This window comes from Argiope bruennichi, chromosome X1, assembly GCF_947563725.1.
Source record: "Argiope bruennichi chromosome X1, qqArgBrue1.1, whole genome shotgun sequence".
NCBI classification, from domain to species: domain Eukaryota; kingdom Metazoa; phylum Arthropoda; class Arachnida; order Araneae; family Araneidae; genus Argiope; species Argiope bruennichi.
In genome coordinates, this window is record NC_079162.1 from 54772806 (window position 1) to 54907894 (window position 135089).

The window sequence follows — 135089 nt, forward strand, 5'->3', positions numbered from 1 at the left end:
TCACAATATAACATTCAGAATATTTGGAATTCTAAAATATGATAGTTTTTGTTAAAATGATGATTGTCAATGCTTTTTTTTTTTTAAATTATTGATACAAAAATATTTTATACAAATGGGATTTTTTCTATCCAATTTTTTTCCCCCTCAAGGGAGTATATAAGAAATTGTGTATGACAATCTATAGTAAATTTTAGACTTATCTATATTATTGTCATTCAAAAAGATGAGAAATTACATTACTAGGAAACATAACTGAGGGAAAAACTTCCTATTGAAATTTCCAGCTTCCTAACTTTAAAAAGCTGTTGAGATTCCAGTTTATCAATATGAATTATTTTTTTAAGGAGAATTGTTTGAAGCAAACGGTTATATAGATATAAGATGTATAATTGTTTATAATTTTTTTAAAAAATTTTATAATTTTTAAAAGCAGTTTTATAAAAAATATTTATGTATTTAAATATTGAAACTTTTTTTTTGTAGTAATAAAATAACTTTGAAACTTATATATTAATAATATAGCTTTATAAATTAAATGCCCCCCTCCCCCATAAAGTATCCTTCCTTCTTCTATGTCAGGGAGTTTATAAAACATTGAAAACAGTTTGAACTTCAGGACAACAATGTAATCTATTGTTGGAAATTAGAAAAAATTTCAAAGCTTGGTGCCTAATAAATTTGCAGGTTTAGCCAAAATATTGTGCATACTTGAAATTTCTTGAATTAGTTTCTAATAAATCAAACAATTACATTTCTGTCTTCTCTTGCAAATAAAACAGAATACACAGATAAACATGTCAATAATTGATTTTTTTTTTTTTACAGATATTTGTAGGGAGGAGTATTAACAGTCTTAATTCAAAATTAAGAGCAATATTACACTATGTATCTGAATAATTTACTGGCATATCCATTCAAGAAGATCTATCACAACTGTGATGCAAGCAAATAACTGGTATCGCAGATGAACAGATTATCTAGTCTGCCACAGCTCTGGCTGATTTTCTTTTGTCTCTATAACAAATTTTCCAGTTTCTTATCTAGTATTCCCAAGCTGAACAATATTAAACATAAATACATGTATCAATTTTTGCAGAAAACACGAGATATTTAGAAAATATAGATACAATCCCAGGAGAAATACAAATAAAATGATATAATAATAGAAAACATGAAAACTAAATATGTGGTTCAAAATCTAAAGACAGTAGAAAACTTTTTAATATAATTATAGTAAATCAAGTAACTATTATATATTATATTTTGTTGAATTTAAAAGAGTTTTGCATAATAAATTTATTTTAAAAGATTGAAGAAAACAAAACAATAAATATTGCTCTTTATAAATATTACACAATATTATGTATAAATAGTTACAGGGGGAAAAGTGCGTTATTACTGCTGAAGTAAATACAAATAGAACATGAAAACTTAACAATAGAATATTTTTTTATTAAAATCATTAGAAAACAAGCTGATGACAATACATTATGCTTGATAAAGCAAGAGCAAATAATACACAGTAAAAATCTTTCAAAAAAAAGAGATAAAATAAAAACAAAAATGATAAATACTGTATTTTATGTCTTGCAATATTATGCGAAAGTAAACTTAGGATTTATTAAAAAGACATAATTACTATTTAAATTAATGTAAAAGCAGATAGATTCATCAAAAGTTTTAGTCGGAGCTATTTTAAAGATTCATAAATAACTCAGTTGGCAAATATAGTTGATTGATAATACTGATTCTAAAATGTACTTATGTAAAATAAGCAGCAGTAAATTAGCTATTTCCTATTGTGCTTACTTTGAGTTTCTAATAACTTACTTTAAACTTTATTCATTTTAGAAAATTTAGTAACAAATTGTTATAAAAAATCATGCCATGTGCATTATACAGCAAAAAAAAAAAAATAATAATAATAATAATGTTCAAAATTGATAATAATTCTTAATCTTATTTATTACACACATGTGATAAATATGTTAAACAGTCATATTTAACGTACATTTGCCATAAATCTTTCTTCTTGAGAACTATTGCAAATTTTCATATACCTTACTTTTTCTTTTATCCAGTTCACAGGATATTATTTTATATACATTATAACTTTTACAAATGGATACTCACAATTTTCATTATATATGTGTTCGCTTCAATCATACTTCTTTCTTTCAGGCATTTTCCTGTTCGGCAGAAGGCATTAACATGAACTCATGTTTAGCAAAATAATTTTTTCAAAATGAAATTTTTCAAGTTTTTTATTCACATTTTTACTATAACACACAGGCCTATATATGTCATAAACAATCTTTCCTGACTGACTTAAATTTATTATTCATTAAAATATAAGATGTAGTCTTTTTAAATAAGTCTCAAACAATTTTAAGATGAAATAAATTATAACTATAGCATAAAACTGCATATTACATAAAAGTATTAATTTATTTACCAATTATTGAGTAAATTGTACATACAATATAGAGTATTTGCATATCAATTGTATACAATTAGAAAATATAGTCAAGTTTTATTTACAAAATAATTTATTAGAATCTTACGAAATAATTTATTAGTGATCTTTGGTGGTTAATTTTTAGCATGCAGTTGATACACAAATATCTAATTACAAATGAGCTTCTTCTTTTTGCATATGTTTCAAAACAAAGAATTGCAATAATAGTTGATCTTGTCTCTCATTGCTTCTTACATCATTATTACACTGAAATATGTATAACAATTTGATATTTTCAAAGTCTTTCCACCCCCTTTTTTTTAATTCAGTCTACTTATATTGTGTTGAGTATGTAAATTTTGTTAATTTAACAAAAAGTTAAGACTTATTAACATACCAATTATGTAAAAGTCGTAAATTATAAATGCAAATGGTTAATTTCTCCAAATGAAAGTAAGCATAAAAGTGAATTCAAAAAAATAAAGAATTTAAAGCAAAAGAAAGAAATCTGAATATCTGCACAATCTGACTGAAAAAAAGAGGGTAAACGTAACTATAAAGTTTACACAATTAAAATGACTATTAAAGAAAATGTAGGTGATAGATGAAAGTGGCAAACATTTCTGTAGATAGAATCTTGTAAGAGAACGTACTTTGCAGGCTCTGAACGTGAATTCAGTCCCGACTACAGAGATATCAAGAAAATCTATCCTTAGTTAACAAAAAGATAAAACAAACACAATTAGTTTTCCTTTTTAAAATAAAAAGGCAATATTTTGATACATATTTAATATAAAGAATCTGCTATCATGAGTAAACAAAAAAATAAAATGTATGTAATAAATATTCGCCTTAAATATAACAATGAAAGACATTCTTTTCATACTCATCCATTATAATGAATGTATAAGCATTTGTTCAGAAAGTATATTTAGGGTCATTATAAACGTTATATATATGAACATTAGTACCTGTTTCAAAACATTATCAAAAAGTCGTGTTTCATATTTGTTCATTCTCACGACCTTATATATTTTTCATTAATTTCATAATAAATTTTACATCTTCCAAACTATTAAGTAAACTAATTTTCTTGGTTTTACTAACAAATTCTTAGAATATTTAGAAAATATTTTAGTTTAGAAAGTTTTGTGCACTTAACAATATATTAAAAACTTGCATTTAGAATATTGGAGGAAGAGAAATCTTGTTTATAAATCAAATCAACTTTTATGACAGCAAATTGTTTTCACAAAAACTATCTCAACTTTTTTTCTCCTGTCAGTTTTCCAATATCATTTTCATTTATTTCTTTCAAATAGAGACATTTTATTTCATATGACTTTGCACAAATAAAACAATTATATTTCAAATCCTGTTACTTCATGAATGTGTTTGTGAAATATTTATTTTCTGACTTTTAATTTAAGTTACTTTTAATTAATATAGGGAATTTTTTAAATTGTCTGTTGTTGAAAACTTTTGCTCATGCATTTGTATTGTTGTAACTAAACTCTAATTTATTACTTTCTTTTAAAAAAGTAATATGCAATTAAAAAATATAAAACATGCATTTGTTAAATTTCATAATGAGATACTAACTTTCGATATTTTTTGACAAATTTTGAAACATATCTTTGTACACTTAAAACTGTGAATCAAATTCTGATCCCAATTATTAAGTCCCGAGAGACAACAAATGATCATAGTTTGATTCCATAGAATAGCTATGAAAATTTACATTACACGAGTACAATTTCTATCTGAATTTTTTAAATCCCAATGCAAATATGTTTGCAATTCAGCTTTATAAAAAATAAATTTGCGAAAGCTTATTGATTAAAAAAATTTACAATTAAGCATACTGACAAAATTACCACATAAAATTTAATTTTTACTACATCTTTTCTACTCTAATACATATCAAAATATTTTGTTAATGGTTCACATCTAATGACAATGCAACATTGGTAAATGAAGGGTTTAAAATATCAATATAAGCTAAAAATAAAAGTCTTTAGTACTGTAAAAAATGACCATTTTAAAAACAATAATAAATAGATAGTGATGTACTTGGATATTTATTTGTAATGAGTTTATTTATCAATTTATTATATAAAATGCCTACATTGGTATGTAATATGATATTCTTATATACACTGAGCCTGAAAATGAGATAAGGAAAAAATAAGCAGCTATACAATTTTGATTTCATGAAAAATTTTACAAAATTAAAAAGAAAAAATGAATGCAACTATGCATATAAAATTTAATTTATATATTAATTATCTTTGTTTACAAAGGTTAAATGAATAATAATGTATTTGCTGATTTTTGTAAAGAAATGAATCATTTGAACTAAATTAAAAAAAGAAAATGTTAAGTTTGATTTTAACATAATACAGACCTTATGATGAAAACTAAAATTAAAGAATTGTTCATAATTTCTTTTTGGGTTCTTAGGTTATGGTTTACGTATTAATCTGAAAAATGCACATCTCACAATCAACCATCAAGACTTTGAATTTCAGATGACTTACATGAATTAAATTTTCCTACGATATCTTTTTTACTTGTAAATGATTGCACACTTTCTTGAGTTGTATCTTTATCTTTTTAGTTCATCAAATTTGAATTTTTTCCCCCCCTTTGAATTTGTCTCCTCATCCCACGGTAGAAGCTTTTAATTATGTGATCTGTATTCGAGCATAGCTGCTTTATCAGATCTCAGACTTATTCCTTTTCTTTTGCATATTCAAATTTTTATAATAAGCATATTTTTAATTTATAATAAGCATATTATTATTTGCATAGTAAATAATAGGGATATTTTTTTCCTCTGAAGCAACAATCAAAAAGTCAAATTAATTCCCACAACAAAGAGTATAAGGAATACGATATATTTAATATATGATGAAACAGTACACAAAAGTAATAAGTCACAGAAAAAAGCTTTGTTAAAATATCCATGTAGCACCAAAGTTGAAAATAAAAAATTCCTGCAATTTTATAAGAAAAGAAAATGAAAAATACATAATAAAGCTGATACAGAAATTGGTTTGCCATAAAATTACCTATATAATTTTTTAAAACACTAATCAATAAAATGTACTATGATGTAACATGATATTTAATTCAAAGAACTTATTCATGAATGTCAGAAAAATTGTAATTAGAGGTAGCCATGGAAACAGATCATATAGGAAAGTTTTTATAGTGCAAAAATCAATCCTGCAAGCCCATCACCAGAGAAATTCATTTAACGCTTCCAAAACAATGGAAATTCACAAAATTTGCTATTCATAAACTAAAAATTATATTGAAAGCAATATAATTATTTAATAAATTTTATAGCTGAAGTATACATTATACAAAATAATTTTTAAAATTTTGAATAAACACATATAATTTCATGTTTTGTTCATATATAGCAATTGATGATTTGTTTTTATATAACTACAATACTTTATAACACATACATAATTCAAAAATATCAAATTCTACCTTTGTGATAGATAATTAGATTAATTTTAAATAAAACCTAACAGCATAATTTTGTAGAATTGAACAAAACTTTCAAACATTTTTATGGACCAATCTTACTTTAAAATTAAATTTCTGGATTTCCCTTCAAAGCAAGAATGTTTAATAGATTACCTTAGATAAAATACAAACATTGTAAATATAATTTAATACTTTTCTTGTAATGAACAAAAATGATCAATTTCAGCTTAAATACAGGGAAACAATGATATTAGATTCTTTATTATTCTAAATAATACTAACTTCTCCATCTCTAAATCATCACAAGTCGAGAACTGCGTCCGAAACACAGTTGATCAGAATGTGATCATCTGTTGTCGGATGATCAAAAAATGGCGCAAAACAACAAGAGAAATTTGACAACCGGTTTGGCCTGGATAATACCTAATTGATCGCTAAGCAGTGAATAATCATCAGCTGATATTTAACTACGGTTGGTGAATATGGCCGTAAATGTTATACATTTGACTAGTGATTATAAAAAAGAAAATATTGCCTCTAGACAAGCACTTTTGAGTTTTTGAAAATATCATGAATTCTATGTGAAATTACTGCACATGGAAAGAAAAAAAAAGGATAAATATTTGATTAATTTAAATTTTCAAAACACACACACACACACATACATACATATATATATTGCAAATAACAACAAATTTTGCACAATAAATATTAACAGTACTAAATAATAATAAATTAACTATCCCAAAAATTTCTATAAAATTATATTCATCAATAGTATTAAAATTTTTTATCAATTATTTCATAGAATTCTGTTTCATAATTAATGTATAAATGTTATAATTACACAAATACCTAAAAAAATAATTAAAAATATAAAAGTTATATTAAAAATTACATTATAAAAATTATATTAAATATACTTATACAATAAAATATGTTTGTACAGTGGGCTGCACTAAATCCAACTAGGTTCTCCGATTTTGTTTTTAGGCAATAACAATTGGGTGTTTCATTAAAATAATTTAAACATGGCAGCCATTAGAAATGAATAAAAGGTAACATACCATTAAAAAATATTAGTTTCCTAAGATGAATAACTACATTATGGAACATTTTCTGCAAGAAATACTTTAAAAGCCTATGAATATATCACTACAAAAATGCAGAGAAAACGCTCTTTGAAGGAACAATAAATAGTTGAATAAATATGTAATCAACAGTTGTAGGAAAATCTACTCGATTGTGAGATCGCAAAAGGAAGAAATGAACTAAAAATATACGAATGGTTTTTTTTTTTTTTTTTTTTTTTTTTTTTTTACAGTATCAATATTTCATCCTTCCTGTTTTCTATCCCATTTCAATCAATCAATCTTTCTTGTTCTGGAACATATGTTGGAAAATAAACCTTGATCCATTAATCTTTCCTTCATTTTAAAATATTTTTTCTCGGTAAATTTAAGGTAGAATGATTTCACAAATTCAATATTTGCAAAAGTTTTGACTGCTTGCTTTTGATATTAAGACTGGGGAGGGGAGGGGTTCTCTCTTTTTCAAAATTTGTTTTTCTAAAGATAGTTTCATTACACTCTAGAAAGATATTTCTTCTAAGTAATGTTTCTACAACATTTTCAACATGTTTTTCCTTTGTGATTCTTTAAAAGAAATTTCAAATTGAAAGTGTTTTAATTTGACACAAACATGCATGATAAATGTTAGTATACTTAGTTTTTATTTTGTTATTAAAAATATGCTTCATATTTATATAAATACCATATAAATCTTGTCTCAATCTGATGCATGTGAACAGATAATCTAAATTTGACAAAATTTAACTTCAGAATGAAGTTTTTTTTTTTTTGAAGAATTATTGTAAAAACTATTTACACGTAATTGCTACCTCTCTTTCTGGCCATCAAAAATTATTTGCAATGTTTCAATGTTTTCCCAACAGTGCTATAATAAGACTAATAGGGGAACAAGGTATAATATAATTTTTTTTCACTCCATGATCATCATCAGTGATTTAATAATTTTAAAAAGTGAATGTGCCATTCCCTTATATTTTCACCTCTTCATGATAGTTCATTTCAAAAATGATATAAGCACATTAAAGTTTAAATCACCTTTTACATCTACACTGCACTTCATTATCCTGTTGTACCACCACTGTTTGGCAGATGAACAATAACCTGGTCACATAAATAGAGGGAGTCTATTTTTATTTTTCATGGTCTTTTTTATGATGTTCTTTTTCTTTAATAATAAAATTGTACTAATTTTTAGATGTCCTCTTACATAAAAAATGAGAAATAATTTACATGAATTTTAAATTATACTTCCTGTTTTCAACTGTCATTTTTTTCCCCTTTATTATTCATATTCTGTTTATTGATGCTAGCTTTGATAATTTTCTTTAAACTGATATTTTTCTGTTTTGATTTATTAGTCATTGTATAGTTTCTTATTTAACATATTTTGTTTAACAGATCTTTCAACATGAAAACAAAATGAATAATTTTCTTTTAAATATATGATATCTTCAAATAGAATCCTTGTTATTGTTACCTCCATTCTTTTTTTTTTTTTTTACTGAGAGTTTACTTTTTTGGTTTTTTCTTACCTGAAGTTTCTACTAAACATAAAATTTAGTAATATCTTACTCTTTCAGTTTCTTTTTTTAATAGTAAGATATTTGAACAGAAATCAAAAGTTTGTAAAATACAAAAAACTCAGAATTTCGTTTGTTCTTTAAGCATTTCTTATTTGACACTGAAATTAAATTTCTGATGAATTGCCATTATTTATTTATCGGCAGATTGTTACATCAGATACAACATAAAGAGCATCTGCTTATGAATAAACTATGCAATTTCGAATCTCATATGCCTTCGTATCAAGGCAGGGAAGTCACGCTTATTTTTTATATAACTTATATTCTGAATTTAATTTTAGGATGTATGATAGCCACAAACTCTATAAAGCATTTATGAAATGTTCACACAAATTTTCCACAACTAAAAGAATATAATGCAAATATAGTATTTAAATCAATGATTGAAAAATGAAAATGTATGTTCAAAATCAAATATTATTCCAAGTTCAAATGAATGCATAATTCGACAACCAAAAGGACAATAAATGAAGAAAAACACAATTGCCATTTTAAGACAAAATTTTGACTCCAAACAATAAAAATCAGACTAATTCCGATATTAATAAAATGAAATAATAATAATCTGCATGTAATTAATGGCTTTTAACACAAGATTAAGTAATAACTGAGTGAAAAAAAGTGAAAGTACGAAATTTCAATCAATAATTACACCCAGAAAATGTGTGTTCAACATTAGTTATTATTCAAAGTTCAAGAATATACACCCGCTTAAACATTATATTTAAATGGAATAATGTTGAATTCTAATGAAATTAAAATCTAAAAAAGATTTGACACCCAATGGCCAGTAACTGAAAACATAGTGAGGATGTGCAAAAACATAAAATTACGTAAGTTATCCTTGATGTATGGTACCAAGCAAAATGTAACAAACAAACAAGCTTATTCTGCAATAAAATAAATATTCCAAATAATTATAGCAAATCAAAACAAATATGATAAAACGTCAGGTGAATGTACTGGCCTAAGAGCAAAATCAATTAGATTGCTGAAGTTATCAATATCAGTAAGTCCAATATTAACTTATAACTCATTTCTAAAGTATAATATAATAATAAAAGAAAATACAAAAAACTCGTATACAACTCAAGAATAATTTTAGAACAAAAATTATACAAACCTTCAATTTTTATGAAAAGCATATTCCTCAGGTAAAATGACTCAGAAATTTCATGCTCTAAACAAAGAAATAATAAGAACTTGCAAATAAATAATTAAACATTCATACAACTACTAAGCAATTCTGTCGAAATAATGTCATAATATAAATTTAAATCAATAAATAGAAAATATAATTATATGTTCAATATCAGTTATTAGTACAATATCATAAGAACATATAGTATAAACAGAGAAAAAAAACTGCATATTACAGTGAAATAAAGCAGAGTTATAGTGAAATTAAAACCTAAACATGATCTGGCATGAAATGGACCATACATAAAAATTTCAATGAGGATGTGTGATATAATAACTACTTTTCTTTAATATGTGCTAGCAAGAAAAATATATCAAAGAAACAAGATTATTGTACAAGAAAATAAGTATTTCAAATACTACCTAAATCAAAACCAAAAAAAAAGTTTTAAATAACAGGTTAAACTGTTGGATAATGGGCAAAATCAGTCATTCTGTTTAAGCTATGAATTACATAAAGTAATATTTATTTTTCATGTGAATCATTTACGATCCTTCGTATCATATAAAACATAACAAATAATAATATAAATTAAAAAAACAGATGAAATCTTCCTAATTATTTAACAAGAAAAACACAATGAAACACAATTGCTTTTTTAAGAGAAAATTTTGACTCCAAACAAAAAAAATCAGACTCATCACGATATTAATAAAATGAAATAATGATAATCTGCATGTAATCAATAGTTACACAAAGAAAATGTGTGTTGAACATTAAATATTATTCAAAGTTCATATGAATATATAAGCCACACACAGATAAAACATTATATTTAAATGGAATAATGTTATATTCTAATGAAATTAAATTCTAAACATGATTCAACAACAAATAGACAATAACTGAAAGGATAGTGAGGTGTGCAATATAATATCATGTAAGTTATCCTTGATGAGTGGTATCAAGCAAAATGTAACCAAGAAAAAACTTTATTGTGCAATGAAATAACTATTCCAAATAATTAGTAAATCAAAACTAAACAAATATTACAAAAAGGTAGGTGAATGTACTGGCCAAAGAGAGATATCAATCATATTGTTGAAGTTTTCAATAACATAAAGTCCAATATTAATTTGAAACTCATAGGTGATGTATTGCATAATATTAAAAGTAAATACAAAAAACTATTACACAACTTCAGGATAAATAAGAAGAAAAAATATACAAAAGTTAAATTTTTATAAAAAACACTCTCCTCAGATAAAATGACTCAGAAATTTTATGCTCTAAACAAAGAAATAATAAAAATTTGCAAATAAATAATTAAACATTCATACAACTACTAATATCATAATATAAATTTAAATCAATAAATACAAAATATAATTATATGTCCAATATCAGTTATTAGTACAATAACATAAGAACATATAGTATAAATAGAGAAAAAGACTTAGATTACAATGGAATAAAGCAGACTTATAGTGGAATTAAAACCTAAACATGATCTCGAATGAAATGGACCATACATCAAATTATCAATGAGAATGAGTGATATAATAATTACTTATTTTTTCTTTAATACCTGCAACCAAGCAGAATATATCAAAGAAACAAGCTTATTGTGCAAGAGAATAGGTATTCCAAATACTAACAAAATCAAAGCTCTAAAGATATTTTAAATAATAGGTTAAACTTTTGGAAAATGGGCAAAATCAATCATTCTGTATAAGCTATCAATTACATAAAATCCAATTTATTTTCCATGTGAATCATTTATGATCCTAGGTACAATAATAAACATAACACATAATAAAATCCATAATAAAACAAAAGAAATCTTCCTCATAATTTAACAAAAAAAAAAAAAAAAATTGCCATTTTAAGAGAAAATTTTGACTCCAAACAAAAAAAAATCAGACTCATCACGATATTAATAAAATGAAATAATGATAATCTGCATGTAATCAATAGCTTTTAACACAAGATTAAGTAACTGAGTGGAAAAAAAAGTGATAAAATGAAATTTAAATCAATAATTATACAAAGAAAATGTGTGTTGAACATTAGTTATTATTCAAAGTTCATATGAATATATAAGCCACACACTGATAAAACATTATAATTAAATGGAATGATGATATATTCTAATGAAATTAAATTCTAAACATGATTTGAAAACAAATGGACAATAACTGAAAGGATAGTGACGTGTGCAATATAATGCCATGTAAGTTATAGTTGATGTGTGGTATCAAGCAAAATGTAAAAAAGAAAAAAGCTTATTGTGCAATAAAATAACTATTCCAAATAATTAGTAAATCAAAACTAAACAAATATTACAAAAAGGTAGCTGAATGTAATGGCCAAAGAGAAATATCAATCATATTGTTGAAGTTATCAATAACATAAAGTGTAATATTAATTTGAAACTCATTGATGATGTCTTGCATAATATTAAAGGTAAATACAAAAAACTATTACACAACTTCAGGATAAATAAGAAGAAAAAATATACAAAAGTTAAATTTTTATGAAAAACACTCTCCTCAGATAAAATGACTCAGAAATTTTATGCTCTAAACAAAGAAATAATAAAAATTTGCAAATAAATAATTAAACATTCATACAACTACTAATATTATAATATAAATTTAAATCAATAAATAGAAAATATAATTATATGTTCAATATCAGTTATTAGTACAATATCATAAGAACATATAGTATCAATAGAATAAAAGATTACAATGGAATAAAGCAGACTTATAGTGAATAAAGCAGACTTATAGTGAAATTAAAACCTAAACATGATCTCGAATGAAATGGACCATACATCAAATTTTCAATGAGGATGTGTCATATAATAACTACTTATTTTTTCTTTAAAAACCTGCTACCAAGCAAAATATACCAAAGAAACAAGCTTATGGTGCAAGAAAATAGGTATTCCAAATACTAACAACAAAATAAAAACTATAAAGATGTTTTAAATAATAGGTTAAACTGTTTGAAAATGGGCAAAATCAATCATTCTGTTTAAGCTATCAATTACATAAAATCCAATTTATTTTCCATGTGAATCATTTATGATCCTAGGTATAATAATAAACATAACAAATAATAAAATCCATAATAAAACAAAAGAAATCTTCCTCATAATTTAACAAAATCAATTGCCATTTTAGGAGAAAATTTTGACTCCAAACAAAAAAAATCAGACTCATCACGATATTAGTAAAATGAAATAATGATAATCTGCATGTAATCAATGGCTTTTAAAACAAGATTAAGAAACTAAGTAAAAAAAAAGTGATAAAATGAAATGTAAATCAATAATTACACAAAGAAAATGTGTGTTGAACATTAGTTATTATTCAAAGTTCATTTGAATATATAAGCCACACACAGATAAAACATTATATTTAAATGGAATGATGTTATATTCTAATGAAATTAAATTCTAAACATGATTCGACAACAAATGGACAATAACTGAAAAGATAGTGAGGTGTGCAATATAATATCATGTAAGTTATAGTTGATGTGTGGTATCAAGCAAAATGTAACAAAGAAAAAAGCTTATTGTGCAATAAAATAATTATTCCAAATAATTAGTAAATCAAAACTAAACAAATATTACAAAAAGGTAGCTGAATGTAATGGCAAAGAGAGATATCAATCATATTGTTATAGTTATCAATAACATAAAGTGCAATATTAATTTGAAACTCATTGGTGATGTATGGTATAATATTAAAAGTAAATACAAAAAACTACTACACAACTGCAGAATGATTTAAAAGAAAAAATATACAAAATTTAAATTTTTATAAAAAACACTCTCCTCAGATAAAATGACTCAGAAATTTTATGCTCTAAACAAAGAAATAATAAAAATTTGCAAATAAATAATTAAACATTCATACAACTACTAATATCATAATATAAATTTAAATCAATAAAAAGAAAATATAATTATATGTTCAATATCAGTTATTAGTACAATATCATAAGAACATATAGTATAAATAGAGAAAAAAAACTTAGATTACAATGGAATAAAGCAGACTTATAGTGAAATTTAAACCTAAACATGATCTCGAATGAAATGGACCATACATCAAATTTTCAATGAGGATGTGTGATATAATAACTACTTATTTAAATTAATTAAACATTCATACAACTACTAAGCAATTCTGTCAAAATAATACACTACTTATTTATATTAATTAAACATTCATACAACTACTAAGCAATTCTGTCAAAATAATGTCATAATACAAATTTAAATCAATAAATAAAAAATATAATTATATGTTCAATATCAGTTATTAGTACAATATCATTAGAACATATAGTATAAATAGAGTAAAAAACTTAGATTAGAATGGAATAAAGCAGACTTTTAGTGAAATTAAAACCTAAACATGATCTCGAATGAAATGGACCATACATCAAATTTTCAATGAGGATGTGTGATATAATAACTACTTATTTTTTCTTTAATACTTGCTACCACGCAAAATATACCAAAGAAACAAGCTTATTGTGCAAGAAAATATGTATTCCAAATACTAACCAAATCAAAACTATAAAGATGTTTTAAATAATAGGTAAAACTGTTGGAAAATGGGCAAAATCAATCATTCTGCTTAAGCTATCAATTACATAAAGTCTAATTTACTTTCCATGTGAATCATTTATGATCCTTGGTATAATAATAAACATAACACATAATAAAATCCATAATAAAATAAATGAAATCTTCCTCATAATTTAACAAAAAAAAAAAAACACAATTGCCATTTTACGAGAAAATTTTGACTCCAAACAAAAAAAAAATCCGACTCATCACGATATTAATAAAATGAAATAATGTTAATCTGCATGTAATCAATAGCTTTTAACACAAGATTAAGTAACTGAGTGAAAAAAAAGTGATAAAATAAAATTTAAATCAATAATTACACATAGAAAATGTGTGTTGAACATTAGTTATTATTCAAAGTTCATATGAATATATAAGCCACACAGAGATAAAACATTATAATTAAATGGAATGATGATATATTCTAATGAAATTAAATTCTAAACATGATTTGAAAACAAATGGACAATAACTGAAAGGATAGTGAGGTGTGCAATATAATATCATGTAAGTTATCCTTGATGAGTAGTATCAAGCAAAATGTAACAAAGAAACAAGTTTATTGTGCAATAAAATATCTACTCCAAATAATTAGTAAATCAAAACTAAACAAATATTACAAAAAGGTAGGTGAATGTACTGGCCAAAGAGAGATATCAATCATATTGTTGAAGTTATCACTAACATAAAGTTCAATATTAATTTCAAACTTATTGGTGATGTATGGTATAATATTAAAATTAATACAAAAATCTATGATATAATAACTACTTATTTAAATTAATTAAACATTCATACAACTACTAAGCAATTCTGTCAAAATAATACACTACTTATTTATATTAATTAAACATTCATACAACTACTAAGCAATTCTGTCAAAATAATGTCATATTACAAATTTAAATCAATAAATAGAAAATAGAATTATATGTTCAATATCAGTTATTAGTACAATATCATAAGTACATATAGTATAAATAGAGTAAAAAACTTAGATTAGAATGGAATAAAGCAGACTTTTAGTGAAATTAAAACCTAAACATGATCTCGAATGAAATGGACCATACATCAAATTTTCAATGAGGATGTGTGATATAATAACTACTTATTTTTTCTTTAATACCTGCTACCAAGCAAAATATACCAAAGAAAAATGCTTATTGTGCAAGAAAATATGTATTCCAAATACTAACAAAATCAAAACTATAAAGATGTTTTAAATAATAGGTAAAACTGTTGGAAAATGGGCAAAATCAATCATTCTGTTTAAGCTATCAATTACATAAAGTCTAATTTACTTTCCATGTGAATCATTTATGATCCTGGGTATAATAATAAACATAACACATAATAAAATACATAATAAATAAATGAAATCTTCCTCATAATTTAACCAAAAAAAAACACAATTGCCATTTTAAGAGAAAATTTTGACTCCAAACAAAAAAAAATCCGACTCATCACGATATTAATAAAATGAAATAATGTTAATCTGCATGTAATCAATAGCTTTTAACACAAGATTAAGTAACTGAGTGAAAAAAAAGTGATAAAATAAAATTTAAATCAATAATTACACATAGAAAATGTGTGTTGAACATTAGTTATTATTCAAAGTTCATATGAATATATAAGCCACACAGAGATAAAACCTTATAATTAAATGGAATGATGATATATTCTAATGAAATTAAATTCTAAACATGATTTGAAAACGGACAATAACTGAAAGGATAGTGAGGTGTGCAATATAATATCATGTAAGTTATCCTTGATGAGTAGTATCAAGCAAAATGTAACAAAGAAACATTGTTTATTATGCAATAAAATATCTACTCCAAATAATTAGTAAATCAAAACTAAACAAATATTACAAAAAGGTAGGTGAATGTACTGGCCAAAGAGAGATATCAATCATATTGTTGAAGTTATCACTAACATAAAGTTCAATATTAATTTCAAACTTATTGGTGATGTATGGTATAATATTAAAATTAATACAAAAAACTTGTACACAACTAAACAATAATTTAAAAGAAAAAATATACAAACCTTAAATTTTTATGAAAAACATTCTCCTCAGATAATATGACCAATAAATTTCACGCTCTAAACAAAGAAATAATAAAAATTTGCAAATAAATAATTAAACATTCATGCAACTACTAAGCAATTCTGTCAAAATAATGTCATAATATAAATTTAAATCAATTAATAGAAAATAGAATTATATGTTCAATATCAGTTATTAGTACAATATCATAAGAACATATAGTATAAATAGAGAAAAAAACTTAGATTACAAGGAAATAAAGCAGACTTATAGTGAAATTATAACCTAAACATGATCTGGCATGAAATGGACCATACATCAAATTTTCAATGAGGATGTGTGATATAATAATTACTTATGTTTTCTTTAATACCTGCTACAAAGTAAAATAAATCAAAGAAACAAGCTTATTGTGCAAGAGAATAGGTATTAAAAATACTAACAAAATCAAAGCTCTAAAGATGTTTTAAATAATAGGTTAAACTGTTCGAAAATGGGCAAAATCAATCATTCTGTTTAAGCTATCAATTACATAAAGTCTAATTTACTTTCCATGTGAATCATTTATGATCCTTGTAATAATAATAAACATAACACATAATAAAATCCATAATAAAATAAATGAAATCTTCCTCATAATTTAACAAAAAAAAACACAATTGCCATTTTAAGAGAAAATTTTGACTCCAGACATAAAAAATCCGACTCATCACGATATTAATGAAATGAAATAATGATAATCTGCATGTAATCAATGGCTTTTAAAACAAGATTAAGAAACTAAGTAAAAAAAAAGTGATAAAATGAAATGTAAATCAATAATTACACAAAGAAAATGTGTGTTGAACATTAGTTATTATTCAAAGTTCATTTGAATATATAAGCCACACACAGATAAAACATTATATTTAAATGGAATGATGTTATATTCTAATGAAATTAAATTCTAAACATGATTCGACAACAAATGGACAATAACTGAAAGGATAGTGAGGTGTGCAATATAATATCATGTAAGTTATAGTTGATGTGTGGTATCAAGCAAAATGTAACAAAGAAAAAAGCTTATTGTGCAATAAAATAACTATTCCAAATAATTAGTAAATCAAAACTAAACAAATATTACAAAAAGGTAGCTGAATGTAACGGCTAAGAGAGATATCAATCATATTGTTGTAGTTATCAATAACATAAAGTGCAATATTAATTTGAAACTCATTGGTGATGTATGGTATAATATTAAAAGTAAATACAAAAAACTACTACACAACTGCAGAATGATTTAAAAGAAAAAATATACAAAATTTTAATTTTTATAAAAAACACTCTCCTCAGATAAAATGACTCAGAAATTTTATGCTCTAAACAAAGAAATAATAAAAATTTGCAAATAAATAATTAAACATTCATACAACTACTAATATCATAATATAAATTTAAATCAATAAATAGAAAATATAATTATATGTTCAATATCAGTTATTAGTACAATATCATATGAACATATAGTATAAATAGAGAAAAAAACTTAGATTACAATGGAATAAAGCAGACTTATAGTGAAATTAAAACCTAAACATTATCTCGAATGAAATGGACCATACATCAAATTTTCAATGAGGATGTGTGATATAATAACTACTTATTTAAATTAATTAAACATTCATACAACTACTAAGCAATTATGTCAAAATAATACACTACTTATTTATATTAATTAAACATTCATACAACTACTAAGCAATTCTGTCAAAATAATGTCATATTACAAATTTAAATCAATAAATAGAAAATAGAATTATATGTTCAATATCAGTTATTAGTACAATATCATAAGTACATATAGTATAAATAGAGTAAAAAACTTAGATTACAATGGAATAAAGCAGACTTATAGTGAAATTAAAACCTAAACATGGTCTCGAATGAAATGGACCATACATCAAATTTTCAATGAGGATGTGTCATATAATAACTACTTATTTTTTCTTTTATACCTGCAATCAAGCAAAATATATCAAAGAAACAAGCTTATTCCGCAAGAGAATAGGTATTCCAAATACTAACAAAATCAAAGCTCTAAAGATGTTTTAAATAATAGGTTAAACTGTTGGAAAATGGGCAAAATCAATCATTCTGTTTAAGCTATCAATTACATAAAGTCTAATTTATTTTCCATGTGAATCATTTATCATCCTTGGTATAATAATAAACATAACAGATCATAAAATCCATAATAAAACAAAAGAAATCTTCCTCATAATTTAACAAACAAAAAAAAAAAAAAAACAATTGCCATTTTAAGAGAAAATTTTGACTCCAAACAAAAAAAAATCCGACTCATCACGATATTAATAAAATGAAATAATGATAATCTGCAAGTAATCAATAGCTTTTATCACAAGATTAAGTAACTGAGTTTAAAAAAAGTGATAAAATAAAATTTAAATCAATAATTACACATAGAAAATGTGTGTTGAACATTGGTTATTATTCAAAGTTCATATGAATATATAAGCGACACAGAGATAAAACATTATATTTAAATGGAATAATGTTATATACTAATGAAATTAAATTCTAAACATGATTCAACAACAAATGGACAAGAACTAAAAGGATAGTGAGGTGTGCAATATAAAATCATGTATGTTATCCTTGATGTGTTGTATCAAGCAAAATGTAACAAAGAAAAAAGCTTATTGTGCAATAAAATAACTATTCCAAATAATTAGTAAATCAAAACTAAACAAATATTACAAAAAGGTAGCTGAATGTACTGGCCAAAGAGAGATATCAATCATATAGTTGAAGTTATCAATAACATAAAGTCCAATATTAATTTGAAACTCATTGGTGATGTATGGTTTAATATTAAAAGTAAATACAAAAAACTACTACACAACTCCAGGATAAATTAGAAGAAAAAATATACAAAAGTTAAATTTTTATGAAAAACACTCTGCTCAGATAAAGTGACTCAGAAATTTTATGCTCTAAACAAAGAAATAATAAAAATTTGCAAATAAATAATTAAACATTCATACAACTACTAATATCATAATATAAATTTAAATCAATAAATAGAAAATATAATTATATGTTCAATATCAGTTATTAGTACAATATCATATGAACATATAGTATAAATAGAGAAAAAAACTTAGATTACAATGGAATAAAGCAGACTTATAGTGAAATTAAAACCTAAACATGGTCTCGAATGAAATGGACCATACATCAAATTTTCAATGAGGATGTGTCATATAATAACTACTTATTTTTTCTTTAATACCTGCTACCAAGCAAAATATACCAAAGAAACAAGCTTATTGTGCAAGAAAATATGTATTCCAAATACTAACAAAATCAAAACTATAAAGATGTTTTAAATAATAGGTAAAACTGTTGGAAAATGGGCAAAATAAATCATTCTGTTTAAGCTATCAATTACATAAAGTCTAATTTACTTTCCATGTGAATCATTTATGATCCTTGGTATAATAATAAACATAACACATAATAAAATCCATAATAAAATAAATGAAATCTTCCTCATAATTTAACAAAAAAAAAAACACAATTGCCATTTTACGAGAAAATTTTGACTCCAAACAAAAAAAAAAATCCGACTCATCACGATATTAATAAAATGAAATAATGTTAATCTGCATGTAATCAATAGCTTTTAACACAAGATTAAGTAACTGAGTGAAAAAAAAGTGATAAAATAAAATTTAAATCAATAATTACACATAGAAAATGTGTGTTGAACATTAGTTATTATTCAAAGTTCATATGAATATATAAGCCACACAGAGATAAAACATTATAATTAAATGGAATGATGATATATTCTAATGAAATTAAATTCTAAACATGATTTGAAAACGGACAATAACTGAAAGGATAGTGAGGTGTGCAATATAATATCATGTAAGTTATCCTTGATGAGTAGTATCAAGCAAAATGTAACAAAGAAACATTGTTTATTATGCAATAAAATATCTACTCCAAATAATTAGTAAATCAAAACTAAACAAATATTACAAAAAGGTAGGTGAATGTACTGGCCAAAGAGAGATATCAATCATATTGTTGAAGTTATCACTAACATAAAGTTCAATATTAATTTCAAACTTATTGGTGATGTATGGTATAATATTAAAATTAATACAAAAATATATGATATAATAACTACTTATTTAAATTAATTAAACATTCATACAACTACTAAGCAATTCTGTCAAAATAATACACTACTTATTTATATTAATTAAACATTCATACAACTACTAAGCAATTCTGTCAAAATAATGTCATATTACAAATTTAAATCAATAAATAGAAAATAGAATTATATGTTCAATATCAGTTATTAGTACAATATCATAAGTACATATAGTATAAATAGAGTAAAAAACTTAGATTAGAATGGAATAAAGCAGACTTTTAGTGAAATTAAAACCTAAACATGATCTCGAATGAAATGGACCATACATCAAATTTTCAATGAGGATGTGTGATATAATAACTACTTATTTTTTCTTTAATACCTGCTACCAAGCAAAATATACCAAAGAAAAATGCTTATTGTGCAAGAAAATATGTATTCCAAATACTAACAAAATCAAAACTATAAAGATGTTTTAAATAATAGGTAAAACTGTTGGAAAATGGGCAAAATCAATCATTATGTTTAAGCTATCAATTACATAAAGTCTAATTTACTTTCCATGTGAATCATTTATGATCCTTGGTATAATAATAAACATAACACATAATAAAATCCATAATAAAATAAATGAAATCTTCCTCATAATTTAACAAAAAAAAAACACAATTGCCATTTTAAGAGAAAATTTTGACTCCAAACAAAAAAAAAATTCCGACTCATCACGATATTAATAAAATAAAATAATGTTAATCTGCATGTAATCAATAGCTTTAACACAAGATTAAGTAACTGAGTGAAAAAAAAGTGATAAAATAAAATTTAAATCAATAATTACACATAGAAAATGTGTGTTGAACATTAGTTATTATTCAAAGTTCATATGAATATATAAGCCACACAGAGATAAAACATTATAATTAAATGGAATGATGATATATTCTAATGAAATTAAATTCTAAACATGATTTGAAAACAAATGGACAATAACTGAAAGGATAGTGAGGTGTGCAATATAATATCATGTAAGTTATCCTTGATGAGTAGTATCAAGCAAAATGTAACAAAGAAACAAGTTTGTTATGCAATAAAATATCTACTCCAAATAATTAGTAAATCAAAACTAAACAAATATTACAAAAAGGTAGGTGAATGTACTGGCCAAAGAGAGATATCAATCATATTGTTGAAGTTATCACTAACATAAAGTCCAATATTAATTTCAAACTCATTGGTGATGTATGGTATAATATTAAAAATAATACAAAAAACTTGTACACAACTAAACAATAATTTAAAAGAAAAAATATACAAACCTTAAATTTTTATGAAAAACATTCTCCTCAGATAATATGACCAACAAATTTCACGCTCTAAACAAAGAAATAATAAAAATTTGCAAATAACTAATTAAACATTCATACAACTACTAAGCAATTTTGACCAAATAATGTCATAATATAAATTTAAATCAATTAATAGAAAATAGAATTATATGTTCAATATCAGTTATTAGTACAATATCATAAGAACATATAGTATAAATAGAGAAAAAAACTTAGATTACAAGGAAATAAAGCAGACTTATAGTGAAATTATAACCTAAACATGATCTGGCATGAAATGGACCATACATCAAATTTTCAATGAGGATGTGTGATATAATAATTACTTATTTTTTCTTTAATACCTGCTACAAAGCAAAATATATCAAAGAAACAAGCTTATTCTGCAAGAAAATAGGTATTCCAAATACTAACAAAATCAAAGCTCTAAAGATGTTTTAAATAATAGGTTAAACTGTTGGGTAAAATCAATCATTCTGTTTAAGCTATCAATTACATAAAGTCTAATTTATTTTCCATGTGAATCATTTATCATCCTTGGTATAATAATAAACATAACAAATCATAAAATCCATAATAAAACAAAAGAAATCTTCCTCATAATTTAACAAAAAAAAAACACAATTGCCATTTTAAGAGAAATTTTTGACTCCAAACAAAAAAAAATCAGACTCATCACGATATTAATAAAATGAAATAATAATAATCTGCATGTAATCAATAGCTTTTAACACAAGATTAACTAACTGAGTGAAAAAAAAGTGATAAAATGAAATTTAAATCAATAATTACACAAAGAAAATGTGTGTTGAACATTAGTTATTATTCAAAGTTCATTTGAATATATAAGCCACACACAGATAAAACATTATATTTAAATGGAATGATGTTATATTCTAATGAAATTATATTCTAAACATGATTCAACAACAAATGGACAAGAACTAAAAGGATAGTGAGGTGTGCAATATAATATCATGTATGTTATCCTTGATGTGTGGTATCAAGCAAAATGTAAAAAAGAAAAAAGCTTATTGTGCAATAAAATAACTATTCCAAATTATTTGTAAATCAAAACTAAACACATATTACAAAAAGGTAGCTGAATGTACTGGCCAAAGAGAGATATCAATCATATAGTTGAAGTTATCAATAACATAAAGTCCAATATTAATTTGAAACTCATTGGTGATGTATGGTATAATATTAAAAGTAAATACAAAAAACTACTACACAACTCCAGGATAAATTTGAAGAAAAAATATACAAAAGTTAAATTTTTATGAAAAACACTCTCCTCAGATAAAGTGACTCAGAAATTTTATGCTCTAAACAAAGAAATAATATAAATTTGCAATTAAATAATTAAACATTCATACAACTACTAATATCAAAATATAAATTTAAATCAATAAATAGAAAATACAATTATATGTTCAATATCAGTTATTAGTACAATATCATAAGAACATATAGTATAAATAGAGAAAAAAACTTAGATTACAATGGAATAAAGCAGACTTATAGTGAAATTAAAACCTAAACATGATCTCGAATGAAATGGACCATACATCAAATTTTCAATGAGGAAGTGTGATATAATAACTACTTATTTAAATTAATTAAACATTCATACAACTACTAAGCAATTCTGTCAAAATAATACACTACTTATTTATATTAATTAAACATTCATACAACTACTAAGCAATTCTGTCAAAATAATGTCATATTACAAATTTAAATCAATAAATAGAAAATAGAATTATATGTTCAATATCAGTTATTAGTACAATATCATATGAACATATAGTATAAATAGAGAAAAAAACTTAGATTACAATGGAATAAAGCAGACTTATAGTGAAATTAAAACCTAAACATGGTCTCGAATGAAATGGACCATACATCAAATTTTGAATGAGGATGTGTGATATAATAACTACTTATTTAAATTAATTAAACATACATACAACTACTAAGCAATTCGGTCAAAATAATACACTACTTATTTATATTAATTAAACATTCATACAACTACTAAGCAATTCTGTCAAAATAATACACTACTTATTTATATTAATTAAACATTCATACAACTACTAAGCAATTCTGTCAAAATAATGTCATAATACAAATTTAAATCAATAAATAGAAAATAGAATTATATGTTCAATATCAGTTATTAGTACAATATCATAAGTACATATAGTATAAATAGAGTAAAAAACTTAGATTAGAATGGAATAAAGCAGACTTTTAGTGAAATTCAAACCTAAACATGATCTCGAATGAAATGGACCATAAATCAAATTTTCAATGAGGATGTGTGATATAATAACTACTTATTTTTTCTTTAATACCTGCTACCAAGCAAAATATATCAAAGAAACAAGCTTATTGTGCAAGAAAATAGGTATTCCAAATACTAACAAAATCAAAACTATAAAGATTTTTAAATAATAGGTTAAACTGTACGAAAATGGGCAAAATCAATCATTCTGTTTAAGCTATCAATTACATAAAGTCTAATTTACTTTCCATGTGAATCATTTATGATCCTTGGTATAATAATAAACATAACACATAATAAAATCCATAATAAAATAAATGAAATCTTCCTCATAATTTAACAAAAAAAAACACAATTGCCATTTTAAGAGAAAATTTTGACTCCAGACATAAAAAATCCGACTCATCACGATATTAATGAAATGAAATAATGATAATCTGCATGTAATAAATGGCTTTTAAAACAAGATTAAGAAACTAAGTAAAAAAAAAGTGATAAAATGAAATGTAAATCAATAATTACACAAAGAAAATGTGTGTTGAACATTAGTTATTATTCAAAGTTCATTTGAATATATAAGCCACACACAGATAAAACATTATATTTAAATGGAATGATGTTATATTCTAATGAAATTAAATTCTAAACATGATTCGACAACAAATGGACAATAACTGAAAGGATAGTGAGGTGTGCAATATAATATCATGTAAGTTATAGTTGATGTGTGGTATCAAGCAAAATGTATCAAAGAAAAAAGCTTATTGTGCAATAAAATAACTATTCCAAATAATTAGTAAATCAAAACTAAACAAATATTACAAAAAGGTAGCTGAATGTAACGGCAAAGAGAGATATCAATCATATTGTTGTAGTTATCAATAACATAAAGTGCAATATTAATTTGAAACTCATTGGTGATGTATGGTATAATATTAAAAGTAAATACAAAAAACTACTACACAACTCCAGGATAAATTAGAAGAAAAAATATACAAAAGTTAAATTTTTATGAAAAACACTCTGCTCAGATAAAGTGACTCAGAAATTTTATGCTCTAAACAAAGAAATAATAAAAATTTGCAAATAAATAATTAAACATTCATACAAGTACTAATATAATAAATTAAATTTAAATCAATAAATAGAAAATATAATTATGCGTTCAATATCAGTTATTAGTACAATATCATAAGAACATATAGTATAAATAGAGAAAAAAACTTAGATTAGAATGGAATAAAGCAGACTTTTAGTGAAATTAAAACCTAAACATGATCTCGAATGAAATGGACCATACATAAAATTTTCAATGAGGATGTGTGATATAATAACTACTTAATTTTTCTTTAATACCTGCTACCAAGCAAAATATACCAAAGAAACAAGCTTATTGTGCAAGAAAATATGTATTCCAAATACTAACAAAATCAAAACTATAAAGATGTTTTAAATAATAGGTAAAACTGTTGGAAAATGGGCAAAATCAATCATTCTGTTTAAGCTATCAATTACATAAAGTCTAATTTACTTTCCATGTGAATCATTTATCATCCTTGGTATAATAATAAACATAACACATAATAAAATCCATAATAAAATAAATGAAATCTTCCTCATAATTTAACAAAAAAAAAACACAATTGCCATTTTAAGAGAAAATTTTGACTCCAAACAAAAAAAATCCGACTCATCACGATATTAATAAAATGAAATAATGTTAATCTGCATGTAATCAATAGCTTTTAACACAAGATTAAGTAACTGAGTGAAAAAAAAAGTGATAAAATGAAATTTAAATCAATAATTACACATAGAAAATGTGTGTTGAACATTAGTTATTATTCAAAGTTCATATGAATATATAAGCCACACAGAGATAAAACATTATAATTAAATGGAATGATGATATATTCTAATGAAATTAAATTCTAAACATGATTTGAAAACAAATGGACAATAACTGAAAGGATAGTGAGGTGTGCAATATAATATCATGTAAGTTATCCTTGATGAGTAGTATCAAGCAAAATGTAACAAAGAAACAAGTTTATTGTGCAATAAAATATCTACTCCAAATAATTAGTAAATCAAAACTAAACAAATATTACAAAAAGGTAGGTGAATGTACTGGCCAAAGAGAGATATCAATCATATTGTTGAAGTTATCACTAACATAAAGTCCAATATTAATTTCAAACTCATTGGTGATGTATGGTATAATATTAAAATTAATACAAAAAACTTGTACACAACTCCAGAATAATTTAAAACAAAAAATATACAAACCTTAAATTTTTATGAAAAACATTCTCCTCAGATAATATGACCCACAAATTTCACACTCTAAACAAAGAAATAATAAAAATTTGCAAATAACTAATTAAACATTCATACAACTACTAAGCAATTTTGACCAAATAATGTCATAATATGAATTTAAATCAATTAATAGAAAATAGAATTATATGTTGAATATCAGTTATTAGTACAATATCATAAGAACATATAGTATAAATAGAGAAAAAAACTTAGATTACAATGGAATAAAGCAGACTTATAGTGAAATTTAAACCTAAACATGATCTCGAATAAAATGGACCATACATCAAATTTTCAATGAGGATGTGTGATATAATAACTACTTATTTAAATTAATTAAACATTCATACAACTACTAAGCAATTCTGTCAAAATAATACACTACTTATTTATATTAATTAAACATTCATACAACTACTAAGCAATTCTGTCAAAATAATGTCATAATACAAATTTAAATCAATAAATAGAAAATAGAATTATATGTTCAATATCAGTTATTATTACAATATCATAAGTACATATAGTATAAATAGAGTAAAAAACTTAGATTAGAATGGAATAAAGCAGACTTTTAGTGAAATTAAAACCTAAACATGATCTCGAATGAAATGGACCATAAATCAAATTTTCAATGAGGATGTGTGATATAATAACTACTTATTTTTTCTTTAATACCTGCTATCAAGCAAAATATATCAAAGAAACAAGCTTATTCTGCAAGAGAATAGGTATTCCAAATACTAACAAAATCAAAGCTCTAAAGATGTTTTAAATAATAGGTTAAACTGTTGGGTAAAATCAATCATTCTGTTTAAGCTATCAATTACATAAAGTCTAATTTATTTTCCATGTGAATCATTTATCATCCTTGGTATAATAATAAACATAACAAATCATAAAATCCATAATAAAACAAAAGAAATCTTCCTCATAATTTAACAAAAAAAAAAAAAAAAAAAAAACACAATTCCCATTTTAAGAGAAAATTTTGACTCCAAACAAAAAAAAATCAGACTCATCACGATATTAATAAAATGAAATAATAATAATCTGCATGTAATCAATAGCTTTTAACACAAGATTAACTAACTGAGTGAAAAAAAAGGGATAAAATGAAATTTAAATCAATAATTACACAAAGAAAATGTGTGTTGAACATTAGTTATTATTCAAAGTTCATATGAATATATAAGCCACACAGAGATAAAACATTATAATTAAATGGAATGATGATATATTCTAATGAAATTAAATTCTAAACATGATTTGAAAACAAATGGACAATAACTGAAAGGATAGTGAGGTGTGCAATATAATATCATGTAAGTTATCCTTGATGAGTAGTATCAAGCAAAATGTAACAAAGAAACAAGTTTGTTATGCAATAAAATATCTACTCCAAATAATTAGTAAATCAAAACTAAACAAATATTACAAAAAGGTAGGTGAATGTACTGGCCAAAGAGAGATATCAATCATATTGTTGAAGTTATCACTAACATAAAGTCCAATATTAATTTCAAACTCATTGGTGATGTATGGTATAATATTAAAAATAATACAAAAAACTTGTACACAACTAAACAATAATTTAAAAGAAAAAATATACAAACCTTAAATTTTTATGAAAAACATTCTCCTCAGATAATATGACCAACAAATTTCACGCTCTAAACAAAGAAATAATAAAAATTTGCAAATAAATAATTAAACATTCATACAACTACTAAGCAATTCTGTGAAAATAATGTCATAATATAAATTTAAATCAATTAATAGAAAATAGAATTATATGTTCAATATCAGTTATTAGTACAATATCATAAGAACATATAGTATAAATAGAGAAAAAAACTTAGATTACAAGGAAATAAAGCAGACTTATAGTGAAATTATAACCTAAACATGATCTGGCATGAAATGGACCATACATCAAATTTTCAATGAGGATGTGTGATATAATAATTACTTATTTTTTCTTTAATACCTGCTACAAAGCAAAATATATCAAAGAAACAAGCTTATTGTGCAAGAGAATAGGTATTAAAAATACTAACAAAATCAAAGCTCTAAAGATGTTTTAAATAATAGGTTAAACTGTTGGGTAAAATCAATCATTCTGTTTAAGCTATCAATTACATAAAGTCTAATTTATTTTCCATGTGAATCATTTATCATCCTTGGTATAATAATAAACATAACAAATCATAAAATCCATAATAAAACAAAAGAAATCTTCCTCATAATTTAACAAAAAAAAAACACAATTGCCATTTTAAGAGAAAATTTTGACTCCAAACAAAAAAAAATCAGACTCATCACGATATTAATAAAATGAAATAATAATAATCTCATGTAATCAATAGCTTTTAACACAAGATTAACTAACTGAGTGAAAAAAAAGGGATAAAATGAAATTTAAATCAATAATTACACAAAGAAAATGTGTGTTGAACATTAGTTATTATTCAAAGTTCATATGAATATATAAGCCACACAGAGATAAAACATTATAATTAAATGGAATGATGATATATTCTAATGAAATTAAATTCTAAACATGATTTGAAAACAAATGGACAATAACTGAAAGGATAGTGAGGTGTGCAATATAATATCATGTAAGTTATCCTTGATGAGTAGTATCAAGCAAAATGTAACAAAGAAACAAGTTTGTTATGCAATAAAATATCTACTCCAAATAATTAGTAAATCAAAACTAAACAAATATTACAAAAAGGTAGGTGAATGTACTGGCCAAAGAGAGATATCAATCATATTGTTGAAGTTATCACTAACATAAAGTCCAATATTAATTTCAAACTCATTGGTGATGTATGGTATAATATTAAAAATAATACAAAAAACTTGTACACAACTAAACAATAATTTAAAAGAAAAAATATACAAACCTTAAATTTTTATGAAAAACATTCTCCTCAGATAATATGACCAACAAATTTCACGCTCTAAACAAAGAAATAATAAAAATTTGCAAATAAATAATTAAACATTCATACAACTACTAAGCAATTCTGTGAAAATAATGTCATAATATAAATTTAAATCAATTAATAGAAAATAGAATTATATGTTCAATATCAGTTATTAGTACAATATCATAAGAACATATAGTATAAATAGAGAAAAAAACTTAGATTACAAGGAAATAAAGCAGACTTATAGTGAAATTATAACCTAAACATGATCTGGCATGAAATGGACCATACATCAAATTTTCAATGAGGATGTGTGATATAATAATTACTTATTTTTTCTTTAATACCTGCTACAAAGCAAAATATATCAAAGAAACAAGCTTATTGTGCAAGAGAATAGGTATTAAAAATACTAACAAAATCAAAGCTCTAAAGATGTTTTAAATAATAGGTTAAACTGTTGGGTAAAATCAATCATTCTGTTTAAGCTATCAATTACATAAAGTCTAATTTATTTTCCATGTGAATCATTTATCATCCTTGGTATAATAATAAACATAACAAATCATAAAATCCATAATAAAACAAAAGAAATCTTCCTCATAATTTAACAAAAAAAAAACACAATTGCCATTTTAAGAGAAAATTTTGACTCCAAACAAAAAAAAATCAGACTCATCACGATATTAATAAAATGAAATAATAATAATCTGCATGTAATCAATAGCTTTTAATACAATATTAACTAACTGAGTGAAAAAAAAGGGATAAAATGAAATTTAAATCAATAATTACACAAAGAAAATGTGTGTTGAACATTAGTTATTATTCAAAGTTCATTTGAATATATAAGCCACACACAGATAAAACATTATATTTAAATGGAATGATGTTATATTCTAATGAAATTAAATTCTAAACATGATTCAACAACAAATGGACAAGAACTAAAAGGATAGTGAGGTGTGCAATATAATATCATGTATGTTATCCTTGATGTGTGGTATCAAGCAAAATGTAAAAAAGAAAAAAGCTTATTGTGCAATAAAATAACTATTCCAAATTATTTGTAAATCAAAACTAAACACATATTACAAAAAGGTAGCTGAATGTACTGGCCAAAGAGAGATATCAATCATATAGTTGAAGTTATCAATAACATAAAGTCCAATATTAATTTGAAACTCATTGGTGATGTATGGTATAATATTAAAAGTAAATACAAAAAACTACTACACAACTCCAGGATAAATTTGTAGAAAAAATATACAAAAGTTAAATTTTTATGAAAAACACTCTCCTCGGATAAAGTGACTCAGAAATTTTATGCTCTAAACAAAGAAATAATATAAATTTGCAATTAAATAATTAAACATTCATACAACTACTAATATCAAAATATAAATTTAAATCAATAAATAGAAAATGCAATTATATGTTCAATATCAGTTATTAGTACAATATCATAAGAACATATAGTATAAATAGAGAAAAAAACTTAGATTACAATGGAATAAAGCAGACTTATAGTGAAATTAAAACCTAAACATGATCTCGAATGAAATGGACCATACATCAAATTTTCAATGAGGATGTGTGATATAATAACTACTTATTTAAATTAATTAAACATTCATACAACTACTAAGCAATTCTGTCAAAATAATACACTACTTATTTATATTAATTAAACATTCATACAACTACTAAGCAATTCTGTCAAAATAATGTCATATTACAAATTTAAATCAATAAATAGAAAATAGAATTATATGTTCAATATCAGTTATTAGTACAATATCATAAGTACATATAGTATAAATAGAGTAAAAAACTTAGATTAGAATGGAATAAAGCAGACTTTTAGTGAAATTAAAACCTAAACATGATCTCGAATGAAATGGACCATACATCAAATTTTCAATGAGGATGTGTGATATAATAACTACTTATTTTTTCTTTAATACCTGCTACCAAGCAAAATATACCAAAGAAAAATGCTTATTGTGCAAGAAAATATGTATTCCAAATACTAACAAAATCAAAACTATAAAGATGTTTTAAATAATAGGTAAAACTGTTGGAAAATGGGCAAAATCAATCATTCTGTTTAAGCTATCAATTACATAAAGTCTAATTTACTTTCCATGTGAATCATTTATGATCCTTGGTATAATAATAAACATAACACATAATAAAATCCATAATAAAATAAATGAAATCTTCCTCATAATTTAACAAAAAAAAAACACAATTGCCATTTTAAGAGAAAATTTTGACACCAAACAAAAAAAAAAATCCGACTCATCACGATATTAATAAAATGAAATAATGTTAATCTGCATGTAATCAATAGCTTTTAACACAAGATTAAGTAACTGAGTGAAAAAAAAGTGATAAAATAAAATTTAAATCAATAATTACACATAGAAAATGTGTGTTGAACATTAGTTATTATTCAAAGTTCATATGAATATATAAGCCACACAGAGATAAAACATTATAATTAAATGGAATGATGATATATTCTAATGAAATTAAATTCTAAACATGATTTGAAAACAAATGGACAATAACTGAAAGGATAGTGAGGTGTGCAATATAATATCATGTAAGTTATCCTTGATGAGTAGTATCAAGCAAAATGTAACAAAGAAACAAGTTTATTATGCAATAAAATATCTACTCCAAATAATAAGTAAATCGAAACTAAACAAATATTACAAAAAGGTAGGTGAATGTACTGGCCAAAGAGAGATATCAATCATATTGTTGAAGTTATCACTAACATAAAGTCCAATATTAATTTCAAACTCATTGGTGATGTATGGTATAATATTAAAATTAATACAAAAAACTTGTACACAACTAAACAAATAATTTAAAAGAAAAAATATACAAACCTTAAATTTTTATGAAAAACATTCTCCTCAGATAATATGACCCACAAATTTCACGCTCTAAATAAAGAAATAATAAAAATTTGCAAATAAATAATTAAACATTCATACAACTACTAAGCAATTCTGTCAAAATAATGTCATAATATAAATTTAAATCAATTAATAGAAAATAGAATTATATGTTCAATATCAGTAATTAGTACAATATCATAAGAACATATAGTATAAATAGAGAAAAAAACTTAGATTACAAGGAAATAAAGCAGACTTATAGTGAAATTATAACCTAAACATGATCTGGCATGAAATGGACCATACATCAAATTTTCAATGAGGATGTGTGATATAATAATTACTTATTTTTTCTTTAATACCTGCTACAAAGCAAAATATATCAAAGAAACAAGCTTATTGTGCAAGAGAATAGGTATTAAAAATACTAACAAAATCAAAGCTCTAAAGATGTTTTAAATAATAGGTTAAACTGTTGGGTAAAATCAATCATTCTGTTTAAGCTATCAATTACATAAAGTCTAATTTATTTTCCATGTGAATCATTTATCATCCTTGGTATAATAATAAACATAACAAATCATAAAATCCATAATAAAACAAAAGAAATCTTCCTCATAATTTAACAAAAAAAAACACAATTGCCATTTTAAGAGAAAATTTTGACTCCAAACAAAAAAAAATCAGACTCATCACGATATTAATAAAATGAAATAATAATAATCTGCATGTAATCAATAGCTTTTAACACAAGATTAACTAACTGAGTGAAAAAAAAGGGATAAAATGAAATTTAAATCAATAATTACACAAAGAAAATGTGTGTTGAACATTAGTTATTATTCAAAGTTCATTTGAATATATAAGCCACACACAGATAAAACATTATATTTAAATGGAATGATGTTATATTCTAATGAAATTAAATTCTAAACATGATTCAACAACAAATGGACAAGAACTAAAAGGATAGTGAGGTGTGCAATATAATATCATGTATGTTATCCTTGATGTGTGGTATCAAGCAAAATGTAAAAAAGAAAAAAGCTTATTGTGCAATAAAATAACTATTCCAAATTATTTGTAAATCAAAACTAAACACATATTACAAAAAGGTAGCTGAATGTACTGGCCAAAGAGAGATATCAATCATATAGTTGAAGTTATCAATAACATAAAGTCCAATATTAATTTGAAACTCATTGGTGATATATGGTATAATATTAAAAGTAAATACAAAAAACTACTACACAACTCCAGGATAAATTTGTAGAAAAAATATACAAAAGTTAAATTTTTATGAAAAACACTCTCCTCGGATAAAGTGACTCAGAAATTTTATGCTCTAAACAAAGAAATAATATAAATTTGCAATTAAATAATTAAACATTCATACAACTACTAATATCAAAATATAAATTTAAATCAATAAATAGAAAATACAATTATATGTTCAGTATCAGTTATTAGTACAATATCATAAGAACATATAGTATAAATAGAGAAAAAAACTTAGATTACAATGGAATAAAGCAGACTTATAGTGAAATTAAAACCTAAACATGATCTCGAATGAAATGGACCATACATCAAATTTTCAATGAGGATGTGTGATATAATAACTACTTATTTAAATTAATTAAACATTCATACAACTACTAAGCAATTCTGTCAAAATAATACACTACTTATTTATATTAATTAAACATTCATACAACTACTAAGCAATTCTGTCAAAATAATGTCATATTACAAATTTAAATCAATAAATAGAAAATAGAATTATATGTTCATTATCAGTTATTAGTACAATATCATAAGTACATATAGTATAAATAGAGTAAAAAACTTAGATTAGAATGGAATAAAGCAGACTTTTAGTGAAATTAAAACCTAAACATGATCTCGAATGAAATGGACCATACATCAAATTTTCAATGAGGATGTGTGATATAATAACTACTTATTTTTTCTTTAATACCTGCTACCAAGCAAAATATACCAAAGAAATATGCTTATTGTGCAAGAAAATATGTATTCCAAATACTAACAAAATCAAAACTATAAAGATGTTTTAAATAATAGGTAAAACTGTTGGAAAATGGGCAAAATCAATCATTCTGTTTAAGCTATCAATTACATAAAGTCTAATTTACTTTCCATGTGAATCATTTATGATCCTTGGTATAATAATAAACATAACAGATCATAAAATCCATAATAAAACAAAAGAAATCTTCCTAATAATTTAACAAAAAAAAACACAATTGCCATTTTAAGAGAAAATTTTGACTCCAAACAAACAAAAATCCGACTCATCACGATATTAATAAAATGAAATAATGATAATCTGCATGTAATCAATAGCTTTTAACACAAGATTAAGTAACTGAGTGAAAAAAAAGTGATAAAATAAAATTTAAATCAATAATTACACATAGAAAATGTGTGTTGAACATTAGTTATTATTCAAAGTTCATATGAATATATCAGCCACACAGAGATAAAACATTATATTTAAATGGAATAATGTTATATACTAATGAAATTAAATTCTAAACATGATTCAACAACAAATGGACAAGAACTAAAAGGATAGTGAGGTGTGCAATATAATATCATGTATGTTATCCTTGATGTGTGGTATGAAGCAAAATGTAACAAAGAAAAAAGCTTATTGTGCAATAAAATAACTATTCCAAATAATTAGTAAATCAAAACTAAACAAATATTACAAAAAGGTAGCTGAATGTACTGGCCAAAGAGAGATATCAATCATATAGTTGAAGTTATCAATAACATAAAGTCCAATATTAATTTGAAACTCATTGGTGATGTATGGTATAATATTAAAAGTAAATACAAAAAACTACTACACAACTCCAGGATAAATTAGAAGAAAAAATATACAAAAGTTAAATTTTTATAAAAAACACTCTGCTCAGATAAAGTGACTCAGAAATTTTATGCTCTAAACAAAGAAATAATAAAAAATTGCAAATAAATAATTAAACATTCATACAACTACTAATATCATAATATAAATTTAAATCAATAAATAGAAAATATAATTATATGTTCAATATCAGTTATTAGTACAATATCATATGAACATATAGTATAAATAGAGAAAAAAACTTAGATTACAATGGAATAAAGCAGACTTATAGTGAAATTAAAACCTAAACATGGTCTCGAATGAAATGGACCATACATCAAATTTTCAATGAGGATGTGTCATATAATAACTACTTATTTTTTCTTTAATACCTGGTACCAAGCAAAATATACCAAAGAAACAAGCTTATTGTGCAAGAAAAAATGTATTCCAAATACTAACAAAATCAAAACTATAAAGATGTTTTAAATAATAGGTAAAACTGTTGGAAAATGGGCAAAATCAATCATTCTGTTTAAGCTATCAATTACATAAAGTCTAATTTACTTTCCATGTGAATCATTTATGATCCTTGGTATAATAATAAACATAACACATAATAAAATCCATAATAAAATAAATGAAATCTTCCTCATAATTTAACAAAAAAAAAAACACACAATTGCCATTTTAAGAGAAAATTTTGACTCCAAACAAAAAAAAAATCCGACTCATCACGATATTAATATAATGAAATAATGTTAATCTGCATGTAATCAATAGCTTTTAACACAAGATTAAGTAACTGAGTGAAAAAAAAGTGATAAAATAAAATTTAAATCAATAATTACACATAGAAAATGTGTGTTGAACATTAGTTATTATTCAAAGTTCATATGAATATATAAGCCACACAGAGATAAAACATTATATTTAAATGGAATAATGTTATATACTAATGAAATTAAATTCTAAACATGATTCAACAACAAATGGACAAGAACTAAAAGGATAGTGAGGTGTGCAATATAATATCATGTATGTTATCCTTGATGTGTGGTATCAAGCAAAATGTAAAAAAGAAAAAAGCTTATTGTGCAATAAAATAACTATTCCAAATTATTTGTAAATCAAAACTAAACACATATTACAAAAAGGTAGCTGAATGTACTGGCCAAAGAGAGATATCAATCATATAGTTGAAGTTATCAATAACATAAAGTCCAATATTAATTTGAAACTCATTGGTGATGTATGGTATAATATTAAAAGTAAATACAAAAAACTACTACACAACTCCAGGATAAATTTGTAGAAAAAATATACAAAAGTTAAATTTTTATGAAAAACACTCTCCTCGGATAAAGTGACTCAGAAATTTTATGCTCTAAACAAAGAAATAATATAAATTTGCAATTAAATAATTAAACATTCATACAACTACTAATATCAAAATATAAATTTAAATCAATAAATAGAAAATACAATTATATGTTCAGTATCAGTTATTAGTACAATATCATAAGAACATATAGTATAAATAGAGAAAAAAACTTAGATTACAATGGAATAAAGCAGACTTATAGTGAAATTAAAACCTAAACATGATCTCGAATGAAATGGACCATACATCAAATTTTCAATGAGGATGTGTGATATAATAACTACTTATTTAAATTAATTAAACATTCATACAACTACTAAGCAATTCTGTCAAAATAATACACTACTTATTTATATTAATTAAACATTCATACAACTACTAAGCAATTCTGTCAAAATAATGTCATATTACAAATTTAAATCAATAAATAGAAAATAGAATTATATGTTCAATATCAGTTATTAGTACAATATCATAAGTACATATAGTATAAATAGAGTAAAAAACTTAGATTAGAATGGAATAAAGCAGACTTTTAGTGAAATTAAAACCTAAACATGATCTCGAATGAAATGGACCATACATCAAATTTTCAATGAGGATGTGTGATATAATAACTACTTATTTTTTCTTTAATACCTGCTACCAAGCAAAATATACCAAAGAAATATGCTTATTGTGCAAGAAAATATGTATTCCAAATACTAACAAAATCAAAACTATAAAGATGTTTTAAATAATAGGTAAAACTGTTGGAAAATGGGCAAAATCAATCATTCTGTTTAAGCTATCAATTACATAAAGTCTAATTTACTTTCCATGTGAATCATTTATGATCCTTGGTATAATAATAAACATAACACATAATAAAATCCATAATAAAATAAATGAAATCTTCCTCATAATTTAACAAAAAAAAAAACACAATTGCCATTTTAAGAGAAAATTTTGACACCAAACACAAAAAAAATCCGACTCATCACGATATTAATAAAATGAAATAATGTTAATCTGCATGTAATCAATAGCTTTTAACACAAGATTAAGTAACTGAGTGAAAAAAAAGTGATAAAATAAAATTTAAATCAATAATTACACATAGAAAATGTGTGTTGAACATTAGTTATTATTCAAAGTTCATATGAATATATAAGCCACACAGAGATAAAACATTATATTTAAATGGAATGATGTTATATTCTAATGAAATTAAATTCTAAACATGATTCAACAACAAATGGACAAGAACTAAAAGGATAGTGAGGTGTGCAATATAATATCATGTATGTTATCCTTGATGTGTGGTATCAAGCAAAATGTAAAAAAGAAAAAAGCTTATTGTGCAATAAAATAACTATTCCAAATTATTTGTAAATCAAAACTAAACACATATTACAAAAAGGTAGCTGAATGTACTGGCCAAAGAGAGATATCAATCATATAGTTGAAGTTATCAATAACATAAAGTCCAATATTAATTTGAAACTCATTGGTGATATATGGTATAATATTAAAAGTAAATACAAAAAACTACTACACAACTCCAGGATAAATTTGTAGAAAAAATATACAAAAGTTAAATTTTTATGAAAAACACTCTCCTCGGATAAAGTGACTCAGAAATTTTATGCTCTAAACAAAGAAATAATATAAATTTGCAATTAAATAATTAAACATTCATACAACTACTAATATCAAAATATAAATTTAAATCAATAAATAGAAAATACAATTATATGTTCAGTATCAGTTATTAGTACAATATCATAAGAACATATAGTATAAATAGAGAAAAAAACTTAGATTACAATGGAATAAAGCAGACTTATAGTGAAATTAAAACCTAAACATGATCTCGAATGAAATGGACCATACATCAAATTTTCAATGAGGATGTGTGATATAATAACTACTTATTTAAATTAATTAAACATTCATACAACTACTAAGCAATTCTGTCAAAATAATACACTACTTATTTATATTAATTAAACATTCATACAACTACTAAGCAATTCTGTCAAAATAATGTCATATTACAAATTTAAATCAATAAATAGAAAATAGAATTATATGTTCATTATCAGTTATTAGTACAATATCATAAGTACATATAGTATAAATAGAGTAAAAAACTTAGATTAGAATGGAATAAAGCAGACTTTTAGTGAAATTAAAACCTAAACATGATCTCGAATGAAATGGACCATACATCAAATTTTCAATGAGGATGTGTGATATAATAACTACTTATTTTTTCTTTAATACCTGCTACCAAGCAAAATATACCAAAGAAATATGCTTATTGTGCAAGAAAATATGTATTCCAAATACTAACAAAATCAAAACTATAAAGATGTTTTAAATAATAGGTAAAACTGTTGGAAAATGGGCAAAATCAATCATTCTGTTTAAGCTATCAATTACATAAAGTCTAATTTACTTTCCATGTGAATCATTTATGATCCTTGGTATAATAATAAACATAACAGATCATAAAATCCATAATAAAACAAAAGAAATCTTCCTCATAATTTAACAAAAAAAAAAACACACAATTGCCATTTTAAGAGAAAATTTTGACTCCAAACAAAAAAAAAATCCGACTCATCACGATATTAATATAATGAAATAATGTTAATCTGCATGTAATCAATAGCTTTTAACACAAGATTAAGTAACTGAGTGAAAAAAAAGTGATAAAATAAAATTTAAATCAATAATTACACATAGAAAATGTGTGTTGAACATTAGTTATTATTCAAAGTTCATATGAATATATAAGCCACACAGAGATAAAACATTATATTTAAATGGAATAATGTTATATACTAATGAAATTAAATTCTAAACATGATTCAACAACAAATGGACAAGAACTAAAAGGATAGTGAGGTGTGCAATATAATATCATGTATGTTATCCTTGATGTGTGGTATCAAGCAAAATGTAAAAAAGAAAAAAGCTTATTGTGCAATAAAATAACTATTCCAAATTATTTGTAAATCAAAACTAAACACATATTACAAAAAGGTAGCTGAATGTACTGGCCAAAGAGAGATATCAATCATATAGTTGAAGTTATCAATAACATAAAGTCCAATATTAATTTGAAACTCATTGGTGATGTATGGTATAATATTAAAAGTAAATACAAAAAACTACTACACAACTCCAGGATAAATTTGTAGAAAAAATATACAAAAGTTAAATTTTTATGAAAAACACTCTCCTCGGATAAAGTGACTCAGAAATTTTATGCTCTAAACAAAGAAATAATATAAATTTGCAATTAAATAATTAAACATTCATACAACTACTAATATCAAAATATAAATTTAAATCAATAAATAGAAAATACAATTATATGTTCAGTATCAGTTATTAGTACAATATCATAAGAACATATAGTATAAATAGAGAAAAAAACTTAGATTACAATGGAATAAAGCAGACTTATAGTGAAATTAAAACCTAAACATGATCTCGAATGAAATGGACCATACATCAAATTTTCAATGAGGATGTGTGATATAATAACTACTTATTTAAATTAATTAAACATTCATACAACTACTAAGCAATTCTGTCAAAATAATACACTACTTATTTATATTAATTAAACATTCATACAACTACTAAGCAATTCTGTCAAAATAATGTCATATTACAAATTTAAATCAATAAATAGAAAATAGAATTATATGTTCAATATCAGTTATTAGTACAATATCATAAGTACATATAGTATAAATAGAGTAAAAAACTTAGATTAGAATGGAATAAAGCAGACTTTTAGTGAAATTAAAACCTAAACATGATCTCGAATGAAATGGACCATACATCAAATTTTCAATGAGGATGTGTGATATAATAACTACTTATTTTTTCTTTAATACCTGCTACCAAGCAAAATATACCAAAGAAATATGCTTATTGTGCAAGAAAATATGTATTCCAAATACTAACAAAATCAAAACTATAAAGATGTTTTAAATAATAGGTAAAACTGTTGGAAAATGGGCAAAATCAATCATTCTGTTTAAGCTATCAATTACATAAAGTCTAATTTACTTTCCATGTGAATCATTTATGATCCTTGGTATAATAATAAACATAACACATAATAAAATCCATAATAAAATAAATGAAATCTTCCTCATAATTTAACAAAAAAAAAAAACACAATTGCCATTTTAAGAGAAAATTTTGACACCAAACACAAAAAAAATCCGACTCATCACGATATTAATAAAATGAAATAATGTTAATCTGCATGTAATCAATAGCTTTTAACACAAGATTAAGTAACTGAGTGAAAAAAAAGTGATAAAATAAAATTTAAATCAATAATTACACATAGAAAATGTGTGTTGAACATTAGTTATTATTCAAAGTTCATATGAATATATAAGCCACACAGAGATAAAACATTATAATTAAATGGAATGATGATATATTCTAATGAAATTAAATTCTAAACATGATTTGAAAACAAATGGACAATAACTGAAAGGATAGTGAGGTGTGCAATATAATATCATGTAAGTTAACCTTGATGAGTAGTATCAAGCAAAATGTAACAAAGAAACAAGTTTATTATGCAATAAAATATCTACTCCAAATAATTAGTAAATCAAAACTAAACAAATATTACAAAAAGGTAGGTGAATGTACTGGCCAAAGAGAGATATCAATCATATTGTTGAAGTTATCACTAACATAAAGTCCAATATTAATTTCAAACTCATTGGTGATGTATGGTATAATATTAAAATTAATACAAAAAACTTGTACACAACTAAACAATAATTTAAAAGAAAAAATATACAAACCTTAAATTTTTATGAAAAACATTCTCCTCAGATAATATGACCCACAAATTTCACGCTCTAAATAAAGAAATAATAAAAATTTGCAAATAAATAATTAAACATTCATACAACTACTAAGCAATTCTGTCAAAATAATGTCATAATATAAATTTAAATCAATTAATAGAAAATAGAATTATATGTTCAATATCAGTTATTAGTACAATATCATAAGAACATATAGTATAAATAGAGAAAAAAACTTAGATTACAAGGAAATAAAGCAGACTTATAGTGAAATTATAACCTAAACATGATCTGGCATGAAATGGATATACATCAAATTTTCAATGAGGATGTGTGATATAATAATTACTTATTTTTTCTTTAATACCTGCTACAAAGCAAAATATATCAAAGAAACAAGCTTATTGTGCAAGAGAATAGGTATTAAAAATACTAACAAAATCAAAGCTCTAAAGATGTTTTAAATAATAGGTTAAACTGTTGGGTAAAATCAATCATTCTGTTTAAGCTATCAATTACATAAAGTCTAATTTATTTTCCATGTGAATCATTTATCATCCTTGGTATAATAATAAACATAACAAATCATAAAATCCATAATAAAACAAAAGAAATCTTCCTCATAATTTAACAAAAAAAAAAAAAACACAATTCCCATTTTAAGAGAAAATTTTGACTCCAAACAAAAAAAAATCAGACTCATCACGATATTAATAAAATGAAATAATAATAATCTGCATGTAATCAATAGCTTTTAACACAAGATTAACTAACTGAGTGAAAAAAAAGGGATAAAATGAAATTTAAATCAATAATTACACAAAGAAAATGTGTGTTGAACATTAGTTATTATTCAAAGTTCATTTGAATATATAAGCCACACACAGATAAAACATTATATTTAAATGGAATGATGTTATATTCTAATGAAATTAAATTCTAAACATGATTCAACAACAAATGGACAAGAACTAAAAGGATAGTGAGGTGTGCAATATAATATCATGTATGTTATCCTTGATGTGTGGTATCAAGCAAAATGTAAAAAAGAAAAAAGCTTATTGTGCAATAAAATAACTATTCCAAATTATTTGTAAATCAAAACTAAGCACATATTACAAAAAGGTAGCTGAATGTACTGGCCAAAGAGAGATATCAATCATATAGTTGAAGTTATCAATAACATAAAGTCCAATATTAATTTGAAACTCATTGGTGATGTATGGTATAATATTAAAAGTAAATACAAAAAACTACTACACAACTCCAGGATAAATTTGTAGAAAAAATATACAAAAGTTAAATTTTTATGAAAAACACTCTCCTCGGATAAAGTGACTCAGAAATTTTATGCTCTAAACAAAGAAATAATATAAATTTGCAATTAAATAATTAAACATTCATACAACTACTAATATCAAAATATAAATTTAAATCAATAAATAGAAAATACAATTATATGTTCAGTATCAGTTATTAGTACAATATCATAAGAACATATAGTATAAATAGAGAAAAAAACTTAGATTACAATGGAAAAAAGCAGACTTATAGTGAAATTAAAACCTAAACATGATCTCGAATGAAATGGACCATACATCAAATTTTCAATGAGGATGTGTGATATAATAACTACTTATTTAAATTAATTAAACATTCATACAACTACTAAGCAATTCTGTCAAAATAATACACTACTTATTTATATTAATTAAACATTCATACAACTACTAAGCAATTCTGTCAAAATAATGTCATATTACAAATTTAAATCAATAAATAGAAAATAGAATTATATGTTCAATATCAGTTATTAGTACAATATCATAAGTACATATAGTATAAATAGAGTAAAAAACTTAGATTAGAATGGAATAAAGCAGACTTTTAGTGAAATTAAAACCTAAACATGATCTCGAATGAAATGGACCATACATCAAATTTTCAATGAGGATGTGTGATATAATAACTACTTATTTTTTCTTTAATACCTGCTACCAAGCAAAATATACCAAAGAAATATGCTTATTGTGCAAGAAAATATGTATTCCAAATACTAACAAAATCAAAACTATAAAGATGTTTTAAATAATAGGTAAAACTGTTGGAAAATGGGCAAAATCTATCATTCTGTTTAAGCTATCAATTACATAAAGTCTAATTTACTTTCCATGTGAATCATTTATGATCCTTGGTATAATAATAAACATAACACATAATAAAATCCATAATAAAATAAATGAAATCTTCCTCATAATTTAACAAAAAAAAAACACAATTGCCATTTTAAGAGAAAATTTTGACACCAAACAAAAAAAAAATCCGACTCATCACGATATTAATAAAATGAAATAATGTTAATCTGCATGTAATCAATAGCTTTTAACACAAGATTAAGTAACTGAGTGAAAAAAAAGTGATAAAATAAAATTTAAATCAATAATTACACATAGAAAATGTGTGTTGAACATTAGTTATTATTCAAAGTTCATATGAATATATAAGCCACACAGAGATAAAACATTATAATTAAATGGAATGATGATATATTCTAATGAAATTAAATTCTAAACATGATTTGAAAACAAATGGACAATAACTGAAAGGATAGTGAGGTGTGCAATATAATATCATGTAAGTTATCCTTGATGAGTAGTATCAAGCAAAATGTAACAAAGAAACAAGTTTATTATGCAATAAAATATCTACTCCAAATAATTAGTAAATCAAAACTAAACAAATATTACAAAAAGGTAGGTGAATGTACTGGCCAAAGAGAGATATCAATCATATTGTTGAAGTTATCACTAACATAAAGTCCAATATTAATTTCAAACTCATTGGTGATGTATGGTATAATATTAAAATTAATACAAAAAACTTGTACACAACTAAACAATAATTTAAAAGAAAAAATATACAAACCTTAAATTTTTATGAAAAACATTCTCCTCAGATAATATGACCCACAAATTTCACGCTCTAAATAAAGAAATAATAAAAATTTGCAAATAAATAATTAAACATTCATACAACTACTAAGCAATTCTGTCAAAATAATGTCATAATATAAATTTAAATCAATTAATAGAAAATAGAATTATATGTTCAATATCAGTTATTAGTACAATATCATAAGAACATATAGTATAAATAGAGAAAAAAACTTAGATTACAAGGAAATAAAGCAGACTTATAGTGAAATTATAACCTAAACATGATCTGGCATGAAATGGACCATACATCAAATTTTCAATGAGGATGTGTGATATAATAATTACTTATTTTTTCTTTAATACCTGCTACAAAGCAAAATATATCAAAGAAACAAGCTTATTGTGCAAGAGAATAGGTATTAAAAATACTAACAAAATCAAAGCTCTAAAGATGTTTTAAATAATAGGTTAAACTGTTGGGTAAAATCAATCATTCTGTTTAAGCTATCAATTACATAAAGTCTAATTTATTTTCCATGTGAATCATTTATCATCCTTGGTATAATAATAAACATAACAAATCATAAAATCCATAATAAAACAAAAGAAATCTTCCTCATAATTTAACAAAAAAAAAAAAACACAATTCCCATTTTAAGAAAAAATTTTGACTCCAAACAAAAAAAAATCAGACTCATCACGATATTAATAAAATGAAATAATAATAATCTGCATGTAATCAATAGCTTTTAACACAAGATTAACTAACTGAGTGAAAAAAAAGGGATAAAATGAAATTTAAATCAATAATTACACAAAGAAAATGTGTGTTGAACATTAGTTATTATTCAAAGTTCATTTGAATATATAAGCCACACACAGATAAAACATTATATTTAAATGGAATGATGTTATATTCTAATGAAATTAAATTCTAAACATGATTCGACAACAAATGGACAATAACTGAAAGGATAGTGAGGTGTGCAATATAATATCATGTAAGTTATAGTTGATGTGTGGTATCAAGCAAAATGTAACAAAGAAAAAAGCTTATTGTGCAATAAAATAACTATTCCAAATTATTTGTAAATCAAAACTAAACACATATTACAAAAAGGTAGCTGAATGTACTGGCCAAAGAGAGATATCAATCATATAGTTAAAGTTATCAATAACATAAAGTCCAATATTAATCTGAAACTCATTGGTGATGTATGGTATAATATTAAAAGTAAATACAAAAAACTACTACACAACTCCAGGATAAATTTGAAGAAAAAATATACAAAAGTTAAATTTTTATGAAAAACACTCTCCTCGGATAAAGTGACTCAGAAATTTTATGCTCTAAACAAAGAAATAATATAAATTTGCAATTAAATAATTAAACATTCATACAACTACTAATATCAAAATATAAATTTAAATCAATAAATAGAAAATACAATTATATGTTCAATATCAGTTATTAGTACAATATCATAAGAACATATAGTATAAATAGAGAAAAAAACTTAGATTACAATGGAATAAAGCAGACTTATAGTGAAATTAAAACCTAAACATGATCTCGAATGAAATGGACCATACATCAAATTTTCAATGAGGATGTGTGATATAATAACTACTTATTTAAATTAATTAAACATTCATACAACTACTAAGCAATTCTGTCAAAATAATACACTACTTATTTATATTAATTAAACATTCATACAACTACTAAGCAATTCTGTCAAAATAATGTCATATTACAAATTTAAATCAATAAATAGAAAATAGAATTATATGTTCAATATCAGTTATTAGTACAATATCATAAGTACATATAGTATAAATAGAGTAAAAAACTTAGATTAGAATGGAATAAAGCAGACTTTTAGTGAAATTAAAACCTAAACATGATCTCGAATGAAATGGACCATACATCAAATTTTCAATGAGGATGTGTGATATAATAACTACTTATTTTTTCTTTAATACCTGCTACCAAGCAAAATATACCAAAGAAAAATGCTTATTATGCAAGAAAATATGTATTCCAAATACTAACAAAATCAAAACTATAAAGATGTTTTAAATAATAGGTAAAACTGTTGGAAAATGGGCAAAATCAATCATTCTGTTTAAGCTATCAATTACATAAAGTCTAATTTACTTTCCATGTGAATCATTTATGATCCTTGGTATAATAATAAACATAACAGATCATAAAATCCATAATAAAACAAAAGAAATCTTCCTAATAATTTAACAAAAAAAAACACAATTGCCATTTTAAGAGAAAATTTTGACTCCAAACAAACAAAAATCCGACTCATCACGATATTAATAAAATGAAATAATGATAATCTGCATGTAATCAATAGCTTTTAACACAAGATTAAGTAACTGAGTGAAAAAAAAGTGATAAAATAAAATTTAAATCAATAATTACACATAGAAAATGTGTGTTGAACATTAGTTATTATTCAAAGTTCATATGAATATATCAGCCACACAGAGATAAAACATTATATTTAAATGGAATAATGTTATATACTAATGAAATTAAATTCTAAACATGATTCAACAACAAATGGACAAGAACTAAAAGGATAGTGAGGTGTGCAATATAATATCATGTATGTTATCCTTGATGTGTGGTATGAAGCAAAATGTAACAAAGAAAAAAGCTTATTGTGCAATAAAATAACTATTCCAAATAATTAGTAAATCAAAACTAAACAAATATTACAAAAAGGTAGCTGAATGTACTGGCCAAAGAGAGATATCAATCATATAGTTGAAGTTATCAATAACATAAAGTCCAATATTAATTTGAAACTCATTGGTGATGTATGGTATAATATTAAAAGTAAATACAAAAAACTACTACACAACTCCAGGATAAATTAGAAGAAAAAATATACAAAAGTTAAATTTTTATAAAAAACACTCTGCTCAGATAAAGTGACTCAGAAATTTTATGCTCTAAACAAAGAAATAATAAAAAATTGCAAATAAATAATTAAACATTCATACAACTACTAATATCATAATATAAATTTAAATCAATAAATAGAAAATATAATTATATGTTCAATATCAGTTATTAGTACAATATCATATGAACATATAGTATAAATAGAGAAAAAAACTTAGATTACAATGGAATAAAGCAGACTTATAGTGAAATTAAAACCTAAACATGGTCTCGAATGAAATGGACCATACATCAAATTTTCAATGAGGATGTGTCATATAATAACTACTTATTTTTTCTTTAATACCTGGTACCAAGCAAAATATACCAAAGAAACAAGCTTATTGTGCAAGAAAAAATGTATTCCAAATACTAACAAAATCAAAACTATAAAGATGTTTTAAATAATAGGTAAAACTGTTGGAAAATGGGCAAAATCAATCATTCTGTTTAAGCTATCAATTACATAAAGTCTAATTTACTTTCCATGTGAATCATTTATGATCCTTGGTATAATAATAAACATAACACATAATAAAATCCATAATAAAATAAATGAAATCTTCCTCATAATTTAACAAAAAAAAAACACACAATTGCCATTTTAAGAGAAAATTTTGACTCCAAACAAAAAAAAAATCCGACTCATCACGATATTAATATAATGAAATAATGTTAATCTGCATGTAATCAATAGCTTTTAACACAAGATTAAGTAACTGAGTGAAAAAAAAGTGATAAAATAAAATTTAAATCAATAATTACACATAGAAAATGTGTGTTGAACATTAGTTATTATTCAAAGTTCATATGAATATATAAGCCACACAGAGATAAAACATTATATTTAAATGGAATAATGTTATATACTAATGAAATTAAATTCTAAACATGATTCAACAACAAATGGACAAGAACTAAAAGGATAGTGAGGTGTGCAATATAATATCATGTATGTTATCCTTGATGTGTGGTATCAAGCAAAATGTAACAAAGAAAAAAGCTTATTGTGCAATAAAATAACTATTCCAAATAATTAGTAAATCAAAACTAAACAAATATTACAAAAAGGTAGCTGAATGTACTGGCCAAAGAGAGATATCAATCATATAGTTGAAGTTATCAATAACATAAAGTCCAATATTAATTTGAAACTCATTGGTGATGTATGGTATAATATTAAAAGTAAATACAAAAAACTACTACACAACTCCAGGATAAATTTGTAGAAAAAATATACAAAAGTTAAATTTTTATGAAAAACACTCTCCTCGGATAAAGTGACTCAGAAATTTTATGCTCTAAACAAAGAAATAATATAAATTTGCAATTAAATAATTAAACATTCATACAACTACTAATATCAAAATATAAATTTAAATCAATAAATAGAAAATACAATTATATGTTCAGTATCAGTTATTAGTACAATATCATGAAAACATATAGTATAAATAGAGAAAAAAACTTAGATTACAATGGAATAAAGCAGACTTATAGTGAAATTAAAACCTAAACATGATCTCGAATGAAATGGACCATACATCAAATTTTCAATGAGGATGTGTGATATAATAACTACTTATTTAAATTAATTAAACATTCATACAACTACTAAGCAATTCTGTCAAAATAATACACTACTTATTTATATTAATTAAACATTCATACAACTACTAAGCAATTCTGTCAAAATAATGTCATACTACAAATTTAAATCAATAAATAGAAAATAGAATTATATGTTCAATATCAGTTATTAGTACAATATCATAAGTACATATAGTATAAATAGAGTAAAAAACTTAGATTAGAATGGAATAAAGCAGACTTTTAGTGAAATTAAAACCTAAACATGATCTCGAATGAAATGGACCATACATCAAATTTTCAATGAGGATGTGTGATATAATAACTACTTATTTTTTCTTTAATACCTGCTACCAAGCAAAATATACCAAAGAAATATGCTTATTGTGCAAGAAAATATGTATTCCAAATACTAACAAAATCAAAACTATAAAGATGTTTTAAATAATAGGTAAAACTGTTGGAAAATGGGCAAAATCAATCATTCTGTTTAAGCTATCAATTACATAAAGTCTAATTTACTTTCCATGTGAATCATTTATGATCCTTGGTATAATAATAAACATAACACATAATAAAATCCATAATAAAATAAATGAAATCTTCCTCATAATTTAACAAAAAAAAAACACAATTGCCATTTTAAGAGAAAATTTTGACACCAAACAAAAAAAAAATCCGACTCATCACGATATTAATAAAATGAAATAATGTTAATCTGCATGTAATCAATAGCTTTTAACACAAGATTAAGTAACTGAGTGAAAAAAAAGTGATAAAATAAAATTTAAACCAATAATTACACATAGAAAATGTGTGTTGAACATTAGTTATTATTCAAAGTTCATATGAATATATAAGCCACACAGAGATAAAACATTATAATTAAATGGAATGATGATATATTCTAATGAAATTAAATTCTAAACATGATTTGAAAACAAATGGACAATAACTGAAAGGATAGTGAGGTGTGCAATATAATATCATGTAAGTTATCCTTGATGAGTAGTATCAAGCAAAATGTAACAAAGAAACAAGTTTATTATGCAATAAAATATCTACTCCAAATAATTAGTAAATCAAAACTAAACAAATATTACAAAAAGGTAGGTGAATGTACTGGCCAAAGAGAGATATCAATCATATTGTTGAAGTTATCACTAACATAAAGTCCAATATTAATTTCAAACTCATTGGTGATGTATGGTATAATATTAAAATTAATACAAAAAACTTGTACACAACTAAACAATAATTTAAAAGAAAAAATATACAAACCTTAAATTTTTATGAAAAACATTCTCCTCAGATAATATGACCCACAAATTTCACGCTCTAAATAAAGAAATAATAAAAATTTGCAAATAAATAATTAAACATTCATACAACTACTAAGCAATTCTGTCAAAATAATGTCATAATATAAATTTAAATCAATTAATAGAAAATAGAATTATATGTTCAATATCAGTTATTAGTACAATATCATAAGAACATATAGTATAAATAGAGAAAAAAACTTAGATTACAAGGAAATAAAGCAGACTTATAGTGAAATTATAACCTAAACATGATCTGGCATGAAATGGACCGTACATCAAATTTTCAATGAGGATGTGTGATATAATAATTACTTATTTTTTCTTTAATACCTGCTACAAAGCAAAATATATCAATGAAACAAGCTTATTGTGCAAGAGAATAGGTATTAAAAATACTAACAAAATCAAAGCTCTAAAGATGTTTTAAATAATAGGTTAAACTGTTGGGTAAAATCAATCATTCTGTTTAAGCTATCAATTACATAAAGTCTAATTTATTTTCCATGTGAATCATTTATCATCCTTGGTAAAATAATAAACATAACAAATCATAAAATCCATAATAAAACAAAAGAAATCTTCCTCATAATTTAACAAAAAAAAAAAAACACAATTCCCATTTTAAGAGAAAATTTTGACTCCAAACAAAAAAAAAATCAGACTCATCACGATATTAATAAAATGAAATAATAATAATCTGCATGTAATCAATAGCTTTTAACACATGATTAAGTAACTGAGTGAAAAAAAAGTGATAAAATGAAATTTAAATCAATAATTACACAAAGAAAATGTGTGTTGAACATTAGTTATTATTCAAAGTTCATTTGAATATATAAGCCACACACAGATAAAACATTATATTTAAATGGAATGATGTTATATTCTAATGAAATTAAATTCTAAACATGATTCAACAACAAATGGACAAGAACTAAAAGGATAGTGAGGTGTGCAATATAATATCATGTATGTTATCCTTGATGTGTGGTATCAAGCAAAATGTAAAAAAGAAAAAAGCTTATTGTGCAATAAAATAACTATTCCAAATTATTTGTAAATCAAAACTAAACACATATTACAAAAAGGTAGCTGAATGTACTGGCCAAAGAGAGATATCAATCATATAGTTGAAGTTATCAATAACATAAAGTCCAATATTAATTTGAAACTCATTGGTGATGTATGGTATAATATTAAAAGTAAATACAAAAAACTACTACACAACTCCAGGATAAATTAGAAGAAAAAATATACAAAAGTTAAATTTTTATAAAAAACACTCTGCTCAGATAAAGTGACTCAGAAATTTTATGCTCTAAACAAAGAAATAATAAAAATTTGCAAATAAATAATTAAACATTCATACAACTACTAATATCATAATATAAATTTAAATCAATAAATAGAAAATATAATTATATGTTCAATATCAGTTATTAGTACAATATCATATGAACATATAGTATAAATAGAGAAAAAAACTTAGATTACAATGGAATAAAGCAGACTTATAGTGAAATTAAAACCTAAACATGGTCTCGAATGAAATGGACCATACATCAAATTTTCAATGAGGATGTGTCATATAATAACTACTTATTTTTTCTTTAATACCTGGTACCAAGCAAAATATACCAAAGAAACAAGCTTATTGTGCAAGAAAAAATGTATTCCAAATACTAACAAAATCAAAACTATAAAGATGTTTTAAATAATAGGTAAAACTGTTGGAAAATGGGCAAAATCAATCATTCTGTTTAAGCTATCAATTACATAAAGTCTAATTTACTTTCCATGTGAATCATTTATGATCCTTGGTATAATAATAAACATAACACATAATAAAATCCATAATAAAATAAATGAAATCTTCCTCATAATTTAACAAAAAAAAAAAAACACAATTGCCATTTTAAGAGAAAATTTTGACTCCAAACAAAAAAAAAATCCGACTCATCACGATATTAATATAATGAAATAATGTTAATCTGCATGTAATCAATAGCTTTTAACACAAGATTAAGTAACTGAGTGAAAAAAAAGTGATAAAATAAAATTTAAATCAATAATTACACATAGAAAATGTGTGTTGAACATTAGTTATTATTCAAAGTTCATATGAATATATAAGCCACACAGAGATAAAACATTATATTTAAATGGAATAATGTTATATACTAATGAAATTAAATTCTAAACATGATTCAACAACAAATGGACAAGAACTAAAAGGATAGTGAGGTGTGCAATATAATATCATGTATGTTATCCTTGATGTGTGGTATCAAGCAAAATGTAAAAAAGAAAAAAGCTTATTGTGCAATAAAATAACTATTCCAAATTATTTGTAAATCAAAACTAAACACATATTACAAAAAGGTAGCTGAATGTACTGGCCAAAGAGAGATATCAATCATATAGTTGAAGTTATCAATAACATAAAGTCCAATATTAATTTGAAACTCATTGGTGATGTATGGTATAATATTAAAAGTAAATACAAAAAACTACTACACAACTCCAGGATAAATTTGTAGAAAAAATATACAAAAGTTAAATTTTTATGAAAAACACTCTCCTCGGATAAAGTGACTCAGAAATTTTATGCTCTAAACAAAGAAATAATATAAATTTGCAATTAAATAATTAAACATTCATACAACTACTAATATCAAAATATAAATTTAAATCAATAAATAGAAAATACAATTATATGTTCAGTATCAGTTATTAGTACAATATCATAAGTACATATAGTATAAATAGAGTAAAAAACTTAGATTAGAATGGAATAAAGCAGACTTTTAGTGAAATTAAAACCTAAACATGATCTCGAATGAAATGGACCATACATCAAATTTTCAATGAGGATGTGTGATATAATAACTACTTATTTTTTCTTTAATAAATGCTACCAAGCAAAATATACCAAAGAAATATGCTTATTGTGCAAGAAAATATGTATTCCAAATACTAACAAAATCAAAACTATAAAGATGTTTTAAATAATAGGTAAAACTGTTGGAAAATGGGCAAAATCAATCATTCTGTTTAAGCTATCAATTACATAAAGTCTAATTTACTTTCCATGTGAATCATTTATGATCCTTGGTATAATAATAAACATAACACATAATAAAATCCATAATAAAATAAATGAAATCTTCCTCATAATTTAACAAAAAAAAAAACACAATTGCCATTTTAAGAGAAAATTTTGACACCAAACACAAAAAAAATCCGACTCATCACGATATTAATAAAATGAAATAATGTTAATCTGCATGTAATCAATAGCTTTTAACACAAGATTAAGTAACTGAGTGAAAAAAAAGTGATAAAATAAAATTTAAATCAATAATTACACATAGAAAATGTGTGTTGAACATTAGTTATTATTCAAAGTTCATATGAATATATAAGCCACACAGAGATAAAACATTATAATTAAATGGAATGATGATATATTCTAATGAAATTAAATTCTAAACATGATTTGAAAACAAATGGACAATAACTGAAAGGATAGTGAGGTGTGCAATATAATATCATGTAAGTTATCCTTGATGAGTAGTATCAAGCAAAATGTAACAAAGAAACAAGTTTATTATGCAATAAAATATCTACTCCAAATAATTAGTAAATCAAAACTAAACAAATATTACAAAAAGGTAGGTGAATGTACTGGCCAAAGAGAGATATCAATCATATTGTTGAAGTTATCACTAACATAAAGTCCAATATTAATTTCAAACTCATTGGTGATGTATGGTATAATATTAAAATTAATACAAAAAACTTGTACACAACTAAACAATAATTTAAAAGAAAAAATATACAAACCTTAAATTTTTATGAAAAACATTCTCCTCAGATAATATGACCCACAAATTTCACGCTCTAAATAAAGAAATAATAAAAATTTGCAAATAAATAATTAAACATTCATACAACTACTAAGCAATTCTGTCAAAATAATGTCATAATATAAATTTAAATCAATTAATAGAAAATAGAATTATATGTTCAATATCAGTTATTAGTACAATATCATAAGAACATATAGTATAAATAGAGAAAAAAACTTAGATTACAAGGAAATAAAGCAGACTTATAGTGAAATTATAACCTAAACATGATCTGGCATGAAATGGACCGTACATCAAATTTTCAATGAGGATGTGTGATATAATAATTACTTATTTTTTCTTTAATACCTGCTACAAAGCAAAATATATCAATGAAACAAGCTTATTGTGCAAGAGAATAGGTATTAAAAATACTAACAAAATCAAAGCTCTAAAGATGTTTTAAATAATAGGTTAAACTGTTGGGTAAAATCAATCATTCTGTTTAAGCTATCAATTACATAAAGTCTAATTTATTTTCCATGTGAATCATTTATCATCCTTGGTAAAATAATAAACATAACAAATCATAAAATCCATAATAAAACAAAAGAAATCTTCCTCATAATTTAACAAAAAAAAAAAACACAATTCCCATTTTAAGAGAAAATTTTGACTCCAAACAAAAAAAAAATCAGACTCATCACGATATTAATAAAATGAAATAATAATAATCTGCATGTAATCAATAGCTTTTAACACATGATTAAGTAACTGAGTGAAAAAAAAGTGATAAAATGAAATTTAAATCAATAATTACACAAAGAAAATGTGTGTTGAACATTAGTTATTATTCAAAGTTCATTTGAATATATAAGCCACACACAGATAAAACATTATATTTAAATGGAATGATGTTATATTCTAATGAAATTAAATTCTAAACATGATTCAACAACAAATGGACAAGAACTAAAAGGATAGTGAGGTGTGCAATATAATATCATGTATGTTATCCTTGATGTGTGGTATCAAGCAAAATGTAAAAAAGAAAAAAGCTTATTGTGCAATAAAATAACTATTCCAAATTATTTGTAAATCAAAACTAAACACATATTACAAAAAGGTAGCTGAATGTACTGGCCAAAGAGAGATATCAATCATATAGTTGAAGTTATCAATAACATAAAGTCCAATATTAATTTGAAACTCATTGGTGATGTATGGTATAATATTAAAAGTAAATACAAAAAACTACTACACAACTCCAGGATAAATTAGAAGAAAAAATATACAAAAGTTAAATTTTTATAAAAAACACTCTGCTCAGATAAAGTGACTCAGAAATTTTATGCTCTAAACAAAGAAATAATAAAAATTTGCAAATAAATAATTAAACATTCATACAACTACTAATATCATAATATAAATTTAAATCAATAAATAGAAATATAATTATATGTTCAATATCAGTTATTAGTACAATATCATATGAACATATAGTATAAATAGAGAAAAAAACTTAGATTACAATGGAATAAAGCAGACTTATAGTGAAATTAAAACCTAAACATGGTCTCGAATGAAATGGACCATACATCAAATTTTCAATGAGGATGTGTCATATAATAACTACTTATTTTTTCTTTAATACCTGGTACCAAGCAAAATATACCAAAGAAACAAGCTTATTGTGCAAGAAAAAATGTATTCCAAATACTAACAAAATCAAAACTATAAAGATGTTTTAAATAATAGGTAAAACTGTTGGAAAATGGGCAAAATCAATCATTCTGTTTAAGCTATCAATTACATAAAGTCTAATTTACTTTCCATGTGAATCATTTATGATCCTTGGTATAATAATAAACATAACACATAATAAAATCCATAATAAAATAAATGAAATCTTCCTCATAATTTAACAAAAAAAAAAAAAAAAACACAATTGCCATTTTAAGAGAAAATTTTGACTCCAAACAAAAAAAAAATCCGACTCATCACGATATTAATATAATGAAATAATGTTAATCTGCATGTAATCAATAGCTTTTAACACAAGATTAAGTAACTGAGTGAAAAAAAAGTGATAAAATAAAATTTAAATCAATAATTACACATAGAAAATGTGTGTTGAACATTAGTTATTATTCAAAGTTCATATGAATATATAAGCCACACAGAGATAAAACATTATATTTAAATGGAATAATGTTATATACTAATGAAATTAAATTCTAAACATGATTCAACAACAAATGGACAAGAACTAAAAGGATAGTGAGGTGTGCAATATAATATCATGTATGTTATCCTTGATGTGTGGTATCAAGCAAAATGTAAAAAAGAAAAAAGCTTATTGTGCAATAAAATAACTATTCCAAATTATTTGTAAATCAAAACTAAACACATATTACAAAAAGGTAGCTGAATGTACTGGCCAAAGAGAGATATCAATCATATAGTTGAAGTTATCAATAACATAAAGTCCAATATTAATTTGAAACTCATTGGTGATGTATGGTATAATATTAAAAGTAAATACAAAAAACTACTACACAACTCCAGGATAAATTTGTAGAAAAAATATACAAAAGTTAAATTTTTATGAAAAACACTCTCCTCGGATAAAGTGACTCAGAAATTTTATGCTCTAAACAAAGAAATAATATAAATTTGCAATTAAATAATTAAACATTCATACAACTACTAATATCAAAATATAAATTTAAATCAATAAATAGAAAATACAATTATATGTTCAGTATCAGTTATTAGTACAATATCATAAGAACATATAGTATAAATAGAGAAAAAAACTTAGATTACAATGGAATAAAGCAGACTTATAGTGAAATTAAAACCTAAACATGATCTCGAATGAAATGGACCATACATCAAATTTTCAATGAGGATGTGTGATATAATAACTACTTATTTAAATTAATTAAACATTCATACAACTACTAAGCAATTCTGTCAAAATAATACACTACTTATTTATATTAATTAAACATTCATACAACTACTAAGCAATTCTGTCAAAATAATGTCATATTACAAATTTAAATCAATAAATAGAAAATAGAATTATATGTTCAATATCAGTTATTAGTACAATATCATAAGTACATATAGTATAAATAGAGTAAAAAACTTAGATTAGAATGGAATAAAGCAGACTTTTAGTGAAATTAAAACCTAAACATGATCTCGAATGAAATGGACCATACATCAAATTTTCAATGAGGATGTGTGATATAATAACTACTTATTTTTTCTTTAATACCTGCTACCAAGCAAAATATACCAAAGAAATATGCTTATTGTGCAAGAAAATATGTATTCCAAATACTAACAAAATCAAAACTATAAAGATGTTTTAAATAATAGGTAAAACTGTTGGAAAATGGGCAAAATCAATCATTCTGTTTAAGCTATCAATTACATAAAGTCTAATTTACTTTCCATGTGAATCATTTATGATCCTTGGTATAATAATAAACATAACACATAATAAAATCCATAATAAAATAAATGAAATCTTCCTCATAATTTAACAAAAAAAAAAAACACAATTGCCATTTTAAGAGAAAATTTTGACACCAAACACAAAAAAAATCCGACTCATCACGATATTAATAAAATGAAATAATGTTAATCTGCATGTAATCAATAGCTTTTAACACAAGATTAAGTAACTGAGTGAAAAAAAAGTGATAAAATAAAATTTAAATCAATAATTACACATAGAAAATGTGTGTTGAACATTAGTTATTATTCAAAGTTCATATGAATATATAAGCCACACAGAGATAAAACATTATAATTAAATGGAATGATGATATATTCTAATGAAATTAAATTCTAAACATGATTTGAAAACAAATGGACAATAACTGAAAGGATAGTGAGGTGTGCAATATAATATCATGTAAGTTATCCTTGATGAGTAGTATCAAGCAAAATGTAACAAAGAAACAAGTTTATTATGCAATAAAATATCTACTCCAAATAATTAGTAAATCAAAACTAAACAAATATTACAAAAAGGTAGGTGAATGTACTGGCCAAAGAGAGATATCAATCATATTGTTGAAGTTATCACTAACATAAAGTCCAATATTAATTTCAAACTCATTGGTGATGTATGGTATAATATTAAAATTAATACAAAAAACTTGTACACAACTAAACAATAATTTAAAAGAAAAAATATACAAACCTTAAATTTTTATGAAAAACATTCTCCTCAGATAATATGACCCACAAATTTCACGCTCTAAATAAAGAAATAATAAAAATTTGCAAATAAATAATTAAACATTCATACAACTACTAAGCAATTCTGTCAAAATAATGTCATAATATAAATTTAAATCAATTAATAGAAAATAGAATTATATGTTCAATATCAGTTATTAGTACAATATCATAAGAACATATAGTATAAATAGAGAAAAAAACTTAGATTACAAGGAAATAAAGCAGACTTATAGTGAAATTATAACCTAAACATGATCTGGCATGAAATGGACCATACATCAAATTTTCAATGAGGATGTGTGATATAATAATTACTTATTTTTTCTTTAATACCTGCTACAAAGCAAAATATATCAAAGAAACAAGCTTATTGTGCAAGAGAATAGGTATTAAAAATACTAACAAAATCAAAGCTCTAAAGATGTTTTAAATAATAGGTTAAACTGTTGGGTAAAATCAATCATTCTGTTTAAGCTATCAATTACATAAAGTCTAATTTATTTTCCATGTGAATCATTTATCATCCTTGGTATAATAATAAACATAACAAATCATAAAATCCATAATAAAACAAAAGAAATCTTCCTCATAATTTAACAAAAAAAAAAAAAAAAAACACAATTCCCATTTTAAGAGAAAATTTTGACTCCAAACAAAAAAAAATCAGACTCATCACGATATTAATAAAATGAAATAATAATAATCTGCATGTAATCAATAGCTTTTAACACAAGATTAACTAACTGAGTGAAAAAAAAGGGATAAAATGAAATTTAAATCAATAATTACACAAAGAAAATGTGTGTTGAACATTAGTTATTATTCAAAGTTCATTTGAATATATAAGCCACACACAGATAAAACATTATATTTAAATGGAATGATGTTATATTCTAATGAAATTAAATTCTAAACATGATTCAACAACAAATGGACAAGAACTAAAAGGATAGTGAGGTGTGCAATATAATATCATGTATGTTATCCTTGATGTGTGGTATCAAGCAAAATGTAAAAAAGAAACAAGTTTATTGTGCAATAAAATAACTATTCCAAATTATTTGTAAATCAAAACTAAACACATATTACAAAAAGGTAGCTGAATGTACTGGCCAAAGAGAGATATCAATCATATAGTTGAAGTTATCAATAACATAAAGTCCAATATTAATTTGAAACTCATTGGTGATGTATGGTATAATATTAAAAGTAAATACAAAAAACTACTACACAACTCCAGGATAAATTTGTAGAAAAAATATACAAAAGTTAAATTTTTATGAAAAACACTCTCCTCGGATAAAGTGACTCAGAAATTTTATGCTCTAAACAAAGAAATAATATAAATTTGCAATTAAATAATTAAACATTCATACAACTACTAATATCAAAATATAAATTTAAATCAATAAATAGAAAATACAATTATATGTTCAGTATCAGTTATTAGTACAATATCATAAGAACATATAGTATAAATAGAGAAAAAAACTTAGATTACAATGGAATAAAGCAGACTTATAGTGAAATTAAAACCTAAACATGATCTCGAATGAAATGGACCATACATCAAATTTTCAATGAGGATGTGTGATATAATAACTACTTATTTAAATTAATTAAACATTCATACAACTACTAAGCAATTCTGTCAAAATAATACACTACTTATTTATATTAATTAAACATTCATACAACTACTAAGCAATTCTGTCAAAATAATGTCATATTACAAATTTAAATCAATAAATAGAAAATAGAATTATATGTTCAATATCAGTTATTAGTACAATATCATAAGTACATATAGTATAAATAGAGTAAAAAACTTAGATTAGAATGGAATAAAGCAGACTTTTAGTGAAATTAAAACCTAAACATGATCTCGAATGAAATGGACCATACATCAAATTTTCAATGAGGATGTGTGATATAATAACTACTTATTTTTTCTTTAATACCTGCTACCAAGCAAAATATACCAAAGAAATATGCTTATTGTGCAAGAAAATATGTATTCCAAATACTAACAAAATCAAAACTATAAAGATGTTTTAAATAATAGGTAAAACTGTTGGAAAATGGGCAAAATCAATCATTCTGTTTAAGCTATCAATTACATAAAGTCTAATTTACTTTCCATGTGAATCATTTATGATCCTTGGTATAATAATAAACATAACACATAATAAAATCCATAATAAAATAAATGAAATCTTCCTCATAATTTAACAAAAAAAAAAAACACAATTGCCATTTTAAGAGAAAATTTTGACACCAAACACAAAAAAAATCCGACTCATCACGATATTAATAAAATGAAATAATGTTAATCTGCATGTAATCAATAGCTTTTAACACAAGATTAAGTAACTGAGTGAAAAAAAAGTGATAAAATAAAATTTAAATCAATAATTACACATAGAAAATGTGTGTTGAACATTAGTTATTATTCAAAGTTCATATGAATATATAAGCCACACAGAGATAAAACATTATAATTAAATGGAATGATGATATATTCTAATGAAATTAAATTCTAAACATGATTTGAAAACAAATGGACAATAACTGAAAGGATAGTGAGGTGTGCAATATAATATCATGTAAGTTATCCTTGATGAGTAGTATCAAGCAAAATGTAACAAAGAAACAAGTTTATTATGCAATAAAATATCTACTCCAAATAATTAGTAAATCAAAACTAAACAAATATTACAAAAAGGTAGGTGAATGTACTGGCCAAAGAGAGATATCAATCATATTGTTGAAGTTATCACTAACATAAAGTCCAATATTAATTTCAAACTCATTGGTGATGTATGGTATAATATTAAAATTAATACAAAAAACTTGTACACAACTAAACAATAATTTAAAAGAAAAAATATACAAACCTTAAATTTTTATGAAAAACATTCTCCTCAGATAATATGACCCACAAATTTCACGCTCTAAATAAAGAAATAATAAAAATTTGCAAATAAATAATTAAACATTCATACAACTACTAAGCAATTCTGTCAAAATAATGTCATAATATAAATTTAAATCAATTAATAGAAAATAGAATTATATGTTCAATATCAGTTATTAGTACAATATCATAAGAACATATAGTATAAATAGAGAAAAAAACTTAGATTACAAGGAAATAAAGCAGACTTATAGTGAAATTATAACCTAAACATGATCTGGCATGAAATGGACCATACATCAAATTTTCAATGAGGATGTGTGATATAATAATTACTTATTTTTTCTTTAATACCTGCTACAAAGCAAAATATATCAAAGAAACAAGCTTATTGTGCAAGAGAATAGGTATTAAAAATACTAACAAAATCAAAGCTCTAAAGATGTTTTAAATAATAGGTTAAACTGTTGGGTAAAATCAATCATTCTGTTTAAGCTATCAATTACATAAAGTCTAATTTATTTTCCATGTGAATCATTTATCATCCTTGGTATAATAATAAACATAACAAATCATAAAATCCATAATAAAACAAAAGAAATCTTCCTCATAATTTAACAAAAAAAAAAAAAAAAACACAATTCCCATTTTAAGAGAAAATTTTGACTCCAAACAAAAAAAAATCAGACTCATCACGATATTAATAAAATGAAATAATAATAATCTGCATGTAATCAATAGCTTTTAACACAAGATTAACTAACTGAGTGAAAAAAAATGGATAAAATGAAATTTAAATCAATAATTACACAAAGAAAATGTGTGTTGAACATTAGTTATTATTCAAAGTTCATATGAATATATAAGCCACACAGAGATAAAACATTATATTTAAATGGAATAATGATATATTCTAATGAAATTAAATTCTAAACATGATTTGAAAACAAATGGACAATAACTGAAAGGATAGTGAGGTGTGCAATATAATATCATGTAAGTTATCCTTGATGTGTGGTATGAAGCAAAATGTAACAAAGAAAAAAGCTTATTGTGCAATAAAATAACTATTCCAAATAATTAGTAAATCAAAACTAAACAAATATTACAAAAAGGTAGCTGAATGTACTGGCCAAAGAGAGATATCAATCATATAGTTGAAGTTATCAATAACATAAAGTCCAATATTAATTTGAAACTCATTGGTGATGTATGGTATAATATTAAAAGTAAATACAAAAAACTACTACACAACTCCAGGATAAATTAGAAGAAAAAATATACAAAAGTTAAATTTTTATAAAAAACACTCTGCTCAGATAAAGTGACTCAGAAATTTTATGCTCTAAACAAAGAAATAATAAAAAATTGCAAATAAATAATTAAACATTTATACAACTACTAATATCATAATATAAATTTAAATCAATAAATAGAAAATATAATTATATGTTCAATATCAGTTATTAGTACAATATCATATGAACATATAGTATAAATAGAGAAAAAAACTTAGATTACAATGGAATAAAGCAGACTTATAGTGAAATTAAAACCTAAACATGGTCTCGAATGAAATGGACCATACATCAAATTCTCAATGAGGATGTGTCATATAATAACTACTTATTTTTTCTTTAATACCTGGTACCAAGCAAAATATACCAAAGAAACAAGCTTATTGTGCAAGAAAAAATGTATTCCAAATACTAACAAAATCAAAACTATAAAGATGTTTTAAATAATAGGTAAAACTGTTGTAAAATGGGCAAAATCAATCATTCTGTTTAAGCTATCAATTACATAAAGTCTAATTTACTTTCCATGTGAATCATTTATGATCCTTGGTATAATAATAAACATAACACATAATAAAATCCATAATAAAATAAATGAAATCTTCCTCATAATTTAACAAAAAAAAAAAAACACACAATTGCCATTTTAAGAGAAAATTTTGACTCCAAACAAAAAAAAAATCCGACTCATCACGATAATAATATAATGAAATAATGTTAATCTGCATGTAATCAATAGCTTTTAACACAAGATTAAGTAACTGAGTGAAAAAAAAGTGATAAAATAAAATTTAAATCAATAATTACACATAGAAAATGTGTGTTGAACATTAGTTATTATTCAAAGTTCATATGAATATATAAGCCACACAGAGATAAAACATTATATTTAAATGGAATAATGTTATATACTAATGAAATTAAATTCTAAACATGATTCAACAACAAATGGACAAGAACTAAAAGGATAGTGAGGTGTGCAATATAATATCATGTATGTTATCCTTGATGTGTGGTATGAAGCAAAATGTAACAAAGAAAAAAGCTTATTGTGCAATAAAATAACTATTCCAAATAATTAGTAAATCAAAACTAAACAAATATTACAAAAAGGTAGCTGAATGTACTGGCCAAAGAGAGATATCAATCATATAGTTGAAGTTATCAATAACATAAAGTCCAATATTAATTTGAAACTCATTGGTGATGTATGGTATAATATTAAAAGTAAATACAAAAAACTACTACACAACTCCAGGATAAATTTGTAGAAAAAATATACAAAAGTTAAATTTTTATGAAAAACACTCTCCTCGGATAAAGTGACTCAGAAATTTTATGCTCTAAACAAAGAAATAATATAAATTTGCAATTAAATAATTAAACATTCATACATTTACTAATATCAAAATATAAATTTAAATCAATAAATAGAAAATACAATTATATGTTCAGTATCAGTTATTAGTACAATATCATGAAAACATATAGTATAAATAGAGAAAAAAACTTAGATTACAATGGAATAAAGCAGACTTATAGTGAAATTAAAACCTAAACATGATCTCGAATGAAATGGACCATACATCAAATTTTCAATGAGGATGTGTGATATAATAACTACTTATTTAAATTAATTAAACATTCATACAACTACTAAGCAATTCTGTCAAAATAATACACTACTTATTTATATTAATTAAACATTCATACAACTACTAAGCAATTCTGTCAAAATAATGTCATACTACAAATTTAAATCAATAAATAGAAAATAGAATTATATGTTCAATATCAGTTATCAGTACAATATCATAAGTACATATAGTATAAATAGAGTAAAAAACTTAGATTAGAATGGAATAAAGCAGACTTTTAGTGAAATTAAAACCTAAACATGATCTCGAATGAAATGGACCATACATCAAATTTTCAATGAGGATGTGTGATATAATAACTACTTATTTTTTCTTTAATACCTGCTACCAAGCAAAATATACCAAAGAAATATGCTTATTGTGCAAGAAAATATGTATTCCAAATACTAGCAAAATCAAAACTATAAAGATGTTTTAAATAATAGGTAAAACTGTTGGAAAATGGGCAAAATCAATCATTCTGTTTAAGCTATCAATTACATAAAGTCTAATTTACTTTCCATGTGAATCATTTATGATCCTTGGTATAATAATAAACATAACACATAATAAAATCCATAATAAAATAAATGAAATCTTCCTCATAATTTAACAAAAAAAAAACACAATTGCCATTTTAAGAGAAAATTTTGACACCAAACAAAAAAAAAATCCGACTCATCACGATATTAATAAAATGAAATAATGTTAATCTGCATGTAATCAATAGCTTTTAACACAAGATTAAGTAACTGAGTGAAAAAAAAGTGATAAAATAAAATTTAAATCAATAATTACACATAGAAAATGTGTGTTGAACATTAGTTATTATTCAAAGTTCATATGAATATATAAGCCACACAGAGATAAAACATTATAATTAAATGGAATGATGATATATTCTAATGAAATTAAATTCTAAACATGATTTGAAAACAAATGGACAATAACTGAAAGGATAGTGAGGTGTGCAATATAATATCATGTAAGTTATCCTTGATGAGTAGTATCAAGCAAAATGTAACAAAGAAACAAGTTTATTATGCAATAAAATATCTACTCCAAATAATTAGTAAATCAAAACTAAACAAATATTACAAAAAGGTAGGTGAATGTACTGGCCAAAGAGAGATATCAATCATATTGTTGAAGTTATCACTAACATAAAGTCCAATATTAATTTCAAACTCATTGGTGATGTATGGTATAATATTAAAATTAATACAAAAAACTTGTACACAACTAAACAATAATTTAAAAGAAAAAATATACAAACCTTAAATTTTTATGAAAAACATTCTCCTCAGATAATATGACCCACAAATTTCACGCTCTAAATAAAGAAATAATAAAAATTTGCAAATAAATAATTAAACATTCATACAACTACTAAGCAATTCTGTCAAAATAATGTCATAATATAAATTTAAATCAATTAATAGAAAATAGAATTATATGTTCAATATCAGTTATTAGTACAATATCATAAGAACATATAGTATAAATAGAGAAAAAAACTTAGATTACAAGGAAATAAAGCAGACTTATAGTGAAATTATAACCTAAACATGATCTGGCATGAAATGGACCGTACATCAAATTTTCAATGAGGATGTGTGATATAATAATTACTTATTTTTTCTTTAATACCTGCTACAAAGCAAAATATATCAATGAAACAAGCTTATTGTGCAAGAGAATAGGTATTAAAAATACTAACAAAATCAAAGCTCTAAAGATGTTTTAAATAATAGGTTAAACTGTTGGGTAAAATCAATCATTCTGTTTAAGCTATCAATTACATAAAGTCTAATTTATTTTCCATGTGAATCATTTATCATCCTTGGTAAAATAATAAACATAACAAATCATAAAATCCATAATAAAACAAAAGAAATCTTCCTCATAATTTAACAAAAAAAAAAAAAAAAACACAATTCCCATTTTAAGAGAAAATTTTGACTCCAAACAAAAAAAAAATCAGACTCATCACGATATTAATAAAATGAAATAATAATAATCTGCATGTAATCAATAGCTTTTAACACATGATTAAGTAACTGAGTGAAAAAAAAGTGATAAAATGAAATTTAAATCAATAATTACACAAAGAAAATGTGTGTTGAACATTAGTTATTATTCAAAGTTCATTTGAATATATAAGCCACACACAGATAAAACATTATATTTAAATGGAATGATGTTATATTCTAATGAAATTAAATTCTAAACATGATTCAACAACAAATGGACAAGAACTAAAAGGATAGTGAGGTGTGCAATATAATATCATGTATGTTATCCTTGATGTGTGGTATCAAGCAAAATGTAAAAAAGAAAAAAGCTTATTGTGCAATAAAATAACTATTCCAAATTATTTGTAAATCAAAACTAAACACATATTACAAAAAGGTAGCTGAATGTACTGGCCAAAGAGAGATATCAATCATATAGTTGAAGTTATCAATAACATAAAGTCCAATATTAATTTGAAACTCATTGGTGATGTATGGTATAATATTAAAAGTAAATACAAAAAACTACTACACAACTCCAGGATAAATTAGAAGAAAAAATATACAAAAGTTAAATTTTTATAAAAAACACTCTGCTCAGATAAAGTGACTCAGAAATTTTATGCTCTAAACAAAGAAATAATAAAAATTTGCAAATAAATAATTAAACATTCATACAACTACTAATATCATAATATAAATTTAAATCAATAAATAGAAAATATAATTATATGTTCAATATCAGTTATTAGTACAATATCATATGAACATATAGTATAAATAGAGAAAAAAACTTAGATTACAATGGAATAAAGCAGACTTATAGTGAAATTAAAGCCTAAACATGGTCTCGAATGAAATGGACCATACATCAAATTTTCAATGAGGATGTGTCATATAATAACTACTTATTTTTTCTTTAATACCTGGTACCAAGCAAAATATACCAAAGAAACAAGCTTATTGTGCAAGAAAAAATGTATTCCAAATACTAACAAAATCAAAACTATAAAGATGTTTTAAATAATAGGTAAAACTGTTGGAAAATGGGCAAAATCAATCATTCTGTTTAAGCTATCAATTACATAAAGTCTAATTTACTTTCCATGTGAATCATTTATGATCCTTGGTATAATAATAAACATAACACATAATAAAATCCATAATAAAATAAATGAAATCTTCCTCATAATTTAACAAAAAAAAAAAAAAAAAAACACAATTGCCATTTTAAGAGAAAATTTTGACTCCAAACAAAAAAAAAATCCGACTCATCACGATATTAATAAAATGAAATAATGTTAATCTGCATGTAATCAATAGCTTTTAACACAAGATTAAGTAACTGAGTGAAAAAAAAGTGATAAAATAAAATTTAAATCAATAATTACACATAGAAAATGTGTGTTGAACATTAGTTATTATTCAAATTTCATATGAATATATAAGCCACACAGAGATAAAACATTATATTTAAATGGAATAATGTTATATACTAATGAAATTAAATTCTAAACATGATTCAACAACAAATGGACAAGAACTAAAAGGATAGTGAGGTGTGCAATATAATATCATGTATGTTATCCTTGATGTGTGGTATAAAGCAAAATGTAAAAAAGAAAAAAGCTTATTGTGCAATAAAATAACTATTCCAAATTATTTGTAAATCAAAACTAAACACATATTACAAAAAGGTAGCTGAATGTACTGGCCAAAGAGAGATATCAATCATATAGTTGAAGTTATCAATAACATAAAGTCCAATATTAATTTGAAACTCATTGGTGATGTATGGTATAATATTAAAAGTAAATACAAAAAACTACTACACAACTCCAGGATAAATTTGTAGAAAAAATATACAAAAGTTAAATTTTTATGAAAAACACTCTCCTCGGATAAAGTGACTCAGAAATTTTATGCTCTAAACAAAGAAATAATATAAATTTGCAATTAAATAATTAAACATTCATACAACTACTAATATCAAAATATAAATTTAAATCAATAAATAGAAAATACAATTATATGTTCAGTATCAGTTATTAGTACAATATCATAAGAACATATAGTATAAATAGAGAAAAAAACTTAGATTACAATGGAATAAAGCAGACTTATAGTGAAATTAAAACCTAAACATGATCTCGAATGAAATGGACCATACATCAAATTTTCAATGAGGATGTGTGATATAATAACTACTTATTTAAATTAATTAAACATTCATACAACTACTAAGCAATTCTGTCAAAATAATACACTACTTATTTATATTAATTAAACATTCATACAACTACTAAGCAATTCTGTCAAAATAATGTCATATTACAAATTTAAATCAATAAATAGAAAATAGAATTATATGTTCAATATCAGTTATTAGTACAATATCATAAGTACATATAGTATAAATAGAGTAAAAAACTTAGATTAGAATGGAATAAAGCAGACTTTTAGTGAAATTAAAACCTAAACATGATCTCGAATGAAATGGACCATACATCAAATTTTCAATGAGGATGTGTGATATAATAACTACTTATTTTTTCTTTAATACCTGCTACCAAGCAAAATATACCAAAGAAATATGCTTATTGTGCAAGAAAATATGTATTCCAAATACTAACAAAATCAAAACTATAAAGATGTTTTAAATAATAGGTAAAACTGTTGGAAAATGGGCAAAATCAATCATTCTGTTTAAGCTATCAATTACATAAAGTCTAATTTACTTTCCATGTGAATCATTTATGATCCTTGGTATAATAATAAACATAACACATAATAAAATCCATAATAAAATAAATGAAATCTTCCTCATAATTTAACAAAAAAAAAACACAATTGCCATTTTAAGAGAAAATTTTGACACCAAACAAAAAAAAAAATCCGACTCATCACGATATTAATAAAATGAAATAATGTTAATCTGCATGTAATCAATAGCTTTTAACACAAGATTAAGTAACTGAGTGAAAAAAAAGTGATAAAATAAAATTTAAATCAATAATTACACATAGAAAATGTGTGTTGAACATTAGTTATTATTCAAAGTTCATATGAATATATAAGCCACACAGAGATAAAACATTATAATTAAATGGAATGATGATATATTCTAATGAAATTAAATTCTAAACATGATTTGAAAACAAATGGACAATAACTGAAAGGATAGTGAGGTGTGCAATATAATATCATGTAAGTTATCCTTGATGAGTAGTATCAAGCAAAATGTAACAAAGAAACAAGTTTATTATGCAATAAAATATCTACACCAAATAATTAGTAAATCAAAACTAAACAAATATTACAAAAAGGTAGGTGAATGTACTGGCCAAAGAGAGATATCAATCATATTGTTGAAGTTATCACTAACATAAAGTCCAATATTAATTTCAAACTCATTGGTGATGTATGGTATAATATTAAAATTAATACAAAAAACTTGTACACAACTAAACAATAATTTAAAAGAAAAAATATACAAACCTTAAATTTTTATGAAAAACATTCTCCTCAGATAATATGACCCACAAATTTCACGCTCTAAATAAAGAAATAATAAAAATTTGCAAATAAATAATTAAACATTCATACAACTACTAAGCAATTCTGTCAAAATAATGTCATAATATAAATTTAAATCAATTAATAGAAAATAGAATTATATGTTCAATATCAGTTATTAGTACAATATCATAAGAACATATAGTATAAATAGAGAAAAAAACTTAGATTACAAGGAAATAAAGCAGACTTATAGTGAAATTATAACCTAAACATGATCGGGCATGAAATGGACCATACATCAAATTTTCAATGAGGATGTGTGATATAATAATTACTTATTTTTTCTTTAATACCTGCTACAAAGCAAAATATATCAAAGAAACAAGCTTATTGTGCAAGAGAATAGGTATTAAAAATACTAACAAAATCAAAGCTCTAAAGATGTTTTAAATAATAGGTTAAACTGTTGGGTAAAATCAATCATTCTGTTTAAGCTATCAATTACATAAAGTCTAATTTATTTTCCATGTGAATCATTTATCATCCTTGGTATAATAATAAACATAACAAATCATAAAATCCATAATAAAACAAAAAAAATCTTCCTCATAATTTAACAAAAAAAAAAAAAAAAAACACAATTCCCATTTTAAGAGAAAATTTTGACTCCAAACAAAAAAAATCAGACTCATCACGATATTAATAAAATGAAATAATAATAATCTGCATGTAATCAATAGCTTTTAACACAAGATTAACTAACTGAGTGAAAAAAAAGGGATAAAATGAAATTTAAATCAATAATTACACAAAGAAAATGTGTGTTGAACATTAGTTATTATTCAAAGTTCATATGAATATATAAGCCACACAGAGATAAAACATTATATTTAAATGGAATAATGATATATTCTAATGAAATTAAATTCTAAACATGATTTGAAAACAAATGGACAATAACTGAAAGGATAGTGAGGTGTGCAATATAATATCATGTAAGTTATCCTTGATGTGTGGTATGAAGCAAAATGTAACAAAGAAAAAAGCTTATTGTGCAATAAAATAACTATTCCAAATAATTAGTAAATCAAAACTAAACAAATATTACAAAAAGGTAGCTGAATGTACTGGCCAAAGAGAGATATCAATCATATAGTTGAAGTTATCAATAACATAAAGTCCAATATTAATTTGAAACTCATTGGTGATGTATGGTATAATATTAAAAGTAAATACAAAAAACTACTACACAACTCCAGGATAAATTAGAAGAAAAAATATACAAAAGTTAAATTTTTATAAAAAACACTCTGCTCAGATAAAGTGACTCAGAAATTTTATGCTCTAAACAAAGAAATAATAAAAAATTGCAAATAAATAATTAAACATTTATACAACTACTAATATCATAATATAAATTTAAATCAATAAATAGAAAATATAATTATATGTTCAATATCAGTTATTAGTACAATATCATATGAACATATAGTATAAATAGAGAAAAAAACTTAGATTACAATGGAATAAAGCAGACTTATAGTGAAATTAAAACCTAAACATGGTCTCGAATGAAATGGACCATACATCAAATTTTCAATGAGGATGTGTCATATAATAACTACTTATTTTTTCTTTAATACCTGGTACCAAGCAAAATATACCAAAGAAACAAGCTTATTGTGCAAGAAAAAATGTATTCCAAATACTAACAAAATCAAAACTATAAAGATGTTTTAAATAATAGGTAAAACTGTTGTAAAATGGGCAAAATCAATCATTCTGTTTAAGCTATCAATTACATAAAGTCTAATTTACTTTCCATGTGAATCATTTATGATCCTTGGTATAATAATAAACATAACACATAATAAAATCCATAATAAAATAAATGAAATCTTCCTCATAATTTAACAAAAAAAAAAACACACAATTGCCATTTTAAGAGAAAATTTTGACTCCAAACAAAAAAAAAATCCGACTCATCACGATAATAATATAATGAAATAATGTTAATCTGCATGTAATCAATAGCTTTTAACACAAGATTAAGTAACTGAGTGAAAAAAAAGTGATAAAATAAAATTTAAATCAATAATTACACATAGAAAATGTGTGTTGAACATTAGTTATTATTCAAAGTTCATATGAATATATAAGCCACACAGAGATAAAACATTATATTTAAATGGAATAATGTTATATACTAATGAAATTAAATTCTAAACATGATTCAACAACAAATGGACAAGAACTAAAAGGATAGTGAGGTGTGCAATATAATATCATGTATGTTATCCTTGATGTGTGGTATGAAGCAAAATGTAACAAAGAAAAAAGCTTATTGTGCAATAAAATAACTATTCCAAATAATTAGTAAATCAAAACTAAACAAATATTACAAAAAGGTAGCTGAATGTACTGGCCAAAGAGAGATATCAATCATATAGTTGAAGTTATCAATAACATAAAGTCCAATATTAATTTGAAACTGATTGGTGATGTATGGTATAATATTAAAAGTAAATACAAAAAACTACTACACAACTCCAGGATAAATTTGTAGAAAAAATATACAAAAGTTAAATTTTTATGAAAAACACTCTCCTCGGATAAAGTGACTCAGAAATTTTATGCTCTAAACAAAGAAATAATATAAATTTGCAATTAAATAATTAAACATTCATACATTTACTAATATCAAAATATAAATTTAAATCAATAAATAGAAAATACAATTATATGTTCAGTATCAGTTATTAGTACAATATCATGAAAACATATAGTATAAATAGAGAAAAAAACTTAGATTACAATGGAATAAAGCAGACTTATAGTGAAATTAAAACCTAAACATGATCTCGAATGAAATGGACCATACATCAAATTTTCAATGAGGATGTGTGATATAATAACTACTTATTTAAATTAATTAAACATTCATACAACTACTAAGCAATTCTGTCAAAATAATACACTACTTATTTATATTAATTAAACATTCATACAACTACTAAGCAATTCTGTCAAAATAATGTCATACTACAAATTTAAATCAATAAATAGAAAATAGAATTATATGTTCAATATCAGTTATTAGTACAATATCATAAGTACATATAGTATAAATAGAGTAAAAAACTTAGATTAGAATGGAATAAAGCAGACTTTTAGTGAAATTAAAACCTAAACATGATCTCGAATGAAATGGACCATACATCAAATTTTCAATGAGGATGTGTGATATAATAACTACTTATTTTTTCTTTAATACCTGCTACCAAGCAAAATATACCAAAGAAATATGCTTATTGTGCAAGAAAATATGTATTCCAAATACTAGCAAAATCAAAACTATAAAGATGTTTTAAATAATAGGTAAAACTGTTGGAAAATGGGCAAAATCAATCATTCTGTTTAAGCTATCAATTACATAAAGTCTAATTTACTTTCCATGTGAATCATTTATGATCCTTGGTATAATAATAAACATAACACATAATAAAATCCATAATAAAATAAATGAAATCTTCCTCATAATTTAACAAAAAAAAAACACAATTGCCATTTTAAGAGAAAATTTTGACACCAAACAAAAAAAAAAATCCGACTCATCACGATATTAATAAAATGAAATAATGTTAATCTGCATGTAATCAATAGCTTTTAACACAAGATTAAGTAACTGAGTGAAAAAAAAGTGATAAAATAAAATTTAAATCAATAATTACACATAGAAAATGTGTGTTGAACATTAGTTATTATTCAAAGTTCATATGAATATATAAGCCACACAGAGATAAAACATTATAATTAAATGGAATGATGATATATTCTAATGAAATTAAATTCTAAACATGATTTGAAAACAAATGGACAATAACTGAAAGGATAGTGAGGTGTGCAATATAATATCATGTAAGTTATCCTTGATGAGTAGTATCAAGCAAAATGTAACAAAGAAACAAGTTTATTATGCAATAAAATATCTACTCCAAATAATTAGTAAATCAAAACTAAACAAATATTACAAAAAGGTAGGTGAATGTACTGGCCAAAGAGAGATATCAATCATATTGTTGAAGTTATCACTAACATAAAGTCCAATATTAATTTCAAACTCATTGGTGATGTATGGTATAATATTAAAATTAATACAAAAAACTTGTACACAACTAAACAATAATTTAAAAGAAAAAATATACAAACCTTAAATTTTTATGAAAAACATTCTCCTCAGATAATATGACCCACAAATTTCACGCTCTAAATAAAGAAATAATAAAAATTTGCAAATAAATAATTAAACATTCATACAACTACTAAGCAATTCTGTCAAAATAATGTCATAATATAAATTTAAATCAATTAATAGAAAATAGAATTATATGTTCAATATCAGTTATTAGTACAATATCATAAGAACATATAGTATAAATAGAGAAAAAAACTTAGATTACAAGGAAATAAAGCAGACTTATAGTGAAATTATAACCTAAACATGATCTGGCATGAAATGGACCGTACATCAAATTTTCAATGAGGATGTGTGATATAATAATTACTTATTTTTTCTTTAATACCTGCTACAAAGCAAAATATATCAATGAAACAAGCTTATTGTGCAAGAGAATAGGTATTAAAAATACTAACAAAATCAAAGCTCTAAAGATGTTTTAAATAATAGGTTAAACTGTTGGGTAAAATCAATCATTCTGTTTAAGCTATCAATTACATAAAGTCTAATTTATTTTCCATGAGAATCATTTATCATCCTTGGTATAATAATAAACATAACAAATCATAAAATCCATAATAAAACAAAAGAAATCTTCCTCATAATTTAACAAAAAAAAAAAAACACAATTCCCATTTTAAGAGAAAATTTTGACTCCAAACAAAAAAAATCAGACTCATCACGATATTAATAAAATGAAATAATAATAATCTGCATGTAATCAATAGCTTTTAACACAAGATTAAGTAACTGAGTGAAAAAAAAGTGATAAAATGAAATTTAAATCAATAATTACACAAAGAAAATGTGTGTTGAACATTAGTTATTATTCAAAGTTCATATGAATATATAAGCCACACACAGATAAAACATTATATTTAAATGGAATAATGTTATATACTAATGAAATTAAATTCTAAACATGATTCAACAACAAATGGACAAGAACTAAAAGGATAGTGAGGTGTGCAATATAATATCATGTATGTTATCCTTGATGTGTGGTATCAAGCAAAATGTAACAAAGAAAAAAGCTTATTGTGCAATAAAATAACTATTCCAAATATATTGTAAATCAAAACTAAACAAATATTACAAAAAGGTAGCTGAATGTACTGGCCAAAGAGAAAAACACTCTCCTCAAATAAAACGACTCAGAAATTTCATGCTCTAAACAAAGATTTGCAAATAGATAATTAAACATCCATACAACTACTAAGCAATTCTGTCAAAATAATGTCATAATATAAATTTAAATCAATAAATAGAAAATAAAATTATATGTTCAATATCAGTTATTAGTACAATTATGCTTTGGTGTTAAGCAAGCAAAACAACATTGTTTCTCCCTTAAAATATTATACCTTTCAGCCAAACTCATCTGAGGTTGAAAACAGTCTGGGCTCGAGTGTTTCCCAGTACAGAAAACACATTTATTCTTCACTTCTTTTGAAGCTGTAGTCAATAAATTGGCAGCTGTAGGTACCTTTTTCATTGGAAAATCTCTTACTTTTTTGTTAAATGATTGGCGATTTTCATCTGCAGCCAAGCCAAAACCAGCCATAGCCAAATTAATTCTTTTTTCGCCTTCCGTTCCGCTTTAAGGAAAGTCATTAAATTGGTTAAACGTTCATTAGCATCAGTTGAGGCTGTTAAAGAAGCACTTCTATTCCATGCTTTCAGAAAATCCTCTTGAAAACAAGACTCCGCCATGGGATAAAGAATTGAAGCACATTTATCAGTAGTCACTCCTAAAGTCTCTAAGGCTCTCAGATGAGATTCAAGTTTATCACAGAGGGATGTCATCGATATTCTCTCATGTTTTTGAACCGAAATTATCAGCTTTAAAACTTCCCGAACATAAACCTCTACTAATAGTTCATCTCTACCAAATCGCGCTTTTAAACTTTTAACTGCTTTGGCATAATTGGCTGCTGTTGCCGAGAAGCTTTCTAATACTTCTCGGGCTCGAGATCCATTTACAGTAGCTTGCACAAGATATTGAAATTTGTTCTCAGGCGCGATTTCATCATCGTCATGAATATGTTGAAATTGGCTCCAAAATTATAGCCAATCTTTAATATCGCCATTAAACTGTCTAAATTCTAATTTTGGCAGATAAAATTTCTTTTTAGTGCCAGATATAACAATATTTTGAGACTCGCATGTAATTGGCAATGTTGCTCTGATTCTCGAAAATTCCAGTTGGTGTTCTCTTATTTTTCCACTTCGTATTCCAGCTGTTTTAATCTTTCCGCTTTTTCAAATTATGTTCGCTTTTGTTCTTTTAGTTTTCGCTGGCTCTCGGCCGTCACAAAAAATATTTGTCACAAAGTCTGGATCATCCAAATACTCTTTGCTTTTCAAAATATCTTTCAGTTCAGAAATTTTTACCTTATCAGGCAGTGCCTCCCCAATTTCTTCTGCTATAAAAAAAAAAAGTCCTCTTTCAAGAAGCCCTTAGCTGTTTAAACATGTTTGTATTCAAAAACAGTATCCTGTCGCCTAAAGCCAGGAATGTAAACAATGTCAGTAAAAATATCGTTGCGGACGCCTTTTCTATTAAACAAATGATCAAAAGATCCCCAGATGAGTGATATACTCACAAAAAAGTGTATTAATCAGTGTCCTTAATTACAATTAATGACCTTGATTTCATATCATAGCTCTTTTATTAACGGAAAAGAACATTCAAAAGAAACTATACTATCTACAAGATGTTGCCATACAGCTTAAGCTAAATCAAAATAAAACAAATAATTCCTAGATTATAGGGGGACAGTTTAAATTCAAATATTGAAAATAATATTGCACAATCATAAATTGAACACATACATAAAACAAAAAATAAACTGAATGAAATATTTTACATGTTACAAGTACATAGACCTTGCCCGATCCTCCTGGATTGAAAAATTAATAAACACAATTATTGTTAAAAATTAAAGTTGTGTCAAACGAAAAACTATAAATACTGAATTATTCGCTTACTCCATCTAAATTACAGGATTCTCTAATATTAATTAACATAATTATGAAGAGCAATGAAATGTCCAAAAATCGAAGTGCTTCAATAATTAATCAGTTCTATGTTCTAAGAGTGCTTCTAACATTCACGTGGCGCTCAGTACGATTTTTTGCGCAAGCAGAAAAAATCTAAAATATCAAACTGAAAGAGTATCTTTTCTAAACAAGTTTGGATGGCTCATTAACCTCACCCCTCTCGTGATGTTCGAACTAAAGGCAGTGTCGGTTTTCGAAAGACTTCTTCAAAGAGTAAGGGAAAGTTTTATTGTGGGTAATTCGGTGCGTCGGTTGCCCTTCTGAATTTCACTCTCCCTTACAGCAATATTTCCCGGGGACTAGGAATTCTTTTCTTGTTGGGTGTTATTCGGCTTGTCAATCAAACCTTTTAAGCCTCTTCCTTTGATAATTTGGTTAACGTCTTAACCCCCATCACTAGGAGGTGCTTTCGTCGACATCGGGTTTCTTTCTCTGTATATGGCACTCTTAATGACCAGATGAAGAGAGTCTCCCATTTCACAAAGAAATAGGCTGAAGTTCTTCCAATCCGACTATCGCTGGAAGTAATAAGCTGCTTATCTCACTGTACACAAACAAGATTTCTTTCGCATTCATGTTTCCACATAATTTTTTCCTCCTTAAAGAGATTTCTCCAGGCATTCAATGCGGCAAATAAATTCCACATATATCTTTTAAATGGATATAAGGCCATAATTACTGTCGTATATTTAATATTTTCTATTTCTAAAACGATTTGATATTCACATGATTAAATTGTCTGTGCCCAGTTAGATTGAGAATTCCGCTGCCGCCAAAGAATGCCTAGTTTTTAAAACAGGTGTATGATTTATTTTTAAGTTCTTTTTAAAAAAAGATAATAAAATACCTACTTTTGATCTGTGTTTGGAATTCCTAGAAAGAAGATGCCAGATTTTAAGCAGTATTAATAGTAACATTCCTGCGAAATCAAAGTGTGAAAGATCAAAATTCCTTTTTATTAAATCTAATAAATCATGTTTCGTCTGTAAGAAAAAAAATCATACATTGCTTCATATAACGCCGGAAAATAACTCCAGCGCTGATCGGATATTCAACCGAATATCCTGCACCAGAAGTAGCAAACAACTCAGAATTAATTGATTTTCTTCGAAAAATGCTCGCTTTGCATTTTACACAAATGGAAATAAAATATTTTGATAAATCAATAATTTACATAAAAGATGCCACAAATATTAAACGACCTTTTCGCGCGATTTTGGATAGTGCTTGAGAATCTTCCTTTATTAGTTGGAGTGCAGTAGAAGCATTAGGATTAAAAAACATTCCGATTAGCGGTTTGAATAACTCGGCTATTAATGTAAAAAGAAAAATTTCTTCTCAAATATGAAATGAGAAAAATGATACGCAATAGGAATTTGATTTATTATTCGTTCTAAGAATTTTTCGCCTGCTAAAAAAAATTAATATTCCGCATTTGAATATTCCTAGAAATATACATCTTGCAGATCCAACATTTTCTATTTCTCAAAAGGTAGATTTGTTGATAGGGACAGAGTTATTTTTCGCATTCTTAGAGTAAGATAAAATTAAAATAGGGAATAACTTATTCCTACAAGCTAGCTATTTCGGCTATCTTGTTTCCGGTAGCATTTCTGACGATAATTTGGATACTTTAACAAATGTTGGTTGGTTGATGGAGTTTATTGGCGCAAGAACCATTTTTGATTAAACTGCGCCAAACATACGGTAAGATTAATCCTATTTTAAAGGTTTAAAAATTTCTTTCTAAATTTGCGTCATTTTCCTGAACTTGTCAACCTGTAAAATCTACAAAACGTAAGAGCATGGTATAACAGAATCTAAGAGTTATTTAAATCGAAAAGTAAAAGCCAATCATTTTTAAAAAGGTGGGGATGGGGTACTTTATGAAGAATATCTTTTAATTTAATTTGAGGAGAGTGAAAGTATCGAATTCATTCATTGTTAAATTGTGGACATTCTATTAAAATGTGAAGAACCGTCATAGGACACTGGCATGCTGTACATCGGGGTGCGGGTTCCCCCAACAGCAAATGTTTATGTGTGAGCCGTGTATGGCCAATTCTTAATCTGGTAAGAATGGTATCAAATTTTCTACTAGGCAAATAAGGCCAACAATCGATTATATGTTTTATTGTTTTAAGTTTATTTGCCTCTGTAATATCCCACTGGATTTGCCATTTGAAATGCACACTGGATTTAACGTGGTTTTTTATATCTTTTAATAGAATAGGAGATTTTAATATACTGGTAGCAGATTTCGCTAGATTGTCTGCTAATTCATTTCCCCGTATACCAACGTGAGAAGGAACCCAGCAGAAAAGAACTTTGAACCCCTTGCAAGTGAGATTATCATGTAGTTCAAGTATGTTAAAAGTCAATGGATGAGAGAAACGGTGGAGTGATGTCAACGATTCTAAGACACTTTTTGAGTCTGAATAAATGATATAGTTATCAGGTGGACTATTTGAAATGTGATATAATGCATGAAGGATGGCAGTAATTTCTGCAGTAAAAATAGAACATGAAGGGTGAAGTTGAAATGAGATTGCATCATTGATAAAAACACAAGCAAATGAAGCACATGAAAAACTTTTCGAACCGTCTGTAAATATTGGAATGAAATTTTTATATGATTCACGATGATGAGCAAAAAGTTGGAGGTAAATCTCAGGGGCCGTATTAGTTTTATCAAAAGTTGTAAATGGATTTAAGTATTTTAGTCCATGTGATTTCCACGGAGTGAGGTAATATTTTACGTTTGATACAACGTGGATATTGTCTATGTTTAAACTGTTTAGAATGTTTGTTGCTCTGTTAAAGAATGAAGGAATGACGGATGGTCTGGCATTTTGTAAGCGAAGTATGAATTGATTTTGCTTGTAATTAAAAAACGGATGTGATGGAAGGGATAAAAGTTTAAAATAGTAATGGAGAGTTAGCATTTTTCTTCTCTGATCGAGAGAGGGCTCACAATATTCGACATACAGGCTTTCGACAGGAGAAGTACGAAAGGCGTCACTGCAAAGTCTGAGAGCTGAGTTATGAATAGGATCTAATTTTTTTAACACACTCTGTCTTGCAGAACCGTATATTACATAATACTTTATACTTTACTTTGCTACTTTAACAAAACGTTGCTTTTGTCTAGGGGCTTAGAAGCTCTAGACAAAACTCTTATAAAATTCTGGAAAATAGAGACAATTTCTGAATCTGAGAATTTGTTGAGTGAAGAGGAAGTGATGAAATAGGCAGGTATATTGCCAGATGCCAATAAAGGATATTGAAAGTTTAGGAGAATCCAAAACTATTGCACTAAAAAGATTAGATCAACTTTGGAAAAGGCTTTCAATGATGAGGCAATGGAAAAGCTGTACCCGGATTTCGTGTAAGAATACTTAGATCTTGGTCACATGGAGAAAGTGAATGCTGTAACGTCAGTCTCGCCTTTTTGCCACTACCTTCCTCCTCATGGAGTCTTTCGACTGGAAAAGACAACAACAAAGCTTCGAGTTGTATTTAACGCCTCTTCTCTAACAACATCCGGCAGTAGTCTCAATTATATCTTTTGAAAGGACTTGTCAAGAAAGACATATCTGAAATCATGACAAGATTCAGAAAGCATAATTTTTTTTTACTGTGTACATTCAAAAGATGTACCGCCAGATACTCATAGATCCAACACAATGTGACATATTAAGAATCATTTGGAAAGACAGAGAGGATGCAGACCCAATTGAATATAGGCTCAAAACAGTGACATATGGCACAACCAGTGCTCCTTTCTTAGCAATAAGAACTCTGAAACAATTAGCTTTGGGCGAATCTTCAAGATTTCCATTGGCTTCGGATGTCATTCAGCAAGATGCTTATGTGGATGATATAGTTTCTGGAACACCAAGCTTAGATTAAGCAAATGAACTTCAATCCCAGCTTCGAAACATGCTGAAAGCTGGTAGAATGACTCTACACAAGCGGAGTTCCAATTCAAAGGAATTATGGAATAGTGGTATATCTAGTGATCAGGAACACAAATTTTTATCTACAGCCGAACCATCAGTAAAAACATTACAAATTGCAAGGAAACCTACAGATGATATCTTCACATTTAAATGTCAATTCCTGAGAAAGCATCTTATACAAAATGAGATGTCTTGAGTGTGATAGCTAGGTTGTATGATCCCTTAGGCTTCATTGGACATGTTGTAACGACAGTAAAAATGTTTCTTCAAAAGTTATGACGGCTAAAGGTGATCTGAAATGAACTTTTTGCAACGCAATGCAAATATTTTATGGATTCTTTGAAATTCATTGAAGAACTACATATCGAAATAAACATTTTTGCAGATGTTATCAAGAAAACAATCTTGGTCGGATTTGCTGACGCTTTGCAAGCTGCATATGGAGCTATTGTCTACATGAAAAGCAACAGTGAAACCAACTCAGTTGTCATGAAGCTTATCGCCAGTAAATCCAGAGTAGCTCCGATGAAAACAGTTTCTATTCCACGTTTGAAGTTGTCAGCTTGTCTTCTACTATCGCAATTAGTGGAAAAGATAGTTCATGCTTTCAAGTTGGAAATGCCAACGGCCATACCATGCTGAATTCTCGTCTGATCACCGCAGTTAAGCAGCATCGGACGCGGTCAGTACTTGGGAGGGTGACCACCTGGGAACACCGCGTGCTGCTGGTTTCTTTAATGGGCTGGGATAGCCTGGTTGGTAAAGCGTTGGATTCGCGTCCCTCAGGTTGCGAGTTCGAACACCGCCGGGCGAAGATCCCCCACGTGCTTGGTGGCTGACGCGCGTAAAAATCTGTCGTGGTCACATAATCCTCCATGTCGAGAGTAATACCACTGGGGGTACTGGATCAGGGGTGATCGTTCTCTGATTCAGGTCTATATTACGATCTGTGAATGAAGTCCGCCCCGTAAAAAGGGTTGTGACGTGTGTGTAGCTAAGTCGTTCTCTTGGCCCTAGATGGCGCTACTATAAAAACAAGAGACGCTCCCCCGCCGGCTTAAAATTGCTATCCTCGTAACAGCGGGCTTGTCCATGGCAAGTGCCATAAGAAACAAGATGGAAATAGATGATGTCATTCTTCATACAGACTCTACTATAGCTTTTGCATGGATAATACCCTTCCAAACAGTCTCAATACCTTCGTCAGCAATAGCATGTCCCAAACCCAGCAGTTATCCAAGGATTTCCAGTGGCAGCACATCCCATCAAAATGCAATCCAGCAGATTTCATTTCCCGAGGACTGGATGTGAAGACACTTGCAACTAATGAGCTGTGGTGGAAGACACCAGATTTTGAGAACTTAAGTGCAGTTATTCCTGGGAATTAACAAGTGTCCAGTATTAAGACTGACAAGTGCTATAACAAAAAAAAAAAAAAAAAAAAAAAAAAAAAATTAAACCTATTTCAAAATTAACTTTGAATTTATTTATAACTTTGTTGATGAATTGCTTAACCTTTCTTAATTTTCAGAAACTAATTAGAATCCTAGCCTTTATATTTAGATTCATTAGTAATTGTAAAGCTCCTGTAAAACTGAAGGATTCACTCACCTTTGAGGAATATGGTAAAGTTGAACATTTTCTTATAAAGCATTTTCAGGTAAGGTATTTTTCACCAGAGATGTCTGCTCTAAAAAAAAGGATTTTCAATTCTTCATTCAAGTTAGCTAAAATTTCTTAATAGCTTTAATAATAAGGATGGTTCGTTAAGGGTAGGTGGGAGAATTTCCCATTCTAATGTAAGTTTAGTGAAAAACACCCAATTGTTCTGCCTGCTGGCAATAATGTAGATGTAATGGAGATTTTCATGTAGCTCAACAAGCCCTATTAAATACTGTTCGAATAATATATTGGCCTCTTGATGGCAGAAGCATAGCACGAAAAGTCGTCAATGAGTGCGTAGAATGCTTCAAAATATAACCCAAGTATCGCCACTCAGATTATGGGAAATCTTTCTCCTGAAAGAGTATCACACAATTCATCCTTTCTAAATGCAGGACTTCACTTATGTGGTTCGTTTCTAATAAAATATAAGGGACAGAGAAAGAGTACATTTCAGAAATTCTATGTAGTCATATTTGTCTGTATGGCAACTAGAGCAGTTCACCTAGACTTTGTTTCGGATTTAACGTCAGAAGCTTTGATTGCCGCGTTCAAGTAAAAGTAATTGGTAAAAGTTCAATTCTTTTTAGCGATAATGCTACGAATTTCACAGGTGCTTCAAGAGAACCAAAGCGTCTGCATAAACTGGTGTTAAAGAGTGAAAACATTGCAACCCTGTTAACTTCAGAAGGTATTAGGTGGAAATTTCTGCTGCCCAGTGTATCGAATTTTGGTGGCCTTTGGGAGGATGGTGTGAAATCCTTTAAGTATCATTTGAAAAGAGTGTTAGGTTCCTTTCTGTGAACGGTAACATAATTTTTAACTGTTATAGTTCATATTGAGGGCATCCTCAATTCACGACCACTCACTCCCCTATCAACTGATACAGACGATTTTAACTCCAGGCCATTTCCCGATAGGAAAACCTATAAATTCTATTCTTGAACCTGACATTACTGATAAAAGGTGATAACTTGTAATAGATGGCAAAAATCTCAGAAATTATTTCAAACCATATAGAAACGCTGATAAAACAGCTACTTGAGTCATTTACAGCAGCGTAACTAATAGTTGTTTAAACAACTAGACATAATTCATGGTATGATGGTTTTAATTAAAGATTTGCCACCTGTCATTGGGTAGGATTACATAGACTATTCTGGGCCCTGATGGAAATGTCAGTTGTAAATATACGCACGCCAAAGGGCTTCAGAAGATCTATTTTAAATATTAGTATTTTACTAATTGTGGATAATTTATATCTGCTGTAAAATTATTAATTGCATTCAAGTGTTAATTGTAATTTGTTTGTGTAGTTTTCAATTTGTTTATACATGTTTAATTTTCCTTCAGGCAGCTGTCATTCACCGTCAGGCAGGATGTTCCGTAGTGTGCTTCTAATTCGCCTTGGCGAAGGAACTCTCGCCAATTGGCACGACTTTTTGTGACGCTCTCGGTAACGGAAGTGGAGTAGACTTCGACGCTGTAACGCTTCTTCGCAATAGAACTATTTCAAGAAATTACAGTCCGCTAATTTTGCTTATAATTAAGCACACCCGCACACAAGGTATACTTGTCAAAGAATGCTTCCCACTTTACGCAATCTCAAATCCTACAACACACGATGCTGAAGCTATAATTATAAAAAAAAATCCAAAACCTACCGCCAATTGACTTATATCTATTTACAAACCTCACCGATATTTCATACAACTTAGAAAAAATTGCTTTTAACTCGTCCACCTCTTCATGGTGGAAGTTTTTTTATGCCAAAAGCAACGAATGGAGCCGCCGGAGAACAAGCTAACTAGGTAAGCAACTGTCCAACAAAGGAAAAAATCCTAGGCCTTGAGCAATCCACTAGATATGGCAAGAGAGGGGCAATAATTATCGATTTGGCTATGATAAGAAATATTCCTTCCAAAATCAATGTAAAATCAGAGAATGAACCCTTAAGTGACCATCTACCAGTTAGATTCTGGGTGACACTAGCACGGTGCTTTGCGAGCTCAAAAATTTCGCCCCGCATTGAAAAAATTTCCAGAGACAATTAATCAAAATACTGAAGCAAGACTTTAATTAGTAGTAGTAGTATCAGCTTCGGAAAAAAAAAAAAAAAAAAAAAAAAAAAACTGTAATTGTTAAAGTTTTAAAAAAATGTAGAAAATTGCAAGCGAAGTTATCACGGTTTTGACAAAATCGCAAGAACCCAAGTTCAAATGAGAATGTCGTAAGAAAAACTAAAGCAAGAAATAGAGACAAGATGAATTCTGTGTATGAAAAAATACAACGTTTTAAAAAAGATAAAGCATATTGTCGACTTTAGTATTATTAGAGCCACACGGAAGACTGAAATTTGAATAAAGATAAATGTTATATTATGAACGAAATAATAAAATACTTAAGTATATTTAAATCAATTACTGAAGAAATGAGCATTGATAAGACCATTTCTATCAGTAAAATTGCACACTCTTATCAAGATACCTTGTCAAAGACGAGAAAAAAAAATATTTGGGAGATAAAACTATTTCTCAACCTCTGAAAGGGATGGGTGGAATGTTAAAAGATGAGCTGACTAAAAAATTTCAAAACATCGAAAAGAGAGATCTTAGATCTTATTGATTTTAGATCCAAGATTTAAAAGAAAAAAAAATGTTTTCACGATGAAAGTGATTTTTTTAACAATTTATGATCAAATAAAAGAAAATTAAAGGAATATGAAAACTGGTATCTAATAAATCAGACCAACACAGGCCCAATAATAAACCACCTCACAGGTTGAATTTGATGAAGATGTACTTAAAAATGCCTCATCTAATAATCCAAAAGAATCAGCAATAACAGATACAGATAAGTATTTGAATGAGTGACTTATACTGAACGATAATGACCCTTTTAAATGGTGGAATGATAGAAAGGTTCTTTACTCGAAGCTCTACGAATTAATACTTACAAGTCTATGCACACCGGCAAATTTAGTTCCATGCGAGATAATATTTTCAAAAGCTGGAGTTATCTTAACAGAAAGAAGTCGTTTGTGTCCAAGAAAAGTTAATTAAATTCTTTCTCTAAATCATAATTTATAATTCAAGAATAAAAAAGAAAGTGTGACTAGATGCTTCCAAAATGGCAAGAAATTGAAGGAATTATATTTCATCTATAAGAATTTAGTATTAAACAAATTTCATCATCTTTCAATGCATTTAAAAAAAAAAAAAAATTCAAAGCTATAGCTCCTTTGGAGAAATATTTCAAAATATTTTATTTCACACTGTCAGGAAGGAGAAAATGATAATATTTTAACAGGTAAAAATGATAATATTTTAACAGGTAAAAATGATAATATTTTAACAGGTAAAAATGATTTTTAAGCACAGCATTCAGCTTCCACCTCTCACGTTTTTAAAATGTTTCTAATTACATTATGCAATTTTTAGGTAATCTTTAAGCCATCATAGAAAACGTTGTTAAAAACTGAATCCTACTAATGATATTGCAAACATTAAAGATAAAATTTCGAATGCATGAATTTGAATGAAATACTATTAATTTCTTTGAAGAACTTTTTAGATAACAAGTTCTTTTTTATAACCCTACAATTAATTTTTTAATATTTTAATTTTCAGCTGATCTTTCACAAAACTGCTTATTAAAAATTAAAATTAATAAAGCAGCTTTTATGATCAGTAATTAAATCTTATTAGAATATGAAAAATTAAACATGTCATTTCTCAGAATAGGTCTTTTAAAAAAAATTATGGCTTGAAAAGAAAACCAATATCTCCTACAGCTAAAAGTAAGGATAGAAATTGAAATTTATTACTCTACAAGTATTTTTTTCATTTTTAAATAATATCTTACAATTTATGTATGTTTTTACAGTAGGACTTCAAAAAGGTTATGACAATTATTGAAACAACAAACCACCTTGTGAAGAGTAAAGATTAGAAAAATGAAAAATATCACTCAAGTATTTTTTCAGTGTAAAATATTTTAATTTTCTTTACTTTTTTTCAGTTGGTTTTTAAAAGAATTGTATATTAATTAAAAACGAAATACTGCAAAAAGTAAGAATAAATTGAAACATACCAATGAGTAATCTGGATGTTTTTATTTACAATATTTTTCTTTTTTATTTTACAATATGTATCTTTTCATCCCCCGCTGGTCTTAACACAGAATGGCTTATATTTAAAAATGAGACATAAAAATAAACACACTGTAAAAGATAAAATTATTTTTATAAGATTGAGTACTATTTTCTAAAATAATTGCTAAATAGTTTTTGAACATTATTTTTAAAATGCTACATTACTTATTGTTCATATAAAATAAAATTCTTGGAAGGAGAGAATTTTCAACAGATCATTCAATAATTATTTTTAAAGACATACTCCGATATATCAAATACTTGTTCTTAGAACTTGCAGTATTTCAATTCTGTTTTTTCTTAAATTTAGGGGGATGTCACAAAAAAAAAATACATAATATAATTGACAGAAGTTGAACATAACAGATCGCATGCTATATCTCTAAGATATGACTACAAGTGAAGCTACTACAAGTCTAAGATATGATGACAAGTGAAGATACTACAAGTCTAAGATATGATTACAAGTGAAGCTACTACAAGTCTAAGATATGATTACAAGTGAAGCTACTACAAGTCTAAGATATTACTACTAAGCTACTACAAGTCTAAGATATGACAAGTCAAAAAACAGTTTAGAAATTGTTTTGACATTTCAATCAGCACAGAAAGAAGTACAAGGAATGGCAAAGATAAAGAATTATTAATGGAAAGCATTACTTGATGATGCCACAGAATATTATAAAACCTTATTTGCAGGTATTTTATACTCTGAACCATTTAATATTTCTTCATTAGGATATAACAAAATGAAAATTTATACCTTTTACTATAAAACACTTAAGTGCATGCAATTTAAGTCAATGTATGATTTTCTAACATTTTCTAGGGTTGGTTAGAAACAAAAGGCTATTAAAATGTGTTTTATGGAAAAAATTTTAAAAAATGTCTGCAATTTAAATTCTCAAAAAGATTAATCATACTGTAGAGAGTGGCGAAAGTAAAGTGGCAAGGTTCGAACCAGCTACTTTTTAGTTAAGAGTTGCAGTGTTCTGCCAACCAAGCATCGTTAGCTTAATGTTTGAAATATAAGATTTATCAAAGCTAACTCGTGCTTAAATTTTATGATTGTATTTTAAATGAAAGAACTGAAAATAATATAAAGAATAAATTGGCTCCAAAAATAAAAAAATTCTTAGAAAAGCTGAATTCCAAACCTTGCAATAAAAATTTAAAGCCTCACATGTCTTCGTCAAAATACCGAGAACTGTAGTAAAAATAAAAGATTTCAACTTTTAAAACAAATTACAATATAAAAAACATTTCATAATCAAAAGTACAAAAACCGAATATAACTTATTTTTGAGAAAATTGTTAATTAACAGTATTTTCAATAATAAAAAATTAAGTAAAATTTGTGAATAGAAATAATAATATAATTAATCTGATAAAAATTATATTATTTTTAATTTATTATTCATTTAATTATTAAAATTTCAATAATTAAAGTAATTTTGGGCTACATTTCCATTTGTATTTGGGATATGGACCTCTTAACAAGTTCGCGTCTCTGGAGTCAAGAAGTTAACGAGTGAAACATATTGGCATACACATTTTCCAAGCTCATTTTTTTCTCTTTGGTATTAAGTATCAGAATAAAAAGAAGTTTTATTTTAAGTTCCACTTTATGAAATGTTATTTCATAGTCTGATTTAACTGAAATAACCACATGCTATAACTATTTACAAATGTGCAGTTCTTCATTTCCAGTTTTCCCAAGTTTATACAACTTCTTCATTCTGAATCACATTGCATGTCCATGACTTCTAAATTATCTTGACTGTAAACTTCAGAAGAAAAGAAGAGAGATTTTGAGGGAGGGGGAAGGGAGAAGACTCGAGGGACTATAGCTATTAGTATATTTTGTATTTAAAAAAAAAAAAGATCTCAGTGCAAGGTACATATTCAGGCAGTTTTCAAAAGATACAGGTGTGACCTCCAATGCATTGTTACTATCAGAAACAAAAAGACTTTTAGTACAGATACCCACTAAAGGATTTTGGTTTGAAGTAAATTAGGCTTACCATCTGCCTTTCCATTTTTTAAATGCATATATGAAATTGGTGACCTCATTTTTTTTTTGCCACCTAGTTTTGCTAATTTAGTACCAAAGAATAGAATTTCTGGCTCACTAATGTTTGACTGATCTGAATCTTTCGAATTCAGGGTTGGATTTTTTATCATAATCTCATAATCTACACTTTCTGGAAGTTTCTCAGCTTCAATGGAATGTTTTATTGCTGAAGTATCAGTCACATAATTATCTTCAGCATTCTGAGATGGAATGCTTTTACTTTTCCCAAGAAATTTTTTTTCAGAAATTCAGTAGATATAGATGATATGGAAGAAAATAATGAAGAATCAAAGTTTGGTGATGGAGTTAACAGTGAAAAATTACTTTCTGAATTGAATTCAGGGATAATAGTTGTATCATTTCTTCTATTATTTTCTCTAGAAGTTTTATTATTAATTGATGATGAATCTTGGGCGTCATTTCTATTATTTAAGAAGTCCATTTCTTTGCACTTTTTTTATTACTTTAGAAGAATGCAAAAAGATATCACTAGCATTTTGAATTATTTTTTCTAAAGATAAACTTCTTTAAACATGAGATTTTGCATTCTTTAAAATAGAAATAACATCAGACATATTTTTAGAACTTACTGTTAATTTTGAAATGGTATATATGGTAATTTCGTTCCAATAAATTCTAGTGTTACTAGAATTGTTTAGTTCATTGTTTCTTCTTCTATCATGTCTTCTGAAGATTTTTTTTCATCTTCCACGCAAATATTCGAAGGTTGTTTGCTGTCAGAATGTCTTTCTTCAGAAACATCTGTGCAAATATGTCGCCCTTTGGACTGAAGGGGAAGTTCCATCTTTCTTTTAACAACAATATTTGATTTAGCTTTCTTCGTATCATAAGATTCTTCCAGTAAAAATTCTATTTCATTATCGCTTTCTGTTTCTTCTTTTTCATTTAAGCAATCCAATATGCTTGTTCCCTGATTAGAAGATTTTTCTGCAGAACTGAGATCTATATTTCTTGGTACTTTATTTTGCTGGTCAGCTGTTATCTGTAAATCAGCAATATTCTCATTTTGTATATTTGGGCTTCTTAAACTTTTCAGATCAGATGTTCCAGTAAGAGCTGATTCAAGACTCATTTGTTTTTCAGAATCTGATTTTGTTTCTGCAAATAATTCTGCTAATTTACTGAATTTTGGTTTAGGTGATTGCTCTAATCTTTTCTTGATTGAACCAGGTGATACTTTTGAAGATGTTCCAGATACACTTGCATTATCAGGATCAAAGGAAGCAGTACCAACAGCTACAAAATAATAATAATAATGAACAATAATAAAACAGACAGAAACCAAGATATTCTCAAAAGAAATGCAATAAATTAATGGAATTTCCCCAAGACTTAAAAAGCATCTAAGATACTTGCTAAGTTCTGCTATCTTGCATTGCAAAATTAGCCATTTTCACAAACTTCATGCATAAATTATTGAACCTGACATATATGTACACTTTGGAGTTACTACTTTAACAGAAAAGTGATATTTTAGGCCTCAAATTCATGTTTAATAATAACTAAAGTTGAGCCAATGAAAAAATACACTTAAATATAAAGGGTGTACACTCTAATCATGTTCCAAAAGCCAATTTCAAATAATTAGAATAAGGCAATTACTTCCAAATGGAGAAAAAAGCTATAAATGATGTAAAGAATTATATTTCTTTATGTTCTTTCAGTTAATAGATATATTGTCCAAAAATTACAAAATTCAAATTTTTATACAAACTCTGAATTACATACATTTGAATATAATTTTATTAGTTATAAATAAAAAAAAATATGATTGAAACACTGACATTTTAAACAAAAAAAGTTCCACATTTTTTAGACAAACAGATTGAGGTTATGAAGCACTGGATATTATATTATTTTAGATAATTTCAACTGTTACCTTCAGACAGATCAATCGAACAATAGTTCTTTTTTAATGATTTGCTTAAAATAATGAAATTCAAAGCTTTATAACCTAGTTTCAATCTTAGAAATGTGAAGCTTTTTTTTTTTTTTTTTTTTAAGTTTAAAATGTTAATTAGCCAAACTTAATGTGTTAAATACAATTAACAGGACAAACAGATTTTTTATATAATTTAAATTTCGTAATTTTTTCCATTAATACAGTTACACTCAAACAACAAACAGTATGATTCTTTACTTTGATTAGAGCATATTCAACATTGGATGTATTTGTCTTCTTCTAATGATATTAAAATTAACATTAGTTATTAAGCCTGAATTAAAATGGACACCCTGAATGTAGAATAAATTATCAAACTATATTATTTGCATTCAACTTTAAAAGAAAACTGTGCATTTAAATAAACCGTATGTTCCATTCAAGCACAAATACAATGAAGTTCCATTACCTTCCAAAGGTTTTAAAGTTAGGCATCAATGCTAGGAATAGTTTTGGTAATGTGCATTTAGTGCTTTTGAACAAGTAGTTTATCAACTTTAAATCTTTTTATGTTAAATCTTTTGTAATAATTAACGTAACTTCAAGCTAAAATAATTCAGTAGCATTATTTTCATAAAAACTTTTACCAAGATGATTTTTTATAAACAGAAGAGTATCAAAACAAAATAAAACAAAAAAAAAATATACTTATTACACAGTTTCCCATGATCAAAATAATTATTGGCCTTTCAAAATTTTAAGCTACAGAATACTATCAATTAAATACAGTTACAAACTGCATTATTAAAATATGATCAGTAATTTTTCCTATGAGAGAAAGCATTTTTAAAAAAGAATACGCCTCATTACTTGAAATCTTATTTCAAAAAAAAAAAAAAAAAAAAAAAAAATTACATTTTATTTTATTTTTCTAAATCAATGCTATCTTCTTATTATTAATCACAAATGAAAAGACAGACACATTTTTTATTTTTGCAAAAATGAGTATATACCTTATTTAATGCTTGAATCTTTCTTAAGCTTTACCCTCTTTCTTATATCATTATTTTAATTATTCCATTAACATTCATTTTAATTTAAAACACAGATTTCAGTAAATTTCTTTTACACTATATTACAAATATCAAGAACAAACAAAAAAAAATTATTTTAAAGAAAAGTAATTGTAAAATTGGTAAAAAAAAGATCATTTAAATAAATTCACAGATATATTAAACAATTTTTTTAAATATAAAATCTTATCAGAAAAATTAAAATTAATTTCAAGTTCCTTTCATTATGTCAAAAATAAATGCAAGCAAAAATAAATAAATAAATAAATTTTTTAAAAAAGTGATGACATTTTTTCACTTAAATCTCACTAAGAGGTGTTGATTACCAGTTGAAAATAATTTAGGAGTTTGAGAATACATATCGATTTCTTAAATAAAGCAAAAAGAAAAAGAAAAGAAAGAAAGAAAAAAGAATATGTTTAGTTTAGCCACAGCAGTAACATATAACTTACACTACAAGTAGCATGCATTAATAATTGATCACCTATTTGTTCACCATCCATATACTTAATGTCAAAAAAATTAGCCCTCAAGCAAAAACCATTGTACTGAATTTAATATCTTTTTAGCTTATATAAAATTTCATGACAAATACAATATCAATGTGCCCACGCTCACAAAGCTTGTCAATTTTGGAGAAAATACCCAAAATTCTACTTAAGAGTATATTTTCTCTATAATGGGGGGGGGGGCTTGACAGAATTCTTAACCCCAGCCACTAAATAAAATATAACTCCATTAACTTTTATTTCATATAAAAACTCCTGGAGTCATCCCTGCACCTATATATTTGAGAGATATAGAAATACAGAACTTGGATAGAGTTTCTAACCTCAACAATTGAATTATATTGCAAATATATCTAACTAATGAGAATGATCTGCATTATTATGCAATTACAATTTAAAATAATACTTTCTTTTGTTTTGATTACATGTATGACATCAAAGTAAGTCCACGTGACTATATTAACTGATCACCATTTCTACATTGGTCACAGAAAATGCATTATAATTATCACAACAAAAGTATAACTAAATACAAAAGTATAAGTAAAAATAATTATACTTGTTATTTTAAATCATATATGAATATTAATGCATACTGCATTCTGATTGATTAGCCATATTTTAAAGTGGTGAAACTGTTAAGATAAAAATGGAAGTTGGCTAAATCAATTCAACTGCTTAGGCTGAGGGCATAGTCAAAATTTTATTTAGCAATATCTCACAAAATGGAGAGGCAGAAAGTAGATGTCCATTGGATAAGGTAAAGGCTGTAAGCATTCATAGAAAACAAAACATTTCAAAATTGTAATTTGGACCAGGCTTTTTCTTCATAGAGAGAAAGTGTACAGTAAAGAATGTTTTCTCACTTTCTTTCAAAAACGGAGAACCATGAACAGTAAGTGATAATTAATGATGTATTTGATAACCATAAGCTTTCATATAAAATTAAAGCATTTGAAATTGGTCCAGCAGTTGGGGCAGGCAAACTCTGTCATAGGTTTTCCATGTAGATACTGTACAGAAAGAGCAATGTACATATAAGTCTGCATATTTTCAAAGCAAATAATATTTTCTGTTTTATAATAATGCATAGTTTTTATTGAACAAAATTTTTTAAGTTAATTTTAAATGTGTATTATTTAAATTTTAATATTTCTTTCTATATCAGCATAATGTTTGCACAACATCTACTGTAAAACAAATGTCTTTTTTGTTTTGACACAAACAATAAAGATAATAAAAATGAAAAAAATATCAATAGTAAGAAATTAAGTCAACTTTTATAAGATTAACAATAAAAACGATTTTTTTCTTCATTTTTTTTAATTAACAAATTGCCAGTTTATTTAGATGTTTACAGAATTTCTGAAAATGCAACATTGATGTCAGCACAGCATGATCAAGAGTCTGTATTTGATTATTATATACATAACAAATGCGGTTCAACATTGCTGGAATGGAAAGTGTAAATTTTCTTCTGTACTAACTTGCTATATTAAGAAACTTGAACTGCAGTCTTATAAAGCTATCATAAGACTGGCAAAACTGCCATGAAACTGAGGAGAGAACAATGCCATGTCCTAAATAAACTTTAAGTCATTTTTTTTAATAGAAAAGGACAGCAGCGTTCAGAAATAGTCAAGACTCTAAAATATCGCTTCTTGCTTCTTAAGTTTAGTAAAGGCCCCTTTTTTTTAATGTTTTGAATTCCAAAAATTTAATAAAAATTTGCTTTTTAACTTGTACATAAAAAAAAATGCAGAAAAATGCGATTATATATTTTGTGAAAAAATGAAAATGCTTTAACAACTTCTAGTTCCCATAAATAACAGAAACAAATTTGTGAAGTTAAAAAGAGTCAGTTCTGTAGTTAAAAGTTTACTTAAAATAAAAAATGTTATGTGAAACATTTTTTAAAAATATTTTTCTACCACAAAATAATATTAAAATATAACAATATTTACAAGTAAACAACTTTAAAATTTTGATTTTTAAATTAAAGCAAAAAAAAAACATTTTTCATCACAATATTAACATGTTTAACTTGACTCAACGATTCGATGAAGCAACAGTATTGTTTTGAATTTCATTACAATAAAATTCTTTGTTACAAAATGTGTTCAAAAATTACTAAAACTAAAAGCATTTATTCGAACAAAACTGGTATAATTGAAAAGCCACTTTTTAAAATAATTTTTGAGTGATAATAAGCTTGAATGTTATAGTAACAACCCATTAAAATTATTTTTTTAAATATTTTTTTATTCTTAGTGGACCTCTAATACCCAAGAAGTAACTTTCCAAATTTCATATTCGTAACTTCCAATATTTTAGGCTGCACACTGCTCTCTCAATCAGAACAAACTTTTACGTGTAAAGGAAAAAATCATTATGAAATGACAGTATCTAAACCCTAAAGAACAAAAGTTTTTCAAAATTTATTTAATTTACAATTTTAAGCAGCAAATCTAGCAGTTTTTTTTTTTTTTTTTTTAATGTATGAAAACTAAAATTTGTCAAGATTGATTCAGCAAATAATAATTTTCAAATGGATGCTATTCCATGGATACATTGTGAAAGAAATAACGAAAATTAAAAACTTTCTACAACTTTAAGTTAAATGTCATTATACTAGATTTTCCACAATGGTGTAACATAATTACATACTGCAATTAATTACCATTCAGTATAGTACATAAAACAATCTAATAAGCTGTTTAAGGAATTAATCCAAAACAACATATTAATCAGAATGATATGCAATGTGTAATGTCATAAAGACGCTTCACTGAAAGTGTTTTTACAACAGCTTCTACCATGTTCAATATCACTTTGGAGTACAAAATGCCTCCTGTTGTACTTTTGTTTTCCATCAATCCGACCAATATGAATATTCTTCTTTAACAACAACACATAAACACACTCTTATCAGGCATAACTTAAATTAATTCTTCAACATCTCAAAATTTAAAAAATTTAGTTTTTGAGAAATGTTTAAACACATTTTTCAAGATGCAGCAAGTATGGCACAGTATGTATTGCACCTTCATGATAATTATTCCAGTATTTCGATAAATGACAATGCACATTGTTGAAGAAAGAGGCAGTGAAAAAAAAAAAAAAAAAACCTCATTAGGTGCTATTGTAATAGGTATTGGAATCCTCGGATCTATTTCCAACTGGATTCCTTGTTCAAATTCTTCCCTATTCTTGGTTATCTTTCTTGATATATCTGATAAATGAGCCTTCATGATTATGTTTTCGATTTATTGTATTCAGTGCATGAGGAAACAAAACAAAATTCTGTCTTTGCATTTCTCAAGAAAATCAAGTACTTTTTAAGATTTTTTTTTTTTTTTTTGCAAGATGAAGCACTTTTAAGGTGCTTAAAAATGGTTTTCAAATTTAAGTACTTTTCATCATGCTCTGATAAAAATTCTTCAATCGTGGATTTTGGTATGATAGTAACAACTAATAGACATTCTAATTTAACATACATAAGCTCAAATTTGATCACTGTTGAAAATATTAAAAATTACAGATATTTTATTTATTATTCAAGAGAAAGTACCACAACAATTCCATCCATACTGATTTTATTTCAGCAATAAGCATGATCAATAGTTTGTTTGAAATATTAAAGACATTAATATGGATTTAAACTTTTAAAAATATATATTCAAACATCTCTTTTTATTTCTGGTGTAAATCATAACCTCTTGTCTAAAAATTCTTATTTTGAAACAGCATTATATAATTAGCTTGCTACAATTTTAAAATAAGTATGCTTACCTGATGATGCACATGAATTGCTTTCAGAAAAACCTTCAGAACTGTTTTCATTTTGAGATGGAAGTACCGACATCTTTTCAGATAATGCTCTTTCCACATTCTTTAGCCTTTTTCCATATATTTGATATGCCTGGAAAAGGATATATGAATTGAAAAGGATATTGAATTAAAGATAATTCCTAATGATTTTAAATTGCTATAGCTAAAATGTAATATCAAAAGATTTGAAGAATAAGATTTAAATCAAATCAAGAATTAATTTTAGGGCTTTTAATTTTAATTAATTTTAGGGCTTCATAAATTAAATTCAAAAAGTGCGTCAACCTGAAGTTAAGAAGAGAGAGAAATATAAAAAATGGTGTGTTAACTCAGTTATTCTTCTGATCAACTGATAAAATTATTACTATTCTAATTAACTAGCCATCAGTCAAATTTTATTACATTGATTTTTTTATATTAAGACTTTGCTAAAAAATGCAGATAAAAAAACAGATTTTCAAAGCATGAAGTTTAATAAAACTAGCAAATCACATGTTAACAAAATTCTGTACAACCCTAAAAATTTATTAAACTTAATTTTTCCTTTTTAATTCAGCAACTATATTATATTAAACACATATATGTACATATGTATAAAAATAAAATAACATCCCCAAATGAGATTAAAAAAGAACGATAAATCTTAAATGTGGATTTTGAAAAGATGCATAGACAGAATTGAATTAGAATACATAAAGAATTAAAAAAAAAAAAAAGGATAGTATTATAATTTCATGTGCATCTAAATTCTCCAAGTGGCTTATTACTTTGATTTCATAACATTCATTTCAGACAACTCAATTGCATGAACTGTATTATTAGTTATACTATCAAATATTAGTGATCTGATAAAATACCTTATGCCTGAAGTTTGAATAAAATAATCTTAGATTAACCACTTTACAACTTAACATGAAAGACAATAAATAAAGACAATTTAATCACTTCAAGAGTTGAAAAATAAAAAATAATTTATGCATACTCACATTGGCAACTTTCTTAACATCTTTATACTGAGCATCATAAAAAACACGGCTGTTGTCCAATTCTTTTACAGCATTCCTCCTAGCTTTGATTTCATTGGTAGCAGCTTTGAGGAAGTCTTCAATAAGACTTTGATAGGAATCAAATTTTTTCATCATATCCGCACAATTACCCCGCTCTAAAAGAAAAGAAAAAAAAAATGAATATTGACAAAAAAAAAAGCCTTTAATAGGTAGTAATTTTTAAAGAAAACACAATTATAAGGTTATATTAATGGATACTATAGTATCCAACAATGTAATGCAGTAATGATTATAGTCATTACAGCACAAATTCATCTAATACCTTTCATTTAGCTACAATGTTTAAAAACATATATTTTAATACAAATGATTTTTTATAAAATAATTTATAGACTATTTATTACATTATTATTACTTTGACTTATCTACTTCAACTTACACTTCCCTATTTCGGAATTTGTAACAAATGAAAATCTCAAAAATAAAAACAAATACAAAGATTTGTCCATATTTTTCAAAAATAGGTCATAAACAATGCCTAAACAGGGATGCTAATGTTTAAGTTGTTCATGTAAGAGAAAATAATAATAAACTTATCAAGCCGTGACTTTAGAAAATGATAGGAAAGATGTCAATGAGCTGTTGGACTTGAAATATCAAAGGGCTGATATTTATTGAATTTACATAAACGAGTGAATAAATCGCTACTGCACAACAAATCTTCATTCATTTGAAAAAAAATTGCACATTTTGAAGACAACAGATTGCTTTTATTTAATATGGAAATATAAATAAATACAATTGTGCATTGCTGCAATGCAAAATTTATTTTATCAGCTGTACTTTTAAAATACTGCAATCATATATATGCATAGAATGCAAGCCTTCCATAGTAACACTAGCCTTCAAAACAACCAATTATGATTACTGAATAATAAAACATTAATTTTCAGTTAATAGATTATATAAATATAAATATATACAGTGGCTCAAACAATTAAGAGTACACCTTACTTTCACTCGATAAATCCGACTTTCATTAACTTTCATTATAAATAACACATTACCGAGAAGAGCAAACATGTTCTTATTTTTACTCATAACAAATGGTTTAATTTAGAGTAAAAATAAAGATGAATCAACAAAAAAAACTTCTAAATTGAAAAAATTTCAGAAGCATTTTAAATAAACATACTCAGATTTTTGCTTCAAAAAATTGAGAGTACACCAATTAAATTTTTGCCATATCTCGCACAGAAACAAAGTATCACTGTTAAATTGCATGTCTTTTGGCTCCTATAATGGCCTCTAAACGTCATGGTACCGATTCGACCAATTTTTGGAGGTATCTGAAGATATTTTATCCCATTCTTCTTGCAATACTTGTTTTAAATAGGTTTTGTTTTTAATTTTGTGTTTTTGAACCACTTTTTCGAGTATGGCCCACAAATATTTTATATTATTGATGTTGGGGTACTCTGGTGGTGTGTGTAATTGCTGTTTACAATGAAAAACACGCCACATTTTGACGTTACGTGCATTCTGTTTGGGGTCGTTGACCTGCCGAAAAATGGAATTTCCATCTAAACCCAAAATTTTAACACTTTCCTTTAGATTGCTGCAACAATATGGTTCATCCATCTTGCTGTAGAAATTTCACAAATCATGGGCAAAAGTGTAAGTGCTGAAATTGTGCGAAATTACATTAAACAAGCTGGATATATATGCCACATTGTTAGAGAGAAATCGTTCATCAGCTTGCAAATTCAAATAACGCATTTAAAGTTTGCAAAAACTCATTATTTGAAGACCAATAACTTTTGAAAGAAAGTTATATTTAGTAATGAAAGGAAATTCAACATTTCTGGCAGTAACAGCCATCGCACTGTATGGAGAAAGCCTAATACAGCTTTGGATCCAAAAAATTTACGTCCTACAGGTAAACGTGGTGACCAAGTCATGATTTCAGATTGCATGGCTTATAGATGGCATATAAATCATTTAACTCTTATAGATGACATAAATCATATGGTTTACTTGGATAAACTTAGCAGCAATGTAAAGGAAAATGCTAAAATTTTAGGTTTAGATGGAAATTTCATTTTCCAGTAGACTCCAAATAAAATGCTCGTAAAATCAAAATAAAGTTTTTTTCATTGTAAACAGCAGTTACACACACTATCACAGTACTTCGACATCAATGCCATAAAATATTCGTGGGCCATACTCGGAAAAGTGGTTCAAAAACACAAAATTTAAAACAAAACCTATTTAAAACAAGTATTGCAAGAAGAATGGGATAAAATATCTTCAGATACCGCCAAAAATTGGTCGAATTAGTACCACAACGTTTAGAGGCTATTATAGGAGCCAAAAGACATGCAACTTAACAGTAACACTTTGTTTCTATGCGAGATATTGCAAAAATTTCATTGGTGTACTCTTACTTTTTTTGAGGCAAAAATCTGAGTATGTTTATTTAAAATGCTTCTGAAAATTTTCAATTTAGAAGTTTTTCGTTGATTTTTCGTTATTTTTACTCTAAATTAAACCATTTGTTATGGGTAAAAATAAAAACATATTTGCTCTTCTCGGTAATTTGTTATTTATATTAAAAGTGATATTTATCAAATAAAAGTAACGTGTATTCTCAATTTTTTGAGCCACTGTATATGTTTACATACATGCTGCAAATTCTTCCTCTAAGCGCAAGTAATCATTTAATATTTCTTTTAATATTAACTTCAGTTTCTGACCCTCTATTCTTTATGTCAGGAGTAATTTAAAATTATTCCTAGTGAATATAAAAGTCTCCCTTATAGGAAATACATTAAATTTCTGGCACTTTTTTCTTATACAGGGATGGTGGTTGTGGGGAAGGGGGAGGGAAAAGCTCATAGGAGAAATTTGCTTCAAGATTAAATTTTTGTCATTTAAAAAGTTTAATCAGAGACATTAAGAGATTTACTGTTAACACAAGAATAGCTGAATCTGTATTCTCTTAAGCATCAAAGCCTTGATGCCATAGTAACCAACAATTTTGAAAACAGAATTTATCGTTACTTTTAGTCACCTGAATTGCAGTAAATCACAAGGCTTACAAATCAATATGAAGAATAGGTGTTTGTTTATGCAAGATGGATTTATATTAAAAGCATTATTATATCAATACATTTCTTGAGTTGCTGACACATTTTACAAAATGAATAAATTGATAAAAATTACATGCAATCTACCAGTGTTAAACATGTGTATGTGAAAGAAATTCCAATACATTTTAAATTGTTAAATGCTATATGCACAATACCATTATATTAGACTTCAAAACCTCATAATCTTCAGAGTGCAAAGTAAATAAATTAGATTTGCCTCATATAATAAAACTTGATAAAATATCTCTAAAAAGAAAAATACTGCAGCACTAATATCATTAAAAATTATTATCACCTTGAGTTAGTTCATCATATTTTCCAATAAAACATAACAAGTTTGCCTATTTATGTTTATGTCTCTTTCGTAATATTGTAACTTAAAGTTTTTGTAATATAGTAAAGAATACAAAACTGCACTACCTATTTGTAAATATTTACATTATATGTGTTTATCTTGTTTAAAGATATCACATATGTCCTAATATTCTTACACGTCAAACCCTTGAAGAATGTAATAAGAAAAATGTTACTTTTATATCTCAACATCCTATTATACATAACACATACCATCTCAATTGAATTCTAAGATTTATAATTTTTCACCATCAGATTTTATTTTTGTATTTTGCTAGGGCCCAGGTTAAATTTAAATTAGCTCTAGTTAAGTAAATAGAATTATGTGATTTGAGGCTAACTTTATCAATGATGGGAGTAATTAGTTCTCATGAAAAGTGTACCCAGGTATAATTAGATAATTTTTATGCAGATTTTTTTCTTTTTTTACCCAGCTGATTCAATGGGTTATTTAATTAAAATATAAACATCTGGTGAAAAATTTCAGATCATATTACTCTTTCCTCAGTGTAGCAGGCTGAGCCCTATCACACAGACCATTTGGCAGATAATGACCCCTATGGGGAGGATTCTAACGCCCCTAATCTTAAATTCCTTAAAATTGAAGGAAATGAATAATTTTAGTAAATTCAAATGTACTCCACTAATAATAAAATCAAATATCAAAAATGCTTTCTTTTTAAGATGTCCATCAAATTCTATGGGGAGGGGAAAAATCATGACATTTTCTGTACCTATTCTGAGAATGGCAACTAAAAATTTTCAAAACTTTTACTGTAATTCAAGAACAATTATTGAAATTTTATAATTAAAATACCACTAAAAAACACAATTTTTTCCCTCACAAATGCCAATCAGAGTACGTTAATTGTATTTTCGACTAGTTGTAAATGCAATGCATATTCTGCAGTTGATAAGCAACAAATCAATATAAGAATATGTTAAGACACACATGAAAAAAAAAAAAAATATCACAAATCTTTTACATAACAGTTTACCAATTAAAATACAGGGTAGAATTGTATTCTTGGAGGATTTTTTTCTGAAATCGTAATCAGGATTTTAATTAATTAGAAAATAAATGAAAAGTTGGCATTTTTCTGCAATAACTTCCAAAAGATATTACAGCATAAAAATTAATTTTTTTTATCATCATAACAGTTAAAAAATTTTCTTTTCAACAATACCAATATTTTAAACATATAAATTAAGTTTTTATTCATAATTGATTCGTAAAAGTACTTTGAACATATTTTTCCAACAATTTATTTTGCACAAAACAAAACTTAACTCCTCACCAACACAGTATGCATGCATGAGAAAAATTAACCTTTATCAATGTGTTATCATTCAGTTGACAAAAGCTCAAATTAAAAGATTAACTCTTACTATGAAGCAAACTTAGAAATGCATAATTTTTATTATGTGTCAGTAAGAAATGAAATATGATATTTTCTAGAAAAGTGTTAGAAAAGCTTTGAAGTTTTAAAATATCTATATTATTAATTCAATCCATTCTATTTTTTAAAAGGAAAACATGGTTTGTATATATACTGGATGTTCACTCTTATATGTTCCAACATTTAATTTGTGAGCAGTTAGTATTAGGCATATACAGTACTGGCACAATTATTATGGATTTTTGAAAAAAACCTAATTTTTGAGCAAAAATGTCTTGTAAATAATTTTAAGTAACCCTTTATTTACTATACCACACCAGTACCTAACAAATATTTATTAGTTATTTTAAGTGGGTTTTACAGTCTTATATGGGAGTGTCTGGCAATACAGAGAAAAAATATCTGAGAATACAGAAACAATTACTGTATTGTCTGGACGGAGTTCAGTAATAGTCTGGAATTTGCGAGGAGACGTGTGTGTTTATTGCGTTTCCTACCTGTCATTTGGATGTGATCACTTTAGTTCTGTAAACTTGTGCATCTAATTTTAATGCCAACTTTGTTTTTTCTCAGATTGTCTAATTTGTTTATGTAATTGAGCAGACATAAGTCAAGTTCATGATTTGAGTACTCGCAAGGTTGGACAGATTAGTGTTTTATTGCAAGAAACCACATTAAAACAGAAAGAAATAGCAAAGAAACAATGTCTCAACTCAAACAATCAGTAATATCAAGAAGAAATTGGAAAATGGCCACAGCTTGGCATCAAATAGAGTTGGAAAATGTGGCAGACCCAAGAAAACAACGCCGAGAATGGACAGAAAAATAATTAAAATGGCAATTAAGAACAGAAGAGCATCTTGAAGAATGATTTCAAACCAACTTGCAGCAGAAGGCATTACCATTGCTCACAGAACAGTAAATAAGAGACTGTTGGAAGGTGGACTAAAAGCATATCGCCCCCGAAAAAAGCCTCGCCTTACTGACAAGATGAAACAGGCACGTAAGGCCTGGGCAGAGGCTACCATTGCAGTGCTTGACGATTGTGTGCAGAGTGTAAGAAGGCAATCAGGTGAGGAATTTACACCGGAATGTTTAAAGAAGACTGTAAAATTCCCACAGAAGGTCATGGTCTGGGGAGCCATTTCTGTGCATGGAACAAGTCGTTTGAAGATTGTCCATGGCAGCATGGACCAGTATAAGTACATAGAAGTACTACAAAGAGGTTTGCTACATCAAACACAGCATTGGTTTGCGGATAGACCTTGGATTTTTCAACAGGACTCAGCCCCGTGTCACACGGCAAGATCAGTGAAGACCTGGTTTGAAGAAAATGGAGTAGAGGTGCTCTCATGGCCTGGAAATTCCCTGGATATGAATCCAATTGAGAGTTTATGGTCTGTATTGAAATAATATGAAGTTCCCATAACGACCAAAACAGAACTCGTACAACGTCTTATCAAAGTGTGGTTTCATTCAAGTAGAATCAAGGAATTGTGCAGAAAGCTGATCACTGGAATGCCCAGACGTGTTAAAGCGCTTGTTAATGCAAAGGGCGGACAAACTAAATATTAAAATAGTTGTTTACTATTGACATACTCACTATCTGTGAATAAAATTGATTTGCATCACTTTTGTTTGATTAAATGTCGTTTTTGTAGAAAAATTGTTTTTTTCAAAAATCCATAATAATTGTGCCAGTATTGTACATCTACGAAAAATGTCCAAATGACAAAGAATACTATTTTATGCTAGAATATAAAAGAAATTGCGCAAACAACACTCCTGCTTTAGTTATAATGCAGTAACAATACTCCACAGTTTTAATGAGTGGAAAAAGTAAGGAAAAGAAGCTACCATTAATATATTAGAGCAGCAATTTCAGCAGATTTTTCAGAAACCAATTCCCCCCCCCCTAAACATGAATTTCAACAACATGCAGCTTTTAAAACAGCAAACATTTTGGCCATTTGTTTAAATATTTTTCTACAGTTATCTTCACAAATGTAAAAAACTCTATTAAAAAAGCTTCTTTTTTCTCTTTCAGTAGCTATACTAGTAATCAAATTGCTTGTAGTCACTATTCCAATATTTATTTCTCAGTATTAGATTTTAAGGATTATGAAATTCTATCAAATATAAGCTGTCTAATTGTTTTGCTTTTTTTAGACAATACTTTTGATTAACTGTTGAACCATTGGTTCAAATGTCTGAATTTTTTTCAGAAATGGCTGCAGAATAATAGAAATATAAAACTAATTTTAGACAATCAATTTATCCTGGGAAGCATTTATATCACCATCGCTCGTGACAGATCTAGGCAAAGCTTTTTTTACTGAAATCTATGTATTTCCTCATGCTTCCTTTACAATTATGTTATCAAACACACATGCGAGCGACTAAACACCACCACGATGCTTCTGCAGATTAAACGTAGTTATTCTCAGCACAGAAATGTATTCTATTCTTTCATGCAGCTACTGCAGTTCTATTCATGCTCAATACTGCAGTCTAGGAGTCTCAAAAAAAATAAAAAAAATAAAAGAACAACTCACTCTCAGATGGAAAGTGGACTACAGATTAAAAAAAAAAATTAGAGCAAGTAGAAAAGGGATGAGTTTCCACGATCACACAATTGTAAATGGTGCTTCATTTTTTGAAGCTATAACAACTATGTTTATAGATTGTCAATTTTTTTAAATGAAAAAAAAAAGGGGGGGGGGGACAATGAAAATAAAAAATTTCTAGTAGTTTCTCAGTTTTTATGGAAATTTTCCTGATTTTTAGAAGATTTTTTTAATTATCTATATTTACTCAGTGCCATGGCAACTCTGATACACCCTCAACCCTATGAAAATTTGAATAGTAATATATTATAAAAACGGCGTATTTGGACCACACCATTAATTTGTCTCAAACAAGATGCACGAATCAACAACGGGAGTTTCCCCAAGACTGATTTGGCCTAAAATTATGAAAATATTAATTTTTCTTTAGCATTCAAAACTCCAAAATTCAGTAAAATTTCACGGCAAAACAGAGAAACATTTTTTTTTTTTTTTAATTTAAAAGTTGGAATGTTTAGAGTATTTCCCGAATATGATCCCTAAGGAGTAAAGGACTATATAAAATTCAGACTATAATTTTTGCAGAATTATCTTTATTGATTGAAGCAAAATGAAATATTACATGATTTAAATCCTTTTGAAAATAAAACTGAGAACTGAATTTGAAACGAATCAGAGAAATTTTTATTGAATAATTCTTTAAGATAATGCACAAATCATACCTCTTGTTAGATAAGACATAAAACATTATTTGTCTTCTACCACCATTAATTTTTATCATTGAACAGAAGGATTAAAAGATAATACAGAAGCATCGCAACTAAATTAAGGCTGCCAGTCATGAGCAACAATTCTGATTTTAAGTGAATATTAAATTTCATCAAAAAGTATATAAGAACAAGTTTAAAAAAATAACATTGAAAATAATATACCAGGTATTTTATCCACATCAGGTAATATTGGTTTTGAAAGACATAACATTTGTTGTTTACGTCTTGTCTCAGCTTCTACAGCCTTCAGTTTTGCCAAACTGTCAAAAAGGTTTTGAGACTAAAATAAAATTTTAAAAAATTCAATAAAAAATACAACAAAAATTTGTATTAAGAAAATATGAAATAGTAAGTCCATATCATTTAATAATTATAACAATAATAAATTATATATACAAAAGGAATTAGTAAAATATAGAAAGACACATGCATAGATATAGCATATTCTATCATGCATATAATTAAACATAAACAGAAAAGGATATGTGGAAAGCAGCAATCAAACATGTTAATGTAATGACACATTGAGAATAAGAGTAATCAATTTACATCATGAAATACAGCAAAATTATATTTTTTTCCCATATTTTAATAAGGCAACAGTAAATATGTAACATTCTCAGAAATCCTTGCAGAAACGTTTGAAATTTGCAAATGTGTATTCATAGGATATCTTTTTTGCATAAGATGCCAAAAACAAATTTATATCTGAAAAACAGTATATAAATATTCTGGATTTCTCTCCTTAACAGTGTTGTTTGAGAAATACAGACCCATTCTTCATCAATCTACAATGGTTTTTCACATGAACCCTTATTTTCTCAATTATTTAAATCTTTTTTCTGATACACAAATATTTTAGTAGTTTTAAGCAACTCTAAATATTTAAGTTACATCCACCTCCAAACAAACAAACAAAAAAAAAAATACTCAAGCAGTAGGAAATTTTACATTGGATGCTGTTGTTGTTAATGATGTTATTTGAAAGTAATTGTTTTTAAAAATTCTACACTTCTGTCATGCAGTGATTGCTTTCCACACAAGTGTTAGAGGCAGCCTTGTGAATCAAATTCTAGGAGGGGGGGGGCATCAAAATTTATATTACAATGCTGAGATGGCAGCAAAAAAAAAAAAAAAAAAAAAAATTTTTTTCGTCATTTGTAAACTAGTTAACATAAATTTCCAAGATCTAATCTGCTTTCATTTGCTGACTCACAAGTCAAAAATTCTCAGCTATCATAAAATAAAGAAAGAAAATCTTTTATAAGAAATATCTATGTCATACCCATTTTTCTTTCGACCTCCTCCCCTCAACCTTATGCCAAGGAGTTACCATTGTTTTGTAGAGATTTCTGTATAATTTGGCCCTGACTGACTACATTTCCATTAAAGCTTCATATTCTCACAAGATAATGCCAATTTTTTTCTGAGTTTAGAAGATAGCCAGTTTCTTGGCATTTTTTGAAGTGTAGAAACAAACAAAAGCAATTATTTTAAAAATTAAAAACACAATCATAAATATTTATTAATTTACATTTTTGAATTATTTAAAGGGAATTCATTCAATAGTTACCTGTATACCGTAAAAAACATTTTTTTAAAGAAAATTTTACATAACTTATAATAAAATACATCTAAAAGCTGAAACAATAATTATAATTTTAATGTTTGTAATTTATTTTCATATTAATTTAACATTTTTTTTTAAAAAAAATATGATTTTTAAAAAATTTTAAAATACGCAAGGAATATATAATTATTCAATTCCTCCTAGAGAGATTTCGCCAATAATGTTTTTGAAAAAGTCAAAGGCTGGCAATCTTAAGACATATTATTCTTTGAACTTATTTCATGAATTTTTAAAATTATTTCCAATATAAAAAAAACATTAGAAAAATTTATTTAGTGCAACAGCTTTCATCAAAGTATATATTATAAAAAAACTCATGATAATTTTATTATTTTGACATAAAAATCCTATGGATGTATTTACTATTCAACAGAGAAGCATAACTAATATCAAAATCACGTGTTTTTATTAAAATGAAACTATTTATGGGAATATTAACATTCATTAAAGCAAATTATTGACACTACAAAGCAGCTCATTTAACCTTTTCTCTCTTGTGCATGTGTATATGTCTTGAATGCTTTAGTTTCCTTCGTTCTTTCCAGCTAGAATATGAATTTTTATTTTCAATCAATAGTAGTTAGATTCAGATTAAAAAAAGAGAAGCTTTTAAGTTTTGGTGAATTACATTTAAACAGAGAAACAACTGAATTGAAGAAATTTTGAAATATTAGACATCTTACATATAGATAGGTATTATAAATGAATACATGTTATGTATAACATATTAATAACTACAATATTCAAATCATAAACTGTTTCAGTAAATTTAAGAACTGTCACATAACTTAACATGAACCCTTAATTCCTTGAGAAAAAAAGTTTGGAATTTTTTTAATGTTTTTTTTTGTAGTGAAAAATATGTGGTTTTTTAGTTTTATCAGGATCAAATAGTTTGAAAGAACATTGAATGCTTCATAAAAAAATCACATCTCTAAAAAGGAAAGTTTAAATATTTAAAGAACTATATATATATATTTTTCAATCATTCTCCGTCAAAATTTAATCTTTTTTTGCTATGTATAATGCTAGGGGGGGGGGGAAAAATAGCTCCGACTTTTCTGGGGTATTCATCCTTTTAAGTAAAATACCCACATTTCGCAAATAAAATCTTGATAGTTATATTCATAGCCATTGACAGTCAGCTATATAGAAAACAAGAACAACTTCTGGACTGGAACAAACTAGAAGGGTCTTGCAATTTAATGATCTTTCCACATCTGAGGAAAAAGGGGGTTGAAATTTACCCTCAAAATGTACATACAAGAAGAATGCAATCATTGTTATATCATTCTATTCCTTTAGAGATATTGGACCAACAGGAGTTAAATGATACCAATAATTCAAAAAAGGAATTTAAAAAAAAAAAGTTTTTTTTTTTTTTTTTTTTTTTTTTAATCAAAGCAGTTGCGAACTTGTATAGCAAAACTAAACCTGCTTTAAAAGATGTGAGCAAAATTATTAGTGTACTTATTATATTGTGCTTATTATTTTATCACATATTTTGTATTAATTATTTACTTATAAAAAATTATTTCTTAACAATTTCTAAGAAATTACAGCAAATATATTTAAAATATAATTATATAAATTGAATATATAAATGTTTACTATCTTTTATATTTATAAATACATCCTAAATTTTTTGGTGTTAAAACTTTAGTTAAAATAAAACATTGATGCTTTTTATTATTCATCCGGTAATTATAACAGGGTGAGTAGTCAAATTTTATTTTAAAGACAAATAGTTTATAAGTACCTTTGAGAAAAAAATTAAGGACCACCATCAGTACAGTAGTTTTGATTACAAAACTAAGTTACAATGAAATTCACTAAGATGACCATAATTGACCTATTCAGTTTTAAAAAATAGAAACAAAGAATAGTACCCGTAACTACTGCATATTTTTCATGAACATTAAAACTAGATTAGATAAATGTTTTTCTGCAAGTTTCTTATGGAAATGTAATTCAAGCATTTTTAATCCACATCTGAAATACTTTATTTACATTACAGTCTATATTAAGAAGAAAAATATTATATTGCCACTTCATTAAAATTTTAATTTTTTAATAGAGAAAAAGATTAAGAATGCAGGTAAACGAAATCTGGAATTAAAGAAAACACATCATTTTATCAACTATGTAAAAAAAGTTTTCCATTTCTTTTTAGAAATTTGACTATCAAATGCTTTCAACTGTTTAATTTTTTCATTAATTTTTCGTAACTCATTAAATTTTTTTAGCTGTGAAAAGTTTCTAGTTTAATGAACTTGTAGAGCAAGTTCAGTAATATTACATTCAATTTCATCAATTTCCTTTTCTAAGAGACATTTATTTTCTGTAAAGAGACTGATGAATCAGATTCCTTTTTTTCTTTATAAAAATGGTAGCAATTTCTTTTTGTCTCTCCAAAAATAGGTGATAATTTGAATAGGCTGCCAATGCTGCTATTCCTAATTCTTTATTAATAAAATTCACCAAAAATTTCTTTCATAAAAATATATTTATAAATTAGCAGAACAATCTTTTCAAATAATTTTTAATTTATCTTTAAATCTGTTGGTTAAAATAAAAGAATAGTGTATATGTATTGACACCTCTTAATTTAATTTAAATCTTAATTTTCAAATTTTTATCCAAATTTAACTGATATTAACTTCATTTAAAAATAGTTTATTTCCTAATCCATTTCTGCTTTTTTATTTAATTAATTTCACACGCGCTCTACAAAACTGCTCATTTCAGCATTTTCTCACAGGTCAAAGAAATCTATCAAAATTTCAAAATAAAGCCACCCTAGGGAAAAATTTCAGTCCCTTTTGCTCTTGCAGCGCATTGTAAGCAGAGGTCAGTTTTATGATTACTTCTTGCCTTCCATGCCTAAAATGCCTTCCATGGTGAAATAAATCAAAATTAAAAATTCATTCGGACAAGAATCTGCTAATTGTATGCGAGCGTGTACAAAAAAAAAAAAGCTCGAATCTTTGTGAAATGTCTATAACAAAACTCATTATATATATAAAATATTAATAGAATGATTTTTAAGGACAAGACATGATGGGATTATTTGAATTATTAGCTTAAATCTTATAATGTTTATTTGGATTTCATTCTAATATCATTGTAATACTCATAATGCATATTACACAAAACAGGAAATATGCTTCGATAATTAGATTTGCTCAAAATTTAAATACACACATATGGTGTCTGAAAAAGACGTGCATCCTATTTCAACATTTATTCCTTAATCATTGCAGTAGGGACACTTTCAGTTGCTAAATTTCTTTAAATAAGATACATAATTATAAAAAATACTTTGGTTTCTGTAGATGTTGATAATAAGTAAAACGCATTAAATTTTCATAGAGAAAAAAAATGCCAATAATTAATATATTTTCTTAAATATATCTGTAAGCTCAAAGCTTCATGCTTCTTTTTCTACAAAATATGCCTGATTACGATTATTTCCCAAATTTATAGAATCTTATCACAAATTTAGATGGTGACAATTATTTCAGAAAGGCAAATTTATTCAAATTATTAAATGCAAAATAAAACTTATTTGCCACCTTCTTCTAAGCTGTCCATAATGAAAGGCAAACATATGCATTATGCTTCAGAGGCACAGACATCTTTTTCTTAATATGGGAAAATGAGGAAATCTCTCAAATATCTATAATCAGTTCCAAGTCACCTTGGATGCAACTTCTATAAAAATGAAATTTTTCCATTGGAAACCCGATATTTATTATAATGATAATTATATTATATAAATGATATTTATTAAAATGATATTCCCGGGTTAACACTGATTCAGATATATTGCACTCAATTTATGTATACTTTTTTAAAAGCAAAATAGTGTCAAATGCATAAAAATGATAAATTATGAATCCAAAGAAGAGTTTAAGTTTCTGAACAGAATCCATAAGAATAGTTTTCTAATTTGAATTATGACGCTGAAAAGAAAGGATTAAAATAAAATTGGCAACATCGTGATGTTTCGGAGTTTCGTGGTGTGACAAAGTAGTCACGAGCACCTCCACATCATAATTTGGAATAGTAATTATAATTTGTAAGTTTAGAGATAGATTAAAATTTATTGAAACTAGTTTAGATGAGTTATCTTTCATATGTGCTTTTACAGCTGCTTTTCCCATATTAGAAAAGTCAAATTCTTTAGAACACCATAAAAATTTCGATTCATATTTATTTTTGGAAGCCTTCAACCATTCAGTGTATTCACTTTTGTATGTCCACAGTGAATTGAGTACACATTTTTACAGCACAAAGTAAAAAAAAAACAAAAACACTTTTGCATTAAAATTACATGCAGAAAAAATATTTATATAATGTATTGATAAAAATGTTAAAATATAATAAATATTCTGCAAAGAAGTAACTACAGAACAAAAGTGCAAGAATGAGTTTAAGTCATAGCTATACCAACTTTACATACATATTTCAGGCCAAACATTAAATTATTCCTGGAGATAAACTTTTTTTTTTTTTTTTTTTTTTGCTTACCAATAGAAGCAAAGAAGATTATAAAAAAAGTTAAGACAATGAAAGAGAAAATTTTTTTCTCTATGCATACATATATACTGTAATAGAAAAAAGTTTTTTCAACCATTGAACTTATTAATGCAATTAAATCAGCAACCAGCATCATTTCCTTCTTTATGGCCAGCACTTTTCATTGAACATTGAGACAAAACAAAGAAAATTTATTCCTATTGTATGGCAAATCTAACCTTCCAAAAAATTTTATCTTCAGAAAGAAAAACAAGCACCTTTGCAAAAAATAAGCACTTCTAAGGTTATTATAAAAAAAAATTTATACTCCTAGAAAAAAAATTAATGTCATTATTCAAAGCTCTGATTCTGAGACTCGTACTTTAGACGAAAGAAAGGATCAAAACTCGGCATTTCAGTCCAATGATACATTGTCCATAAAACACTAAACTGCAGGAGCATGTATAGTATACCATTCATATCAAAAACACACTTTATTTAAAATTTCACATATTTTAATATATTAATTTAAATATTTTAATATTACCTTGTAATTTGCAATTATTTCCATTTCAGAAACTTCACCTCCTTCTGCAGAAGGGGTACTCTCACTGTCAGTACTCTTTACTGTAAATAAAATAGCTTAAATGTTAATCAAGACATTATTTGAACATATAAGTGAATAAAGAAATTCTTAGTAAATGATCAGTATTGTAAATTTCAAGATATTCTATTTTGTTTCATCCTTGTCAATACTTACAGACGCTTACCTTGTAAAGTGCAATTTCTTTCTTCTCTAAACCAATGGGAATATCTCCTTGCCTTTCTAAAATACTTGTACAATATGTACTTCACAGTACACTGAATAAAACCAAATATATATTTTGAATATCTTACTTTTGACTGATTGGATCCAACATTTGATGGCCAATTCCACTTGACAATGACAAAGAAAAACATGAAGTATTTTGTAACACACTGCACAAAATATAGATTCTTTAAAAAATTTCTTCCCTGATTCATTGTCTTTTTTTTTTTTTTTTTTTTTCTAAATCAAATGGTACATATGAATTTTCAAAGTTTCATTAAACAAATGAAAATCAACTGTCATGAATACAACTAGGGATTGCAATATCGGACCAAAATTTCAATACCAGTATTCGGTATATTTTAGACCTTAATACTGGGATACCGGTTTTAATACCGGTATTAGAAATTTTAGAAAAAGAAAGAAAACACAGGTGTTTCTTTGTTTTATTTGCCAGTTTTATAAGAGAGTGAAAATATCCCAAAAAATAATATGTAACTTATAAATTATAACAGTATATAAAGAATCACAAGAAAGTAAAGGAACAACTTAGTTATTTAAATCTTAAAAAAAAGTGTAAATATCACTATTCAGTCTGTGGTACTATTACAAATTTTTGAAATATGATCTTAAAAAACATAATGCATCAATTATACTGTCATTAAGCCTGGAACACAATTTTGTGTAAAAATTACCAGCTTCAAAAACACTCTTTCGGCATCTACGCTAGTTAGTGATACTGTTAGCAATGCGCAATATACTTTTGTCAAGTATTTATCTATAAATCCCTCATCTTCAAATAAATCAATTTCTCGTCGGATGGATTTGAATATAGCTGATTTCTGTATTGCATTTTGGCTTGTGGAATCTTTTTTTATTTATCGCTAATTCTAATTTTTGTTCAAGAGACAATTCCTTTTCACTATCGACATTAAGGTCATCATAATCTTCGATAACCGAACCGAATTCTTCTGAATGTGGATAGATTTGTGGGTAAAAAATTTTTAAAAATTTAGTATAAACTTAATCAGATTTGAATTGATTATTTTCTTTTATTCTTTTTAATTTTCATTTTTAAATCATTATAATTATGTAAATACCATAAGACATTTTCAATTTTGGTATGCCTTTCTTCTGTGCGATTTTTCAATGTAATATACAATTCTTCAGATACTGATGTGTGCTGTTCTTTCATGATTGAAACATGAAATTTATTGTTGCATTAGCTATTAATAAATCAAAATCTCTCCGACATAATGCCTCTATAGTCAGTTTTATTGAAAGTAGAACTGATATAGTTCTGGATATTAAGTCGAATTCACTATCTGAAAAATTAATTTACAGGTTTAAGTCAATTATTGCTTTTTGGATTGGATTTCTAAATTTCAAAAATCGTTCCATCATTAGGAGTAAACTGTTCCAATGTGTCTTAGAATCTATTATTAACATATATTCTGTTTTATTTTCAGTTAGTATACATTCTTGTAATATGGCATTTTTTGTAGGGGAACGTTTAAATATCTTAACAATTTTTCAAACTTTATAAATTATAGGAAGCAATTCTTGATGGGTTAATATTTCATCCTCATTAGCAATATCTTCTCCAACAATTACATTGTCATTATCTTAATTGTCAATATCACTCTCACTCTTACTTTCTTCAATGTCGGGATCTGAAGTTTCTATATCCACAGTATTTGGATTCTTGTGTTCTTTATTTTTTTAATATAATGCATCTATTACTCCAAACTGAATTCCATGAGTATAGCACAATTGCTGATTTGTACCAATCAACTTTCCAACTTGTTTCATAACTGTTGCTCCATTAGTCGTTATGGATACAATATTTTCTTTCAGGGATAATCCATGTTTCATTAATTTAGATTTTAGCAATTAATTAGCTTGTTAATCTCGCCCGTTAGGGAGACATAAGAACAAAAGCGTATACTATTTTGCTATATTGGCGATCCCTGAACATAAAGTGGAGACAATTTTTAAAATGTCTAGTAAATACAGAAAAACCGGTATTTAAACTTGTGAATACCGGTATTACAAAATTGTAAAATGGCCCAAAATACCGGTATTCGGTATCCCGGTATTGCAATCCCTAAATACAACCTATATGAAAAGTGATACTAATTTAATAAGAGAATCTTCTGAAATTAAAATGAATTTTAAATAAAGTTATATTAAAATTTTGCAGAACAACTAATAAGCTTTCAGCATACAACATTTAAGTTCCAAAATATTATTACAATAAAGAATGATAGTAATTACATCAAACTGGTAATTGACTGACATTCCTAAATCTTCTGAACATTCTAGGGCAAAAAATTTAAAACATTATAGTAAAATGCAGTAAATATTTTAATCGCTAGAGCTGAACAATTAAATTCAGATTTTTATTAGTTTGATTCTATTCATAGCTCCCTTGAAATCAGAAGGGGCAAAAAAATGCCACTCAACTTCATGGATTTGAAAGTCCTTACAAAAATATGTTTAGCTGCATAGGATGCAATGCTGTTTAAAGTGACTTGCTGGAATATTGCAAAATCAATTTGCAATATTGGCTTTTCAGAATCTAAACCACCCCATTTTGCACTAAACTCTAGTGACTGCTTTTATTTCACAAGAACATGTTAAAGGAATGCAGGTAATTTAATATTTAAATCATTTACGCAACTCTGAGCAGTATCTTCACTTCAGTGGTTATTAAAAGATATTGAGGTATGTTGATACATTCCTGCCAGGTGAATGGCTCATGAAGTAGAAAATCATTTGTATATATTCCATTTAACATAGGGCAGCTTTTAAATTTTCTATTCACACACATTTCTTTTCCTTCATCACAGACTAGTTTTCACAAAATATTTTAATTTGGATTCCAAATTGAATCCATTATCTTTCAGGGTTTCTAAAAGAAATCTCTATATTTTCTGTCTATTTTTCCAGCAAAAAATAAAATCTTTTAAGCCTAGTGCTTGAGATAATAAGATGATATTCTATCAATATAAAAATCCTTAAGATTTTGTGATAATCCGATATAATTGAGGACACACTAGTAACTGAAAAACTAGTAATATTGTTTAAAATGCCTTTTTTCTTTGCAAATTCAAATACCAGTAATTTCATTTTATTTGAAGAGTTTGGAAGTGCAGATGTTCCACACTTCTTTCAGAACATCTTTCATGCAGAAGGTGAAAAAATGGCTTCTGATATTGGAACATAACCTATCAAGGAGTAAATCGCTGTTTCTCTATTTCTTTCATTCTTTTTATAAGTCTTGTCCTATTCCTTTAAATTTTTATCTTCCAGATTTGCTCAAACTTCATCGTTTAACTGCTTAGAGCTCTTTATTTTTTGCTTTATATATTTCATGCTCTCCTTTCTCTGCCATTTCTGATTTTAAGCAGCAGTTAAAAGGCAGTTTTTGTTTAGAAATACAATGTTTGAACTCTGAAATATTTAAAATATGGCATCAATTACATGGGACAAAACAATGAAGTCTTTTTTTATATAAAGGCAAGTTGTTTTAAGCTAACTTTTAAAAATAAAATTAAAATCAACAAAAGTAATTAAACTGAACCCTAAAATATTTATATATGGAATCAAGCACATGGAAAAGTATATATCGATTATTTTAAAGTTACAAAAAATGTCAGTCAGTTACCAAGGCATTTTCTGCTTTTCAGATACCAACTTCCACTTCTATTTGTTAAGTATTTAAATACTCTTAACATTAACAAAAAATATGAATTTTGGAAGTTTCCAGCAAAGCTTTTCATGCAGAGAGCAAAAAGTCAATATCTTTCAGTAACTGACTGACATTCATGAACTGAATTTAAAATTGCTTCTAAATAAAATACAATACATATAAATATTTTTTTTAAATAAGCTTATAGCAAGAAAGTACTATGTGTATTTAAAAATATATGAACCATATTTTTAATTAGAAATTTTATTTTTTTGAAAAATTGATTACTGTATATACTAATTTATCACACAAAATTTCTAAAGAGATTTGGTAAAAGTGAATTTTAGTGTGCACCCAGCTGCGCCAACAATGCCAAATCGCCAATAAAGAAGGTGGACAAAATAAACAAATACTTCCGCGGAACAGTTACGGTTACCATTTCCCGCCATCTAATTAGGACTTTTTACTGATAAGTATTGTTTTTTTTTCATACTGCATCTGTAGAAGGCACCGGGCAGAATTTTTTAACTTAAAAAAACATCCTACGGCTTCGCTAGCAGCGGGAGCGGGAACCTAGTAGCTTTGCTAGCACATTGAACATAAAGACTGTGTGGATAACAGAAATAATACATAACCACAATAAAAGAAAAAACGGAGAAATAAGCAATTGGAACATTCTCAATACAAAACTTTAAACAAACATACTTTTCCCAACTTCATCAACTCGTAAAAAAATATATTCCCCTCACCCTTCATCCATTCTGATGGTTCGATATCAAACCATTCTCAATACAAAATTTCAAACAAGCATCCTTTCCTAACTTCATCAACTCGTAAAATATGTATATATGCATATTTAACTCACCCTTCATCCATTCTACAGGTTCAAAATACACCCGACATAACAAATTATGAAGGGAACCAACCGTTATAACACCAAAAGAATTACGAGAACTGCGAAGAATTCCACTGCAGCTGTCTTTTAAAGTGAGAATGCAGACGATTTTTTTAAAGAGCATATTGACAATTAAAAATTGCAAAAGAATAAATATTTTCTGTTCGTATTCACATTAAATAAAAGTAAGAAGAAAATAACTTTTAATTATAAGCTTTAATTATAAGCAGGCAACTTTAAGCATGAATATACAAACCATGAAATAGTAAACTTGTCAAGATTTGATTCAAAATTTTATAAATATCTACATTTTGAAAGAAAAAAAAATAGGTTAAATTTCATCCACTTACCTGGAAACATCTTCAGTTAATGTGCATCTATTGACATTCACTCAGACAGAATTCTAATAAACAGAAAAAAAAATTCATCCTAAATTTGATGAAGATCCAAAATTTTTGGGATAAAGACTACATTCTTAATTTTATCACTCTTGCTCATTGCATTAATTTATCTATTACATTCATATACACAAATAACTTTTTTTAAGTCAAAGAAGCTTAAAATATAGAGATACAATAAAATCTAAAAAATTATTGACGATTAGAAAATTTCAGTACATTTTCTCACACTTTTTAAAATACAGTTATCAGCATTCAATATTATGATTTTTAAAATAACTCACAGAACAGTTAACAATATCTGTCAATCATATAAAAGAAATGCTAGTTCGATATCCCATAAAAGGAAAATAACAAAACATTTCTCTTTATTTACATTCCTTGCAGCAAATACCATATTCCAGCATATGTTATTTACATTTATATTATACTTGCACACATTTCTATGTGATGAAAAGAATATTAAATTCTATAAATTATCTTTCAAAAAAAGTAATCAAGCAGTACACAAATTTTCCTGGAATAAAATACTGTAAAATCTAGTGAATAGCAAGTTTTCACCTTAAATTGTAAAAACTGGAAATCATTTAAAGAATAAAATATAATGAAGATGAATTTCGGCCTCTTCTTTACGTTAATAATGCTTTAGGCTCAACGCTATTACTTCACATAATTATAAACAAAATGATTCTGTTATTATGTAAACTTCATGTTTTGAGTGATAAATAATAATGTGTTAAATACATGCCTTAACTTACATAAATGTTTGAAAAAATTTCCTGGATGAGGAAATTTCTAATACTTGACCTTTTGATTGCTAATGGGATAAGTATGTCTCACAAAAATTTTATAATTATCAATTGAAGTAGATGCCATACAACAGACTTGCGTTCATGGCGGCGAGATTGTTATGTCTAATCCAGATTGTTCTAGAGGCGATTCGTCAGGCGAAAGAACGGATCGACAAGAACGGATCATCTAAGTGAAGGAACTGGTCCAGGTCGGCGTACTGTGTGGATCCAGCTAATTCCCATTCACGAACTACTGTGCGAACCCAGCTATTCTCGTTTGCGAGCGATTGTGTTGACCCTACTACTACCATTCTCGAACTGTGTGGGTGTTCTCTATTGCGGTTTGTACAGAGGAAGGGTGAGAAAGAAGAGAGTGTTGGAGGGGTCGCAATGTCGCTTGACAAAAGAAGGGCAGTTGACCTTGATAGATAAAACGGCATGGTAGAAAGGTTTTTTTCAGTGATTTATGTTTCTTCCCCTCATTTAATCGATGGATTGGAGAGTTGCATGGGGGGAAGGGGTGTTGAGCTCCATTAAGGTTAAAGCATTTTTGCTTTGATATTATCGTTTCTAAACAAGGGATTTCACTGTTTTGATTGCAAGGAGATTTATTGAACTGGGGGGGGGGGCATATGTGCGCTTTTATAGATTGATGAAATTCATTTTCAGAATATATGTTTGTAGATATATTGCATTTGCAGAGTAAAAATAATGTTTGCAAAAATGTGAGATTAATGGAAAAAAGTAGTTTAAAAGAACTCAAATATTGCTATTGTAAATTTATTATTTGCTTTAGGAACATTTCATATAAGAGTGTTACAATAAAATATATTAAATCAAAATATTTTTTATATAGTTTTAAATATTCTTTGATTTTTAAGGAAATCGGTCGATGGATTTTTTTTACGTTACAAGCATTGTAAGCAGAATATATTATTTATTAGGCAAGTAAAAATATGCTATATCACTTTTTCTGCAGACAGAGAGTGAGATGAATTGATTCGTTCGCTTTAATAAAATATCTGTAAGCTAACTTTACAACGAAATAATAATATTGAAGCATTTCCTAGTAGCACAGATATATTGTACGATATTAAACAATATTTTATAATATTGTTAAATATTAAATGATATATATCACACAATATTGTATAATATTGTGCAACAGGATGTGATACCTGGGTTGCCCTTTTACTCTCAAATCAGTAACATATATATTTTTCCTAATCTTTTTATTTCAATAAAGAAGTTATGCTTTCTATAAAAAGTGCTATGTATTTAATTTGTGGATATTAGGAAATAGGTCAATTTTTTGAGTAATTATCTTTTCGATATGATATTTATTTTTTATGCAAATATTACATCAAATTATAGACTTAGAAGCCGATGAACAATTTTCATTATTTCATACTGAAAAGGAAAAATGCAGAATGTCAAATGCTGACTTAATCTCATTTTTATAGAGGGCATCTAATATCTGCTGGATATATCTATTAGCGGTTATCATTTGTATAAATAGTCTCAATCTGTTTGTAAATAATTTCTGTAGGGAAAGGACAATTTTTTGTTGTTCTTATTGTTGAATACGCTTAGAAAAAGTAGCTCAGAGAGTTTATTTTTACCAAGTTTCTTTTTACGAAAGAAACATGAAAAGAAAAAAGAAAATGATATAGTTATTATTTTCTCGCGTATCAAATTTTAAAAAATGGATTTGCCAAAAAATATAACTCTGCCAAATTTTTTGACGATTGAACTTTTTAAAAACTTTTAAAGAGTTTAAGGAATCTCTTTATTTTATACCTCATCAAATCCTCCCCCGCAAAAATAAATAAATAAATAAAAATCACTTCGAAATTATTTCTGGCTCTTTTTCTACATACATAATAACTACAAAAAAGAGAAAAGCTAGATGAATGAAAAGTTTGTAAGGTACAAGTTCAAACTCGTATCGAAAGACGAACTGTCAAACATATTAAAGGACCATATCAACGAAACGCATAAACTGATTCAAACCGCAATTTTAGATCAAACCAAGCTTTTCAACTCTATGTTCGAGAACTTCACTAAAAGTATTTTTTCGGCCATTTCTATAATGTTTCAAAATAATTCGGAGGTTTGGTCTCAGTAATGAAAGGGCAATAAGCATGAAAGATTTAAAAAAAAAAAAAAAAAGCTTAAAAAGGCCAAAACTTCGACAACTCCTCAATAATTTGATATCAGAATTTTAAATGAAGCATTTGTTTTTAAAGAAAAGTTTCCTTCAGTGTCTAATGTTTTGGACAAACCTGGCGAAATGAATGTCTCAAGTGGAAATTAGTCCTTTCTATTTATAGGTTGGGGCGTTTCTTTTTTGTTTCCCCTTTTCTTTCATTTATGGTTTTTTGTGTCTTCGTCAGTCAATGCCCTGGTTAAAAAAAATTCTTCTTTTATAAAGACATTCTTGTTTTTCCAAGAAACTTTCTTGAAACAAACTGATTCTTTACATTTTTCAAAAAAAAAAAAAGTTTTTCGAAAAGATAGGCCTATCAATCTTGGTAAAGGTGTTGGACTTCTCATCGCAATTAACTCTAATAGTCCCATGTCAGACTGTTGGCTTGAGCTATTTACCGGCAACAGATATAGAAGCCATGGCAGTTAAAGTTTTTCTTCAAAAATCCTCATTAATAATAGTTATCTACTCGCCAAAATATTCTTTTATCGAGGAATGGCTTGACAAACTTTTTTCCTTATTATGAGGACCTTTCTTAATTCTAGAAGATTTCACTATCAAGCATCCAGCATTTGGATCGAACATGACTTCTGTATCTGCAAATCTAGTTTTAGATTGGATCACAAACAATCAAATGGTATTATTGAGTACTAAAACCCCAACCCACTTTACTGCGACGTCTAATTATCTTCTTGATCTCAGCATATCATCTGATATTTTTCTCATGACGACTCTTCAAGTTCATTAGGACCCCTTTGATGGTGATCATTTTCCCATCAAAGATATAAATAAAAAAACTAGAATGCAAAAAATCGATTCTTTGGGTGAATGCTGTCAAAACACTTAACTGTTCTTTAGACCCACAAATTTTCAAGTCCTACTCCAACTTTAAATTTTGTTCTGATTTGATAAATAATAATTCAATTGTTCAATAGTTTAAAAGCAAAGAATCAACTCCCTGGTGGAATAATAAATGCCAAATGTTTTTGGTCAAAAGACTTTATTTACGTCTTGCTAGGGCAAACTTCCAAAGATTACTGGATTAAATACAAAAAATGGTCATCAAAACTACGATTAGTTAAAAATTGACAAGTTACTATTGGGATCAAACCTGCGAACATGCAGAGGATGCAAGAAAAATCTACAAGATAACTAAAAGATCTCCAATAGGCCAATGGCTCTAGATAATTTCCATGGCATTCTAATTTCATCTTGTTACAGATTCAACCGCCCAGGCAAATCTTTTTGCAGACTTTTATCAAACGATGGTTATTAATCATTTTGATTTTTCAACAAAAGAAAACGAAAGTTATAATGCTTTACTTTTAACTGCTCCCTTAACTTTTAAAGAATGGCCTAATTCAATATATCCCCTGGTCCAGATGGTATCAGTGCAAAACTTCTGAAATCCTCGAGTTTTTATTGAAATACTTGTTGTCAATCTTTAATGACAGTTGGTTGAATCAAGAGATCCCAGCTCATTGGAAAATTGCAAAACAAATTTCCCATTGCAAAACTTAATAAACCAAGAAAAGAAATGTCGTCCTTTCGTCCGATTTCACTGACATCTGTGATGTGTAAAGTATTTGAACGCATAGTGCTCAATCGAGTTATCAAATACTCTCAATCAAGATTTCACCCCAATCATGCTGGGTTTATACATCACAAAGATTGCAACTATATACAATCTATTATTCATTATATCATTAATGTCAAAAATGATATAAAATTTATTGTAATAGTTAAACTTGATATTACAGCAGCATATAATCCAGTGTGGGGAGACAGCCTTATATCAAAACTTATACATCTTGGTTTCCGAGGTAACCTTGTTACATGGATATATAATTTTGTTAATGACAGAATTTTTTTCGTCTCTTAGAAAAATGTTACATCCTACCAAAAAAACTCTTACCTGTGGAATCCCTCTGGGAAGCGTTTTGAGGGCTTTCCATTTTACTGTTTACATGCATGATATTTTTGAAATAACACCGTCCGATATTTCTTGGTATGTGTATGCAGATGACATTTTTCTATTAAGTTTCTATCATAATATGGATAGTGCAATTGACAACATCCAGAATTCCTTATGTAAAATTTAATATTGGTGCAAGACATGGAATCTTGCAATTAAACCAGAAAAATGCTCAGCTATCAATTTTTCAAATGAAAAGGAATTTCGGAATAGACATTTCCATATTGGTGATGAATTAATACCTTGGGACGATAAGATCAATATTTTTGGAATTCATTTTGCCTCAAATCTTTCTTTTAAACATCACTTTGATTTCCTGAAAAAGAAAACCTTACGTCAATTGAACGCCATTAAAGCAATAGTTGGTAACTCTTGCGGAGCCAGATTCCACCATCTTTTAAAAGTAGTAAACGCATCAACTAGAATATGATAGTCACGTTTTCTGTACTTCCTCAAACTCAAGTTTACTCCATCTGGAAATTTTATATTGTTCGGTGCTTCGACTTGCCACTGGATTACCAAAGTGGACTCCAATCTCTCTTCTTTATCGAAAGACTGATCAAATTGGTTTAAATCACAGATTCAAAATTCTAGCTTCACAATTTTACATTAAACATTCCACATTTAGAGAGAATTCAGCCTTAACCTCTCTCCTCCAATCTCCAGTTGTTCGACCTAGATTAAAGAAACTCGTTTCACTTCAATTTTTCTTCGGTATTCTTTTTTCGAATCTTAAAATTTTCCGTTCTTTTATCATACTTTTTATTCCTTTCCAAGAAGATCTGGTCAAAATCACTTTTCACTTACCTGATTTACCATTTCAAACTAAAAACTTGCCGAATGAAGTCATAAGAAATCTTTTTCGAGCTCATAAAACATATGCGTGGATTAATAAAGTTTTAATTGCAACTGATGCAGCAAAAAACAAGGAATTATCTATGCTGACAATTTTCAATACAACAACAGGACGCCAAATTTCCGGATCAGTCTCTAATCTTAACAGTATTTTTACATGCGAAGGTCTAGCAATTTTTCTCGTAATTTCCCAGTTTTGTCTAGACATGCAAGATCTTAAGAACATTAATAATAAATCCCCTAGACTAATTGCACTGATTCAGCAAAATTTGTTTCTTTCTCAAAGTAAAATTAAATCTCTAGAACTTGTTTGGATGGTCGCGCTGGTATCCCAGAAAACGAATAAGCGGATAGTTTAACTCCAAAAGCTGAAACTTCTGAAGTTGTGAAATGAATATCTCCAGAAGATATCTTTCGGCAAATCAAAAATGAAATTCTGAGGATTGAATTTAATGAATGGAAAGAAAATAACTATAGTAAATCCTTTTCTCGCTTGGAAAACATCAAACCTAGTAATCGTCGATATCCTCCCAATCGAAAGATGGATGCTTTTGCACTGGAACCTTTCCATCTCATGAAAAGCTTTATAGATCTGGTCTTACTAGTTCACTCCTGCTTGTAATGAGATTGAAGATATAGAACATATTCTATTTCGTTGTAAAAAAATATCATGAACAATTCCGAAAGTGAATGGAACTTGGATCACTTTATTTCTCTTGGCTCTTTGATTTAATGGAAGATGCAACGAGGAAAACAAATGTCATCATCAAATTTCTTCAGCAATTCTCTGATTCTTAAACTTCTTTTGTCAAGTTTTACTCTTTGTATTCTTGTATTGTCACGTATTGCATGAATTTATTTTCCCGTGCCATCTCTTACCTGTTTGTCGTTTTCTGTTTAATTTCGAGGCGTCATTATGCGATAATGGTCAAGCTTTTTCTCAACACAGCATCATTTAATAGGAAGAGGGGGAAATGGAGATACGGCCGTATTCACCAAACCGGTTGCTAAACATCGGATCGTTCAACCCATGATCAACGATTAATCATCAACCAATGATCATTGGTATTCACGAACGGTAATTTCACGACTAAGCATCAAGGTTACGACAATCAGCTTTTTCTGCCTTTTTCAACCGGAAATGGATCTTCATTGGTCTATATATATCACATGATTATCAGCTGATGGGTGGCGCTGTTTCGTGTTTTTGTTGTTATTTTGTTTCTTTCCCAGATGTGTACAAGGATCAAACGAGAAAACGAAGGTGATATTGCCTAGTGATAATCTCACCGATTTGCTTACATGATATTATAGCTTTTCGTAGGATTGTTTCTCTGACTATACATTATTAACCAAGTATATTTTAAATTTCCACTCTATTATTATGTAATAAAACATTTGAGCATTTGCTCTCTTTTGAATTGAGAATATGCATATTAGCTGTGCTTTGAATAGTTTTCCAATGAATTAAACTTTTACAAAAGGTCTATCTGAATTAAATTTTTGAAAAAAATGCATATTAACCTTAAATTAGTTCATTTACTTATGGAAATATTTAAACATTTTTTATATAATTATAGAGTATATACATAAACAATAGAAATAACAAACTGCTGCAAACTGATTTCGCAAGTGAGGAGTTCATTGAAGTTTCTTCTAAATAATGAATTTAACAAAAATTGTAGTATCCTGTATTTTTAATATAATAAAAGAGGAGAAAATGTAGTGTATAAAATCTTGCTTACAAGTATTATGACTTTCATATTAGTAAATAATTTTCATTTACACAAAATATTTCAATTTCCAAAGGTTATTTAAATTGCAATGATATCTCTGGCAATCCCATATAATTGTTTGCATGAAGTTTATAGCATATATTACAAACTTCTCTTTAAGATTGTTATTAGACTTTCAGCATTTATTTTTAAACAAATAGGTTTTAAACTTCCACAATATATTATATTTAAAAAAAAATACTAAGATTGTTTTTGGTGTCAATATTTAAATATGTATTAGCTGTCTACATATTCAGTAGTGTTTGAGATAATTTTTTTTCCCTCAAAGCGGAATAAAAGTAAAAAATACTTATTCTGTGGTATGCTTTTATTTCCATCGAAAAGCAAATATGGAAAAATTTTCTTTTATTAACTATCAGAATATTAAATTTTTACATATATTTTGTTAAAAAAGATATAAATTTATTGTTATAAATGTCAGAATATATACATATAAGAAGAATATATACATTCAGAATGTATGCTGCAAATCAGAAAATTCAAATTATAAACAAAAGTCAGTGAAAATTGTATATGAATATTGAAGAATTCTTATGAAAAACAAGAGCCTTTTTTGCCAAAATAAATATTCATGCAATAATTTTTTATAATATTTTATTATTGGGGAAGTGAATTAGCTCATTTGTATCTCATATCTAAAACTTTTTATAAACAATGAATTTAACAACTCTTTAAATTTGAATGAGTTAATTGTCAGTTTGACAACATGTACTTCACAATCTTGCCATTACAAATCTGCATAAAAATAATATAAATATTGATGAAAACCATACTTATTTTAGAATTGATATCCCTGAATGAAATAAATGATTAATTTGCACATCATAAGCATTCACTTTTGTTCAAATAAATTGAGTGGCAAAACATCTACAATTAACAATACATTTTTTAACACTTTCTGCTTGATGATTCAAACTTAATCAAAAAGCAACACAGTTTAACTTGATTAGCCTGTCAGAAACTAGTAATGATATTTTAATTCTTTCAAGTTAATGTGAAATTGCATTTGTTTCAACAAGTTTTTGCCTTTTTTTTTTTTATTTTTTTTTTATTCCCAGGATTTTGTACCAAAAAAGTTATTAATTTTTTGATATTTTAACATTTAGTTTCTACTCATACTTGAATAATATCTGTCACTTTATTATATTAATTTCCAACGATGTTTTTAATTATTCATATCTTCATGACAATCATTACTTCCTGAAATCATAAACCTATGAGCACAACATCTAACTAAATACTGTTAAGTCAGCATAATTTCCTTTGTTTAATTGTCAAATTTTTCAACTCAGGATCTTGTGTATTTAAACAAGGAATCTCTTTCTATATTTAAATTTGATGAAAGATGATCCAAATTGAAATGTTTCAAAAAAGTAAAAGAATTTTTCACAAAATTTTTTTTCTTGAAATCATCTTAAATATTATTCTAATAGGTTACATTAAACTGTCAGTTAAATTAAGTTGAATTTTTAAAATAAAAACCTCTTTTTTAAAATTTTATATTTGCATCATAATTTGTAGAAATTTGAATTAACTCGGATAAGTTATTATCTATACTTGTTTTTCAAATTCCAAAATTTTCAAATCACAATTAATCTGTTTTCTTTGTTTTTCACACACTTCTCAGAATGTCTTAAAATATGCAAAATTAAAAAAGGACTTCTGTATACAAAAATCTATTTTATTCAAATTTGACTCGAAAAGTAACATATATGAATTACAAAAGAAAATTCTGACAGAGAAGTTACAGCTTCTACAAGCATTAAAACAAAGTTCCATTAAAGGTACTTTAAAATATAACATTCATGCTGATTATTAATTCAAAATTCTTCTACAAGAATTACAAGAAAGTGTCAATAGAGGTGCAACATTAATGCTGATTCTTAATACAAAATTCTTCTATATGTGTCTTTTTATTTCTCTAATACATATACATATTGTAATAAGATAATGAGCACATAAAACCACTAAAAAATAACTACACTGATATGAGTCATACATGCATGTCATTTTCTAAAAATCATAAAAAGAACAACATCAAATTAAAAATACATTTGATTTTCAAAGATGGGAATAAGGAATTATTTAGTCATTTCTATACAGATAAATTCAAAAAATAATCAGGTAGAGAATACATTAGAAATAATGTTAAAATTTGTTATGTAATGAGAAGGAAAACATTAATAAAAATTGGTAATCATTTTCAGCAGATAACAAAGGTCAAAATTTGATTTCTTTAAAAAATGTTAATTTTATACACATTGTTGAAGATTAAAGCTGAAGTAAACTGATATTGTAAAAGAGATTAGCTATATTGAGTAACTAAGCACATTATTATATCACACAATTTATAAGTAACAAAAGTAATTTCTTTAAATTTCTAATTATTAATCATAATAAAAACTGCAATAATTCTTTTTCTATAAAATAAATAATAACATAAAAAATCAATTTACTAAAAAAAAAAAAAAAACTTATATACCCATGTGAAAACAGTGTACAATCATGGAAATGAGTCATACAGGAAAGTTTCAAAAATACAAAAAGCAATCCTGTATAATCATCACCAGACAGATGAAAAAGATTTTTTTGTTTGTTGCTTTTCTTTCTTTCTTTCTTTTTTTTTTTTTTTTCAGGAGGAAAAGGCTGTTCCTTATTTCTTCCATATCTTTGCAAGTCTTTAATCTGAGAAATGTGAAATAAGAATTAATTATATTATAAATAACTAATGAAAAAAATTGCTAATTTAACAATAATACTTACATGACATACTTAAAAATTGATAGTATAAACACAAATATTATAATTTATTTGATTATAATATTAAATTTTTTAAATATTATAATATTTGATATAAGACAAAAATTCCATTTTTTGTAACTAAATTTAGAATTCATTTATACAGTACTTTTTAAAACTTTTTTATATATATAAAAAAAAGACATAAGATATTCTATTCTCAATCACTAGAAATGTGCATTCTAAAATATTTGTAAGTGATTGCAGATAACTTTGGAAATATTCTACAGAAAGAATATTTTTTTTCCTAATCTTTTATTATTTAGGTGGTTGTTTCTCAAAAACCCTTCTTGCTTTATTCATACAAAAATCTGCCGTAATCTTTGATATACAGTGGTATAATGGTAGGGATAGAAGAATAAGATTTTTCAATATGGAATAAAGCATAATTAAAATGTTAAGTTTATATTGCAAATAATCTTTAATACTTGAATTCTTTATTATATTTTTACAGATTTACAAAATTGAAAAATAAAAGGAGCAAGGTTAAAATTGATTAACATGTACACTGTCTATGTAAAGAATGGGAAAATTTTCTTATAGCATAACAAATGCAAAAACTGTTACAGATGAATTCTAGTTATAAAAGTAATATTAAAAGTTAATTAAAAATGATTTGAAAAAATATTACATACATACATTATCAATTTTTAATAACTTATATCGCCATAATAACATAATTAAAAAAACTATAAGACTACACAAATGATATGAATATGTATAGATATGAAATAACATTTTATTAGCAAGTCATTAGATTAACCAGATAGAAAATATGCAATAAAATGTTTTTAATGGAAGTATTTTAAGGAACAAAAAACTGTAAAACAGTATTGACAAAAAACAGTATAATCGTACTAAACTTGATGAGTTTTCTAAAAGGTATTAATAAGTTTAGAAAATTCTTTTAATTATAATTCCTTTGCTTCAAAAATTTGAATGTTCACGGAATTATACAAATGACAGATTCTAATTTTAATTCCAGAAAATAATAATCAAAAATCAACTCGGATATAATAACAATAAAAAGGGATTCCCATATGAACGATGTAAAAGGGATAAATGTAAACATACCTCAAGTCGCTCAGATTCATTATTTGGTAGGTAAATGAATCTTGGCCTCATTTCAGCTATACATCTAGATACTTCATTTATAGCCCGGCAACATGATGACTGGATAGTTTGATTGAAATCACCAATTATTTGTTGATGACTTCCTGAAGCAAAAAAACGTAAGGCAATACACAATTTCTCTTCAGTAGTTACAGCACTGTTTCGTAAAATATTGATGCTTAATTTCTCCTTCTCAAATATAAAATGCATTGGAAACAAAATCACATTCATCTAACAAATCCAAATCAGAAACTCTGTCAGTGTAAATTATTCACCTCCTATCTGATATCAACTGCAATAGTTCCAATGTATCTAAATCCTCCATGTTTGTTTGAAAACTAATGTAACAGTTGTCCTTCTTGAGAACTGCGCATGCGGAAAACCGTTGATCAAATGTGATCATCGGAAGTCCATGAATCAAAAAATGGGGGAAAACAGGGGGAAATTGACAACGGGTTTGGTGTGGTGAATACCGATTTGACTGCTGAACAGCGTTTAATCATCAGCCGATGTTTAACAACGGTTGGTGAATACGGCCGAAAGCTGCCGAATGGCAAGTACAAATCTCAAAGCACTACCGAACTGAACTGAACTGAATCAGGTACAGACGCTTGTTTGTATAACAGCCTTTGTCGCTATATTTCAAGTGGATAATTCGTATTGATATTTTGTATTTGGAAACCCATTATTAGTGATCATTTTAAACATGTCTCTCGGGGTACCTGTTAAAATACTCCATGAAGCAGAAGGGCACATAATTACTTTGGAAACGGTCACCGGCGAGGTGTATCGCGGTAAACTGATAGAAGCCGAAGATAATATGAACTGTCATATGGCTGATATTACAGTTACATATAGAGACGGAAAAGTTGGCAAGTTGGAAAATATGTACATCAGAGGTAGTAAAATCAGGTTCTTTATTTTGCCGGACATGTTGAAAAACGCACCCATGTTCAAAAAAGCTGGTACCAGAGTCGGTGCTGGAAATCGTGGAAAGTCCGCCATTCTTCGAGCACAAGGTAGGCACTTTGTCTTTCTATATGTAAGGCTTAACCAAAGATCGTTTTTAATTATACTTTTAATTCCATGGCGTTCGAGGTAGTTGATCCTAGCTAAACTAAGGTGAATTAATTGTGCGTGTGAAATTCGTTTTGATATGTACGTTAAATTTATAAATGATTATTTAATTTTGTTAACTGATTTTATAGCATTCAGGCTAACTAATTTGGTGGTTTGCGCATATTGTAGTAAATTTCGCACAACTAAGATATCAAATTCTGACTATGATTGGTTGATGGAAGTAATCCATTTCAAGTGAAACTTTTTTTTCTCAAGGAATATATATGTATATTTGACATGTATATACTTTGAATAATTAATTTCAAAGGCGATTAAAACATTAATACCTGGTATAAATTTTTACTATGTTTATGTAATAATATATATTCTTTGTTTTGAGTAGTTGTGGATATTTACAGTCCCTGGTTTACTTGGCGATTTCAGATTGTGCCAATGATGCTAAGCTTCTTTATATATAATGTAACTCTCTCGGCGATAAAACCTGGTTTCTGTAAATATCTGAAGTACTTATTTTTTGTTTAGATGTTTTTTGAATGCTTTTTTTTTTTTTTTTAGTTATGTAAAGCTCTTGTTACTTGCTTGTATGTGTCTTAAACTAGACAATCCTATTTGTTGCAATTCTTTTCTGGAGTTTATGAGAATTACTTGGAGGAAAAAAATTAGTTAGGGACAGCTCAATATTTTGTATTTCATTTAATATACTTAGTGGTATTGGATATTGGATTTTTTTTATTATTAATATAAACTGCAAAAATAACACATACAGTTGTCATATCTTGTTTGTGTGTTTTTTAAAGAGGAGGATTTACAGGAAATTTGCACCTCCCTTTTGATTATTCATGAAAGAATTTTATCTTTTTTTTTTTCTGCTTTTGTCTCAATTTTATTATACTTTATTAAGATTTGTAATACCCAAAAATGGATTATCTTTGGGGAAAATTGAATTATTACTTTGAATCAAATTTTATGCAATTAATGTATTTTCCCCAAAAGAGAAAAAAAAACAATTTTAAATATTTTTAGCATGAAAGAGTAAACTGAAAGTATGTAGTGGAAAAATTTAATAAGCAAACTATAAGTTTATTTAATATAATTATAGGATACTAAGCTTATGTTTATAAAAATGAAAGTGGAAAAATTAGAAAATAAGTATGTTATGTATATAATAATATCAATTTATCCTTGTTTTAGTAATTTAATTTTTAATTGCTTGAATTCAGGCTTCACTTGAACTTTTAAGTTGTGCTGACTTTTGTTTTCCCATAATGAGACTATATTTAGTGAAATCAAAATACTATCTAATTCTATTTCTGAATTCCTTTCTAAAATTATGCAGGCTGAACTAAAAAAAGTGGAATGACTGTTTATTCCCTTAATTATTGCATCTAGTTATATCCTTATAGTTGCAAAGTTTCATTATATAAAGTAGGTATTCATACAAATATACTTTGTGTTGGCTGATTATTAAAAATTGTTCAAAACTGTTTATATAGTCTTCATTGTTTAAAAGTGTTAATTAACGAAATTTTTTTGCGTTCATCTATGCAAAAGGATTCGTGCTTCTATCTGCGAACCTCACAAATGCAAGGCAAATTTATTGACTTAACCCACTTTTTTATATTCCTCTCTGGTATTTGAATGAACCTTTCGTTGTACATTTCAGGGGTAATAAACACATTACAATAATTTATTAAAAGGGCAGGGTCAGTAAATGATCTGTTTATTAACGCATTTAAAAATGTGGGCAAATACATTAATTGAAGTGTTTACAAATCATCTTCAAAACTGACACTTTTAATATCTTGCTGAAAGTTTTATTCCTGTATTAATACTTTCATGTATATACAGCTGCAATACGATTACATAGAGCATAAGTCGTCAAAATTTCTGAATATTCCTCATTACTGAAGTGTACCATGTTTTTAAGGAAACTTGATATCATGCTTTTAATTTCAAACAAATATTATGATTATTTTTAGTTCAGAATTGCATTACTTTTCTGTAATACTATAAGTGTTCAATTTCTCTTTATTAAGTCTAAATTACAGATGTTGACTAATGGAAGTGAATTACGGCATGGAAGAAAAGTAAATTTGTGAAATCATGATGACTGAATGATGTGCTACAAAATAGAAATTTGCATTTCTAAAATATTTCCATCTAAGTTTGTTAGTAGCCTCTTTAAATTTAAAACTGAACATAATTTTTCAAATATGTTCAATTCTAAATTTTTCTTTACATATAGAACCACGAATCTTTTTGGGGCAATCTATATATGTATGAAATGTTTTCTCAGTTTCTTTTCTCTGCTATGTGCATTCTTGTTTGGATGCATCTCTAACAGGTCAGGATTTTAACAAAGAAATTTAATGGTTAAAAAAAAATGAACTCTTCTGATAATTATGAAAGAATAAAGTATATTGTTTTGTGAAGCCATGTTTGCTTTTTTTATTATAGAAAGAGCTTATCATATTTATGTATACATGAAGAAATGTTTCTAGACTTACTTAACTGTTTATTATTTCAGCTGCTCGAGGACGTGGACGGGCCAGGACAATTTTTCCAAGACGTAATTGAACTGTTTCCTCATTTGTACCGCTTCTCATCATTCAGCATTTTTTCCAAACAACTGTATTTCCATTATTTAATTAATGTATTATTTTTATTGTAAATAAATACACTCGATTCATTTTATTGTGTAGTAAACGGTGCATTATTTAACAAATAAACTGAACAATTGATAATCATTGTCTCAATAGTTTAAAATACTACATTATGCAGTATACATTTATTGATAAGAAATACTTTTTTATTGGAGTAAATTTTTTTATATGCAATTTGAATATTTGTAAATCGTGATATGAATTAAAAATTTTATATTCATGGAATGTGTTTTTCAATTATGTAATATTGTTTTGGTGGTATTTACCTAAACTAATTAACAGTAAAATTATCAAAGTGCATATAATTATTTTGGAATTTGATGCATTAGTTTAGACGGAAAATGTGACCATTTGATATAATTGTTTTACATGTTCAAATGACTGGACCCAAGATTCTCAAAATATCCAGCTAAATTATAGGTGCTTAATTTTTATTCATCATGCTGATTATTTTAATTGGAGTAAAATTATTCAATATCTATATCTGATAATCAATTTTTGTTTTAAAAAAACTCATGTTATTGATATTTTATTTTGAAGGTGTCGACAAATTAAAAATGAAATTATTCATATAGAAAAAGAGAGTGGACATATTAAGTCCCCCCCTTCCTCTTGGAGGTCTTGAAATTATATTTATTAATGTCAGAATTTCATTTTCAATAATATCAATGAAGAATTACAGTGTAGCTGTTATATTGCCTAATTTGAAAATAAGCAAGAGCTCATTATTAATTTCTGCAGTTCATAAAATAGTTGGGGCATTTTGAGTTTTCGGTAGTAAGGAGCAGATGTTACTTTTTAATTAGAAATGTTTATTTTTAGTATGGTAATTAGCTTATTCATAGATTGATTTGCATATAATTTTTTTGTCTTTGATGATAAATTATATGAAAACCAATACAAGTATATATAAAGTAATAAGTAAATTCAATTAATTAATTTTAACTACTGCATAAACGTGTGTGAAATATTTTGTGGTGATTTAAAATGATTGCAGTCATATTTTAATTGTATAATTGAATAGAAATTATATTGCCCTTTGCATCTTCTAACTCATTTGCTACATTCATTACCTTGAGACAGCATTTTTAATTGCTTCTGAGTAATTTTGCTTTGTATTGTTTTTTAAGTAATCATTAAACAATTTGCATCATGATGACAAAAATGTCTTATTTCAAATGAATCCTTTATTTAGTGACTTACAATTAAAATGCATGAGAGGTAATATACCCTCCCTTCCCTCTTAATATATAAAGAATAGATAATAAGGGTGAAAAAAAATTCTGTATGTAAATATAAATCTTTTTAATATGCTATTTTGAATAATGTTAAATTTTTTTTTCCTTACCTTGCTTTTCCACTTCTTAAAACCACATTTCATTTTAGCTAGCACATGAGTGTTATTTGCGAATTTTCTCGTATCTTGAATATATGTACAGAGAATTTTTTTTCCAGATTTGAGTGGCAACCCTGTGTAATATTTTAGATATAGGTATTTATGGACCATATAATTCATTGAGTATTTCAGTATGAACATAAATCTACTTAATGGAAAATAGATATTATTCTGTGAGTAATGTATAGAATATTTGATGATAGTCAAGCTAGATGTGCCAATTTCCTGGATGTTATTGATTCTTCTGAATTTTTATTGAAGTTTTTTCTTTCAATTGGAAAGGAAATATCAGCGTTTGCGAAAGTATTCTAAAAGTTTTTGACAACATAAGAAATTACATAGATTACAATTTAAATTTTTTTTCTTGGATCTGCCACATGCTTTAATATAATAAATGCTTGTCAGGATAAATTGAATCCAACTAAAATTAGCTTCTTTTATATTGCTAATATTTTTCAGTCATTTCTTTAAAACATTCAGACATCTAAACCACTGGTAAATTTCTTATGTGAAAATCTTTTCATTTTTGTTAAAAAAATTAATGAAAAACATAATCAAAAGAAGCAAAAGTGCTTGCTTGATTACTTAGTGCTTGATTACTAGTGATGTTACCAAAACTGAAAGAGAAAGAGGCTTTTTAGTAGATTATTTTATATTTGTAAAGAATGCTATAAAAATATTTGAATACACAAACAAACAATTTAATGTTTTAAAAACTGCATCTTGTTTCAATCCATATTTGTTGAAGAAGAAGATATATTTGTTTCAATAAAACTGGAATATTGTTATTGCATTATAAAAGACACATGAATGCTTTTTGCACATATCCTCTAATATTG

At 26.2% G+C, this 135089-nt stretch overlaps 2 protein-coding genes and 2 long non-coding RNA genes across 9 annotated transcripts; 1 reads left to right on the forward strand and 3 right to left on the reverse strand.

Annotated features, from left to right (window-relative positions):
* Window positions 1–1595: 1595 nt before the first annotated feature.
* LOC129958544 (uncharacterized) lies at window positions 1596–50425 on the reverse strand. Of its 2 annotated transcripts, none has more exons than XR_008783242.1 (6): window positions 50364–50425; window positions 44514–44570; window positions 41583–41639; window positions 32474–32530; window positions 9763–9819; window positions 1596–2192 (listed from the first exon to the last, which is right to left on the reverse strand). It is a non-coding gene; the product is annotated as an uncharacterized LOC129958544 (long non-coding RNA). The 2 variants fall into 2 exon arrangements; XR_008783241.1 differs by lacking the exons at window positions 1596–2192; window positions 9763–9819 and adding exons at window positions 28267–28301; window positions 29544–29600.
* A 19458-nt stretch (window positions 50426–69883) lies between these two features.
* Window positions 69884–76839, reverse strand: LOC129958543 (uncharacterized). Its single transcript, XR_008783240.1, has 3 exons — window positions 75512–76839; window positions 74120–74176; window positions 69884–69946 (listed from the first exon to the last, which is right to left on the reverse strand). It is a non-coding gene; the product is annotated as an uncharacterized LOC129958543 (long non-coding RNA).
* A 10090-nt stretch (window positions 76840–86929) lies between these two features.
* Window positions 86930–118540, reverse strand: LOC129958517 (regulation of nuclear pre-mRNA domain-containing protein 2-like). 5 transcript variants are annotated; one of them, XM_056071043.1, is made up of 7 exons: window positions 118381–118540; window positions 117526–117578; window positions 112326–112405; window positions 105790–105907; window positions 97364–97539; window positions 96339–96468; window positions 86930–90318 (listed from the first exon to the last, which is right to left on the reverse strand). In XM_056071043.1, exons 2-7 carry the CDS (start codon window positions 117533–117535, stop codon window positions 89717–89719), a joined length of 1116 nt encoding a protein of 371 aa, XP_055927018.1. In that variant the 5' UTR covers window positions 117536–117578; window positions 118381–118540; the 3' UTR covers window positions 86930–89716. The 5 variants fall into 5 exon arrangements, with proteins under 5 accessions (XP_055927018.1, XP_055927017.1, XP_055927021.1 ...); XM_056071042.1 differs by having other exon boundaries at window positions 118332–118540; XM_056071046.1 differs by lacking the exon at window positions 117526–117578 and having other exon boundaries at window positions 118322–118539.
* Window positions 118541–129680: 11140 nt separating this feature from the next.
* LOC129959524 (small nuclear ribonucleoprotein Sm D3-like) lies at window positions 129681–132885 on the forward strand. The gene is made up of 2 exons (XM_056072395.1): window positions 129681–130130; window positions 132719–132885. Exons 1-2 carry the CDS (start codon window positions 129818–129820, stop codon window positions 132766–132768), a joined length of 363 nt encoding a protein of 120 aa, XP_055928370.1. The 5' UTR covers window positions 129681–129817; the 3' UTR covers window positions 132769–132885.
* The last annotated feature ends 2204 nt before the right edge of the window (window positions 132886–135089 follow it).

What these genes read in the sequence shown, in the direction of transcription:
- LOC129959524 (XM_056072395.1), top strand. Translation starts at nt 129,818, where the DNA reads ATGTCTCTCGGGGTACCTGTTAAAATACTCCATGAAGCAGAAGGGCAC. An exon ending in CGCCATTCTTCGAGCACAAG is followed by an intron (nt 130,131 to 132,718) that starts GTAGGCACTTTG and finishes TTATTATTTCAG; the next exon opens with CTGCTCGAGGACGTGGACGG.
- LOC129958517 (XM_056071043.1), bottom strand. An exon ending in AAATAATTGCAAATTACAAG is followed by an intron (nt 105,908 to 112,325) that starts GTAATATTAAAA and finishes ATTTTATTTTAG; the next exon opens with TCTCAAAACCTTTTTGACAG. An exon ending in CAATTCATGTGCATCATCAG is followed by an intron (nt 90,319 to 96,338) that starts GTAAGCATACTT and finishes ATTATTTTGTAG; the next exon opens with CTGTTGGTACTGCTTCCTTT.